At 40.7% G+C, this 116,778-nt stretch overlaps 5 protein-coding genes across 6 annotated transcripts; 1 reads left to right on the plus strand and 4 right to left on the minus strand.

Annotated features, from left to right (window-relative positions):
• Window positions 1–11,160: 11,160 nt before the first annotated feature.
• slc30a1a (solute carrier family 30 member 1a) lies at window positions 11,161–17,610 on the minus strand. The gene is made up of 2 exons (XM_063495699.1): window positions 16,707–17,610; window positions 11,161–14,764 (listed from the first exon to the last, which is right to left on the minus strand). The coding sequence occupies exons 1-2, from the start codon at window positions 17,278–17,280 to the stop codon at window positions 13,872–13,874; spliced, it is 1,467 nt and encodes a 488-aa protein (XP_063351769.1). The 5' UTR covers window positions 17,281–17,610; the 3' UTR covers window positions 11,161–13,871.
• Window positions 17,611–19,183: 1,573 nt separating this feature from the next.
• Window positions 19,184–24,472, minus strand: nek2 (NIMA-related kinase 2). Its single transcript, XM_063495732.1, has 9 exons — window positions 24,337–24,472; window positions 22,612–22,829; window positions 22,281–22,521; window positions 22,036–22,118; window positions 21,809–21,935; window positions 20,812–21,046; window positions 20,064–20,118; window positions 19,864–19,940; window positions 19,184–19,599 (listed from the first exon to the last, which is right to left on the minus strand). The coding sequence occupies exons 1-9, from the start codon at window positions 24,430–24,432 to the stop codon at window positions 19,391–19,393; spliced, it is 1,341 nt and encodes a 446-aa protein (XP_063351802.1). The 5' UTR covers window positions 24,433–24,472; the 3' UTR covers window positions 19,184–19,390.
• Window positions 24,473–32,779: 8,307 nt separating this feature from the next.
• lpgat1 (lysophosphatidylglycerol acyltransferase 1) lies at window positions 32,780–93,207 on the minus strand. 2 transcript variants are annotated; one of them, XR_010096361.1, is made up of 9 exons: window positions 92,647–93,207; window positions 91,727–91,979; window positions 70,841–70,959; window positions 67,306–67,401; window positions 61,136–61,415; window positions 52,274–52,400; window positions 37,321–37,427; window positions 35,627–35,836; window positions 32,780–35,280 (listed from the first exon to the last, which is right to left on the minus strand). XR_010096361.1 is itself a non-coding variant. In XM_063495519.1 (8 exons), the coding sequence occupies exons 2-8, from the start codon at window positions 91,962–91,964 to the stop codon at window positions 35,685–35,687; spliced, it is 1,119 nt and encodes a 372-aa protein (XP_063351589.1). In that variant the 5' UTR covers window positions 91,965–91,979; window positions 92,647–93,207; the 3' UTR covers window positions 32,781–35,684. The 2 variants fall into 2 exon arrangements, 1 of the variants encoding a protein (XP_063351589.1); XM_063495519.1 differs by having other exon boundaries at window positions 32,781–35,836.
• A 2,539-nt stretch (window positions 93,208–95,746) lies between these two features.
• ints7 (integrator complex subunit 7) lies at window positions 95,747–106,706 on the minus strand. The gene is made up of 20 exons (XM_063496240.1): window positions 106,529–106,706; window positions 106,249–106,378; window positions 105,221–105,367; window positions 104,591–104,728; window positions 104,439–104,485; window positions 103,967–104,166; window positions 103,755–103,877; window positions 103,550–103,667; window positions 103,329–103,463; window positions 103,136–103,233; window positions 101,592–101,831; window positions 101,245–101,382; window positions 100,946–101,152; window positions 100,513–100,707; window positions 100,047–100,150; window positions 99,869–99,937; window positions 98,792–98,924; window positions 97,833–97,931; window positions 97,105–97,290; window positions 95,747–96,102 (listed from the first exon to the last, which is right to left on the minus strand). The coding sequence occupies exons 1-20, from the start codon at window positions 106,620–106,622 to the stop codon at window positions 95,821–95,823; spliced, it is 2,883 nt and encodes a 960-aa protein (XP_063352310.1). The 5' UTR covers window positions 106,623–106,706; the 3' UTR covers window positions 95,747–95,820.
• Window positions 106,707–107,551: 845 nt separating this feature from the next.
• On the plus strand, window positions 107,552–114,815 carry dtl (denticleless E3 ubiquitin protein ligase homolog (Drosophila)). Its single transcript, XM_063495774.1, has 15 exons — window positions 107,552–107,603; window positions 109,406–109,543; window positions 109,645–109,737; window positions 109,818–109,879; window positions 110,087–110,207; window positions 110,300–110,365; window positions 111,124–111,239; window positions 111,333–111,406; window positions 111,509–111,615; window positions 111,706–111,810; window positions 112,287–112,399; window positions 112,522–112,611; window positions 112,777–112,900; window positions 113,081–113,739; window positions 114,577–114,815. Exons 1-15 carry the CDS (start codon window positions 107,552–107,554, stop codon window positions 114,640–114,642), a joined length of 1,986 nt encoding a protein of 661 aa, XP_063351844.1. The 3' UTR covers window positions 114,643–114,815.
• The last annotated feature ends 1,963 nt before the right edge of the window (window positions 114,816–116,778 follow it).

Consider the following 116,778-nt stretch of genomic DNA (forward strand, 5'->3'; position numbering starts at 1 on the left):
GCCTGCCAGCTTACAGTCGGCTAGTCAGCTTGGCATGGCCACCCTGAGGCGTGATTTGCTGGCTGTCACGGCCATATTGCAATGGCAGATGGGTAGAAATGTAATGAAACGAAAGAATAAAATCCTCCATGAAAACTGGAGTTCACCTTCTGTGCAGAATGATCTCTCTTAAGCCTGGGTGTTGGCAAATTACTGGCTAATTGATTTAGTCTATATTCAAAGTCTGTGTTTCCAAACACTGCAAACAGTCCCTGTTTGTCTCAGCCGCACTGACAGTGATGTTGCTCAGCATCGTGAGGATAAAGTGTTGTTTGTCTGGCAGATAAAGTTAGCCTCGTGTACTTTTCAAATGAAATGAAAGTGAAATGAAAGGCTTTCACTTGTAATGTCATGTGGGGAAAACATTTCTGAAAGCTTTGTTTTCAGAAAAGCAATGTCGCACAATAAATGTATCTACATTTGATTGATAATAATAACATCCATAAATTAAATTATTATTATATAGCTTTTACCCTTTGTCACTTTCCTCTGTTGTGGTTTATTTACTCTCACAACTGAGCGAACATTGTTGCACAAAATGTGGAAAATGAGAGGGAACATTTTTGTTATCACTATAACTCTGTTCAATGAATAATACCAGCTAATACCAGCTTAGCACTGAAAAACACAAAGAGCTTGTACCTGGTGCTTTGAGTAAATACTGTTTCTAGTCTGAAAGTACTTTGAACGACTAGTCATGTCACACATCAAATCCACCCTGCCTCCCACCCTGGACCCATACCAGTTCGCATACAGAGCGAAACGATCCACAGAAGATGCAATCTGCTCTGCCCTCCACCCAGCCCTAACTCACCTGGACAAGAAAGACTCATATGTGAGAATGCTGTTCATAGACTTCAGCTCAGCGTTCAACACCATAATACCACAACAACTCATCTGTAAACTGGACAGACTGGGCCTCAGCACCTCCCTCTGCAACTGGCTGCTGGATTTCCTCAGCCAGAGGCCTCAAGCGGTGCGTGTGGGAAACAAGGTCTCAAACAGCATCACCCTGAGCACGGGGGCTCCACAAGGCTGTGTGCTCAGTCCTCTGCTCTTCACCCTGCTGACACATGACTGCACACCAACCTACAGCTCCAACCACCTTGTGAAGTTTGCGGACGACACAACGCTGGTGGGGCTCATCACCAAGGGCGATGAGACCCACTACAGGAAAGAGGTTGAGCTCCTGACCACGTGGTGCAGAGACAACAACCTCCTGCTAAATGTTAGCAAGACCAAGGAGGTTATTGTCAACTTCCAGAGAGACCCCACCTGTCACCCCCCATTGACCATCGACGGCGCTGCGGTGGAGAGGGTGAGCAGCACCAAGTTCCTGGGGGTGCACATCAGTGAGGACCTCTCCTGGACCACCAACACAGCATCACTGGCCAAGAAAGCACAACAGCGCCTCTACTTCCTACGCAAACTCAAGCGGGCAAGTGCTCCACCACCCATCCTGACCACATTCTACAGAGGAACCATTGAAAGCATCCTTTCCAGCTGCATCACTGTGTGGGGCGGTAGCTGCACTGACTATAACAGGAAAGCTCTACAGCGCATTGTGAGAACAGCTGAGAGGATAGTTGGTGTACCACTCCCCTCCCTGCAAGACATCTACACCACCCGCCTTACCCGCAAAGCCATCACAATTGTCAACAATGCAACCCACCCCGCGCACTGTCTGTTCAGCCTCCTGCCCTCTGGAAAAAGATACAGAAGTCTCCGCTCCCGCACTACCAGGCTCACCAACAGCTTCATCCACCAGGCTGTGAGACTGCTGAACTCTCTCCCCTCCCGGCTCCCAGCCAGCAGAAACACCAGACTGGCAGGAGTATAGGAAGACAGACTGGACCCTACCCCCCCACACACACACACACACGACTACCTCTGCATTACAATTGCACACACCTGCTGCCTTATATTTTTTGTATTTTTTGTATTTTCTTTAGCACTATTTATATTATTTATATTACTATTACTGCTGCTACAGTCTTATGCTGCATTAAAACAAAAACACTTACCAACCACAACCTGGGACTACGTCAAGTGAACTAGTACACTATCCAGGGCGCACTGTGGAACACTTTATTATATGTTATATGTTATGTGTAGGTCCTGTCTTGTTATATCCTGTATGTTACCTAAATGTTGTGCATCTGCACTTTATTGTTGTCTATGTCTACGCATGGGACAGTGTGAAACGTAATTTCAATTCCTTTGTATGGCAAGTACATCTGAAGAAATTGACAAATAAAACTGACTTTGACTTTGACTTTGACTTTGACTTTGAAAGTACTGATGGTTATTTTCTAAGCAGTCAAAGATATTGGAAATAATGTCTTTAGCATCAATGTTCAGTGAACTGACTTTGGTGTCTTTATTGTGCAGTCAAAAAGAAACAAGCTCCCTCAGGTTGGATGGAGAGCGCTGGTGAACTTCAGTTTTTAGGCCTCCTCAGAGATCTGTTGGGATCAGATTCAGATTCAGACTCTGACTAGACTACTCCAAGATTTCCTGATAGAAAAACTTGTTCTAAACCTTCAGCCCAACCAAAGGTCCTCAGCACCTTTTGGCTAACTCCCCGTTGGCTGTCAGGTACCTTTAGAAGTCAGACTGGTGGAGTATGTCACGTCCAATCAGTCACAGCAGACGGCTGCCCCTCCATCTGATAGAGGGTTCTTCCTGTTAAAATGGGAGATTTTCCTTCCCCCTGTCACCAAGTGTTTGCTTAAAGGAGGTCGGCTGATTGGTGGGATTTTTTTTCTAATATTGTAGGCTCTTTATCTCACAATATAAAGCACCTTGAGGTGACTGTTGTTCTGATTGGTCTCTGTGTTAATAAAATTGGATTCAATTGAACTCCCAAAGTTCCTCATCTCAACAAACTAACTGTGGATGTTACTCATAGAGACCACTGGGTCTGACCCCAGCCACACTGAGCAAGACTATAGTTGGTTCTAATCTTCTTCTGTGTAACCAAATCCAATAAATTTGGTTATTACTCATTAAATTATTGAATAATTTAACAATAATTGGTTATCACTAGCTCACAGCTTAACCAGCGTACATGAAAATACCAACAAAGAGAACAACCCTTCAATACAAATTCGAGGGTAAAAGGGTGTACTCTGTTGTCATTGGTAGTTCAGCTTTTAATTTATCCTTACCATAAAAGTGTTGAAGTCCAGATCTGCAGTAACTTCTCCAAATGGAGGACACTGCAGTCATTTTCCCTCCAGAATGCCTTTCATCATAAATAATTCAAAAGACTTAATGTCCTTCAAGAATAAATGAGATGTACAAGACTATAATATGTCGGAGTGCTGGTACATGGAGAGGTTTTTACATGAACTGGATATTTCAGTCTCATCTTTGATTGTTTTTCTTTGTTGCTGTCGAATATTGAACAAAGTCAATTTTAAACTGGGTTTGAAATATAGCAAAATGTGGAATTCACTGAATCTGTGTGTGTGTGTGTGTGTGTGTGTGTGTGTGTGTGTGTGTGTGTGTGTGTGTGTGTGTGTGTGTGTGTGTGTGTGTGTGTGTGTGTGTGTGTGTAGGAGGGGAGCATATTAAAGCCTCTTCAGTCAGGGATAGTCCTTCCAGTCGTGAGCTTGCTGATTCTCACACATGGTGATGATAGCTTGCGCGTGTGTCAGTCGGGGGAGGTACGCGGTGTCCAACAGCAGCTCATACCTGTGTGTTTGTTTCCAAAGATAATGTTTATGAATCATCACAAATCTGTGAGCTGGAGGCGGAGAACGTCAGGAGAAAAGGAAGCGCGGTTAAGATTGCGTAACAGCAAAAGTCTGTTTGCAGCTTCATCGTGACGTGCGACAAAATGCAGAGGAGTAAATGTTCTAGCCTGATTTAATTATCACCAAACGGTTACATGATTAAAAACAACTTTATTGATCAGTGAGAGGCAAGCTGGGGAAACTAGCTGGTCATTGCTTCTGCAGTATTAGCTGGGGACCTCCCCACTGAATAGGTCAGGCATCTCTGACGTGACTGATTAACTCACATAAAAAGGAAGTGCCGGAGTGGAGGGGGGGTTACAAGGAGCTTGCAGAGGCAAGCTGAAGCAATTTAAACAGCACAGCCCATATGAGATTTGCCAACAACACATGTAGAAGAGTATGTGCTGAGCAGTCAGCTGATGTGGGCGGACACTGAGATCAGCTGATCTTGACTAGATTGCTGGCTGAGAATGACTTTCCATGTTCAGTTTATATGCTGTTAATAAATGGAAATGGCCTATTAATAACATTTTATTGTCTTTTATGTCACTGACTTTATGATATATTCAATACAATATAAAGGAGTTGACTTTCAATCAAATTAAATGAGTTTGGGTTAAAAAAACATCCATGTAACCATATTAAAGTTTGGATTTTGCTGTTGTTAATAGTCTGTATAGTCTATTAATTCTTTTTACAAAATCAAACTGGGACATGATTACATTTAATCTATCCATTCTTGCTCAGTTTTTGAGAATTTCTGGTCCTTGGGAACTTAACACTTAAAGCCTAGCTGAATAAAGCTGCATAATAGGTGACGGTTCATGAGGCTGACAACAGTTTAGTAAAAAGAGATGGCAATAAAACTAATACAAATATAGAAACAGAGAAAGGTATCTAATCACCTTTATTAAAACACGACTGTAACTTCAATCAGGTAAACTTAGTGCAGTAGTAGGATAACAGGATTTTGCATTAAAGTGATGGCATTATGATTTAACTCAAATAAAAGTCTGCTAATATTTAACTCTCCTGTGTCCTCAGATCTTATAGAGATGATAAGCTGTTGCAGTGTCCGCATGCTGAAATGTTGAGCGGCCGTTATATGAGTCCATGAGCATAAGACATTAAAAGAGGAATCTTCCCTGTATGCAGATTGCATGATAGAGGACGGGGAGACAGTGAGAGTGTTTGCTCTCTTCTCTTCCTATCATGCTGTTTATCAGTGAGGAATTATTTAACGCTGGGTTGAACCCGATCAACTCTGCGATCAAAGTCTGAGAGGCTGGCCAGTGAGGTAAGGCCGTACAGTGCGAGCGTCAGTGAAACATTAACCGAGTGTTTTCCCTACATCCTTCTTCACCAGCCGTGAGAACAATCCAAGATTTGATTTGCCACTTTCTCCACTTTCAGTTTTTTAATTGTTTCACAAGAACTGAAACCAATATCCTCATCACCGGGATCTTAGATGGCGTCCTAATTGGGTATACAATCCAAAATAAATACAATAAAAACACGCAGTAAAAAGTATAAATGCATTTGTGCTTTGATGAAACAACATGTCTTGACCTTTTTTCTTTGTCCACATCTCCACAACATCAGCATTTCAGCAGCGCTGATAAAACTTTTCAGTCTACGTGTCAGCACGATAAACTGGAGATAACTTCTACGAGAAATCGGTTTTTGACCTTTGAATTTGCTGCTTGACCAAAAAGAAGAAAATCAAAGCACTCCTCTTGTTAGCTTCTCTCTGCAGACTAGTACAGTCACATGATTTTAAAACTTCATCACTGCTGTGTTTGCATGTTAACACACACCTGCGACAGCTGTATTTCATAGGTCCTATTTTCAGACATGAGGATACTGTTTCAATTTCGTCATTATAACTTCCTTGTCTCCTCCCTGTAGTTGTGACATTATTTTCAACCTGTGCACTGCACTGCAGGCATGCACTCCTGCTGTGGTGCAGACCTGTTTATGAGGTTATATAACTGAGTGCTTTGTCCCTGTTTCTCACCTTTATATTAATGTCAGAGTCCATGCTTAACTTCTGATGTCACTGGGAAAAGACACACATAGAGGGATTCCTTCTTTTAGTAGTTAGCTGTCATTATGGTCTCATTATGTGTTTTATTCTACTTTTGCTTCAACTTTTTTAAAACTGGGAAGATTTGTCTTTAAATACCAGTAAAAATCTGCACTTTGTCTTACTTTGTTATTTGTGAAAGTGTCTTTAGTGAGGTTTAAATGAAGGCCTCTAAGTGCAAGTTCCACTTTAGGTTGACAAGGAAAATTTTACCTCTTTTACACAAATGCCTCTTTTGATGAATGACTTAGCACTTCTTTAAGGAGAGGAAATAAAAAAAAGAAGAAATCATTTTAAAAAGCTGAAAGCTTTACTGCCTAACTTCGATCAGTAAATATGTGTAGGTAAATATGATTACATCGTAATTTCAGATGTAATCAACAAAAATTCTATTTAATTCAAGGGGTATTAAACTCTTCATCGCCCTTAGTGTATCTCCTCTTTGAGGACCCCTTCCATCTCTGGTAGCGGTAATTTCTGGCTTTGCCTCTGTGACGTCAAGATCCAGCAGTTCTTCGGCTTATCCCTCACAGTTGTTTGTCAGCAACATATCAGCTGATTTCATAAAACTTGTGTGATCTTTGTGTGTTAAAAACTCCTTTTATGCCATGTTTATACCCCGCACTTGTTCCTGGACCACTCTGGGAGGCTTGTTGCCGACAGAAGTTGGGTTTTTCTTTCTTTCTTCTTCATTAGAGTCATTTTCCACTCATTTGAGAGCAGAATATGCCTCTCGTGTCTCTTCTGTGCATGTTGACTGAGGACAGATATTTTCTAGAGCACAGATTTGCTGGCTGCGGGCGGTAACCTGACAGCACACAGCAGCGGTCTTTGTCTTTTTATTTATTTACTTGTCCATCCACAGTTAGATTGTGGTGCCTTACTTTGAGGCCACAGGCGTGTAAATGGTTACATTGTAGATGTTATTTGTTGTCTTTTAACAGTATATTCCAATTTATATAATATTTATTCAATTATTTTTTTTACTTTTTAATGGGAAATTGCACCGTTGTGGTGGTTCCATTTTACTCACAAAGATCAGTTTGGGGTTTTCTTCGTCTGAGGATCATCATCTGGGTAACATTCCTGCACTGCTAATCTCTCTCTAAGATGGACAGGCCCTTTGTGGCTACGGGCCTGCCATGTGATTAAAGAGAGAAGTGTGAGAGAGGACATTCTAGTGGTGAAATCCAGGGAGATTTCTAAGTGATTTCCTTGCTTTCACTGCCTGAGCAATAAGTTTGGATCTCATGTCATGTTCATTTTCTACCTGGGAGGTCTCTGACTCACTCTGATGAATCCCCGGAAGCGTGGGCACTGATGAACTGGTTTGTTCGGTATACACAGCATTGCTTTCCTTTCTTTGCTTTCGTTTTCTTAACATTGTATAGATAGAAATTGTATTTCAAAATCAGCAATTCAAATAAGGGCATAAACTTGTGCTATGCACATTCACAGCTGGGAAATGGTCTCGGGTTCAAGTTTAGTTTACATTATTTTAACCCACTGGTAGATTTGGTCTGCAGTCCATAAGTCATATATCATGTGTGCATTTTCAAACCTAATAAGCATAGATACAACGTAATGCACATATTGTATAATTTGCACATAATTCACATTCAAAGAGTGGAGTAAAATTCCTTTACAATAATATGAGAGGCAGAAAAATTATTTCAAGTTATTTATGCTAAAGGTGGCTGTACAAGCTGCTGAATCATGGTATGTAGTTTTTTTTTTTTACACCAGGCTGCACATACTCCTGCAGAGATTTTCTTTATCACAGAACTGTAAATCAATTTCTTTTTAAGTCATCATCTCATCTTTACAGCCTAGCGACACACCCAAAACCACCCTGATCTGTCACATTTACTGAAAACAGACTCCCTCAAAGTTCTGCTTTTTTCACCAAAAATCAGGGTTTCAGTTCATAATATCTGAAAGGAACCCATGCCACAAGTCTGCTGTTACTCTGGCAGTCGGCTGTATCAGTCTGCTGAACGACTTGAACCAAAATAACGCATTGCTGCTGTTCGAGTTTCAGTTTAAAAACACCCCAAAGAGGCTCAAAACATCAGCAGGCCTGGAGGGGAATCGTTTCTGACCTGAGTTTTAACAACAGGCCTCCCGCACTGACTAAGTTGAGTTTGACTTGACCCTGGCAGCAGTAAAATCCCAGCGTCTTTAAATGTGTCACCGTGGACTGTTTCCCTCCAAACAAAGATCAGAGGCCACTTACAGCAGCTGCAAGAGTAGCTTTCACTGTCACTTTCATTCCTCTTTATTTTTTCAACAGTTTATAGTAGCTGATATATTATTTTGCCTTTTTTCCAAGAGAAAATTAATATCGTTGTCATATCTATCTGCCTGCTATAAAACCAGCTAATTGCTCAGCATAAAGATTGAGAGACACAATGAAACACTTGACCTGTAGCCTGTAATACATCAGAGCTTCGAACTGGACTCAAAAGCCTCATCAGGATGCCTTTTGGGGGTTTTGTATCCTGCTCTCCTCTCCGATGCATGACTGCAGTGACTGCATATCACGTTGCAAACAAGTGCTGGCAAAAATGAATCCATTTAGTAGCAGCAGGGCGAGTTCTCACCCCCAAGTCCAGTGTTAACCCCCATCCATCCTGCCTGAACTCACCCCATCACTAAATCCAAGGGGCAAAGCTGAGGGGCCAGATGGCCTGGTGCGACCACAGACTTTATAGTCAGCACATGAGGACTTCCAGTGTGAGCAGCTTTTGTGGCGCCAAACAGCTCTGACCCACTAAGATGTGGGGCTGTGAGGTGGAGTCTCCGTGGTTTTGGCCTCCTGTCGAAGTCGCTTTCCCATTCTTCTGCTTACAAAGCATCAACTGCAGGACCTGACTGATGACTTGCTGGCTAATAGACATCCAGCCTTGAACAGGTGCTGCTGTAACCTGATGTTATTCAACTCACCTGTCACTGGTTTTACTGATACGGCTGACTGAGCAGGGTCAGTTATCAGCTCAGCTGTATGTGCAGCAATATTTTTAAAGGTAAAAATGTTTCCTAACATGAATTTATTTGCCTAATTTATTTGCCCACTGGCTTCTAATCACTACATTGTTTTGTTTTGTAGTGAACCACGGCTAACAGACCTAGAATAGTAAGATTTACTGGTGCAGAAGCCTCGAGGTTAACATTTAAGCCTTTAACACTTTGGTCACCAAAATAATTTGGTAGCTGCAGGCCTAAGCTATACTTAAGTTATACTTAAGCCTCAAGCCTTAAATAATAGCTCATTTCATTTTAATAACAAAAAAAAGGACAGGACATTTATGTAGCAGTAGCCAGTCACTGGACAGAGCCAGACTGCTTGTTTTCTTCCCTAGTTTCCAGCCGTTATGCTAAGCTAAATTAACCAACTGCTATAGGATGTGGGTTAATAACAACCAGCCTTCATTATTGAAATAAGTGCATTTAAAAATGCAGAAATGCTTCTTTTACCTCTTTAGATCCTAAGTTTGTTTTTTGTTTTTTTCATTTCTGACCCTTATAATTACTGTTTTTGTGAAACTACGACTGTATTGTTTTTTGTTGTAAACTTATTGTCCTTATATGGTGACACAATTTAAAAGAAAATGAGTAGAAAGATGCTTAGTTTTTATTTGAGATAACTCAGGTGAGAAATATATCTTTTCGTGGCTGAAACGAGCTTCCATAGAGTCACAACATTAAATGCTTGTGCTGGATTTAAGCTCTATGTTATATTGTTAGCTGCTATTCCAATGTATATACTGATATTACTACACACATAGTAATAACCATCCCTAAATTATTCCATAATTTACTCTGACATCTTAGTACTCTGCACCATTACACAAATGAATATCCTATAACACGTGTTGCTATTGTCTGTAAAGAAAAATCAATTGCTTCATCAGCTGATTGTAGTAACTTTGTGTCAGTGACCTCTGTGGGTGGCTGATATATATACTTTGCACTTTGCTTTCTAGCGTTAGGTGATCATATTTTGAGACAAACCTTTCTTTTAGTAAAAGGATCGTATTTTTGCATCACAGAACCAAAGCAGTAAACAGAGTATTTCTTTAAATCCAGATGTTCTTATGTTCTTAAGCAGCCTTAAGAAAAAAACATCACAACTGCTGTTAAATGAGCCTCTGTGTTTTTCACAGATTTCCGTTGTTTATCTCAGTGATACGGATGAGATGGGAACACACACAAGCCACAGAGTAGAGGATTGTTGCATTCAGGGGGCTGCAGGAGAACACCTGACTTAAACCCAAGAGTACATAATGAGAGACACCCACAGCACGAGCCCCTTTCTGTCCATGTGAAAGGATCCAGTGAGAGCCTCATGCTTGTTGCCCTTGGAATGCCCCTGGGTCTCTTACGTAAGGCCTCTCAGGCCGGCGGCAGCCACACATTCAGTCAGCGGCCTCTCCAGACTTCCATAGAAACCCAGCCGCATTCCCTGCTGCGAACCGTGGAGAAGAGTTGTGAAACGCTGCAATTATGGACTTATGTAACTGCTGCATCAAACTCCACAAGTCACTCAGGGAGATTTACGGCTAACCGTTATCACTGTTTAGGTAGTTGAGGTTTCTGGAGCTGGATAGAGGACATAAGCCACAAATATCCGCTTGGCCTTACAAGCTACATGAACGTGGATGGGTCTTTACACACAGCGGGCTTGTAAATGTTTCTTTCTGTGTTAATTTGACTTTAACTGATGGCTGTGACACAGGAAGATTTAGATTTCAAAGCACAAGTTTAGAAAATTTGTAATTGTTGCTTAAAACTCTTTTCAATATCCTAGAGTCTCACTGAGAATCTATTTGAGTGACAGCTTTTTACCTTTTCCCCCCCCCTTAACCTCAGCAGCAAACCCACATGCACCACTTGTTTCACCTTGTGCCTCTTTGTGGGTGTTTTGTGCTTTTGAAAGTTCTCACAAGTCTTTTTCTGCGGTCATTTCAGTCTTCTTTCGCAGGTTTGCTTCACTTAGTGCTTGTTTTCCGTTTTTGTTTGCTTGATTGACATGTTAACTTGGAGCTGATCCAGGGTTACTGGACAATTTTCTGACTGAGGTAGGATTATCTAGGGCAGCAAAGGCACCCCTGGGCACTCCTTTGGTCCTTCTCTGCAGCAGGGACAAGCTGAAAGGTGCTCTGGCTTTTGCCATTACCACCTTCCACCTTCTGTAATTTACTGACTTTTTAAAGAGTGGTGCTCTATGTAAAAATGTACATTTGAAAAGCTGGAGAAAGTAAGAATGAGACTAACTCGGGTTCTTCAGCTTTAACGAACATGTTTTGCTTTAATTTCACAATAACACACTGGACAGGTACTTTAGGTATATATGTCAATACAGTGACATGCAAAAGTTTGGATAATTTGCAAAATAGTTTAGGTTACTGTGAACAGCTAAGCAAACAGAGGATGGATTGATCTCCAGAAGGCATAAAATTGTAGATTTTTAACATTTTACGCAAGATTTGACCTCACAAATAATTTTTACTAAAGTCTCAGACCTTAATTTGCTTTTTAGGTCTATGGCTTATTCGCAATAACTGGGGAAAGTTGTGAGTTTCATATTTTAAAGCTTTATACACTCTGATATTGCTCCTCTAAGGCGCTCCATAGCACTCTGGAGATTAAAACAAGTGGTGCCCACTCAGGAGGAGAGAGGAAAGCATTTTCAGGTAGTCGATCCTGAAGTCTGCAAAGAATTTAAGGTATACTGGAAATGCAGCTCAGGTGCGAAAGACAAAAACAAACTTTGACCTTTGGGAAGATTTATCAGAGTTTGGAGAAGTTGTGCACCGACCTCCTGCGCCGTGAAACGTGCAAATATGACTCATTGGAGAGTCAGCAGAAAGCAGCAGAAGAAACTCATCTGGCCAAATAAGCAAAGGTATGCTTGGGGAAAAAAATGGATAAGGACTTTCATTAGAAGAATACTTGTTCAACTGTTAAGCATGGGGATGGCTTTGACCATGCTGTGCTGCCACCAGTCCTGCATTCACTGGTGAAAAGAAGAGTGGATTGATTTAAATACCATCAAACACTGGACAAAAAGATCTGAAGATGAAGAGCAGACTTCTGACAGTTTTCCAAGACCCTCACAGTCAACCAACAGAAAAAAGTGACCATGCAGAGGGTAAACCTATTATTTACACACTTTAAAAATAAGTCCATTAACCATTATTTGCCTTTTGGAAATAAGGTAATTGTTTTATTAACTAGTCACAGTAAGTCATGTTGACCAGCAGTGGACAAACTTTTGCATGCCACCATACAGTTCAAAAACACATCAGCTGATTCATCATATCTAAAATTTAAAAAAAAAAAAAAAAACACCACACGCACACACACGCACGCACACACGCACGCACACACACTTGTTTTCGATTTGCACATAGAGCTCAAGTCATAAAAGAGTAAAAGTGACCAAACATTACAAATGGAAAAAAATACATATCCCAGAACACATTTCTATAATGCAAAATAAATCAAAGAGTGGAAATCCAAAACTCATCAACTTCACACGGTATCTGTGCTGATGAGGGGAAAAGTCGAAACAAATTCAAAGGCCACTGTATGGACTTCAGTTCAGCAAACAACCAGCTCGGCTCAGCTGTCCACAGCAGAGGACACACAGAGCTATATGATGAGTCATTCCCCCACACACTGTCATGAGTAATATAGTAGGATACCAGCAGACGCTGGTAAGCAGCAACTAGAGCTCTTAGTGGAGCTGTTAAAAAGTCGAACACCAGGTCTCAGTTTGGTCATGCAGACAACACAGAAGGTCCTGGAAATATATATATTTAAAATTAAAAAAAACCCTCCCTCAGCATGGATTGTGACAAGGTGCCGAACACATTCATGAGGGTTTTTAAAACCCAACAGGCATCAACAGAAAGCTTTCCAGTACAAATTCAGACGGAGGTTTCACTAAATGGCGAACAGTGCTCGTTTCTTTGCAACTCTCTGGCTTGCAAGGCATCGAAATTTAAGAATAAACGTTTATTTAATTAATTAGGTGACTGTGCCACTGCGAGAAGTCCTGTTACACCGAGTCGACTATGCTTATCACAACTGTTTTCTTTAATTAAAAGGCAAGGTGAGAGAGGTGTTGGTACGGCTTTTGTATCCAGCTAACGACTGCAATTAAATCCGAGTCAAGGCCAGACGAAAATGTCTGAGAAACAAAATCATTATAAAAACATCACACCTGGAAAAAAAACTGACTTCAGCATAGATGGTCTGTCAAAAGATTTCAAGACAAAAAAAAAAAAAAAAAAAGAGAGAGAGAAAAGAGAAAAATAAATGTTTATCATCCGAGCTAAACATTACAAACAGCATCTACAGAGAAATAGATCATTTCTAATAACTTAGATACATAAATTATTATGCAATACAATACTATTCCATCTGGAGGCCAGAGGGTAAAGAAAATAGGTCTCCTTGAAGCCTACACAAAAAAACAGGAAGGTAGACTCTTTTCCAGCAGGTCCATAGGCTAAATAAATAACCTAGTGATGTGTGTGCTGTGTGTCCATTTGAAGGAGGGAATGTCCCTCTGATCCCTTCAGTCCACTGAGAAGCTTTGGCACAGAAACACCATGAGACGAGATGAGACATCACAACACGGTGCTAATGAGGGACGCTAATGCAGGCCTTGATCCAGTCCTAGTGGAGATGAGGTCAGTGCAACCCAACATGCATCGCAACCATACCCCCATACTGCCAGAGCCACGGACAACAAGGGAGGGACTGAGTGGCGGAGGAGAGGCTTGGGGGGGTTGAACTAAGGCTCAATGTATGAACATGGGAGGGAGTGAAAGGGGCTCAGCCGTGTAGATGGGCAATAACCGAAAATAAAAGGACCTATCGGGGCAATGATTAAGCCACAAATAGTACAGCTTCCTGCAAATGATGATGATGTTTTTGCCCAAAGTGGAGGTTTTCTTGCTTCTCCTCTGCTCTTCTCCACACCCTTCATCTCACAGAGATGACTCCACTTCTCTGGCAATCCTGACCTCAGCCTCAGACCCAGGGCACACCTGAACTACGGCCCCCGCCGCCTCTGAGGTCTCACTGATCACCTCCAGGTTTGAAGCGACTGCAGCCTTCTTGTCAGAGCCGGTGTTCTGTTTGTCCGCAGCGCCGCAGCACAGCTTGGGAGCGCACTGAGTCCGACAGGAGAGCTCGCACAGGGAGTCTCGAGACTCTGAGCTGAACGTGACAAACTCGGGCTGGATGGTGGTGGCGTGGATGCCCTCATTGTGGAAGAAGTCCTTGATGCGTTTGGCCACCTCCATGTAAGATGTGGGGTCGTGGCATTTGATGTGCGCCGTGGCGATGATGCGGCTTCCGGCCAGCTGCCAGATGTGCAGCTCGTGGATGGCCAGGACGCCATCCAGGCTCAGCAGACGCTCGTTGAGCCGGTGCATGTTGATCTGCTTGGGCACGGTCTGCAGCAGGATGAGGGCCGACTCTTTGAGCAGAGGGTAGGTAGTGTACAGCAGGATGCTCACCATGATGATGCACAGCGTGGGATCAAGGTAAAGAACCCAGCAGGGGCCGGCGAACTTCATGGTCGGCACAGTTGGACCCACGTGCAGATCGACGACGGTGTTGTTGTCATGGTAATGGTCAGCGGAGTGGCTGTTGACGCACGGATTCACGCACTTCTCACCTTTGATGCAGGGCTGCCACACAAAGGTGAATATTATAGCGTTGACCACTACGATGACGGAGCCCAGGGCGTCGCCCAGCACATGCAGGAAGACCCCGCGCATGTTGAGCTGCGACGACGAGTCGTGGTCGGGATCCATCTCCTCATAGTGGGTGTTTCCATTCATCTGCACCTCTGTGCTGCCTTTACAGCTGATTTCTAAAGATTAAAAAAGGAGAACAGAGATTAGTTTGGAACAGTTAAATAATCAAATGGACTTTGACACACATGTTTCACACATATTATACAGACCAGGGTTTATCCTACATAAAGAAGCATGTGCTTCCCACACACCCTGAAAGAAGATTTTATCTGGGACTAACAGGTTTGTCATTTAGTATTTAATATACTAAACCATAATAAAGCAGTTTAGGTTATCAAATTGTAACAAATTGCAAGGACTAAGGTAACACAGTCCCTTTGTCTAGACTGACTGTGCTTATATACCACCACCACCACCACCCCCCCGCCCATTCTGAGCATGGGGACTATGCACACTGAACGATTGTTAATCATATAGTTAAGATAGAAAAAAAAAAATCATGTCACCTGACAACAGAACTCTGTGCATTGTCCTGTTGTTTTTGGTCATGTGATAAAATTAAACCCCACTTTCCAACACTTCATCAAAAACTCCCAGTGAACCCTACTCGGTTTTGGTTTTCTCCTGGTAAAAACCCTGGATGCCATCAAATGGCAGCCAGCTGTTAAATACAATACCATTATTAAGAGCAAAAGGGGAAAAGTTCATGTGAAACTACATAACAATGTTGCAGATTTCACTGCTGAAGACTTCATCTTGTGACTGAATCTGTGCTATATAACTGCCCAGGGCCACACTCAGGAAAACAACATGCCAGATGACCAAAAAAAAAAAAAAAAAAAAAAAAAAAAACAGCATGCAGGAACCTAAACGCAGCAAAATGCTGCTCAGTAATTCACATTAGGCAAATTCAGTTAGTAATGGCAGGCGGCGTGGCAACACACTCTAAGCTGGGGCAACGGCACCTGAGCAACGGTGGCTCACTTCCATCCCAGGGACCAAGCTGGTCTATTCATCAGCGGCTAATGGTGTGTCTGGGGCTGTCGGCTCCACGGCTACACTGATGTATGGCCCAGTAACAGCAATCAGTGCATGGAGGGGCGGGGGATATAACCCCCATTTATTGAAACTGGCAGGGCCTAACAGTGCGGGGGGGAAGAATAAATGAGCTTCTGTATGTTTAACCCTTCAGTTAGACTGACCAGCAGAAAGGGCCACGGAAGCTCTCCAGGGCTGCTGTGAAACTTTTTAACTGACACGCAGGCACCAACATGAGGTTATCAGTACTTCGAAAACAATCAGCTTGTCTGGTAAGAAGCGTTTAATGTAACAAAAATGTATGGTGGACAAGCTGATTGGCCAGCTGCTGCCCCACTTTGGCCTTTGACCGGTTTTCCATCCACTCAATACCTTGTAGAAGCACAATTAAATTAAGAAGAAGCTAAAATAAAAGCTGCCTGTATGCAGACGAGTTTGTTTTGCTTCTGATTCTTTGCTGATAGCTGACAGCCAGGTGCGTGTAAAGGCTGGGCACCTACTTCACTGCATTTATTTTTAAGCTTTAGTTACTAATTATTTAGCAGATAAGGTAACTCACTAAGCTCCTCATTGGTCAGGAGACTTTACAAGGATCCCACTATAAGTTTTAAATACCGGCCCAAGCTACAGTCAGTGTGGAAATTCAGGTAAAAACTGAAAATCGAGTTCAGTTTGACTCAACTGTGTCAGGCAAAAACTTCTCGTTATCTTTATTTAGAAGCCAGAGTGAAACCTAAGGCTTTGCCCGGGAATGTCACCAACACGGAGACCATGTTTCCAAGGATAGAATAACCCAACAAATATGAGACGCCAAACACATATGTCAAGAAAAAAGAACAATACGAATTAGTCACTTGGGCAGTTCACAGGGCAGGCTGGAGACAAACTGATGCACTGTTACACAATCTGGAGTGCTAACAGTGAAGATAAAGACTGGCACATGTATTCAGATTAATGGTGGAATAGTGAGGGTGGACTGTCCATTTCAACACTAAAGCACCAACAACTCTTATTGCTCACCATTTCTTGGTCTCCCATCGCCTGGGCTGTTGTGATTTCCCACCAAGTTGTTGGTCTCCTCTCCCGAAGACCCGTTTCCAGCCTTCGAGTTCTTGCTCGTTTTGCCCCGCTTATTCTTACTCCCATGAGAGTGCCCTCCGTGAGAGTGTCCGTGGCCTCCGCCCGCGTGGCCGTGGAACAAGCAGAGCCCCAGCAGGTTAACCAGAAGCCCCGCGGCACCGACCCCGGCCACCACCACTGGAGACTCGATCTCGTGGGGCTCGGTGAAGCGCTCGACCGCCTCCAGGACGATGGTGAAGCACAGCGCCGTGAGAAAGACGGCGTTGACCAGAGCCCCCATCACCTCCGCTCGGATCCAGCCGAAGGTGTTCTTGTTGGTCGCCTGGGTTTTTTCGGCGAACCGGACCGCCACTAGAGCCACGACGAGTGCGATGACATCCGACAGCATATGGAAGGAGTCCGACAGCATTGACAGGGACGAGGTCATCCGACTGACCACCACCTCCACGATGAAAAACCCAAAAGTCAATGATAGCATGCACAGCAGCCGGGCACGATTGGGTTCGCAAGCCATTTTTCCTTCCTCACAGTCGATTCAATTTAAGTTAGCGTTGAAGAAATCAGTAGGTTTGAGAAAGCCCAAGAAATCCCCACGACATCCGCTGGTTGGCTTTCCCGTTTCACTCCGGGCTACGTTAAGCTAGCTTGGCTCCCTGAGACAATACGAACGCTGCTAATATCATCCGCGTAAAACACTCTTATTCGGCGACGGCAGCAACACTCGGCTATATCTGAGGACAAACACACACCGAATCAATTCGCGATTAAAAAATGATTCGGCAACCGTATAAATACCAGCACCCTCCTCGCTCGTTTTGCCGACGAGCTCCGCTTTGCAGACGGCTGAAACTTTGCACCCGAGCCGGTAAACTTTCCACACGGAACACGGCACAGAGGGGGACACGCCTACTACGATTTCCGTTGGTAGACGAGCTACAGGGAGGAACGCAATTGGTCACGTTCTGCAACTCTTGCAAGTAGGCGGCGCAAAGAAGCCAAACAACAGCGGTTGCTACGCACGCTAATGGCAATTGTAATATCGCGATGAGACCCGTAACTGATTCGTAAATCTTGGCGTTTCAGCTGAAACCAGGTGACTGCGAATAATCACAAAAACGGAGCCCTTACCAGTAAAAAACACGTTTTTATACAATCACAGGTCTTTACTCAGCTTTTAATCACGGAAAAATCCCTAAATACATTTACCGGTGTTCCATCTACACACTATAATTGCTTCCTTTATTTTATATTTTATTTTACAAAAGTCCGTATACTTACGCAGTAAAATGATTTAATTTTGCATTAAGTTAAATACAAGCTGTCCTCCCCCCCCAAAAAAAACAAACAAAAAAACAAAAACAAACAAACAAAAAAAAAACCTCAGTAATCAAACCAGTGAGCTACCAGCTTCAATGGAAATAAAGACAAATGTAACAATAAATTACATCTAATCTGCTACTTACTCAAAGCAAAAGCTTGATTGCAAATGGAAAAGTGATGACCCCTTGTGGGAGCTAGTGTTATATAAAAACAATTCTATTACTGTGAAAATGATCAGCCCAGCCTGTAACTTATCTCTTTTTTACATCTATTGCTACGCCAGTGTGAAAAAACACAGGAGAAACTACCACTACAGTCTGTATACATATGAAATATAGGAGTGGGCTTACAGAGATCCTACTCCACTTGCATGACAGCCCTGTGATAGACCCCAGGGCAGATTCTTTTTTTGTGGCCGGGCAAACAGATTTATCCCTGTTAAAGTAACGTGGACAGCTGTAATGTCTCTAGGCAACAAACAAGAGAAGCACACATTTCCGCACAAACTGAGTGGATAAAGAATTCCTCATTTATCAGTCATTTTTGCTTGTTGATATATCCAGCACACACATATTAGAGCAGGGGTGGGGAACTCCAGGCCTCAAGGGCTGGTGTCCTGCAGGTTTTAGATAGCACCCTGGGTCATCACACCTGAATCAAATGATTTCATTACCAGGCCTCTGGAGAACTTCGAGACATGTTGAGGAAGTAATTTGGCCACTTAAATCAGCTGTGTTGGATTAAGGACATATCTAAAACCTGCAGGACACCGGCCCTCGAGGCCTAGAGTTTGACACCTGTGATCTATCCTCTGCACCACTTACTGTACAAGCAGCAGAACAACATCTCTAACTGAAGAATTCAGCTCTACTGCCACCAGAACACCTCTCAGACCACACTAAAATTACATCATTTCAACTGCTATAAAAAAAAATGCAAAAAAAAACCCCAAAAGGTATAGAACAAGTATTTATCATCGCATCATGCCTACTTTAATGTAGTAATGAATATAATCACTTTGTTTATTGGCATCACAGGATCATATGTCATTCCACATAGTCTCCCTTCTTCTAGAGATGTCTCCAAAGAATGTATGTCTACAGCCATAAATACAGCAAAAAAACTATACACAGTACATTGATAATCACATTAGCTGCCCGTGATAACACACTCACTCATCAGGCTACATAAAAATAAGACAGTAACACATACATTCACTGCACTTCCACAACTACACATGAACATTTTCATCCAGTTGTTATGACTCCAGGCCTTCAGAAGCTCTCACGGTCACATCTGTGCGATCAGCGCAGGCCGAGGATTTGCCTGCTCTTGAGCTGGCACATCTTCTCCATTTCACTCAGAGCTTGGCTCCGCTGGGCCGCTGCCTGCAGCCTCCTCAGCAGCACCAGCTCCTGGGACGGCACGCTCTGCAGAGCATCGGGCCGCTGGTTCTCTTTGCTCTCGCCGGCAAAGTGGACCTTCTTCTTACCCGGAGAGAGGTTCTCCGCATCTAGACCAAAACAGTCATGTAAACTCGTTAACAAATCACAATCTCAACAGCTGTGATTGTGAGATGTGTTGTGTGAGCTTTTAGAACTGCACCTTTTTAAAAATAATTTCTTTATTGTTGTATAAAAAATATTTACAATTAATTTAAAAAAATAAATACATTTGATCCAAAGTCATTCACATTGTCGACACACGCGTTAAAAATAAACTGCTCAGCTCTGGTCTTGGTTCAGTAAGTTCAGAAGTCTTCGCTGGATTCCCATACCTATGTCTTTGTCATAGATCGGTGTCAGGTCCCTGTGGTGCTGTAGGCGGCTGTAATTCTTCAGCAAACTCTCCGCTCTGAAACGGTCGATTCAAAATGAAGGGAAAAAAACTAAAATCAGCTGGAAAGACTGCCAAAGAATGGTTAGAATGAAAACAATGAATCACTTAAATCATTTAAATCTTAAAAGTTTTTTTTACCGCACGAGCTTCTCATTTGCAAGTCGTTCACGAACACACAGCTCCTGCTCTCTTCCTGTAATTAAAAGACAAAAATGGACAGTTTCAGTTTTGGAATTTATCCCTCACTTTTCAAGAATGTACACCTTCTTTCAAGTCTAAACACCAGGACATCCTCAGAGGGTCTTAAAAATCAGGTAATATTTAAAAGGTTTTATTATGTCTTCACATGTAAAACCTTAGAATTAAAAGAGGAGGCATTTTATTTTTATCATAGCTGTATGTGTGACTAACAATCTTTTATTTCCACATATTTCTGGGTACACACACACACACTTTCACACGGCGGTGTGTAATCTCCACTGTCAGCCAGGAGCTGTAGGTGTAGAAGTAGGTCATCGTTTGGTTGCAACACCCCAAGCAACATGAACAAACCTGTTCCATCCACACAGGTTTCTTCAACTACACTTCCACCCTCTTAGCAAGATGTACCTAGTACTTTCTAGGGTATTACTCAACTTTACTTATTGCTGCCAATGTGAAAACAAGTCCATAAACATGAGATAATACTGATGAGTCCTCTTTGCAGAAGAGGATGTTCCTGTTAGGAGTAGCCTCTTCAAACTGATGTAAATTAAATATTTCTCTACTAAAAATACAATCCACAGCTTTTCTAATTTCTCCCAAAATCTAGGCCAGACTACAGCGACACTGACAGACGTAGGCTTGAGGTATGTGCGGCTCAAAGCAGGGCTTAAACAGGTCTTACTCTCCAGCCGCTCCTCACGTTCTTTGAGTGCTTGTTCTCGGTCCCGCAGCGCCTGCTCCTTCAGTCTGATCTCCGTGGCCGAGGCGGGCGCCGTCTCAGCCGGTTTGTGGAGAGGAACGTCAGAATCAGCTGATCTCCTTTGGAGTCGCGACTGTGCCTTCCTCTGCTCCTCAGCAACCGCCTCGCTCAGCAGGCTGCTCTGGAGAATAGATTCTACAGAAGGTCTCAAATAGTCCTGCCAAGAGAAGGGGCCCATAAATGAAACATAAATAGCCTTTTTTGTTCCTGCCAATGTGGTGCTAGTGTCGCTGCCAGTGGTTTCATTTTGAGAACCAGTTCCCATTTCCATAAGTTTGAGGTCCAGTTATTATGTAATGCTGCTAGCAGAGGCTGGGGTAATATCTGTTGGCACTTTAAGGGTGGAAATGCCCGGAACCCATTCCAGATCAGACGCCAGCATCACGTTGGTGCAAAACCATAGACTGCATAAAAGATGGATGTAGCCACCATGACATCCCAATCCACATGTCAAGTGTCCTTGGACAAGATACTGAACAACAAATTGGCCCAGTTCAGGATCTACCGGAGAGTGAGCAAGCGTGAGAAAGTTAGAAAAAGCACCTAAAGGCACCGTATGAATGTGTGTGAGAATGGGTGAATGTGGGTGGTGGTAAAAAGTGCTTAGAGTGCCCATTTAACTAGAATTTACAAAATTAACTTCACGTTTTATTCAATGACCTAAAACTAGCACTTGAGTCCATAAAGTCATGGGAAAGTGGTTACTGAGGGAGCTGAGGGCCAGTTTGCCATGGAAGGCACTAAAACTAGAGCAGTTGCCCCCTGCAGGCTGTTAGAAAGAATGCAAGGTTTGAAGTATTCCTGCACAGGCTTCCCTTTTCCAGATGTGGACACGAGGTCCATCTTTTATACCGTCTAAAATAATCAGATAGCTCAGGCACCATATCATGTAAATTTTAAAAATAAATTCAATTCCAACCTTTAAGTTGAGCATTTTGCCGAGCAGAGTGTTCAGCTCCTCAGAGTACCGGTACGGGATCCTTCTGAACTTGCCCTCTCTGATCTTTTCTGCCAGCTCTTTTTGGTTGTAAGCAGTAAAAGGAGGCCTGGAGAGGAAAAAGAAAAATGAAGGAAAAACTGCAAGATCTGCTGCCTAACAGTTTGCAGTGGGAAAATCAGCTAAAGCGGAACAGCTGGAAAACTTACGATAAGGCACAGAGTTCGTAGAGCAGACATCCCAGAGACCAAATATCGGACTTCTCATTGTATGACATCCGGTTTATTTGTTCCTGACAGAAAAAAAGAGATTATTATATTTGTCCCCTTTTTTTTTTTTTTAATCATGAAGTAAAACAAAGATTAACAAACAAGAATAAAATCAAAAGTTCAGGCAAGGAAAGTTGTAAGCTCAGGTTAAACGCTTCAAACTCCAGCAGCATGAAGCCACTCACTGGAGACATGTAGTACGGCGTCCCGACAAATGTCTTTGCAAAGCTGGTGTCATGGTTCAGGATCCTCGCCAGGCCAAAGTCGCCCAGTTTGACGTTCTGCTTGATGTCGAGGAAGATATTGGCTGGTTTCAGGTCCCGATGAAGGACTGTGGCCCTGCTGTCACTCCGCCTGTGACACTCCTTCAGGGCCAACGTGAGCTGGGCCATGACTCGCAGGATGAACTGCTCCTCCAAATAGCGCCTGTCAAGGTAAAAAACACATGCATACACCAATGAAGGGAAAGGACACACCAGCATGCAACCGTCAGTATTATTTAGCATTCAACCCCACCTCTCCTTGATGCAGCGGCTGATGAGACTGGACAGGTCGCCGCCTTCGCAGTACTCCATGACAATGTACAGAGTGGTGTTTGTCCGGTCTATGATGCGGTCGTAGTACCTCACTATGTTTGGGTGCTTGAGCTCCCTCAGCAGGTTCACCTCTGACACCAGCATCTGCTTCTCACTCTCCGCCATGGTGCCATAATCCAGCTCCTTCCACACCAGGATCTACGATACAAACCGGCTTTGAATTAACCAGAATTACAGAGGTAAAAGTCAAAGAATCATGGTTATCTGAATCAGAGAGCAGAGAATGTCTTTCAATAAAGACCAGTGTCGTAAGAAGACAGAAGACAAGTGGAAGCTATGGAAAAGTAAAGATAACTTGGGCAACTTGTCTTTATTCTAGAACACGGGTGGGGGAACTCTAGGCCTCAAGGGCTGGTGTCCTGCAGGTTTTAGATGTGTCCTTGATCCAACACAGCTGATTCAAATGGCTAAATTACTTCCTCAACATGTCTCGAAGTTCTCCAGAGGCCTGGTAATGAACGAATCATTTGATTCAGGTGTGTTGATCCAGGGTGATATCTAAAACCTGCAGAACACCAGCCCTTGAGGCCTGAGTTCCCCACTCCTGCCCTAGAAGGATAAACTGCATACAATGCCTTAATGTACAATCAATGTTATTATGTTATGAATTGAGCCTTAAAATAGGGACGGCATTTAAACACATGTCACTGTTGCTGATGGCTATAAAACCAGAAAAACAGGCTTTACTGTCAGACACAAACGGAAATAATAACTGATTACAGCACAGCAGGAAGAGTATTAGATAAATACAGGGATTTACACAATACAGACCTTAAAAAGGGCCTCTGGGGGGGTGACTATATAGCAAGGCCAATCGCAATCAAGGATTTCGGCACCAGTGCTATACTCTCATGGAATATTGATCTGGGCCCCTTGGAGAACTTGTGCTGTCTGTAACATCATTCAGCATGATCAGTGTGGTGGTGGGTCAGTAAGGGTCTGTGGAGGCATATCCATGGAGGGACTGCCATTAGGTATTGGGATGAAATCCTGGGTTCCTTCTGCCATACAAACTACTGGGTACGATTTTGAATTGCAGCAATGAAATTTTGGCAAAATCTACGAGCCTCCCACATCATTATTTTTTACTTTGAGTTTCAGGGTCTTTAAATTAAGCCCTCCAAAGGTGAATAATTTAATAATTTTCACTTTTGTCAAAGGATCTGGCATCATTTTATTGCTAATACATTACCCAGTCTATATGAGTGTAGATATCCAACATGCTTATCTCCCCATTGAGAGTTGATGTATTTTCAAAGTAACCCTTGACCCAAAGAAAGGAATTTCCTTTATTAGAATAATTAAGTTACCAACAACAACAAACATTTTTTTTTTAAAAGGTGAAGTCAGTAAAATAAAATAGTAAAATATAAATATAAAAATTAACATAAAATATTAAGTCATTAATAACTGACCTTTTTAATCTAACGCTGCTCATTTCTAAGGTCCACATTACAAGCTAACAGCTTAAATTTTCAAAATTTCTGTGACGCTACAGGCAGGTAGAGCTACTTGTTAGCGGTTTGAAATAAAGTTTATTGAGGTGGGGGGAGAAAAAAACAAGACTGCGACAATATTGCCCCGCGGACTCACGGGAAGCAGGTGAGTTTAACCCACAGGTATGCGGGAAGTGTGTTTTACTCACCTTTCCGTCAGCTTTTCGCTTTATTTTCTGGCATCTTCCATATGAGCCGGAGCCTATAGTGTGCAGCACCTCGTAGTCCTCCACCCGGGACGGCATGCTGATTTGTAACCGATTCTAACGTTCAAAACTTACCGGACTGGCGTCACCGTCAGCTAACGGCAACGTAAATATAAACCGGAAGTAGTGTCTTTCAACACAGGCTCTCAGTTTAATCCTAAACCGCCTTTTCTGTCTATGTATATGTTTAAATGGTTAAGATTCATTTGCTTATCTTTCTTTCCTCTATCGTGTACTCAAGCGTTAACTACCAAAACAGGAAGTGATTATTCTCTGTTTAAATTGGTGCCGAAATCCTTGACTGTGATTGGCATTGCTCGCGCAGCTGATTGGCAGCCGATTGGTCAGCGCAGAGACGCAACTTGTGAGGTTGCTAAGCGCCGGAGTACCGCGAGAGTTGAGCGGGTAGACGACACACAGGAGTTGTGCTCCACCTCTCCACGAGGTGGCGCCAGAATCGCATGGTCCGGGTGAGCGCAACCGCGGGTTTGGGAGCCGGCATCGGCGCAGCGTGAAGGTAAACGGGGTCAGGAAATTCATTTATTCAGGAAATTTGAATTTTATGATGGTTGTATTTTATTTTTTTTTTAAGAAAAGGCGGAACTGGGATTTGCCATTGATTTTGAAATGTATTTCTCTCTGGAGTGGAAGGAGATACTATGCACAGTTATGTTGTGCATATTGAAAAGAAGAATGCGGTTTTAGTCACGTGTGGCCCGGCCTATGAATGACACCTTAGCAGCACTGCCGGTTTTGAGCTCCCAATAAGATTAAATTTTTCTTTCACAACCCAGCTTTATTATAATTCATATATATAATAAAATTGTAATTAAAGGGAGAAAAGATAAAACCCTTTTAGCCTGTTTTGCGGAGATATAGGAAGATCTAAAAATTGTCTTTTTTAAAAAGACACATAATAACAAAATGAAATTTTTTTTAACTTTTTCTGCAGAATATTTATTGAAAATCATATGAGAATTAATATATTTACTGGCAGTTTTTAGTGTTTATGTAATTCTGTTAGGTTAGTATGACATTGTGGCTTTTATTTTCTACATGTAAGGTATGCACAACTTATATGTAAAGACAAAAAATTTTTACTTGTTTGACAAACGCTTCTGTTTACCTCTTGGGCCTGTCTTTTGTACTGGGGGACTGGGATTTATGATTTTACAAGGAACAGCAGGAGTAGCTCTCTATAATATTAATCATGCAAAGAAGGGAACAGGTCAATAAGATATCCATAACAAAGGATCGAGAAACTTTTTTTTAAGGCTATGTGAAATCATTGGAAAACCTAAATGAGGTCTGAAGCAGTCTGAAAGATCAAATAAAAACATGCATCTGTGTAAATGCTTGCCATCTCTGAAGTTGGGGGAGAATCATCTTTGGGGACACAAAAAGGTCACCGACTGTTAGTGCCCAAGACTGCATATGTTAAAAGCTGGTAGTCGTCTTATTGTCACTGGTCATTTGATTTGACCAGCAGGACCTCCTGAAGAGTCGCCATCTGAGAGCGGCAACACGAGCGACCTCTCACTCTGCTCTCACTCGCTTATGTCCTACAGACAGTCTGCTCTGACCGACTGGTGCTGATGGAGAAGAGGGAGGGAAAAGAAAAAAAGGTGGTAGTGGCAACTCAAATTGCCATCCACATGTTTTTGTTTTTTTGTTTTTTACACAAACAAATAATAATAATAATAATAATAATAATAATAATAATAATTGTGGTACTGCACAAGGAAGGAATTATATCATATATATAAGGAAGGTCCTCATATCACATGTGTGAGGACAGGGAGACAGTGGTCAGGGTAAGAGTGACAGATGGGTTCAAGGTGGGGGTGGGATTACATCAGGGATCGGCTCTGAGCCCCTTCTTCTTGTTTGCTGTGGTGACAGACAGGTTGGCAGATGAGGTCGGGTAGCAGTCTCCGTGGACAATGATGTTTGCAGATGACATTGTGATCTATAGCAAAAATAGGGAGCAGGTGGAGAAGATCCTGGAGAGAAGAGGAATAAAGTAGTAGGTAGAAGTAGAAGTAGAAGTAAGTAGAAGCAAGACAGAATACATGTCTGTGAATGAGCGGGAGACAGGTGGAAAGGTGAAGCTGCAAGAAGTAGAAGCAGAAGAAGGTGGATGGTTTAAATATCTGGGCTTAGGTATCGCAAAACCCAGGAGAGTCCTATTCACGGTGTAAAGAGCATTGTCTTTAATCAAAGCAGGAAAAAATAAGAGCAAATAGTCACTGAATTTTAGAAACTTATGAGATACTCAGCATTTGATATCACTTATAGGCATTTTTTATTATTTTTTTGGAAAATGTGTTTATGGCATGATGTGTTTTTTGTATTTATTTATTTATTAGATATTTTGGTCTACTTCACTTTGTCAAACAGGTTGTATTTATGTGATTTCTTGATCCAGCAGGTCTGCCAGTAATCAGGACTGGGTGTAGCGAGTGAAACTGAATTCAGGTTTCCAAAGAAAAAATAGTTAATCACAGTTAATGATTTAACAAGAGGGGCAAAGACTTTTTCACATAGGGCCAAGTAGGTTTAGATAGCTTTATTTCCCCTTAATTGACGAGGGAAAAAAACATGTTTTATTTACTCAGGTTATCCTTATCTAATATTAAAATTTGTTTGATGATTTCAGTGTGACCAATATACACAAAAAGGAAGAAGAAAAAAAGGAAAACAAAGTGGGCCAAGGAGGGAGCCTTGAGGAATGCCACAATTAAAATTGGTAACAGAGATGCCACAGAAAAGGTTTTGTTCAATGAGTAGGAGCCTACAAATTTTTTAGAGCAGATCCCTTAATCCCAATTCATGATTTACTAAGACATTGATTCAAAAACTGTATAATTTAATTCATTCCTCAGATTTCTTACTGATGTGATCTTGTTATCAGTCTATATTGTTCTTATTTTCATGATAATTTTGACATCCACTTCACTCAGAACATGACTTGAATAAGATCTTCCTGTATTTTTATTTCAACTTTATTCATCACAAATAAATAAAAGTAACTGTCATAAATGTATTAAACAGAATTATATAGACTAAGATATGTAAGTGTGTTATAAAAACCAAAATTGTTTCAACACTGTTGTAAAGTAAAATATATTTTAAAAAAAATAGAATAATGACAAAACAAGAAAACCAAATATAGCTTAATAAGTAACAGTAAAAAATAAAATGTTGAACATAATACAGTAAGTGGGTCTGTTATGGAACATATTTTAATTTAAAAAGCCAAAGCCATAAAATATAATTATATTAAAGGCTCGGAGGTTCAGTATACAGAAACTGTACAATGTGGTGCTAAAACACATTATTAAAAGGGTTTAAACTACATAAAAGGGAGGAAAAACATGAAAGAGACTGTGCAAGAACCTTTTCTAAATCTAACAAAAGTAAAAAGTCAATTCAAATTAAATAAATGATAAACAATTTCAGAAAGACAAGACGCATGAATTATAGAAGTAAAAGTTTGGTTTTCTCTTGGTCCGTTTCATTTCCCTGCGTTCGATAAAAGCTGATTTCGGAGTTTAGCAGTGATGCGTGATCTCAACCCGAGATAAACGCAGTCTCTGGGATCTCCGTCAGTAAACGGTCCTCTCAGCGGGGCAGCCACAGTCACAGCTCAGATTATCCTTTCAGCCCCTTCTCCGCTGCCAGCGCCACACACTGACACCACTCGCACCACCGAGAGAGTGAGCGCCCGGGCCGGTCTGTCAGTCTGCCTCTGCAAAGGTCACTCCTACAAAGCGCTGGAGGAGTTTGGATATCAGCCAGAAACAGTTGCGGTGGGAGGAGGATGCGAGCGGAAAACTGACAGCTAAAAACAACAGAGACAGTCGGGTGCCCGAGGCCGCTCTGACGTCAGCTGGCCCTGTTAAAGGCCAGGAGATGGGAGGGAGTGACAGGGAGGACAGAAGAGATCCATCCCATAATATCCTCCTCCCCTCTGCCGGGGTGTTGGTGGGCTGTAATGGGGGTTACTGGAAGCTTATGGGTCTTCTGTCACCTCTGATTCCCTTTCATTGGGTGCAGCTCCAGTCAAAGACTTTTCCAAACACATAAACGTGGCACACATTTTATAGCACTATCGCTCATCCAGGTGGGTTGTTATTCTTTGGCGGACAGTGTAAAGGGCAAAGGAGGCAAACACATGCTTGCAATGCATGCAGCTGCCAAGAATGAGTGCGGCCGCCACCATATCGGCGTTTTGAAACCGGATGTGATGGACCGAAGGGTAGATACTACTGTGAAATCTTGATCCTGGATAATCTTCCCGACTCTTAGATTGACCACAATCTACAAAATTAACTTCATTTTTTTATCCAGTAAGGCTTAAAACTTGAGACTGAGCCCATAAAGTCAGGAGGAAGTGTTTACGGAGATCACAGAGCGAGGGCGCCGAGAGCAGTTTTCCCCATAGGCTTCTATATAAACAGAAGTATTTTTGCAACTACAGAAGTCGCCCCCTGCTGGCTGCTAAAACTATTGCCGCTTTAACCATCAAGGTTTTCACGAGGTTGAGTTCAGGACTGCAGGCTGGCCATTCCAGCCTCTCCCCTCCCAAATTCTGAAGGTAGTCTCTGCAGACAAGATTTGGATTTGTTTTTGTGGAGCTATGCAGTAATTTTACTTGCCCAACTAATCTGAGATGAAATTAGTCTGTACTTGTTTACCTAAATATTAAGCTAAAATGGGTGCCATTTAAGAATTTAATCAAGGATGTGAACTTACCTGAAGAGGACGGCGACAACTAAATGTACAAAAGAAGGAGAAAAAACAGTCTATAAACAGAGTAGTTTTTTAAATGAGAGCAGTTTTTGTGATTAGTGACTGTCACAGCACCAGTTCAGATAGTTTAGCTTGGATTGTTTTCAGCTTGCAAGTCTGTCTGGAAAATCATGAAGATGGACACAGCAGCATCTAATAAAGGTGCTTTAGAATAATTTGGCAGGATATTTCCAACATTACAGCACTACTACTGTCCAAGCTGCAGACACAAAACATTAGAGCTGTTAAATTTAGGTTAAAACAGAAGCTGAACTTGAGCATGAGTATGATCCGACTCATGAAGAAATCCTAAATAAGTAGAGATCATCTAGCTGTAACACCAGTGAGTGTTCGTCTCGTCATCCGAGCGCCGTGACATTCAGGAAACTTGCATGAGCTTTGCAGCATGGTGCATTAACCTACTGACAGTAGCAGCTAGAAGATGTGGACACTATATTTACACCTTTGAGGTGTGGAATAGAAATAATCTGCAATCAAAGCATATTTTGACTGATTGTTACAAAATGAAGACTATATGTTTTGTCTTCCTTTTTTCTTAATAACAGAAAAATCAGCACTACCTCCTATCAAAGAAAAATACATAAAAATACTTCATCAGGGTGCCTGATGGTATTTTGTCATTCAGCTCTTACTTTTCATTTGCAGTCGTTTATTGTGTGACTTGGTTCCTGATTTTGTTTATTTATTAGGATCCCCATTATCAGAAACACAAAGCACAGGGTTCACGTTAAAAACACATCGTAATAGTTCAAAACAACATTATTAAAGCACCGAAAATGCTAAAAGCAGAACAAAAACAAAAAGGTACAAAAACAGTAGTGTGTCAGTCACGACCATAGTTACTCAAAGAGTAAAGACCTGCAGGTCTCACTAGACTCGGATAAGGTCAGAGGTCACACAGCTCCAGGTAGGTTGGCATAACTTTTAGACCTTAATAAATGAAGCCATTTAAAAATTGCATTTTGTCCATCATTACAGACAAATAAAAATAATAATAAATGAAATGGGTAATTGCTTTTTCACAGTACTGTGTCAGTATAACAGTGTGCTTTTCTACACTTAATCATCCACAGGTAGCCAGGATAATCACTTATGCATCACACACACATACACCTGGCTGCTTTATTCTGCAAGTTTGTTATTTTTAATTATTATTATTTTAAGATGCTATGACCAAACAACAACAATCACACCAGCAGTGCAAGGTTTTTCAGTTCTTTGAGGAGCACATTCTGTTCACGGTAATGATTGAGCCTGAAAAAAAAAAAAAGCCCAAACCTGTCTCTTAATTTCATTTTTCTGACTGCTGATGAGTTCCAGCAGGATCTGTTGACAAGTATTTGCACATGAAGCATATGAACACCGAGGGTTGAACCAGCATGACAGGGAGGAAAAGAGAGGGTGAGGACTCTGCGATGCCCATGGCTGTTGCAATGACATTCAAGCCTTCTCTCCACAGCTGGATGTTTTAGTGCTTGCTGACTCAAGGGACACCGCCATCACCCGAGCATTCACGAGGGAGCAGCCATCAAGGCGTGACATTGAGGACCTTGGGGAGCAGTGCCCGTGAAATAGCTCATTGCAGGTGTCCGAGGAGGAACGCCGGTGCTTCTGCAGAGGACAGTAAAGTTCCTCTAGGGACTAATGTTTCTGTGTAATGTGGCCAACCTTGGGAAGAGCTCTGCTGAGGAGCAGGAGAGTGATGACGCTCCTCCCTCCATCTGATCACCACACTGAGCAACAGCCACCGTCGCTCCTCACTGTTAGCCCTTTGGTATGTTGGTGAAGCTCGGTGTATGCGTAATCCCATTTTCTAGCTCACTTCCTGCCTTTTTCCCATTGGCTGCCCGGAGCGTGTGGCATCCCGGAGCTCTGACCCTTCAAATTTCACTCCAGCTGCTGCAGAAATGTAGTAGATGGAACGTCACGCTGGCATTAGTTTGTTTAGTCTGCAAAGCCAATAATTTTAGGGCAAATTGGCAAAACAGGAAAGGTGGCATTTGGATTTCTGTCAGTGCATCTGATTTGGGAATATAAGTGTTTGTTGACCAAGTGGTTTAAAGTACCAAGTGCACTGCCTGGCCACCACTGGGATTTAAGCAAATAGGTAGCAGGTTTCCATTGGATAATCAGTGCAGCTGGCAACAAGTTATTTAACCCTCGCCGATGCAGTGAGAAGTTGCTGAGTCATTCCTACTATTCAGTGCCATTTCAAGGTGGCATTATTGTGTCAAATAATGCAACTTTCTATTATTTTGTTTGTTAAACTGTTAGAAAAATATACAAGTCCACATTGTCCATGCAGAACACAGGTCAAAGGTTCCCCCCTGTACAATTTTATTTTTAGCCACTTTTGCTCATGTGATGAACAACAGGCTCATGAGGACAAGATTTTTAGCAACCATATGTTCAAAATGACAAATGACAGGTTACACTGCAAATGACACATCAGCGAACCACTAAAACATGATGAAAAGAAGTTGATGAAAGCGTGACGATTACCCTGATCTTGAGTTATCTTCCTGGTTTAAATAAAAGATTTGCATTGCAGGCATTTTATTTTTCAGTATGAAATGGGGTTGCATTTATATATCATTTTTCTTACCTCAGTTTGCATCGACACTTTGGTCAATTTAGAATCACCAGTTAACCTAACATGCAAATGGACCATGGTAGGAAGCTTGAGTAGACCCATACAGGCACAGGGAGCATATGCAAACACCCCATAGAAAGCTGACAGAGCTAAATAGCCAATTATAAAAACCTCAAACAGGCAAGGCTTCTGGGGCATGAGGCCATGAAGGTCAGACTGAGAGAGCAAACGTAAAGTAAACTTAGAAACCCTGTTAGAGTTGGACCAGCCTTATTTAATAGATGATGATAAACATGCACTGATGGGGAAACACAGTATGCTTCAGAACTGCGTGACGTTACGTCTTGACGTGTCGGGTCTTATGATAATTTCATACTAATGTTAGTCTGATGCATCTGTGGCCCTCTCACCAACGTAAGATCATCTCCGTCTGCTGCTGAGAGGCCTCGTAGTGTCTGAAATCAGAGCTCTGTAACAGAACCCAGTTACTTTCAACAGCCAGACATTGATGCCACGGTTAAACAAAGGGTACAATACTGAACAAATACAGGCTTTCGGTTACCCCAGGACCTCTGATAGTTTGTTACCTCACTGAAAACAAGACGGGAACATTTGCTGGCAGAAGAGAGGAACCCTTCCTAGACGACCAGAATTAAAAATCAGCAGGAACTGACGATTTTCACAGCACAATTTAGGAGATTAATTCTGCACCACATTCGTCTCCACTCGGATCTTTTTTTTAGACTCCTTTGGGTACATTAGTTTGTCATTTCCAGTGCATGTGTGAATGACAAACTTCCAACTGAAAAGAAAATGGCTCGATCTGCGTTTCTAACATTCAATTAAAACATGCACCCTACCCCTAGTTTTGAATTTATTTATTTTTAGTAGTTGGTAGCTTTACTTTTTTTCTCCTTTAAATCGATCTATTGATCTCCTAGGATTTTCCTACATAACCATCTTTAAAGTTTATAGAGAATGGTTTGAGCCCAATTGCTTTAAGCTGATAGGAAGAAAACAGTAACTCAAATAACCACTCCTTACAACCAAGGTATCCAGAAGAGCATCTCTGAAGGCACAGTGTTTGAAAGCTTGAAGCAGAAGACCACATTGGGTGCCACATATGATAAATCTCCAAAAACCGTCATGCACCTTGTTGAATCGATAAATAAAAGCAAAAAGGGCTCTAACCCAATATTACTTGTTTTTTAGAGTGCAAGAATACATTGATGAGAAGCACACCGTTAGGATCTTTATGTTTTATTCCAGCACAAGTTTGTTTGTGTTGTAAAATGGCTGTGTAGCTAGGAATTAAAGGAGAAGTACAAAATGGAAAATTACAGACAGTTCTAGTATAATTTGTTTAAATCCCTATTGTGTTTATGTCCTAAAACCACATCTAGGAAAACATGATTTCCCTGCCTTCTTTGGAAACATGGTCAACAAATTGAAAAAAAGATTTAAAAAAAGAAAAAAAAGAAAAAAGATGAGAAAAAAAAAACGCTTCAGTTTAAATCACGCTCACAATGGAGGGGAATCTGAAAGGGTCAAAGGATGAAACACCATTACAGCCTGATTTTACATGTTTTCACCTACCTAACTAGCCAGGTAGCCCTTTTTTTTTTGCATTTCACACATTTTTTTATTTTTATTTTTTATTTAAATCAACAGTGGCACAGAGGGAGGGCAGCAGCTACTAGAAATGCACCTTTTGGGCATTTTTTTTTACAACAATAATAATCACTGCTCCTCAATCATTTTCATATTAAAGCAGGCTAAGCAAAACCACAACATGAGTACATTCGAGAGAGAACATCTGCATCTTCGCAGGGGCCCTGGCAGAGTTTCCCCCTCATCAGTGATTTCTCCCTCACTGGACCAGTTTTACCTGGACACCCCAAAATCCTTCCTCACAGCAACGTTTGTCGAGCGTTTAAAGCGAGGGAACAGAATTATTCAGAGGACTGTGGTCAACCAGAACATCTGGTAAGGCGTTAATAGTTTTTCCCACAAAACTGGGACCGTGTGTCGCTTTTCACGTGGACCTACAGCAGCTATAACCTCACAGAAACGGATCACACGTCAACTTCCTGGTCAAAACAATACGGGATAACACTGATAAGTGAAGGGGGGGAGGGGATAAAATCCTTGCTTTCTTCTTATTTTTTAAAAAACATTCATATCTTGAAATAAAAGTTTTTGAAATGATCACGAGCCAAAAAGAAACAAAGAGAAAAGAGAGACAGGCTTCAGTCATTTCACACATTTCCTCAGCTTTGTTATATACAAGATTTAAACATACTGGGACATGAGGACAGAACAGTTCAAGTAATTTAAAAAGAAACTAAAAATTTGAAAACCGCTGCCACACTCTGACAACACAGAGCAATACAACTTGAATCATATATCAACAATGGTTGGATGGGGGTGTGGGGGGGAAATAAAGACGACCACACACTCACTTAGGCAGGTTATGCTGTAAATTTACAGTAATGATGACACCTATAGTTCTGTAAGCCAAAATTTCTATTGTAGAATGCATTAGGGTATCTTTCTATAAAAATCATGTTTATTTTCCATGTCTTTTTCCCCACCCCGACAACAATAAGCATATGGCTTAAATATTTGTAAAACTACGTAGTCCGATGGGGGAACAGTGTCTCTGCCTTCTCAGTCTTGCCTTGCTGAAGCGATCCTCTGCTGTATCGGTATTTATTTTGGAAAGCAGAGAAAGTAGGGTTACTTTTTTCAAATCCAAAATCTTGCCAGTACTTTTCTTTTTGTTTCATTTGAAATAAGTGTTACATCACATCTCACCGAGGGAAAAAAAGAAAAAGAAAATCCAATCCCTTAATCAACCGCCACATTATAGCCATCGTCCCTTTTAGAGTTTTCAGTCAAGCCACCAATGTAAACATGATCCCCCCCGTTTCTCAGCAAACTCACGGACACGGAAAAAGAGTCCAGACGAGAGAGAGAGAGAAAAAACAAAAAACACTTTAGGAAAAAAAAAAGAAAAAAAAAAAGACATCAACAACAAATACAGTGGCCGTTGTTGTGAAGATATGCGGGCTAAGGGAGGAGAAAAAAAGAAGAAAACACTGACAGCTACCGTTCAGGAGGTTTTCCTGGAGCAGGGAGCAGTTAGGGCAGTATGGATCCTTAGTGCAATGACGGTCAGAGGAGCGGCCGGCTGCTCGGCCTCAGCGTTCGTACGGCCGCTCGCTCTGCAAAATGTAGCCAGCTGACTCATCAGCGGACCGAAAGAGATGTCCGGTGGGCTTCGTTGACTCTCGCCAGAAGGAAGAATAAGGGCAGACATGATGCTTCTGGTCACACATATTCCTGCACACGCATTCGCATCCATTCATACTTTATACTCTGTAAAACTACTGCGGCGAAAGCCTGGGAGTGGGGGGAGGGGGGAAGAGTCCAGTCCAGAGCATCTTCTGGAGGAGTCCTGAGCCTCATATCGTTACCTTTGAAAAAAAAGTCATGTACTTGTGAGTGTCTACATGTATGAGGACGTGTAAACATCAAAATGTGGGTCGTGACAAGTGAGATTATTCTGCTAGGCCGCCTCTCTCGTGTGTGTGTGTGTGTGTGTGTGTGTGTGTGTGTGTATGTGTGTGGGGCGTTAGGGTTGTGTTAAAGTTAGTTAACTATGCCCGTAACCAGTTTCATATCGTATGGGGTTTGTGTGTAATCTGCGTGTTTTTGTACTTTGTCTTCATATGTTTTCCTGTGAAGTCTCGCCTCTGCAAATTGTACATTCATCCATCGTATGGGGGGAGGGGGGTTATGTATGACACTTGGGCCACACACCATCCAATCCTGAGGCTCTCCCAGTGGTCCAATAAAGACTCCCGTCTCATCAGCGCACTCAGAATAAACAGCAGTAGATGTACTGGAGGACGCTGTACCACATGTAGCCTGAGGCGAAAGCAAACGACTGGATCAGGCACAGCCACACGGGGTCGAGGGTCATCTGCCGGGAAACCGCCTCCTTCCGTCCTTCTGGAGGAGGGAATGATCCTGTTGGGGGACGAATAAATGCAGACTCATCACCAGGATGCTCTTATGTGCTTTCTCTTGGTTTTTGTGCTTATTTGGTTATGATAACTTGTAACTACCACAGAAGTTCAGGCAAAGTGCCCCCTATTTTGGTCATAAGTCTGGGTGCTCCTGGCAACTAATTTACTTACTTGTGGTTCCTAGGCTATTGAAAAGTAGAATGGGAGGCTGCAGAAGGCTGCAGGGAGTTTTTCCTTCCCACAGTTGCCAAGTGCTTGCTAATAGTTTTACTAGTCAACTAATTAGCATAAAAGTAGGAGAAAAAACTGAGTAATCAACTGTAGGCAAAAGTCAATGAAGCAACTTCCATGTACGAAACACTAGGAAGGCAAACTTTGCGTGTATATTTAAGAGAATTTGAAAGAGTCAATAACATGCTTCACTAATGAAACTGTATTTTAAATACAGACATTTCTATAGACGTTAGTGAAAAAAAAACATGAAGTTTTATGTAATGTATATGTTTATAATATCCAAACTTTATGCCCTCCTTCACATTTTCCAAAGTGGAGACACTGCGAGGTCAATTTTGGCCCGTGGTCCTCATGTTTGACACCCTCGGTATAAAAGATGGACAGCTACGGTGACATCACACACAGACACCTAAAATCCCTTTCTGAGCCCTTGCAATAATCTTTTTTGGCTTTGTCACTTTGGTATCCTCAAACTGCATTTGATGCAAGCGGGCAGATCTGACTGTGAAAGTGCACCCTCATTGATTACCGACTCATCAATTTTAGATATATGCTGGATAATCCTCACTTTTGACTTTAAGAATGACCAAATTCTACAAGATGGACTCGATATTTTATCCAGCATGACCCAATAAGGGTGACTGACACTGAAATTCATTAGTAAAGTATATATAGTGGTTCATCATCCCATATATTTTAGTAAGACAAGAAGTCTTTTTGCAACCACACACATCGCCCCCTGGTGGCCTTTAAAATGAATGTTGGTTCAATGCAACTGAACATTGGCTTCACTTTTCAGGGCCTGAAACTAGCTCCAACTTTTTGCCTGTTTTAATTGTGTTAAGCTAGGCTGCTGCACACTATTCACTGTTAGACTGACTACTGTTAACTCAAACTGTGCATTTGTTATTAGGAAGACTTTTTGTCATCCATTTCTGGCTTGTGCATGCCCAGGGAACAAATGTGAAATGCTCAGGCAGGTGTATTTAACATTCAACTGCACAGGTTCTCCACTCTTGATCAATACTATCATCATCATCATCATCCATTTTACACCCTGACATTTAGAGTAGGGAAAAGCAGAAAGCAGCATAGCCTCAAACCACAGCAAAGCGCAGTAAAGACAGAATATTTAGCTGAAACGAGACCACTGCCAATAAATTGAAGTCAAAGCAGTGGTATTGGATAAAGCTGAACCAGTTCATCCCTAGTACCATAGTGCTTCAGTTTGATTTTACCACAGTAACATACCTGTGTCGTAGAAATGGGCCAGTAGCTCTTCTTTCTCCACAAACCTCTGATATAGCCAGTCAGTCAGGGCCTCAGCCTCCATAGGAACCTCTTTTATCGGGTACATCCTGAGGAAAAAAAAAAAAGAGCCGGGCAGTCAGGGAGAGACAGAGATGAAACACAGAAAAGGGTTTCTGGAGTCTCACTCAGCAAAAACTGTCTGCATTGATCTGTCGTGCAAGCTGCAGTCCAAAATCCCAGGGAGTCAGCTGTGGACCCTGTGCACAGCAGTCCATTTCAACCTGGAATCTATTACAGCAGCCTGTGTTTGCTGTAGCTTCAGCTTGTTTGGGGGACTCATTAGCTGGCCAGCTCATCAGAGTGTCACAGAGAGACAGAAGTGCTGAGGGAGCCCCCGACAGCAGACAGACAACTCACAGAGCTCGCTCAAAAGTGAGTGGGAGGAGAAAGTCAGATTTTCTCTCTGTCCCTTTTTTCCCCTCAAACTGACAAAGTTAGATCAGTGCAGCTCTCAACAAACATAGAAGCTACATTTGTAAGTCAGAGAGAAGCCACACTATTAAATCCTGGAAATTCAGCTTCCAACTCATGTACAGCCATACAGAGGAACTGGTAAAGCTGCAAACTGCAGTCACTTTTTAATTATCTGGTAGTTTCTTCATTTATAACTTTGCATACAGATGCTAGGGACTTAGGAGTTAAGGTGCCAGCATTTGCTACCCGCCAGGTCTCGGCCTGAGGTCCTTAGGTATTGACAAAAAGGTGATCGAGCATTTATTTATTTATTTATTTTAGACTACTGAGCTTTACACGGTTATATTCCTCTTGCACTTGAGTTTTGTACAGCTAATTTCAAAATTGACATTCTAATGCTTTATTGTGTTTAAATGTGTCTGTATGAAGCACTTTATAATGCTTCTTTTGATAAATGCTATGCAAATAAACTTGCCAGTCTTCTGTGGAGGCATCAAGGTTCCTCTGGCTGCTTATTGGCCAATTTACAGAAGCTGACTATGGATAGGACAGTAGACGTATCAGGGGCATATCTACATTTTTGTAGATGGGTAATGACATGACCATTTGTCTTGCAGGTCAGAAAGGTCAGAAAACCTGATTTTATGATCATGAAAAACAAAGAAAACAGCCATTTCTCACATTAGGAGAGCAGAGCCTGGTAGATATTTGATACATTTTTGCCTTGAAATGACTCAAATCACTGTGAATCACTTGTGCTTTATGAGATGTTTTCAATGGTCATGAATATTTATATTCAAGCATTCCCTTTGTAAAACTTCATGTAGTGGTTCTCAGACTTCCACTGGCACCCTCCCCCTCACTCGCTCACTCACAATAAAGAAGGATCCAAGTTGAATGTTAGCAAAACAAAAAGTGGATCTTGTAAGATCAGCAAAGCCTTCAATATATTGCTTACACATCATTTTGAACTCAAACTGAAAGTAACTGTTTCTGTACCTCAAAAACTGACTTGATGAAGGTATGATAGGAAAAGTGTCTGAAGAATAAAGATGTACTAAAGAAGACCTGAATGGATCTGACTAAAACTAATTAAAACTTCTCTGTAAGTGTTTAAGCAGCTGTTAAACACTCTAAAAACATTCTACAGACAACCTAGAAGACGAAGAAAACTAGAAAATATTCCCATTTAAGAAGACATCACACAAAAAAAAATAAAAAAAAAATTGTATTTTTCGTTAACAAATTCATCACTTCTAGATGACTCAAACTCAATTTTGGATGAGAAATCTGTGTCTGAACAAACTGAATGACTGATTTGGTGGCTGACGTTGCACAAACCGTAGGTGGCTGATAAAAACGGTCACTGTTAAACAGCATAAAAAGTGCCGATGAAATCTCGTCTCTAGCCAGAAGGGGTCTCCAGTAGGCTGCACTCCCACACAGCCTGCCTCTGGTCACCTTCAAATAGAGGTTACAGTCTCCTCCCTTAGACAAAGCATTTCCTCTGCGCTCAATATTCCTGACCGGATAATGTTTGCAGTAAAAGTACATCCGTGCCATTGAGATAAGCATCTTATGAAAGGAATAGCAAGTAACGAGTATGATGCTAAAACGATCATTTAAAATGTGACCTGTGGGTTCATCGTTTAAATGTAACTGAAGAGAAGAGGCACATTTCTAAAAGGCCTGCTGCAGACATGATCGCCATGACGATTACCTGTGCAACTAAATGAATCAGTATTCACATGAGGCTCTGAATACAAATATAAATATTAAAGAAACAATGAAAAATGACGAGTAATAGCCTGGATAATGTTTAATCTATTAGTTATCAAGCCAAAAGGAATCAATTAGTTCCCCTCAGTTGGATGAATTTATTAAAATCAACCAAGCAAAACAAGAAATAAGGGATTTAATTGATAAAATAATCTTTACTTGCAGACTTACTTAAAATGAATAAGAAGATACTCTAAATGAAATTATGACTTTTTAATAACCAGAGCAAACACTCACATGAAACCTTCCATTTCCAAGTTTAAAATGTTGAACTTGAAATTTTTTAATTTGAAAAAGTGCTTATCACAGAGCATTTTTTGTCTCTTTCTTTAATGTAACGGGTTAAAAAGGCTCAGTGTAAAGGGACTGATGCAAAGATGGAGAGTCGCTGCAGTAAAGACTTGATCTTTGAACTGAAACCGTCAGTATGACCAAATGAGGGAAAGGCTCGGCCTGCTTGCCCCACAAGCGAGGAGGACAGGAGCTGGTGATTGCACACATGCTCCCTCGTCTGGTTTATATACTTCAAGCGCATGTCTATAGACACTCCTGCTCATTATCCAGCAGTTCACGGTGTGGGTGTTGCTCTGAACAAGATCCTGTCTAAGTAGACCAACTTTTATGTCCCTGCCAGCAAGAAATGCCTGTTAAAATTCAAGTTAAAGCTGACTCAAGTCAACCACTTTCATCCGTTAAAGGCTCTAACAGAGCTGAACTTTTGAAGATAAAACAGCTTTTGACCAACAGCTACATTGGGCCCCCTGAACGGCTCAGCCTGCCCAGAACTGCTGTGGAAACCTGATCGGGTGATTAGAGGCCAAAGCAAGACGTTCCTCGAAGCTTCTCCTCCTGTGTTTGCAGGTATCAGGTCTCCTCCTTGTTACTGATGTGTCATAGGAGCCAACAGCACTGAGGCTTTGTCTGAGCACTAAGAAAAGAGAAACTAAGAGACTGAACGCAATAGGAACATTATTAACTTTTAATAACAGTACAGAAATCAAGCGAGTTACCACCATAACAACAAAAGCCACTAAGTGCTTCTAGTTTAGTTTATGGTTGGTCATTTTTGACTTTGGGTGCATAAATAGAATCTATTAAAAGCACAAATCTTCAGATAATTGACTGCCTTTTTGCAGTAATGATCATCAATGTGGCATCATTAAATTAAATCGAATGAATGAATTAATTTATGATTTGCAAAGCCATGCAAGGCTTGAGAGTCTTTCACACCTGCTCCACTATAGGATGCCTTTGAAGGGCTCTCACGCTCCAAAATGTAAACCAATAGTGCTGTAACTGTGGCAGAGGGAAACAAAAACCGACTCGGGCCACTTATCAAGAGGGTTGGAACGTTTAGGGCGTTGGGTAGCAGGTGGCTGCCACAGTGGTTTCCTGCAGCTGAAATATTCATGCACAAATCAGGATCTTGTTGGTGTTCAGAGCAGCTGCAGGAGCTGAGGTTGAAGGCGGTGATGCTGGTTCGGGCCCACAAACAAAAAAACCCAACACGCATGCTTAGATAGAACACACTCTGCCCGTATCAGCTGCTTTCTCTGCTTTATCAGCCTGGTTTGTTTGGCGAACAATGGCCATAACCACATCTGCAGAAGTGGCTCCAGATAAACCACTGACAAACCAAATCACTCAGTTTATGGGATGTTCACTGGTTTCATTTCCTGCTCAGAAACCAACTGACGCTTCATTTGCATCTCACACCAGCTGCAAGAATATTTTCTAATTACAGCTCTAAGTAACCATCATGATCATTTATCTTTCAGGTTAAGTGGCTTTTTCTTTCTCCAACAGTACAGTGGCACAGTGGGTAGCACCATCACGTCAGACCAAGAAGGTCTTTGGCTCCCACACAAACGCAAAGCAGGAGATGAAGCATCGCCAAATATGTTTCCATCTTCATTCTAAGCCAAAGACTAGAAAATATGGTGAAGCAAATCTTCCCTTTGGCTTCACCTGCACAAGTGCAGAATTGGTTTTCCCTGCGTCGGGAGCAGGCGCTGGGCTCTCCAAATCACGGACAAACAGAATCCCGCATTCTTGATTTTTAGTTCACAAACACTTCTTATAACGACTAACTACTCCTGACATTTTTTTCTTGTAAAGCAAAGGGGGGTCTAGCAAAAAAAGATTGGGAACCACTGGCCTAACCTGAGGCTTCAAAGCAGGACTTCAGAAAACGGGGGATTTGCTACTAGTAACCTGATCTGACAACATTATTCTCCCTGACAGATACAAAACTAATAATAATAATAATAATAATAATAATAATAATAATAATAATAATAATCTTTTTTAAAAAGGTGAAATGAGGTCAAAATAGACCTGGGTACCCCACCCACTTAAAGTTGTGGGGAAATACTACAAACAACTTTATAGGTCTTTCAGAAAATTTCCTCTAAAAGTGAACATTTAAAAACCTCCAACTATTCATGCACATTATGCAGCATTTGTCTATACTCTAAATCCATCTTTACAGAGTATTTAAGAAAAATATAAAGGATTATATGTCCTATTGCAGCTGCACCAGTTACTATGACATAATTATTGGCTGCCTTCACTTTAAATCTCTTAAAATTTCTTTCTGGTGTCACTACACACAAACAAAGCTCTGCTGGATGTATGTATAAGGATATCACTCCAAACACTTCTTTTTTTTCCATTTTTAATAGCTGGTAAATTAGCAAGAATCCCCTTACACAGACAGCTTTTGGGGCTATAATATAAAAGAGCATGTGACACTGAAAAATATAAATCTCTAAAAGTTAAGGATTAAAATTTTAGGTAAGAAGAAATTTTTAGGTTAGCGATGAGGGCCACGACTCTGCTGGCTGCCGATGTTTTAAAGTTGTGAACATCATCATCATCATCATGGTCTCACTCACAGGAAACAAACAGACCGATCAATCAGCGCATCGCTGCACCTGCGGGTCGCATCATTACAGCGGCTGCCGGAGGACGAGCCGAGCGCTCTCTAACAATGCTCCGCTGTGTTTGCAGTGGTGTGAAAAATGAAACGCTGCTCTGCTATGCCAATGTTGTGCTGAGAGAGAAACAGAGTATGGTGGTGTTTGTATCTGCTGTGTGCACAGTTTCAGCACCACGTGTTACAGCGTACAACAACGGTGGCGGCGGAAGCAAAGAACCGGCGGTGATGTGTTGGCGCGGGGCCACGGCTGCGCTCTCATTTCCACCCTAACCCACTTGGCACCGGCTCGCTTGTTAACCTGACACTCTGGTGAACGGACAGACAGCTGGGGGAGAGCAGCAGTTTCTCCTGTCAATAACCTTCAACGTCAGGCTTTTACAGCGTGCTGACCTGCGCTACGGGCAGCAGAGGACATAGATCGTCACTGACATGTGATGTACAAACTACTGCAGTCATTTTCAGGACTTCGGTGAATAAATGACCAATTTTAATAGCATAATTTTCTTGGATTGATGTGCACGTGTTTATTCGCCAGGAAAACAAATCAGGGTAATAAACAGAGTAAATAAGAAGCTTTAAGGCCTTCATATTTACTGTCTTGATTGAGTCATTTAGCTTCTGTACAGCTCTTATTCTTGAGATACTGTTTCCACTCTGAACCGGCGTAGGAAGCTAATTAAATTTGGACAGTGGCTGTAAAAGCCTGTCCACTCCACAAGGCTCTTTGGAGCGAAGCCAGTCATTGTTTGGGGACTCTATAAGGTCCTAAATCTCCGGCTGTGAAATCTCGGGAAATAAAGACTATGCCTGGGAGATCTGCTCTTGGGCACAATGGTGCAGAAGGTGAATATTAAGATTACTAGCCAGTGTAGCTCAGGGACAAAAAAGAAAAAAAAAAGCCTCCTGTTCGTCTTCCTGTATCTTTCTCATATAGATAAATGTTTTCAACAGCATGCAAAAAACCTGCCGCCTCTGATTTCAAACTATCAATCTTCCTGAAGAGTGAAGGTAGACTGCACGAGATGAAACAACAATTCAAGTGTTTTATTTCTACTATGCTACAACAACACACCACAACAGCGATCATGTGATTTCCTCGAGGTCGATGCCAATCCCAAAGCAAACCACACGCATGCTCTCTGTGAATCCTAAGGGTCGCTGCTTGTGAAACACCAAGAAGCCCTTATCTGCAATCAGAGAGAAGTTGAGGGATGGTAGGAGTGTGCTCGTTAATTGCTCCATTTAGTCTTTAATCTGCTTCCTCCCCGTCTCAAGACTGTCTGTACTGGAGGAAATGGTTTGATGCTGGCATCAAGAGGCACGACCAAAACAGATATAAAAAGACCACAGGCAGAGGGAGGAATGGTACTTTTTCCTTCACATATAAAACTAATTCACAATACTTTTAACTCAGTTCAATTCAGTTGAGCTTTATTCATATAGCACCAAATCATAACGACAGTCGCCTCGAGGTGCTTTAAATTGTAAGGTAAAGACCCTACAATAATACAACAATCAGACGACCTCCTATGAACAAACACTTGGTCACAGTAGGAAGGAAAAACACTCTTTTAACAGGAAGAAACCTCTGGCAGAGCCAGGCTCAGAGAGGGGCAGCAATCTGCCACGACTGACCACTTATTTTGTAAAGTTGTTTTCCGATTCAGTACACAAAGACGCACCACGTCTTCAGTATCAAGCCTCAGTAGCAGCATGATTTCCCCATAGCAGCTGAAACTGTACAAACAGAAACATCAACTTGAGGGCCAAATTTTTATTTCCTTAATCCAGGCATGTTCAACAGTTACTAACAAACACTGTCATGTTTTTGTCTCAACTTTGATCTTTTGCATCCACGTGGCAAGATCAAAGTTTCACCTTGTTAAAGTGACCACACCCCCCCTCGACAGACTACTGCTCTTGTCTTGGAGAGATTAAGGGCCATCAGGGGAGCATCGACCTGTTATCACTGCAGAGGTTAAGAGTAAGGGCATTAAAACCACTGTCAAGCGTAGACGTGTCACCAGTCCTGAACTAACTTAACGGTCACAACACAGATGTCAGAACACCGTGTTATTTATGTGGATTCATGGCAAAGGTCATTTTAACTAGGGCGCACGCACGCACGCACGCCCTACCAACCAAATACAGTAAAATAAAGCACTTAAGTTCCTTTAAGGTTTCCCAATATGAACTACTTCTGTAGTTCATATTACATCATACTGCATGACGTAAATATTCAGGTGTCTGAGGTAAATATAGGTCTTTTTAATCCACTACATTATTCACACATCAAAACATTCCCAGCAGCTGACAGAGCGGCATGAAACACAAAAAGTATAATTCTCTTATTAACAAAAAATAAATAAAAATCTAAATGTGGCTATGCCCCAAGCTGCATATTTGCATCAGACACCTCAACTCTGTCTGTCAATAACGAGTGCTGATAAAATCCCAGTGTTTCCCTTTTCTAATTTTAAATTTACAATACTTAAAACTCACTGGATTTAATTTCATTTAAAGCTTCAAAAAAGGCCGGGAAGTGAAGAAGGGTTAATAGAAACTGGCTGAAAAGAGGGAGAAAAAAATTAAAAACAAAAAACCGCTCGCCACCTCTAAAATCTCAGAGGTACATTCTTCTTCATGAGATGAAAGTAGCTAGTCCAGTGCAGCCTGAAGCACAATTATCAATGTTCATCCAGCAGTGGTGACGTCTCAATTTTGCACAATGACCAACCAGTCAAGTAATATTGCATGTCTAATCACTGGTAACAGAACAACTTTCAGCCAAAAACATGAGAAGCACTGGTGAGAAGCTGATACGCATGAAGAAGAAGAGAAGCTTTAGATGTTAACAAATGCAGGACTTTTCCATTGAGGCATTGCTAATTCTACTGAAGTATCTGACTACTCTGCTAATGAGCCTCTGGACGAGGGTTCACTATAGAGTGGAGCAAACATGGGTGGGGGATGCTTCCTTTAATGGGTTTCTATAGCAACACTAGCCCTTTGAAGACCCTAAGCTTTAGGAAATAAAACTATGCCTTCTACTCCTGTTTTTTTTATTGCAACATGCAATCTATAATCACAAAAACACTCAGGTAAGGCACACGAGATGTACTGATCCTGAGTGTAATGTTGGGACATTAATTAGCACACAGCGTGTATGTAATATGTAAGGGCTCAGAGGGGGGAATGTGTCATATATTTTAACAAAGCTATATGTGCAGTTTGCAAGCTCAACACTTCTATGTGAGTCTGGAAAGCCAGGTGTGTGGCTCAAAAGCACCCATGTGATGACCAGGCAGACTCCCGAATCCGTAAATCATGTCACCTTTCAGATATTTTCTAAACAGCAGCTTTCAGAAATGTACACAGCAGCAAAAAAAAGGAGGACAAGGTGCATTTAGAAAGAAGGATTTCACCATATTTAACACCCACCACTGCCCTCGTTCGGCCTCTGTACACCCACCTAGCTCTCCCATCTGCCATTCACAGAGAGCTTATGATGCCGCAATCTGGGAGGCTGAGATTATACGGAGAGAGGGCAGGAGACACAGCGAGGGAGGGTGGAGTTGAGGGATGAGGACTGGAATAGGGAAGCAGAGGTGTTCAACATGGATCCAACTATATCATTACCTAAAATTCAGCTGCCTGTTGTGTAGCTAAAGCTCAGAGGGCAGCCAGCACCTTTGGAGCCCCCTTAAAATGATAACACGGGAGGAAGACAGCAGCTTATAATGAAGCTGAGTTAATACAGAAACAGTCAGGCTGAGCAGTTAACTGCAGGATCCCCGACGCATCAACACGACCTGCCTTCTGTAACAGCTGGACCTGAATGCACCCAAACTACAGCAAACATCTAGCTGACATACATGTCTCGCGCTTAGAAAGCTGGAAATAACTAGAGGAAAACTAAAAATACCCAGCATCTCAAAAAGAGAGACAAACAACAAACCATTTTTATGCTGCTGTGGTATTGAGTTAATGGGTTTTCTGCTTGTGGGACGGGGGTGTATGCAAAAAACATAACACGGCACGCTAAATGGGTGAAATCACTCTTTTACTAAGCTGAGTGGACAGTCAGAAATCTCTCTCTCAAACAGTCTCCCTGCTGAATCATGATAATCCTACGGATGACTTTCAACTTGGTGTCACAGCCGCTTACTCTGTATGTGATGTCTATGGATCATCTTTTGGGATAAAATGAGCAATTCACAAGGTGGCATAATAGCACAGCAACGGTGGGCGATTAATTTTCCCAAAGGGGGCCACATTAGAAACTGTGGAAGGCCGCACCGATACAACGAACTCAAGTCTGTTCAGTATTAATGTTATAAACTACTACTGGTAAGAGTAGATGGTACAATTATAAACATGATGCGGCTTTGCTAGCAGAGGTTCAGATGCCCCTTGCGGCTCTGCATCAGTCAAGCTCTTGTAATGATGATTCAAATTATAAGCCTTAAACTCAGCAATCAGCTATCCACAAACAAAACACACAGCTTCACCACTGACTTCTGCATTACCGTTTGTTTTCTTAATTTAAGTTGACATCTTTCAGGGCTAGCAAACATCTTATGAATGTTGGTTCCAAGGCATTTACAGTGAAGGTGCATTCACTTGAACGCATCTACATACGCAAATTTAAAAAAATACCAGTTGCCTTGGAAATAAACATTGCTAAAGTTGTATTGTTATTTCATACAAAACTTAACATCACCCCCCCAAAAAACAAATTAAAAACAAGAACTTTTGGAGGCTGAAATAAGCAAGTTAATGGGTACTCTAACCTCTGACCTCACAAGTAAAGGACCAAATGTGGCCTGTGGGCTATATAATCCGGAAGTCTGGTCCATAGGGTTATGAGGGCACTACACGATTAAACATTTATATTTTTCTACATTGTTTTAGCAACTGTTTAACATTTGACCGCCCTTACTCTCATCGCCATCTAAAATACCAATGTTTGCATACCCCATTACTTAAAGGCAGGTGTTAACCTACCTTCACTACACCAACAGTCAAGCATCAAGGACTACTTCTTAAAGGAACCCCATTGTGTTAATTACTAGCTCCATTGAGTAAGCATTAAGTAAACTACATTTCTTCATTTATTTTAGTTCAACTGTACTACCAGCTTTGATTTTGACTATCCTTGTTAAAATATGACTCAAGGTGTTCAGTGTTATGGAGGGAAAATACTCATCAGTCCATGTAATCCCTCTAGAATCCTGCATGAGTATCAAGTGGAGATGGGCTTATTTCCAGCACCATATTTTGTTCTTGTACTCTGAATCATGCAAAGCTACCATCAAAGTTTAAAAATAATCCTTTTATATCTTATACTTGGACTTGACGCAGCTCCTCAGAGTTTTGTGCCCAAGATGACCATTTTAGGGATATCTGCTCTCAGTGGAATATTTCAGAGCCAAGAATTACAAAAAATAAAAACTGCCTGAAAAACGGCAATCTTTCACAATATTCCTTATTCTGAATTATTTGTAGCCATGACAGTGATTAAATGCTACTCTCAATAAAAATTCCCCTTAACTGACCCAGCAGAAACACCGCTGTAGGGTGGCACTTGTCCACCCGCGTCTCCTATTTGCATCACCAAAGTGCATCGCATTGCTTACTCCCCTACAGCGCTCCCTTGATCAGCAAGGAGATTAATCCTCTTGTTGACTCTGCACCTGTACCAGCATGGGTCTAAGTTGTCTATGATCAGCACTGTCTGCACGGCATGGAACTGAGTGCGCACGCTTGTAACGGGAACAACTGTAGTCGAGTGGCTTCTTGTCCATCCCCTGGCTGCAGAGATGCTGACAGAACGAGGGAAGCTGATTGTATCGACGGCTGATTAGAGAGTCTCAGAGGTGGGGAAGAGAATCCAGCATCCCCTCTAATTACAGAGCTGATGAATCCTTAGTCGCAGACAAAGTGGGCAGAGGGGTCTCTCTAGAGAGGGGGCGATGGGCCAGGGTTCATAAATCAACCTCTATCACACTGAGGTGTAGACACACACCTGAGCTGCTTGAGGAGGTTGTTCAAGGCAACATTTAGGCTCACTATGACTTCTACCTGATGACTACTGCTTTGATGCCTGGATACAGCTCTTCTGATCTACCCTAGGGGATTATATTCATCTTGAACACAGTCTACAGAAAATCTAATCCTGGCCCACCTTCACTTTATCCTCAAGTGGATAGAAAAGCAATAGAGAGGAGAATCTGAAGGGCAAAGAGAGCAGGACAACGTGGAGTGACACCTGCATTTGCTTTGCATACGAAGAGGAATATTCTTAAGATGGCAGCCATATACTGTAGCTTATTACTACATTTTGTTTTGTTTTTTTAAACACCCAGACATCAGATCCTGATTTTCTCAATATTTCACATATACTAAAGTCTATCATAGACAGGTACTGGCACATCTTTACTCCAAATACTGAAAAAAGCAAGTATACAAAGCAAATCTTAGGCAGTCGTTAAAGAGCAAACATATATATAACATAAACATATAAGTCTGATCTGTTTTTTGTTTGTTTTTATGCTGCTACAAAAGGTTCAGCCAAAAGCCAAATCAGACAGGTATGAAGGGTGAAAACTGAAGGCATCTTTTAATTCTTTAATGTCAGAATTTTACAGCAGTGGCTGAACCTGCCTCGCAAGGGAAAACTACTTCCGCTAATCCCAAGAATATTTAAAATTCATGAGACACATCCACAGTAGTATTAAACCTAATGTCCACACTAGTGGGGGTTTTAGGAACCCTGAAACTGAGACTTTTTAAAAATGCTGCTGACCCAGTTTCAGCTATAATTTGAATTATAATTTAGTCTCAAAAGGGCAGAACTGGGGACTTTTGGAAACTATGAAGCACACACCCACATTCATTTCCTGATTAGATCTTATCAGTCACACAAATTAAGCCAAAACATTATTATATCAAGGCTCACATACCATCTGTGAATTCATCCCACTTGTGTGTGCTGCTTTCCCATAATGATCCCATAATGCTGCTCATACTGCACTAATGTGTCACCATATTTGCTTTGCAATGATTCCCAACGTTAACAGGTTTTCTGCCAACATGACTGCCTTTGCATATAGGCTCCACTTAATTGGTGGCCCAAGCAAAGTAATCACTAGTCTTTTACTCATTGCTCTTCTTCCTGTTTTGTCTAAGCAACCAACCTCCTGCTTCCCGTTTACATTGGCAGAGCATGTCCAGTGAATACTAATGCTCAGTGTCCTATGTCTACAGGTGTGTATTAGGATGGCCAGACTATTCCTAACACTTTGCTAAAATATCATCTCACTAATATTACAATATTAACATTTGCTAAAGGCATCACTATTCGCATACTGTGAGGTAAAAACGGAAAGGCAAAGTTGGGTTGGTGCATCTGCAGCTGCTTTGTTGCTGCTGAAGAAAAGAGAGTAAATCCAAGTTTATAGTCACCACATTGGTGGTTGCGTGTGCCACCTGTGATTTCGCCACAGCCCTGTAACCATTTATCCTGTCGCTTGAGGTGCAGCAGACTCACTGCAGTCTTCTCCTGATTGATGAGTGCCACCTCTCAGAAAAAACGCTTACGCATCAGCAGCGGCACAGGAACAGATAAAGTCTGAAACCAAAGAGACTGCTTTTGTCTCTCTCACATCTTTTTCCAGAACCTCTCACCTTTTCTGCAGTATTCCCCCCTCCCTGTAATTTGACAATCTCTGAGCTTCTGTACTAAAATGACATTTAAGTGGCAATAAAGACCAACTCGATCGCGCACTCTTGCCTCCAACTAAGACATGTTTTCCAATTTACAACCAGAACAACGTAGTACTTCATCCAGCTCACAATATATCACATTTCACAGGTTATTGCACATTAAATGACAAATTTAACCTCGAGCACAATTTGGGTGAAGATCCATCAGGTGGTAATTGTGTGCAAGTTTCATTTGTGCATTGTGGACAGGTCGACTCCTCGATGTGGTATAAGCTGAGCAATCCTTCATCAGGACGAGCTAAAAACTGAAATGTGAACAACCAGTCGAAAAGACGCACAAGTGGTCTGTGTACCAGTAGCTGTGATGTCACTTTTGGTGCATACTGCACTTCTTTAAGGTGAGAACAGTGAGCATAATTAGGTGTAAAAAAAACACCAAAGAGTTCATTTCCTACCTTTAGTAGGAAAAGAAATCAGCACAAGCCATCTGCAAGCCAGTTAGTGACAATCCAAACAGAGGTTAACATACATATGCAACCAGCTTAAGTTCAGTATTATCTGTATGATGGTTGGACCCTCCCTCAAAAAATGGGAAAAAAAGAGAAAGAAATAAACCTCTCAAAACACTTGCTTGACATGAGTTTATGTAGGAGTCGGGACTAAAATAAGAGCACCAGCTACAACACTCAAAGAATGATGAGAAGTAAAGAACGAAGGGTCAAGAATGTGACAGTAAAGAGCAAAACATGCTCAGCTGCCAATGCTACATCAAAGCTGTACAAGCACCTGCAAAGACCATGCTAGCAGCGAGGCCTCAGGTTCAGAGTGATGATAAAGGGCAGCATCTGACCCAAACCAGACAGGCAGGCTGACTTCCATCAGTCAGCAAATGCAAACATGAACAGGTGTACATTTGCACCTGTACTTGTTTCTACAGTGGAAACACTGACAACAGTTTTCTTTACTAAATTGGGGATTTGCATGATGTGTGTGCATATAAAAAGTTAATGTACACCATTACAACTGTTAATTCTGAAGGCACTAATACAGAATAATACAAAAGTAATACAAAGGTGGTGCAATGAACTACTTTCTACAGGGAGTAAATATGTAATACGGTAGTCTTTACACAAAGTGAAGAGTAAAGAGTATTACAAAATACACAACTTACAATACACACACAAAAACAATGTGAAATTCAATGCTCTCTAATTTACAATCACAAGTGGATGGATAACAGCTGAACAGGTCCATCTGGATCTGAATGCTAACATTCTTATGGCTGTTAGTTTTAAGGTTTTATTTTTAAAGTTTCCTAACCCTTTCACACTTTAAAAACAAAACAAAAAAACCCAAGCAGAAATGTGAACAGCAGCCTGATGAGATAAATCAGCAAATTTAATAGCTTTAGGGAAATAAATAAAAAATAAAAATCCCTGAACCTCTTAAGATACACATTAACTGTCTGATAACAGTGTGTTTATAGCTTAAGTGACTTGATTTCAAGCTTATTTTTATTTTGTTAAAAAAACAAAAAAAAAAACCCTTTTGTTTGCTGGGGAGACATATAAGGAGGCGGTCTATGTGAACTGAATGACAGAACTGAGCCGTCACCACTTTTCTATTTAAAACCACAAACTACACCTTAAATAATGACCTGAAAGTACAACAAACACAGTAACACTGTGGCTGATCAACTCTCTCTGCCGACACAGACGTAACTTTGTATTTATTTTAGTGTTAATATGCGTATTAGGATTTTTATAACTGCACTGGCAGAAGGGAGACTGACAAAATAGTGTAACAACTGTGCAGTGTGCATATGACAACAGCACTTCAACTAACAAGTAACTAACATGTTCAAGATTCAGCAACATGGGCCTCTCCCTACATTGCTTTGTCTGATTTTGTGATGTAATGTGATTTTCATGCGACAAAGTCTTTGCTGCACGCGTGCTGCAAAGTACATTTGCATTGTGGTTCTGTTTTCCCTCCTGTGAATGTGACAGATTAGTAACATTTCATTCTTACCTGTAATGTACATGTGTGACTGTAGGAGGCCTGTAGCCAAAGATCCAGGTCTGGATGTCCATCGGTCTTGCTTTGGGGTACGCTATGGTCACGTCTATAACCCACTGCAGGCCTTTACGTTTATTAGCTGCCAGGGAAGAAACACAAATGCAGAAAGTGAGAAGAGCAGGATAAAATCAGTCATCAAGCCAAAAAAGTTCACTGACACTTCAATAGTTGAGAACATCCTGATTTTTCCGCTTTAATACAGTCTCTGTAATCAGAAGGTTTCCCTGGATTTTTTAAATAAAATACCAAAGCATGCAAATTAGGGCTGGTTACCTGCCAAAACGACTGGTGGAGTACCAGCTGAAGTCCCTGTTTGACAGAACTTGGCTGGCAGCTATGTTTGTGAGTCATAGCAAAGGAAACATTTTCACCTCTACAGCTAATCTTTCATAACATGTTTTTCTATCAGCGAACTCTTACTGTTGTTGTTACTTTTAGTTCTAATGGAAAAGGTAAGAGGAAAAAAAAATAGACGGGAAAGCGGGGGACGACAGATGGGGGAGGGAATGCCAGACATGCGATTAAATTTGGGAGTCAGCTGCAGGGTGCATGTGGGTGAGTATTTAGTTGCATTAAGCAGGGTCAAGTCTGTGCTCACCTGCTCATAATCACAAAGACAATAAAATAAATTAAGAGATGTGTGTAAGGCCGATTTATCGAACCTACACTCAACTTCTTGCTTCTTGTTATTACAGGTTTGGATAGGACTTAAACATTACAGTGATGTGAAGCCTTCCAACCTGTGTTCCTTCTAGGAAAAAAAAAAAAAAAAAGCAGAGAGAACAAAACACAAGCCAGTCTCAACATGTCCTCAACCCGCTTCTTCCATCACTACACAACGAAGAAGCTGAAAACAACAACTGACACTGGGAATCAAATTAAGTTAACAGGCCTGCAAAACATAAGATGAGGGTGTGAAAAAGTGCTTTCCCTTAAGCTAATACTCGGAACAGGCTTGTCAAATGTAAAACAGAGGAGACCAGCAGTCTGAGCTGTAAAGCAAAGCTGACGTGGAGCAGTGCAGCATATTTGACTGCTAAGGTCGCAGTCCTGTCTGCTGTTACTGTGCAGCAAGCACTTCCCCCTCAGAACACACTGGCGTCTTTATGGGAAGTAAATATGCCGTGTCACAAAGTGGGGCTAAATTTTACAGATGACTGACTACAGCAGTTAAAAAAAGGGAAATAACGCAAACTAGTTATAACTGATGGGAACAAAACGCAGAGAAAAGCAGGGAAAGGGCGTTAAAAGTGCAGCAGAGACGTTATCAAGTGGAGTACAGACAGTTACACTTCACATGTTGCTCTTGTTTAGGTGACCTGTCAGGTCAGTACAAATCAATAAGGTTATGTTGACAGGAACAGCTCTTCCTTTGACCCGTTACTCTAGTTATGTTGGCAAATTCTACAAACTAATTGCCAAAAGGCAGGCATTTGAAATGAAAACATCTATGTGTAATTTTCCTTGTGAACTGCAAAAAATTTAATTATCACACAGCAAAGGTTTGGCTGCCCCCAGAGACAACCAAGCCAGTGTTTCTTCTAGGGTGTACTCCTGTTTGACTGCAGAATACTACCAGAAAGATTATACCATTTTACAACGCTACGCTAGCACTACGCACAAATCAGAGTCACGGAAGAGGCATTCCCACCTCGAAACAGGACTGAAGTGGAAAAATATATATTTTTTGTAGTGACTATGAGGAAACAAATATTCAGGGAAGATAGGAAGAAGAATTTTATGAAGAGAATAGCCCTCCTCAACTGTTAAATATAGGGGTGCATCAGTTTGGGCTTGTGTTGCAGGCAAAGGCTCGGGAAGCATTTCACTGCTGAAGGGAAAAAAATGGATTTAATAAAATACCAGCAAAAATCTGACATGATGAGAAAAAAAACAAAAAAACAACAACAACAACAAAAAAAAAACCAACAACATCACAGTGTCCATAAAAAAGTTCAACTGCTCCTGTTGTTCGGGTGTGAGAAGTATGAATGATCAGCACAAAGTGGTAAATCACTAACAGGATTAAATAGGTTACCCAGATAAAAGGCATCCAGATATGCTTCAGTTTCAGTAACAGTCATTCAAATGATGTGTACCATGTAAACTGTAAAAGGAAATAAAGGGTTTTTTGTTTTTAAATGCAATTTTACAATGGTATTTCTGTTCCTCAACATTGCCACTGAGGCTTGGCAGAGAGTAAAGACCATTATAAACACTGCGGAGCTGAAGAAGTAACCTGTGCGGAAGTAGATGTTTGGGGGGGTTTTTTTGGTATTTTGAATGTTGAGCTTTTAATTTTCTGCACTCTGGTGAAATTTAATAATAATGATAATAATAATAATACATTTTATTTTAAAGCGCCTTTCAAAACACTCAAGGACACTGTACACAGCAGAATAATAAAAGCAACATAAAAGCAAGCCGTTTACACAATCATAAAAGCATAAGACATAAAACAAATGTAAAATAGCAGAGTGGAGAGGTTATGTAGGATAAGCTATTTTGAACAAGTGAGTTTTGAGTTGGGACTTAAAGAGAGAGAAGGAAGTGATATTTCTTAAATTAGGAGGTAGGGAATTCCAGAGTGGAGGAGCAGAGCAGCTGAAAGCCCTGCTCCCCATGGTGGCAAGACGGGGAGAGGGGACAGAGAGAGAAAGAGAAGAAGATCTGAGACACCGAGATGGGATGGTGATCTGAACCAGATCAGAGAGGTATGGAGGGGAGAGATGATGAATAGCCTTAAATGTGTACAACAGTATTTTTAAATTTATGCGATATTTGACCGGGAGCCAATGAAGCTGCTGCAGGACAGGAGTGATGTGATGGATAGAAGGGGTCCTGGTGATAATACGAGAAGCAGAGTTCTGGACGCGTTGGAGCTTGTGGATGGATTTTTGAGTAAGACCAAAAAAGAAGAGAGTTGCAGTAGTCGATCCGGGAAGTAACAAGGCTGTGAACAAGAATGGCAGTGGCATGTGGGGTGAGAAAAGGACGAAGACGATGCACCACATTATGGTGTAAAGTCACTATTAATGTAAAGTGAGATGTGATGAAGCAAGGCTTGGGTACTGCTTTCAAATATTTATTGAAACAACTGTCTAATTAATTTATATATATATATATATATATATATATATATATATATATATATATATATATATATATATATATATATATATATATATATATATATATATATGTGTCATCCCCGCGGAGTGGAGACACATTCTGTTGTGTTTGTTAAGTAACCTTTTTTAAATGTGAAGGTGTCACCTATCCATGTTGGTAATTAATTTAATTTATAAACCCCTAATCTGCAGACATCAGTGATCTGCAGGGAACCTGTAAACTGTGGAGGATATATATGCAGGCCCGTCAGTGGGGGTTAGGCCTGTTCGATATAACGATATATATTGGATGACGATATAAAAACGTCTATCGTTTCATTTTACGCTATCGTTTGTTTCGTGGTGTTGCAAAATAAACTGTTTACGGCAATATTTTTTCATCGTTTTAATGGTCACTGTAGTGGCTATATTCATTTCTTAAAGTTCTCTCTTTCTCTTATATTTAATATAACCACACTACGGACGGACAAGAGCCTGTTTTTATGCGTTGTCGTTAGCAACAACGACGGTAAAACCATCGCATGTCCAAACCTTTCACAATAAAGCTCAAGATCCTGTTGAGACTTTTCAAAATAAACTGAATTACGTGAAAGAGGATGCAGAGTGTTTACGGATGAGAAGCCAAAAAGAGCTGTCAGGTGCTAAAAAATAAACCTTAGACTCAAACGTTAGAACAGGCTTTTCCCCGCAGCACGCTGTGTAATAAATACTCACAAAGAAAATGGCGGCCGTTACAACTTATGTCTAAAAATGTATCGTTTCATGCATCGGTTAAAACACTCGACTCCAGGTACACGACGCCCAGCTGGAAACACTTCACGCCAGTCGAGCTGCCCGAGATTCACAGAATTTACAGAAAATGTTACATTTTTGTGATTTATATCGTTATCGGGACGATAGATGTCTTATATCGGGATATGAGATTTTGGTCATATCGCACAGCCCTAGTGGGGGTTACTGGATTTCTTCTGGGCAGCTGGGACAATATAACTGATTACAAAGCTTGTCTACACTTCTTCTATGAATCTAGATAGAGAAGAGTGCGTAGAAAAGCTTGACCTTTAAGAGTACACACCTCTGTTCACATGTCTGTTTCTATAGTTTCAACACCAGACAGAAAGAAGCAGCTGAGGAGCAAGCCGACTGATTCATACCAATATTAGTGACTTGACAGGCATCCTTGGTATTAATGGAAATAGCTAACGCCAGTTATCCCTGTGTGGGTAACTGGATCCCATCTCTATCAGTCTCCCGTGAATGGCTGGTCAAAGAATGGGGCCCTGAGCCAAAGTATTGTTGGCACCCTATATGCTGTGGCACACAATAGTGTAACAGCACCGGCCACGTTAATTTAAAATGACAACAGATAGGCCCCATCCTTCGGTAAACAATTTGAGGAAGGAAACACGCTGGCAGATATCTGGTTCTCTTTGAGGCCACTCCTCAGGCCAAATTGCTGCACTTTAAGCCTACAACTGTCTATCCTACTGACTGAAAAGTGGATTTAACCACAAAAAGAAAAAAAAAAAGCCCTCCGATTGGTTGGTGTTATCGAACATGTTGGCCTTTGGGTGATTAGGAGCTCCCTAATGACCCACCCTAAATGACTCACAATGGCGAACTTGGTTTCCTGGCAACTGTAAATACAGTTTTATGACACACACCTTACTGGTCTAAGGGACAGCCCTTTCCACAGAGCTGTGCTAATCATTGTGTTTGCACCGAGTGGCATTTTTAGCCCGGGTGACATTGCATGGCTGCATCAAATCCCATTTTCTCCAAGTGGCCCGTTTGTCTCCGAGTGAGTCAGCGAGCTCTGGGTACCTCTGCAGAGCATCAGTGAGGGTCAGAGGGAGACAGAACTGTGTCTTTCATCAGACAGCCACACACACATACACACACACACACACACACACACAAATGAAGAGCACAGGGTAGTGAGGGACACAGCGCTCCTTTGGGTATGTGTGTTTTCTTGCCCTATGTTTTAATGCCATTAGCTAGATTTAAGTGGAAGGACAAGCCCTGCTGCAGCAACCAGCTTCCCCTCCTCCTGAGCTGCTGGAACGGAGGAAAGGACATAACATGAACGAGGATATGAACTGGATGTACAGCAAGGTCAAATTATAATGTACGATTACACATGAATAAGACTGATGTGCCTAAAATGCTTAAAAATGTTTGTAATAATCTGCCTTGTTGGAGGTTATAAACACAAAAACCTCTGCACACATCTGTGTTTGTTGACAGACGAGTTTGCTTAAATATTTTGAACTTAATCAGACCGGTGCGTTAAAAACGAAAAAATGCACATGTAGCACCGTAAGTATGTAAATAAAGCTGCTCTACTCATTTAAATTTTACAGCGGCCAATCAAGAGATACCTCATCTTCAGTCTGAGTGTCTGTCCTGCAGAGGAGTAATCAGACGGCATCTTGCCGTTAGTGCTGAGGCTGTAGGACACAGAGCTGCGCTAGCAAACTTGAGGAAGGCTAAAGTCTGGGCCACATTCTCAATAATGCTGGCTCAAAGTCCCTCCAATTTGCTATTAACACCAAACCCCCGTAAATGGATTCTGAACGAAAGCCAAGAAGAGTCCGCTGGGTCGACACTGAGTGTGCAGTGTACACAGGCATTGGGGGACTCGTTGAAGCTTTACATTTATCGCTGTTTTAATGCCTTCTTTTTGCTGAGGACTGCTCCAAGCAGCAGATTTACTGAGTTATCTGGATAAATTTGCTGAGTAAAAAACAAAACATGTATTCCAATATTAGTCCACAGAGCAGATTTAAGTGGGTCCTCCTGAAATAGGGCCCAAATTGAGAAAGGATGGGTAAGACTAGATTTCATGAATTTGGTTAAAATAAATAAATACATACATAAATAAATAATTTAACCTCATATTTCTTGGTCATGTGTTAAGGAAACTTTGGGAGAATATCTATTTAATTATAAGAGTTTATTATGGGTACATGTTAGAGGATTGATCCCTGAGGGCAGTAAGAGGTTTCGTCTTGGACTGATTGAGGTGGAATTGGTAGTAAAAACATTACAGGAGAGAGGCAAGACCCTCAACAAATCACAAAAGGAAATCTATGGAAGAAGTCAGCAGCAGCAAAGATGATACCTGTCACACCCCTCACCCCAAAGAGCCCATCAACAACCGAACAGGAAATGTGAGCAAATCGTGTAGTTGCATTGATGCAAGTCCACACTAGAGTTTCACAACAATTTCTGCATGTAGTTGCAGGCATGTTTCCCTCCCTGTTATTGTAATGATGATCCACTGTTTCTTGGCTATACATGAGCAATAGCACAGCATCCACTGGAAGCTGGTGGGAGGAGCCTAATTGATACATTTTGTATCAATTCAGTTATGTTTTTTTTTTTAAGCAAAAATGCTGTATAGAAAAACTGACAGGTCAGACATTGCAGTGCTTTTTCCCAGCTAACCAAAGATGGCTGCTTTCTTTTAGAAGTACTTTGATGGCAGTAAGATGTTACATGTACATCTGGAAAAACTGGAACCTCCTAGATTTGGACAATGGGTGGACACTGTAGTGGTGGTATCTGTAATGATCAAACTAACATCTTAACTGTAATATGAAAGATATTTCTTCTATAAAAATTAGAGAAATTCATTTCCTGCACTCCAAAAATGTGAACACAGTCACACTGTGATCTGCATATATCCATCCATAGGGACAAAAAGGTAGGTGAGTGAAACCTTTTATTTTGAATTTGCAGGTTTTGACATAATCAAGTGGCTCAGACATTAAAAGGCAAGCCGATTGGTCAGTTTGAGTAACTTTTTGGCAGAACCTTACGCCACATGCCCTTTCGGACTGTAAACCAGAGCCACACTGTGTGACTGCATTTCCACTAATTTACAGTTAAGAGTTCACCTGTGAAGTAAACTGCCTGTATGAAAGCAACACTGACACATTAAAGGAAAACTTAAAGGCCACTAAAAGTAACCGGATTAAACTTATCATGGAAGCCACAGCAGGAAGGATCCACTAGGGGGGGAACAGGATTCAACAGCATGACGGTTTCACTCCCTTCTCAACTAAAAATTATTTCTCAACATAAAAGTTAATAACATTACAACAGTAAAGATGACCAGATGCATAGTTTATGGTGGAGATGCAGTGTGTCCATACAGAAACAGTGGACCCAGATCATGTTTTTCTCCAATATATGATGCTTGTTAAATGTAGTTCAAAAATTTGCAAGTAAAAGACAACAAGAGTTAAATATTAAACCCATCTAACTTCCCTGCTTATCCAATTTCGAAGGTTCAAAAAGCTTAAATATGAAGAAAAGTGATTTTTTTTCAGCTGCTCCCACCCACGAAGCAAAAACAAACTGTATATGCACACAAACTACTTGTTTAGTTTGCTGTGACTCTTAAATCTGCAGCAGCCCACAGCAGCCATCCTATGTTCGCGTCATGATACCCACAGCCAGCACAGGTTAAAAAAAAATGCAAAGCACTTACTCTGCTACATTTATTTTACAGATTTAGTTACCAATTAGAAATACACATTTATAGTATTCACACCAAAGTAAAAATAAATTACTGTGGCTGCTTCTTTATTTACAAGTGGTCACCACAGCAGATGGATCAGCATATTTATCATATTTTTTAAAGCTTTTTTTAATTACATCAGACACAAAGCTCCTAGCAATTTGTCTCTCCTGCTGGTATTAATTTAGGAACTTTCACATGTCAGGTGAAAGTTCAACTCTTTATATAGGGTCACTCCATCTGAATTCAACCAAGCCTTCTGCTCAACCGTCTCTGATATGCATAACAATTTCATGATGCAAAATCTGAACAATGCTGTGAAATTGTAGCTTCATATATGAATCCTTTAAGATTTATTTTTTTACTGTTAATGTGTTTTGTTAAACTGTCTTTTGATCCACTTTCAAATATTGCATCCGATTTTTGAGATAGATGTTCCACAAATTGCCTGATTTGAGATGGAATGACCATATATGCTATAATACTCCAGGTCAGCTTACCCAGCAGTATGTAAAGCAATCAACATTAGCTTATTGTGGCCCATAGGGGCCACTGGGAAAACAGAATAAAGTTATGCTTGACAAATAAAATTTGTTACAAATTTTAACAAAGTTAAAAAAAATCAATTTTCACCCTCTAAGCTTGTTAATTGCTGCATTATCGTCCTCTTCATTGGCTGTTTTTAGGGCTGATCTCTAGACAGAAAAATTACTCTCCTGCAAATCACGGCTGGGGTTTTCAGGGACACTGATGCAATTTCTGGCACCTCTGTGCGTGTCAGTCCTTTCCTTCACTGGTGGTCTTTACCACCAGTCGTCTACAGTTTAAAGGACAGAGACGTGCAGAGGTAATGATTTAATGTTTCATATTTGAGGCATGATTTATCCCAGCTCTTCTACAAAAAAAATCATAAAGAACTACAGTAAACAGGAGAGAGTTCACAGAGACCAAGAAAAAAAAAAAGGGAGAAACAACTTTATCCAGACTCTGCTTTTTAAACCCCAGAAAAGTCCCCGAGATAAAATCCTGCACTTTCAAAGAACACCTTCAGCCTTGGCACCAAGTCTATTTGTGCCAAGTAAACTAACAGCTTCTATATCAGTTTGTCTCACTTTAAACCAAAGGCTTTTCCCATGTGTGTGTTTTAGTTACCTGTCGTGTTCAGCATGCTGGCGTCGCCCCCCACACTGCCGTTCTCCTGCTGGGCTCCCAGAGTTTTCAGTATGACGTGGCTGGCCCCGAGACGAGGCAACGTGACGTGGGTCAGATGGGGGAGCGAGTGCTTCTTGGCGAACAACTGGCTCGTTTCCCGCCTCTTGCGAAGAAAGCCGCCCTCAGGAAACAGCACTATCCACTTCCTGTCACGGCTGTGGTAGTATTTATCTAGGTGCTCTTTCAGGTAAACCAGCTGTTTGTCTCGGTGAGCTTTACCCTGAAGAAACACAGAAAATATGCATTTATTTTCAAAAGAGGTTTCAGGTCCATTTTTTAACCTAAAAATTCAACTTAAAATGGGCTGACCGCATTTAAAATAAGCACAATTATCTTCACTAGTTGCCCCAAGGATACAAAAATTTGGGGCTACACCCTAAGTTCATTAACTTGATAAGATAGAAAGCATTTTCGAAAGAGCAGAACCGACTAAGCAAATGAATTCAAACACACAAATCACAAGTTAGGTGCAGTAACTCCCCGAGCCGCATTAACGGCACCACCGAAATGGATGCAAACATGATGGCCTTGACAACATTAAGAGCATTAGCAGGAACAGGATGAGGAGGACCGGGATTGATTTTTATGTTAGGCCTGGTCAAAGTTCATTTTAAATGCATTAGGATAGCAAGCTGCTCTCTGTGAGCACATGTGTTTATTTAAGCAGCTGTGCCTACTACAACTATCACAACAGCTACAGCCGAGTATTCGGCCAAGAAGGACATTTCAAGATTTATTCTTAGCGGCAGCTACAAATGCTGATTTGCAGAGGTAGAAAGGCATTAGGAGACTCCACACATCACAAGCTCAAAAATGACCTTGATACCGTTGATGTAGTTTAACAGCAGCTACAAGAGCCACATGAAAATGAAGAGTATAGTCCACGATGTTGCTTTTAGAGTTACGGTGCAGTGGGCAAAGGGAATGATCTGAAAGCATACAGCAGCTTTACCACAAAGCATTTACTCAGGTTTTTCCAATTTAAAGCGAAACACACGTGCAAGGTGCCGGTCTATTACTGGAACCAATCTTTGGTTAAATCTTGCCCAAGAACACTTTGGGATCAAACCTCTAACCCATTGACAAGTGGACAATGTGCTCAAGCACCTGACCAATCACAGCCCCAAAGAGAGCACTTTCCTAATGTTAGATGACAAACTCCGGTTTTAAGATTTGTCTTAAAAATGTTCTTTTTGATACAGATTACAGTCATCTCCACTCCTGATTAATTTGTACAATTTGTAGCTTTTAGTCACGTAACCGACTAACTACCCTGGTGGGGAAAATATTACTCCATCGTGACGGACAATAGTGGACAGTTGGTAATATAGCAGGGGAAAAAAGTGTTTGTTTGTTTTCTCGAGCCAAGACTACTTGGATCATCTTATCCATGAACAAAGATCTAAAGTCAAACTAGGGCTGTGCGATATGACCAAAATCTCATATCCCGATATAAGACATCTATCGTCCCGATAACGATATAAATCACAAAAATTTAACATTTTCTGTAAATTCTGTGAATCTCGGGCAGTTTGACTTGCGTGAAGTGTTTCCAGCTGGGCTTTGCATGAAACGATACATTTTTAGACATAAGTTGTAACGGCCGCCGTTTTCTTTGTGAGTATTTATCACACGGCGTCCTGTGGAGAAAAGCCTGTTCTAACGTTTGAGTCTAAGGTTTATTTTTTAGCACCTGACGGCTCTTTTTTGCTTCTCATCCGTAAATACTCTGCATACTCTTTCACATGATTGAGTTTATTTTGAAAAGTCTCAACAGGATCTTGAGCTTTATTGTGAAAGGTGTATGTGGAAAATAAACAAGTGGACACGCGATGGTTTTACCGTCGTTGTTGCTAACGACAACACATAAAAACAGGCGCTTGCCCGTCCGCGGTGTGGTTATATTAAATATAAGAGGCAGAGAGAACTTTAAGAAATTAATATAGCCACTACAGTGACCATCAAAACGAAAAAAAAATATTGCCGTAAACAGTTTATTTTGCAACACCACGAAACAAACGATAGCGTAAAATGAAACGATAGACGTTTTTATATCGTCATCCGATATATATCGTTATATCGAACAGCCCTAAGTCAAACTATGAATTTTGAAGACTTACGATCCATATTCTGCTATGGCAGCTACATTTACACCGCTGAAAGTGGCGACGTTTCTCCCACAGCTCCGGTTCAGCGACACCTACATGTATCTAGCAGAGAATCGCTCACCTTACACTGCTGTCAAAATAAAAGTTTTCAAAATATGGACCTTTACATGTATTTTCGACCTGGATGGGTAAATACTGCAGCTAAAAGGTGAAGAACAAGAAATTGTTCATTGTACATTTTGTGACTTGACAGTGTAGGACCAGAAAGGTTCTGGTAGTATCAATGTGTCGCATTATTGTTGTGCCATAACACTACAGTTGGCCAAGTTCCAATGTCAGGTAAACCATTCCTAGAGTTAAAAAGGGGCTGCTACTGACAGTCAGGGTTTCTGTGAAGAAGCGGGGATTTCCCCAGTAAGGCAGGGTTAGGAGACTTCATGTCTTGGTGCCATAATTTATGCCATTCTGGCAGCAGTAAATAAATGCGTCTGTACAGTTGCTGTGCTATCTGGCATTTTTGCTTCAAGTTAAACTTGAAGATGTTCAGAGAAAGGCTGATGGGCTATTAAAAACACATTAACTTCAAGATACAGAAAATATTTTTTGCCTCTATGGATCATTACCCCCTTCATAACTCTATAGGGGATTTATTTATTTTAATAATGCCAGAATTAGGGATACGACCACTTGGGACAAGTGTCCCAACTTCGATAGCATCAATTGCTGTTTGCTAGTTACTGAACTTGACCACCATGTTTGTGCTGTTGGCTTCTACTGGAGCTTTTAATTTTAATCTTTTTGATTTCTTTAGCCTTTAGGACAGGACAGACTGTATGCACATGCACAGCAGATCAAATCACACCCAAGCCGCTCAAGCCTTTTGGCATTTTGATTTGATTTACTTACTAATAAAATGGCTCGCTGTGAGATACGGACTGCAGCCTGCCTAAATGTTTGTGATTCAGTTCTGATGAATAAAGTTCTAGGATCTTGGTCACGCATGCACTGCACCTGTACAGTTTATGGAAGCAGCTTTTTAACCGAGATGGCATTTACAGATAAACTAACACTACTTTCCTATTCAAGGTCACTTCTAGCTCCAAGAAACCAACATTGTGGTGGAAAAAATGCTAAAGTTGAGGCTTCAATTTATGGAGCTCAAATCCAATATGTGACCTCATGTTGGCTACATTCATATTTACAACACATTTCTCGTCTCTCTATGCTTCCCTCCCCCTCCCCACTCTTCCTGTTAAAAGGGCGTTCTTTGGTTTCCCTGTCACCCAGGGCGTTGCTCACAGGGGTCATAGGCTCATTCTCCCTATCTCTCTAATACGGTGTGTACCTTACAAAGCAACCTGAGATGGCTGGTGTTGTGAACTACTGCTATATAAATAAAACAAAATTATTACAGGATAATATTGCATTTAGATTTGGGGTTTGATGTGACTCAATCTTCAGCTGCTGAATTCATAAATGAAACTAATGTACTCCACCTGTCTCAGCTTTGTTTTAGCTACCCTCCCACATGCTTTAGTCAAGTATTTACTCACTTGCCAGTTTATCGGGTCCACTGAGATAAACTAAAGCAAACAATAGTGCTGCAATAAATCCTACTATGAAGGTTAAAGGTGAATGGAGGTTTCTTTCACTTAGGAGGCTGGAGGTTGTTTTGCTGTTTAACTGTATTTTGTTTTTATGAGCTAAGAAATTGTTTTCCACTAGAGAGGAAGAAATGCAAGGTGGTGAAAGCAATGCTCTTCAATGACAGCAGGAAATGCAGCATTTAAAATGACCATAAAGTTCAATTTGAACAACAGCTCTAAATGACACCATCTTCATAAGGGTTAAAACTGGCTTAACTGAGGAGCTATTGCGCTAGACTAGATAAGTTCTTGTTACCAGCATATGGTTTATGGTCAAAGGAGTAATCATTGTAGTCAAAGAACTAAAAATAGGTGCTTAATTTAATAAGCAAATAACATGCAATAAATCATCAACTGTCCGGTTTTACAACTACCAAAGATATAAAGTATTAATTTACAAATGTGTATGACACCATGACCACTGTGAACAGACATCTGAACTTTTTTTTTGAACATTTGATTAAAATTATATTATTATTGCCTATTACACTTACAACAACAAAAATGTTTTAAAACACATTCATTACAACACTGGAAAGAAAAAGAAAGGAAAAGTAAGCTTTTTTTAAAAAATATATATTCTTGAAATCTACACCTTAAAATTAAAAGCAAGAACTGTAATTTTGAGGTGTGCTTATAACTGTTATTTCCTTTAAAGAATGGTGCATTGTGTTTTGCATAACAATGTCTGAGACACGTCTGGCAGCCTGGGTGGACAGCAGATGCTCAGGGTGGCCGGGGCAGCTGCTTGCTGCACTGTGTGGATGTGTGAAAGATTCTGAGGAAGGATGTCAAGAATGCACGCGCAGGAATGCCAGAGGGGACTGCAGAGAGAGACGAGGGCGGCAGAAATGACTGAGCCCGCTCAGACTTCCCACTACGGCCTGTCTGGCTGGCTGTTAGCAGGCTCGGGGTGCTTCACCCTCGGCACGGTGCCTGATGTGAAATTCCGCGGCAAAGCATTTCCATGACCTAAAAAATTTAATTCCCTCTTGTCAGGGCGTTTCTGCTCAGCTCAGAAAGTGCAACAACAGCATGATAAGCGTGAGGAGCGTGGGAGCTTTCTCATTCAACAAAACAAATGTGGATCAACACAGACAGCCCCTCAGCAGCGCTTCTGTTTAATATTAAGTCATGACCTCCGAGATTTTGTCCAGTTGGAAGCTAGTTCCGTTTAGGTTCACTGGCTTTATTTACTCAGTGAAGTTAAACGTGCTGATTTCTAACATCCAAGGCAACAAATGTTTATGTAACCCGATAAATGTTTATTACATCCTGTGTACTCTGGGACACAGGGGTACAATAGTCTGGGTGATTAATATGAATATATGGCTTCAGTTTCATGACTGAATGCCTATCATGAAAAATCTGCTTTGTCTTTAGAAAAACCTTTTTAAAAGTTTATTTGTAGTCAAAAATAATGCAACTAAATAATACTATTGCAGATCACTATATTATGTGTCATGACTAATCTACGTTCACTAGATGTACACCTCTTTTTATATTTGTGATTATTTTGGTGTCTTGCCCCTTCTTCTTTGCTGTCGCTTGCCTCTCTGTGTGTACTTGAGCTTTTGCATTTGTGTAGCCCGTCCTCTCTCGTGGTTTTCATCGTTGTGATGTCAAGATGCTCATGTCCCATTTTTTGGTAAAACTTGGAAATTGCCACAGTAATATAGATGTGCTGTGCTGTTGTAGTTGATATCTAATAGATGTCCCCTTGGTTTTGTGTAAGTGTATCACTGACACTAATGAGTTTAGCACAAATCAGTCTTGCCTAAAATTAACCTCTCAAACTTGCATGATATTCCAAGAATTCCCTGGCCAGTCAGAGCCCTGTAGGATGTGTGTGTAGTCCTGTCAGAGCTCTGCTTCAGCTGCCCCCACAACAAAAGAGCCCAGTCTGACCCAGAGGGGCTCAGCAGGCCTCCCACACCACTCTCCGCTGACATTTTCCCCTTCTCGGGACACCATGGCTGCAGGAAAGCCTGCTAACATATCTGCTGTCCAGCTGGAACAAGCAGATGGATAGCAGCTTCACTTGTGGACAGCGCAGAAATAACAGGCTTCTAGTAGCTGGGGTTTAATGAGATGGGTTGCGACTTCAAAGCTCTGTGGTTTGAACTCTCAGAACTTCAGGGGAAGAAAACAAGGTGTTGACAAGTGTGGAAAAATAGACTTTTATCCTTCGGCAAAAAAGTGTTTCTGCAAGCTTTGAGGCTAATATGCCAATTAAAAAAATAGGCTAAGAATGTGAAGCAGACTGTGTTAATGCTGACAACCAAAGAAAAGAAAAAAACCCATTAAAGTCAAAAGTAAAGATAAAAGTAAGACCTCCAGATTTTGGGCTACTTACCTGTCTAATGAAGAAGTCCCCATGGATCAAGGACACTAGGCCAAAGTTGGTGTATTTAAACACGTGGTCCATCAGCCACATCATTTTTCGTACCACCTGCAAGAAAGAAGAAATTCAATAATCATTTAAATAAAAAACGAAAAAAGAAATTAAATAAGCACAGTTTATGTCAACAGCACAAACTGATGCTGCCCCTCTGAGCATTTCTGCCCTCATGACCTGCACCCATGTGGCTTTGGCTTACTGTCCTTTCAGTGCTAAGAGGATAAAGTGGGCCGGGATGTGGTTGTTGAGGCGAATCATGTCATCATGTTTGTGCAGTGTAGCTCGGCTGCCACGATCCAATGCCAGCTCTCAGCAAAAAAAAAAAAAAAAAAAAAAAAAGGAAAACACAACAACACTGCCCTCTGCATTGATTTTTTTTTGATAGTGCTAGCCAATTAACAGGAGCCCTAAAAGAACGCAGGCATGACATGCATTTAACTAAACACATGTTGACTGAAGTTAGTGATCGCTCCTGGAGGAATAGGTGTGCATGTGCACTGACATTACACTTCCCTGCCTGTTTACAGTGATCGGTGTGAAAAAATGCAAGGCAGCCAGCATCTGCACACTCCCATCACTGTTGCTCTTTCTCAAGGAGATAATAAACACATTCCCCTTGGTGCTATTAAAACTCAAAGCATGAATCTATTAACACAGTACAACAGTAGTTTGAAAACACTTGAAAACGCTGGAATTCACTAAACATCACTAAAATTTCAAAGGGAAAATTTCCTGTAGCGGTCAAAAACAATTTTTATTGTGACGTTAGCAGCGGACTAGACAGTTAAAATTGGGGGTGTTCCTGGTGACTAATTTACAAGTCAAGCAACATCAACTCATTTTCAGCATCCTCTGTCCTGACCGGTGACCAGCTGGTTAGCCTCATGCATGTCCATTGGTCTGTTTGACACATGCGCAACACACAAACAAGTAAATAGTTGCAGGGTTAGGAGAGTTCACATCTTGGTGCCATAATTTATGCCATTCTGGCAGCTAGTGCTGGGCGATATGACGATATATATCGTGTGGACGATAGAAAAGTTTCTATCGTGCCATTTGTCTTCTATCGTCTCTATCGTTTCTAACCCTAATTTTATAAATTATTACATAAAATATATCATTAACCCTTTACAACCGGTCAGAGCAGGCACACTCCGTTTTGTCTAACTATTTTTAAATCCCTGTAGAACTGGAACCACGTAAGGTAGCGCAATAATTGTTTTTGCATATGAAACCGAGTTGTACTTACATCTTATTCCATTAGCTTGCCCTAGGTCACGATTTCCTTCCACATATAGCTTTGCAAAAATTGCATAAAAAGCACTTCCAGCAACAAAAACATAATATTCCAGACTTGCAGCAACAAAAACATAATATTCCAGAAACACGCTTTGCCGATCCGTTCAGCTGTTCATAACACTTCCTACGTTGGAATATAAGTCAGCGTGAACTATCGCATGTCCGCCATTACCTGGCCGAAACCGGAAGTGACGTCATTTTCGTGGAAAATTTAGTTTTTTAGCTTCAAAGCCTATGTTGGTGTTTTTAAAAGTCATGTTTGACTTTATGCTTTTCTGTATCCTTTCTGGGATGCTTAGAAGTCAAATTACACTGTTATTTTGATGCACATGCTGGTTTTTTTTGCAAATTTGCATTATAATATTTATTTTCATTTTTCCTGTAGTATATTAAAATTAGTGTATCTCAAACATAAAACTATGAAGACACTCAAAATAAATTTCTTGTGGTTGGAAACTATTTTGTGCAACTTTTTTGTATTTACAGTTTTGAGGGATAAGCCTCTTAAATTTCTCTAACTAGAAATATATCTAAAAAACAAAACAAAAACGATTTTCAATTTTTTTGTAGTTTATTGCACTTTTTTTGCAATTTATGTAGTTTCTACGGACTCAATGCATACATAATATTAAAATTTGGGCTATAATGGTTGTATTGATGTATAGCAACTTGAAATGCTCCCACAAATGGCACTACAGCATGTAAAATGTAAACATAAGCTCTGGCGGACTTGGTTCTATGGTAGGTCTTAAAGGGTTAAATAGCCTGTGGCAAATATATTAGTGTTGTCTTCTCACTATACATACTCTGAACTTTATGCTAGAGAAAATAAAGTATAAAAAAAATGATATTTTTCGCAAAGAAACTCTGTCTTGTGGTTTTGCGACATGGTGCTGCTTTACGTGCACCCGGATTTGCGACATGCTTTACGGTAACTCAAAAGAAAGACTGCACCCTCTCCACTCGCTGTTTACAGACTGCATACTTTCCAGATGACCACAGGTCAGGTGGTATATCGTGATATATATCGTTATCGTGATATAAAAGAATTCATATCGTGATAAATATTTTTTCCATATCGCCCAGCACTACTGCCAGCAGTTGTTGACTGCGCACCTCACAGCCACACACCAAATAATGTTATCGTGGAAGCTCCTCACTGCGAGTTAAAACACAAAGTTCCAAAATTAGATGGCAGGGGGATTCACAGCAAAAATGACTGAACTATCAGATTAGGTTTATTGTTACAATCACTCTCACCCAACTTAAAAAAAAAAACACATTTTAAAGATGCTAACAGAGAAAAAGTGCCTAAAAATAAAACTAACCATCCACCTTGCCACAAGCCAGCAGCCTCGACATAAGCAAAGAAGTGAAAACATTGAGGGGGGAAAAAAAAGAAGGGTAGATATCCTGTTACCTGGCGGACTCAAAATGATGCAAGTACCTGGCATTTGTTTTTCCTCATATAAATCTATTACACCAACTTTGGCTTGCTGCAGTAAAACATGTCAGGTAAAGGTGAGCGTGGAGTAACTTACTTCCTATTATTATTTCACAAAGTCACAAAGAAAGCCTTAAGCAGGCAGCATGAGTGTATAGTATGAGCTTCCTGCAGCATTCATTTTAACAATAATTTTTTAAAAATTCAACTTTAGCTGTTTTATGTTTTCATATCATGTCATTTTGATCACTTCACAGCTGGAGTTCCCTAACGCAGTAAGCAAAACGGCTGTTCAAAGTGGCCGACTCCTGTATTTGTTTTCGAATCAGACTCACAGCAATCATTTCATTAAATTAATTAATTAATTAATTAATAAATAGAACATGTTTTTTATTTATTCGTTTATTAAAGTGGTGTCCCACTGCACACCACTGTGTGTCCTCGCTTTCCTCAGTTACTACAACAGAGGTGAAACGTTGAAAACTGGCATGATGCACAAAGTCACAACAGCCACATTAATGTGAAATGCTTAAGGATGAATTGAGACAAGAATTATGTTTCCAAATGAACATAATTTTAGCCGAAAGGCTTTTCAGGGTGATGTTTGTTCTCACAGGAACAGCCCGCAGGTCCAAACGTCCGCACTGCTTTTTGTGTAAAGATGTTGACAGTGCATCCTTAACAGTGTTACACACTTTCCCCAAAGGGGAGGTCACAAGAAAGCAACACATCCCTGTCCTTTCTTACCGTTCCCTTGTCTTGCAGGCACATCATGAGTGTGCACACATCTCCTGTTGATTGGTGGTTGACGATGACCATGGCTTCTTCCTCGGAGATCGGCCGCACATCATCACCCCATTCTGTTACTGTGAGACAAAACAAAAAGACACATGCACTTTAATGAAAAACACGCTGTGCAAGTAATACTCTTCAAACCTTTGGAGCTTTAATGTAAACAAAGTTTGTATTTACATTAGTTTTCACTAAACCACCTCCTGTGTTTCTGCAGTGTAACATCTTACAGTGATATTACACTGCAAGATGCATTATTATGCCATGGCTTATCTGCCTCGCAAAGGTTCTCTTTTATTTCAAGTTATTCTGACCTCCTCAGACTTTCTTACTTCTCTTCTCTCCATCGGTGGCTGTTACTTATTTGTTGTACCAAATGTTTTGTGCAAGTTATTTTTCAACACTGTGATGAACAGCTGAAAGAAGCAAAACCCGGGAAATTAAGATCAATTAAGATTAATTTGTCATTTCTGTGGGACAAATGGGGGAATAAATAAGAACAAAAAAAATATATATATATATTGAAATTGATGAAGGCCCAGTTTTTTTTCTGCAATTCTGAAAGGAGTCTGCGACTCGTTGCAGGCAAGTAGGTGTCTTCCACTCAAACTGTGGCAACTCAGGTAATCTGCTAGCAACCAAAGCAATTGCAAGCAGGATTTCCATGGAGCACGGTATACTTAAGCAAATATTAATACCAGTCATGAAATGCATATTTTTCTTTAACGACCAATTGTTGTCAACTGGACACCAACTGGTCTCTAGGCCTGTGTGACTAGAGCCTAAAACACATCCTGCTCACTCACTCATACTGTCATCACTGAAGTATCACATAGAAACTTCAATAAATAATTATATATATGCCAAAGTTGCAAGCTCAGCCTTATTTTTTTTTTTAAACCATTTTTTAAAAATCAAAATAGCCAAACAATCAAACTGTATCTTCCAAAAGTTTTTCCATTCAGGCACTCCAATTTGGAACGACCAAGCGGAAAAATGAATGTTTTCAATCCATCTGCAATTCCTGGTCTGCTTCCAGACACATCAGCGCTCACTGTAAACTGTTAAGGATTTAAAGGTATTAAGCTGAGAAATAAATACACAGAGGAATCAAAAACAGTTTGTTTAAGCCAACAGGTTTACTGTGAGCATTAGTGAGCTAGACAGGTGTTTTATTTCACCAACACAGCAACAACAGAGGGAGTGCCAAGGTGTCTCTATTAGTGAAATCCACTTTGTCTCTGTCCGTAGTTCTACCTCTGGTTGAAAAACAGAGACTGTATCCCTTGTTTCTTGTTCCTCTTGCCATAACTATTCCTGCACTGTGATAAACTATCAGCCTGTTTTGCATACTCTCCCTACCTGGATCAGAAGGTTTATTCACACGTATCTACCTCCTAAAATGGGCTGTATAAACATTTACACTGTTCTGTTAATGTGCCCAATGGGTCTAAGACCATGGCAGAGGTGCCTTGGATGATTACATCATGTACAGTGGATTTTCATGAGTTTCGCTGTGCCGGATTAGTCAGCACCGAACATGCATATTCATCTGAGCTGAAGGTAAACAATAAACTGTTGGTCTGTGGTTTGGAAATGAGGAAAGAGAAGTGAGTTTCAGGAAATGGTAGCACAGTCACTTTCTCTATTGACCTGGCAGAGCAAAGAAGAGGAACAGCCCCATTACAAATAAAAGGATGACTTTCAAATGCTGCTTTAATGATGAAAATGTTATTTTATGCAGTGTACGAAATCAGACTCTATGCATTTATTTCCCCAAAAAGGTCTAAATTATGATACAGACACAAACATTTAGTATAAAAATGTTATTTTTGGGGGTGGTGAACTTTATTTTTAGTAATAAAAACAACAACAACAACAACACAGCAAAATCTAAAATAATCATCAGGATATGTGTCAGACAGACAACATTGTTGTTGGTATGGGAACGCCCCGACAGAAATAACATTTTCATTTGGATAAGCAGAACGTTAGGTCTACATCCTGTTACAACAGAGCTGAGCCTTATTTGCATGTCCATAAATAATTCTTCCCTCCTCAGTGAAACCACGTAAGGAATCCATGTACGTCTAAAGGGAACCGGGCCTTTGTTCACCGTCAAACTGATATAAATAAGACTAAGCAAAATATAGCTGCAAGCTGCAGTTCTGTGGGCCAAGTACAGAAACATCAAGCAGGGCACACTGCTGCACACAGGTGCACCCAGGTCTCATCTACCCACAGAACCAGTCTCATCATGATCCCACAAAATGTTATGCAGATATGACTCATTATCTCAGTTTACAACTTTAATGCCAGATGCCACAGCCAGTGACATTTAGACATTGTGACAAAGTACATTTACAAAGAAATCTGATTCAATTAAAACAAACAAATAAATAAATAATGTGAAATAGTTATGGAAACACTGGATAAATGATCACCCACTTATTGTTCAATTAAGCCAATCGAAACAATTTCATGTTCATAGCAGTAAGCACCACAACTTTCACAGGCGATGTAGCCGCCATGTGCAACAGCACACAACAAAGGAAAGGGAAATTAAAACTGCTGTGGTTTTGTGTGTTCAGGACCTGGTTTAATATCAATATTTGTGTATACCTGCATTAAGGTTTTAAAATAAAAATCCAATGCCATATTGGTTTTGTTTTTTTTATCAAATATATATAATTTCTTTGTTTTCAACCGTCATATTGAAGCATGTAATACCGTGTTGCTCACTGAAGGCTGCAATAATGCACCTAGAATGCATTTTCCAACCACAAAAATTAAAATCAAATGCAAAACTAACTACCATGTGTGAATGATGATGTGTCTGAGATGGTGAGACGAGATGCTGCTGTTCAAACAGAAGAAACATGCAAAAGCTCAGGCTGCTCCTTTATTTCCCTAAGGCGTCAACACAACAGATGGACTTTTTTTTTTTTTTTTTTTGTTTGATTGCGCATGCGTTAGGCCAATGTTAGCCACTGTAGTGTGGGACTCACGCCAAAAACAAAGTTGAGTGTAAACTGTGGCAGGTAAAGCTAACACAGGTCAAACACAACTTTGCACAGTCTACTGAGAACAGATCGAAGAGTGAGATGAAGGTGGAGCACGAGGTGGTGTCAGCAGTAATCCGAGCACTATACCAGACTAACATCGTAAAGCAGAGCCGTGCCAAAATGTAAATTTACTAGTTAACCTCCATTCAAACTATGGTTCTAAGACTGACTAAAAGACCGATGACTAAGGGACCGAGGTCAAAAATACAAACAGCAGAAATTGGGCTTCTCTGTAGCATGGCTAGGATTCACCATAGAGACAAGGTGAAGAGCTTGGAATTGAGCCGCTGCTGCTCTGTGTCGAAAGGAGGTAGTTGAGGTAGTAGGGTCACTTGGGAGGTTTTCCATGTACACCCAAATAGGAGAAAACCCCAGATTAGATCCACAACTAGCTGGAGAGCTTACAACCAACCAAACCTAGTCTAAAATGAGCAACTCCACTCTGGAAACTAACTGAAACCAAACTCAATTCAATTTAAAAAATATAACTAAATAAAACGAAAATCATGAAGCCTTACAGATTATAATTATAAACCACCATGATTGTTAAATAGGCCTTTACTATGAGCTTAATGATAGACTCGCTACTGTTTCCAAGTAATACAATGTTTCTACCTGTCAAGTGTGATCTGTCTAACAATGTCCAGTGCTCGTCAGCGGCTATAGCAGTGGATCTCTTTCTGATTTACATTGTCAGGCCTCTATACAGAGCATCAGGGCTATTTCACTACATTCACCTCTGATTGTTGTCAGAATACACAGGGAGCTGCAACAATGAAGGAAACATGGTTCATGTAAGATAAGGGGTGACAACAGTAGCACTGCAGGAGAACACATGAAGCTTCCTGTCCACATTAAACACACTCCAGCAGCTTTGCACATAAACGGAGCATCAAGGAGGGGAAAAATTCAGCTGGGCTGCAGTAGTCTACTTGTGAGCCTTGTAGTTTGAGGAGGGTCTGACAATTTCCAGGTCTGTGTATTGCAAATGTTGCATCAGTTAGGCTCTAGGGTACAGAGTGACTGAGCTCTTCCTGTCTGTGGAGAAGCAAATTTCATGATATAAAGATAGAGGATTTTTCCACACAAGTGCCTCAGATAATATCAGGAGAATGGGGTCAGGAATAATGTCCTTCCTCATATGTAGCACACAGGGAAGTCAATGATTTTCACACATGTGCTAAAAGCTCTAGTTTACTGCACACTGCCAGATACAGATAGATGCAAGACGTCTGGTTGAAGTTCAGCAGAAATTTAAAAAAAGAAGAAGCTCAAATGACAATTTCTGTACACATGGTAGCTTAGAGAGAAGACAGAACGTGCAAAAGTGTTTGTGTTCATTTGGTTAAAACGGGAAGCTCACATTTCTTGTTCCCACTACTGTGTGAGTTTACACACACAAGGGCTACAGGTTTAATAAAAAGAGGTGTGCAAAGAGGGCATTACGAAATCAATCATGTAAATTTTTTTGTGGGCAACGTAATATTGCGCTGCAATTTTTCCCATTGAAATTTATGTGGCAAGCTTCTCCTTCTGCTGCTTCTTCTTTGCCTGAGACAACTCACTCTGCTTTTTAATGTAAACAGCCTGAAATACTAGGGCTTCAACGAAGAGAAAAGCAAAACCTTTAGTTTCACTTTGCCTCTGGGTCTTGGGAACGAGTTCAGTGTTTCCAAACACAAGGTGGCGAGCAGTTGCTAAAAGCCAGGTGCTGCATGAGCTGCATCTTCAAGGAAGTCTTCAAGACACACTAATTAAAATAAATTCAAATAGAACTGAAAGCCTTCTTAATTGCCAATTTATCCCAACTCTATGATTCAAGACTAATTTTACCCGAGCAAATAAAAGTCCCTGAAATAAAAGTTTTAAATCTGTTCATTGTGTCACTTACATAACAGGCGGAACCCAAAACAAGACTTGTGTGAAAAAACTGAACACCAGTCTTTGTTTGTCCATCTGTGTTCATTTTATTCAAACTTTGCAGGTAAAGCACATTGTTTGAAGTTCGTCAGATGAGTAGTTCTCCTTTTTCTCTTCTCAGTTACCAGTGTTTCCTCTACAGTGACTGCTGCCTGCTCTGCTCCGTGTGTAGGAGGATGTTTATTTTTGGCCATCTTTATAAGGACATTTGATGCATTCCAAAGCCTCTTAGCACAAGTTTAAGATAACAAATGAGTGCTAAACCCTTAAAGGTTTGTTTCAATTTCAGGATTTGTGAGTACGCTGGTCTGAGTAGTGTAAGTGCCATATAGTGATCAGCACATGGGTCTGTGTGGACTACACTACACACGCACCCTTCAAGGAGACTCTGGAGAGACGAATCTCGTTTCTCCGTCTGGCAATCTGAGGGACAAGTCTGGGTTTGGCGGTTGCCAGGAGAACGGTACTTGTTTGACTGCATTGGGCCAAGTGAGAAGTTTGGGGGGAGGAGATTATAGCATGGAGTTATTTTTTTTTTTTTTTAGGAGTTGGGCTTGCTCCCTTAGTACCAGTGAAATAATGCTTAATGCATTATCAAGACATTTTGGACAATTTCAAGCTCCCAAATTTGTTGAAAAAGTTTGGGGATGGTCATTTCCTGTTCCAGCATGACCAGTGCATAAAGCAAGGTCTATAAAGACATGGACGAGCGAAGCTTGGAGTGGAACTTCTGTATGAATGGTCAAAATGAGTTGAAGTTGTTTTAGTTGCAAAGGGTGGGACCACATCACATTAAACCCTATGATTAAGAATGTCAACTCAAGCACATTTGTGTTTGAAGATATATCAGCAAATACTTTTGTCAATATGGTGACATGGTGGTAACCAGATGCACAGAGCCTGAAATCAGCCATCACCAACAAAAACAATCTGACAAGCAAAACATTTTACATGCGGACGAGGCTAAATCAAGTCTTACCCCTCGAACATGCCTTTGTAATGCTATCAAAAATGAGAGCAGGCCAAAAAGTTCTAACAAAGATTTCATTTGATTTATTGTTTCTGGTTTCGTGTGACAGATGATATCATTCACACCTTATCTGCATGAACAGTTCTTGATTCTGCACTAAAACAAATGCACGCAGCAAATGCGTCCTTCCAGCGGTCCTCTTTTCCCAAGCATTAACTTAATAATTGTCTGCATGCAATGTATTTAGGTCACATCTATAAATGACAGCTATATAAACATGGGTTACAGGCAGGGCTCTAGGTTCTCTACAAGAGTAAGATCTGTGTTTCGTGTGTTTCTGAAAAATTTTGCTTTTGACTTTTAACTTGTTCCACCTGCTGCTAATTGTTTAGCATGTTCACAAAATGATTTAGTCATACAGTGCCAATCCACAAGTAATTCAGCACTTCATTAGAGCTATTAAAGAACTCACTCTGTAGCTGCAAGCATGAAAGACAACTGATGACACTTAATGGAGGAAGCACCTTCCATGGTAGACATTTGAGATATTAAAGCTTCAGTAAATGAAGAAAATACAAAGAACTAACAGCAGCAATACACCAGCTGCTGAATTACATTTCTCTAACACATGTCACAGGCTGGTTTCCAAGGTTGTATTTGAATGTACCTGCATCTCAAATCCTCATAAAAAGATCTCACTGAGGGTTAAAAAAAAAAAAAAAAAAAAAAAAAAAAAAGCAGAATAAAGAAAATAAAGAATAGAATAAAGAACTGAATTTATTATTTGCATTTTTAATTAGGCCTTTGTTTAACCTCCAAAGATAAGACACCTGATCCACACGCACACAGACATCAGCCACATACTTTGTGAAAAATGACATATCTGTGATACAGTGACATGGGTATATGGGGTGCAAGTACCCTGAAGGCAATGTCATTTCATAAGGAGCATGCCTTCATGCTAGCTGAAGTCCCTATTTTTGTGGGCGAATAAGTGATATCACAAAGATGGGTCATCTGTCAGATAGAATACATTAGGGAAATTGTCTTTGAGAGATGACACAGTTTGTGCAGCAGGATGACAGCCAGGCTGCAGGCACAATGTCTAATCCGGTATCTATGGTCAGCTAAACGGTGTACCGCTGACCTTGCCTGTCCATCCCTATACTTGCTTCTCTCTGTCGAGGACAGATAATTGGCAAGGTATCATGACATCTCCTTCACAAAAGTGGCTTTCCACCAGAGTGTATAGCTGCATGATTCGGGGGGGGGGGGGGGGGGGGGGGGGGGGATTTGGTTACAAGTATGTGGCACAGTTACCGATTAAGTCTAGACACTTATTGCTTAAAAACCCTGTCTTTCTAGAGTGGATTTTGTGAAATTAAAAACAGAATTCAACTAAGTGTCAAGCAAATCAGGTGGAGCTGATAGGAAGGGACTTTGACCGTGAAGCCTGTCTCCCAAGGGCGTCTGCCACTCCCCACTGGCCTCTTCTGCCATCACTGGAGGGATGAGAGACAACAGGCCCAGGCAGGTAGGAGCATACTCCTGTGCCTGGGGAAACCTGCATGGAAACCATGCAGAGGGAAATTGAGAAATGAATAACACAAGTTTCGTCTGGTTCACTGCCAAAACCCAATTACGACCTTTACTTTCTCTAGATAGAAAGTCTTTGGACGACAAGCGCTATCATCGTTGCTTAAGCTGAAGTACTAGAATAAAACTATTAGCGGTAGTTACAAGAAAATTTTTATTTATCAAGACCAAAACACAACCTGAATTGGGTGTAGCTAAAGACATAGAGTGCAGTAATAAAATAAATGTAGACCCAATTAGGCATATCGCAAATATCTTGTTATTTTGTGAATAAAACACACTAGAAAAATGCCAAAGACTGGGCAACAGAGATCATTTAACTTCATTTTTTAACTACAAAAGCACCATTTTAGTGACTCAGTGATTACCTGCATGTGATGCATTTAGGGGAAATCTGTAAATAAACATGGGTTACGCTCTCTCTGAATGGGCACCGCTCTAGTTCCTCTAAAAGAGGAATAAGATCTGCTTTCATGAGTTCAGGAAAAAAGGCATTTGAACAACCTGTCAGTATTGACAGTTTCTGCATGACTCACTCAATTATTACCTTGTCGTTTCATTTTTTAAAATGTACTTGAGTAACCTTGAGTAACTGTACCTGCTGCTAACTGTTCAGCATGCTCACAAAAAGGATTTAGTCATTCAGTGTGCAATTTATTCAGCACTTCATTAGCAGATATTAAAGTACTCACTCTGTAGCTGCGAGCACGAACAACTGACAACACTTAACAGAGAAAGCTTGCTCCATGTTACTGTTTATTAGTAACGTGGAATGCAACAAAGGTAAACACACAACTGAGACTATTAAAGCTCTGGTAAATACAGAAAATATACATAAAAAGCCTTAGAAAGCAGTCCATGGCCACACAGTGGGCCTCGGAAGATGGTAAAGTTGGGCCAAAGAAGTGATTCACAACAGACAAATGTATGATATAGATTTCTGATGTAAAGTTTAGTCAGAGTTGCCATCATACGTTTACAATTAAAAACAGATCCAGTGAAACAAAGCCACAGGATTTATCAACTGTCATTCTTACTCAACCGTTTGATCCTGAACAGTTTTCATTTTCGTGTTGATAGTGGGAAGGAACTGTCACGCAATTCAAGCACAGCTTTCCAATTTAAATCAACCCACAAAACGCAAATCAGCAGAATATCAAAATGAATGGCAGAAAACACAAAGAAAGCTCACGAGGGCAGCGTGATGATCAGATTTGTGAATAAAGGTTGGTGTGGGCCGCTGAGAAGTTTCATATTTCAAATTGAGGTGCGGCAGTTTAGATTTTGGGAACAGGTGCTCCGTAACATGCCATGGACATTGCTGCTGAAATAGTAAAGTTTGGAAACCTCACAATCCAAGCAACAGACTTTTTTTTATTTTTCAACTCTCAAATGATTATCTGCCTTCAAAACCCTCGAACAGGTCAGGATACATTCATGACTAAATATAGTTTGGGCTGGGGACTCTACCCCACATCGATTTTTTTATCCTTTCTTTTTGTGCCAAGTCCAGCAGCAATGATAGCACGCCTCTAAACATTAACCTGAAGGTTGAGGGACAAAATTAAATGAAAATATCAATTACTGGTTACCATAACTCTGTTCTCATAATACAGGAGCAGGTCATGTCCAGTGAGTGTGAAGAACAGACAGCCCTACACAGTAAAAGACCAGGTTAAATCCAGTTATCAAGGTCTCCATGTCAGTTCAATACAATGAATGTGGAGTATCATGAATTGCTTTTAAATTCTTACTCTCAAAAGCTAAAAGCCAGTTTGACCTCATCATTTTGCTCTAAAAGTTTGTTGTGTTACAACATATCGACATTAAAACATGGATTTACCGCATAATGCACAGTGTTCATCCACATCAATACCCCACAGTCTCTCTCTGCACACCGGGGATTTAAACGTCAGCCTCCACTTATGCAAACATGTTTCAGGGCTTCAGAACAAAAGAGATGTTAATTTCCATTCATGCTATCGCCCTCTCCACTGATCCCGAGCTGCAGGGCCATTATTCCACTCTAGTTCACTCCTTCACTCATGATACAAGACATGACTCCAAGTCCATTTAAACCTACAGTATGTTTTCATGCACTACACACATTAAACATTTACCAAAGTGGTGCCAAGACACCGACAGTACTGTTACTCTAGGTAAAAGCTTTTAACAGTGCATGCTGTTGTTTTTATAGTGAATATTCTATCGGTGCTTTCATCTATATGCATTTCTTTGATTACCGAGGACAAAGACCTTGTTAGCCAGTAGGATAAATGACTCAAAATACCAGCAACGCTGAGGTCAAACAGAACAGAATGCTGACAAAGACTGACGTAAGCGGAGGTTGATGAAATCCTGAAAAGAGAGCAAAGCTGTCTCAGCCTAACAGGTGCAACACAAATAGCTCGAGACAGTCAAGGAAATGTCCGTCAAAGATGATCTGTGGACACCCACACAGTCCAAAGAACAAGTCTAATCAGCCAAGTAACTGCAAACATTTCCGTGGGTGCACGGAGGCTTTGACAAATGAAAATCAGCTTCAGAATGAATTTACTCCAGCCGACCACTGTCTACTGCTCAGACAACCTGAAACATGCTCAGTCTTATGCCATAACATGGAACACTGAAAGTTATCCCCAGTTATCCCCCCTTGATGGGGATATTAGAGAGAATATATGCACAACACTACATCCAAAATTGTTCTTTTAATTATACTTCTAATCATTTAGAAGCATCTAATCACTTGAAACTCCTATCAGCACAAAAGCATATATTCTTGAGTAGGTATTCAGAAAAACAATGTGATGATAAGTTATCATCAGCATGTTATTGTCTCTATAAAAGAATGATTGTACTGGGCGTAGACAGCAAGAAGGAATCAACATTCCTGAAAGGCTAACCTGACTTTTCACTTTCCAATACCCAAAAGTAATCAGATTACTAACTAGCATATAGTCACATCCGAGAAGCTAGAACCTGTATTTTGTTGGCAATTTGCTTTTAATCTTGATTAACATAAATTATTATGGTTTTAATTTCTACTGATCAAGTAGAAGGAACAAAACTAGTACTGATCAGAATCAAAAAAATAAAGATAAAACTCAGATGGCGCCAGTATACCAATGATCAGCTCTATTTATGCTTGCCATTAAGACAAAGGTAGCTGCTGCAGACTTCTCCTGAATGATAGGTGTTGTCACTCAGACAATACCGATACATCAGGGCTGATTATAGGAAGAAAATAAGTAAACACTAGAAACAAAGACATTGTCTAGACATAGCTGGCTCTCCTGCTAGCAACTGGTACTCAAGACAGCAGAAAACTAATTAGATCAGTCCATCATTCAGTATCAGTATCAGATATCCTATGACCTTTGCAAGGTTTGTAAACTTTGACCATGTGGTGCCAGAAAGTGACTGTTCAGCATTAGCATATCTTTGCATACCCTATAGGACATAAACTACACACACACACACACACACACACACACACACACACAAAAAACAAATCAGCCCTAATATGGAAGTAAAACTAAAACATCCCAAGTCTAACGGCATATCAAAATGTTTCCATTTTGCATTCAGGATTTGTAACACCAAGTTCTGCTGACTGATTTTTGTAAAACAGACCAATGTCTAACTATAGCTAGAGACAAAGAGATACAACACAGCTCTACTAGGGTTGCATCAGGAAGGCCATAAAATCAGTGCCAAATCAAACACGTATATCCATCTGCTGTGGCGACCTCTTGACAAATGAGGTAGTAGCTGAAAATACCTTGTTAGACCCGGGACATTTTTTTTTTTTTTTTTTTTTTTTTTAAAGTCAAGTTATAGACTTACAGATTCTGATTTCAATGACTGAAACTGAGGGGGGAAAAGTCTGGGCTTTCTGAATTCATGGATGCAGAATATCTTCCATCACACTATAACCGCAACTAAGTAGTTGTAAGACTGCATAAATGCTAGCAAGCAGTTTGGTGTGTGGGTGGTATAAAGTGACATAGACAGCGTGGAGTCTTGTTATGAGCCCATGAGTTGAAAGTTTTCAGTGTTGCCAACTTGGTCTTTTGAAACTGCATGTGACGAACAAGGGTTCAATGTGACTGTGAAGCTGCACGCTCGCTGGCTAACAACTTGTGATTGACAAGCCAGTAAGACCCCCAAGTAATGAAATGACTGCCTGAGCCCATAAAATCCTTAGGAAAGTATCTTTTAAGGTCAGCTAAAGCTACGTCGACCCTTTATACTGTCTGTGGTTTGCATACTTCTCTTGCTAACATACTGATGCTGCTCACATGGTGTTTGAATGGTGATAAATTCTAATGAAAGTACAGCTTTTACAGATACCAATTCTGAACAATTTCATTCAGTCCACACACTCAGCCTTGTATACAGATGCGCTGCTTCTCTTGGAAACGTCACATTCCCGGTGAACAAATAGTGACAAAAGCAAACAAGTGTGCAAAGTCTGAACATTCAGTCATCATCTTTGATCTCCTCGCAGGTCAGACGGTCAACCCACTCACACAACATGAAATGAAAACTTAATCCCACTAGCTTTAATGCACCTGTTGTGAGCATGACAGTCTGATCAGACCAAACAGTTACAATGCTTTCAACAACAACAATGAAAACGACAACAACAACAACAACAACAACAACATTCCACCGAGCACTAAGGTTCACACGTTTGAGGCTTTCGGAGGCATCTTCCTTGCTTAACATATGTTTCTTAATAGCGGGATAGTTCATATTTGATGCATGAAAGTCCTGGCAATCAAGATTTATCCTGTAAAAATGGGCCTAATGAATTCTAACGGCCACTCTTTGTCGCAGCTATAACAGCACATCTGTGTTTTATTTCTGCTGACATAAAGTAAACCTGCAGACAAATAAAAGGACAAAACATGCTGTAAAGAAAAAAAAAAAAAAAAAAAAAGCATCAGCAGAACACAAACACACAATCTCAGGGTTCATACTGAACCTTATTTATAGCATGCTCGTAGTTGTAGACGTTAATGTTAAAGAAACAGGCTCCCTGCTATTGAGATTACAGCTTCAATACACTATTCATAGGAAGGATTCAAACACTTTGGTGTGAATACTACTCATGAGCTTAATTACAGATCTCGCACTCTTTTTCCTTTTGTCATTCTCTTTCAAGAAAATGAATAAATAAACAAAAAGTGGTGCAATTTCTTGTCCACTTCTCCTTTTTAGTGATCCTCTCATTGAGCTGCATCAGTGTCTTTGCTTTTCGTTTCCTGTCCTCTGCACTTCAGCACTGTGTAATTTACTAATTCAAACAAGTCATTTCAACATTATAAGTTGGAGCCACTGATATATTCTGAGCCCGTTAGCCTGACACGTGCCTCTGGAGTCTGAACTGCTGTGTCTAGGCTAGTTGATGTGCTCTGCCCTATCTGAGCTTAGCAACCTTCACCTGATGTTGCTAAGCTCTGATAGGGCAGGAGATAGCGGCACACCCTGGTTACTAGTCCATTACAGGACTAACACAAAGAGACAGAACCTTTCATGCTTATAGACGATTTATCTAACATGTATGTTTTGGGACTGTAGGAAGCCAGAGAGAATCCACACAGGTACAGGGAGAGCATGCCAACTCCACACACCAGCTACCTGTTGATGTTATGGACACCACCCACAACTATGCAAGCAGCAAGACCAAAAACACAGCAACAATTCACCTTTTCTGTTAGACTGGGATCAGTTTTGAGTTTCTTCATTTATTGAAATATGTTAGGTGATTCACCTTACTGCCACGTGTCTGAGGATCCTGAGGAATAACATTATCATCAACATCACTAGAACTATGTTGATCTTATGGTGCCCAGTCCTTCGTTAGTTGAAGCAGATTTAGGTTTTACTTTACTAAGCACATTTGCAGGACTACCACGAGAGCTCACACAGACTGTACGCCAAGCAGCATCAGTCCATTTTTGCAGTGCTACCAGCAAGTTCTTCTGCTCTGGTCCAAATGTTAGAATACCTTACAATATAATTAATTATTTTTGGGGGGGTAATGGATTAAATTATGTGCAATACTCATTCTGAAACCCAAGCCGTGAATATATGCAATACATCCTGTGAGAGTGTAACACAGCAGGACACGCCTTTATGAGTCTCGTGATGGAATAAAGGGTGAGCAGTCCTCACTGATGTATCGCACACTCTTGATTATGTATAAGGTGTCACATTATGGCTGTACAGGGTGGCACCTTTGTGTACTCACGGTGACATGAGGTGTGCGTCACTTGTTCATTGTGGCGGTTTGATTATTGCTGCTGTTATCAAGCACTTTTTTCCTTAATGTAACTGTACCTGTGCCCTTTTTACATGTGAAACAGGGAAATACCTGTTAGTGCATCTTAATGGTGTTTTAATGTTAGCTATTGAGTCATGCCAACCAGCTAGCAGCACTGGTGGAGCAGTTATAGTTCTTTCAATCAACAGGCTGGAACCTTCCAAATGCTTCAGTTGCTTAAGTTACAGATTAAGTACTTTAACATTTATCGCCGTGCAGTGACATTACTGTACTGAAAGCTAAGCTCAACTCCAACAGCTGTCATCATTTAGTTTCCTCAACAATAGTAACCATGTCTATGAGAGAACATAAGAGTTGTGAAACCTCTGGTCAAAAGAAATTGCAGATCAGTGCTTTGTCTGCTACACAAATCTAGTTAATCATTTCTCACAGGTTAACCTGTTTGCAGAGGGGAGCCTTCCTGCAGTCAAATACTGCAGCATGCCTTACATTATAATCAGTAGGGCTGCAACTAAAGATTATTTTGGTAGTTGAGTAATCTGCCAATTTTTCTTTGATTAGTCGATTAGTCAACTATTATTTCAAAAACTCTTATATTAGCGTCCTGTTGGCAATCCTTCCGTTCAAGGCTCCAGTACCTCACCTGCTCAAGTCTGCCCACCTATGAATATCACCGTTGTCTCGTCCCACAGCAAATTAAATTAATGACACAGAAAACATGAATTTTAAAATAATCCAGTGCATTTTTAACATTACTCAATAGGACTGTCAGAATAAAAATGAAATAAAAATATTAAGTAATACAAATTAAAGTGCCAGTAGTATTTAAACAAAAAAATCACGTGCAAATAGGAAACTAAAAATGGGTTCTCCGTAAGCTTAGATAAAGCTTCAAATTAAATCAAAAAGACTGTATTTTCCAGTCCAAAATAACAAGCTTTCAAAGTTTCCAGATGTTTCAGTTCATGGATTCATGATTGCAGTGGACATGCTGTGGAGTGAGGTTTGCTCTTATCCATGAGATGATGTTCACAGCTGCTGATAACCACACTAAAGATGCTCTCTGTCCTGACTTCAGCCATTTGAGAGGTGCATAAACCTCTTTACAGGACAAACTCATCTATACAATTTTGCTTAATACTAGTAAAACAGAACAAAACAAACAAATTTACATGATATTAGTACATGAAGTGTCGTCACATTTTTAAAGCTGATGTCATCCTTTATTGCAGCCCTAATAATCAGCAGCCAAAGAACCAGAAAAGGTGCAAAATTCCCACAACTGTGCATTAATTAGGAAAGAATCTCAGCTCTCGGCTGAGTGTCTAGTTAAAAAAAACAAAACAGAGATTAAGAGTGCAATCACCTCATAGTAACATAACTACTTTAACCCTCAGCCTTCCCTTGCCCCCTGAAACTGTGAGAAAATCTGTAATTATAATTTAATTTTATACAAACTACCCCTGTGATCACCAAAACATCCTCATCAGAGTGTTTGTTACTGATAAAATGATCCACGATATCTACAAAGCACCACTGTTCTGTTTCTCCACAGGAGGTGATGCAACATCCGTCATGTGTGATAGTTAACCAAAAGCATAGCTTTAAGACTGCAGCGTATTAATCTGTCTGAGTCCTTCCTGACATATTTCTAGACTTCCTGGACTGCAAACACAGCCTGAACAGACTCCAACTTATAATATCCATCATACGCCATGATATTTACTTATCAGTCTTTAGGAACATCATAAATAAAAACAAGCAGCTAGGAGGACTCCTTGTTTAACACTATGCTGTCAGTTAATTGGTTTAAATAAAATCACAACCTTGTGCTTAAATGCTTCGGTCAAAATGCAACGTTTCATTCCATCCAATTAAACATTTATGTGAAATTTCATCATAAATTATTGATGAATTCTTGAGTTATGGCCAAAAAAGACATTTTGTGAGGTCATGATGGTGCAGACCATGGATACCATGTAAAATCTGGAAAAAGACCATTCATAAGATAGGATGGATGACTGGACAAAAAATAAATAATTAATTAAAATCATTCCAAAAGTACATAAATAGCTTGTTTTGTGTGACCAAAACCGAAACAGAAAACAAACCAGCAAACAGCAAATATCCACATTTAAGAAGAGAAAGCAGAGTTTTTGCACAGTTTCTTAAAACATGGCTTATCTGACCAATTTATTGTTAGATTAAATGCCAATTAGGATTCTGCCGATTACACAAAACTGCAAAAAGAGTGTTTATTACGATGAATCTACAGCAAAGTCCCACATAACAGGAACCACAGGCAGCACAGCATCATGTTAAGTATGGTATGCAGACCAATCATGAATACAGTCACAGTCACCCACAGGCCCATTTGGAGTCCAACTATTAGCCAAACAGCAATGATTAGGCTCCACAGCAGGAACATTTAAAGCAACCAATACTCGCTTGTTTTCAGCACCGTAAAGTCTGGCCACTGAACCTGCTGCAAATGAAGGTGCTGAACTGTTTTCACTTTTGCTTGCAAGGGTTTCTATTAGTGTTGATTTAAATTATGGGAAGATTTATGGGGAAAAAAAATCAAATTGCCCTTCCCTTAGAAATTAGAGTAGAAGCAATGTGCAATTAAAGATTGAGATCAAGTCTGATATCAGACTACAACATTTATGGAACACGGAAAGAAAAATATGGACTATAAATGTCGAAAACTGTGACCTTGGACAAAAACTAGAACACTGAAATAGTGCTGTGTCGTCCACACTAAAAGATTGCAAAGACAATGCGGGGAACTGGTGTTTGAGCAGGTCCGCTTTGTGTTGAGAGGTAACAGTGCTAACTGACTCAAGCTTGTCCCAGTGCCCTTGAGCACAAAATTCAGACTGTCACATACAAAAGGACAACCAGGACTGCCCACTGAACAGTTCATCTAATGCTTTTTCTGTCTCCCACATGTCAGAACTGTCTGAGCATCAAAGCCACAAATAAAATTTGGTTGGAGCTGCATAATGATAACATCCTCAATTGTAATTATACCGCTCGAACCAAATTGGAGCTGCATAATGATAAGTTGGATTCTTAAAAGCTATGCAAGTATATTTACATAGCTTTTAAGCAGAAATAAAACTGTAGCAGGTAGCTCTTTGATTTAGCAGAATTTTTATAACAATAACATTACTCAGACTTTGATAATAATAATAATAATAATAATAATGTTGCATCATAGCTGGCTCATCTCTTGCGTCTATGTCCATCTGCCCAGCAAACATTTCAAACTAACCAAACGCCGACTGCTGGTCTTTTCTTGATATCTAATCGATTCAAAGTTAGTCCTACTGGAGCCGTCCAGTCCAACCACATTTGAGTCTCACACATTTTGTAAAATTTGTATTAATATTAATTATTTATTGTAAAGAATCCGTTGGTAAAGTTTAGGTATTTGCAACAAACTTGGTTAGGGTTACAAAAAGATCCTGGATTGGGTTAAAAATAAAAGGACTCTCTCGGTTGCCATGGTAATGCCACCCTGCTTTCACTGAACAAAATGACACAATGTCTTCTGTTATGAAATGTACTTCCTATTCAAATGCAATACCTACACATTTGTACTGACACTTAAAATCTTGACAATTCAGCGTCTGTGAAAAAAAAGTATATATATATATATATATATATATATATATATATATATATATATAATTTTTTGAAATGAGACTGAGCTGAAACAACCCCCTGCTGGATAATGGTAAGGTTTCAATTGACTGGAAATCAAAATGGGGACTCAGTAAGCCATTTTTTTCTCTCTCCATCATGATTTGTAATGCAGCAATTATTAAATACAAAGTTTTCATTAATTTAAAGAAAACGTATTTTTCCTGTGGACCCACTGTAAAAACCATATCATTTATTTGTTTATCTAATACTTATTTAATTTGGCATATTATGAATGATTAATAGAAAAAGATGTAAAACTTACGAAAATACAATTAAAAGCTCATAAATCTATGCACTCCTTCACACTTCCAGAGCTGTTCAGTGAGCTCTTTGCCAGGCTGATTCTGGCCCCTGGGCCTTATGTTTGACACCCCTGCTTTAAAGTGATATTTCAAATTTCAAAATTGCAAAGCATTAATCTAACTAACGTCCCATTTTATCTGGTTTTCATCACTTTAAAAGATCCAGAACAAATACTAGTACGTACACATAGCTATACATACTATGAGTAGTACCAGATTGCAAATTACAGTGCATGTCATACCTTTAAAATCTGAATTAAACTTTAATGGCCAAATATCTCACTCCCAAATGCTGTCGATCAAAGCCTGCAATACATATTGCCCAACGCAAGTCCAGGTGCTCTATAGAGTGAAAGCTTTGAATTATTAATTAGCATGCCTTGTTGCTTCCTATGTTCACCACTTAGCAGTCTGTAAGCATTTTGCTCCATATAAATGAACCCGACTGTAGCTTGAGTCACGTCAAGATATCCAACCAGCCATTCGAGTGGAAACAACGACGACCTGTGATATTCGTGTCTGTCAGGTGAGTGTCTGATATTCTGTCTCCATCTGTCATTTATGGAGCACACCAACAATTAGCTTCATTACTGATTTATCTGGCAACTACGCTCTCAGTTAATTAACCTATAAAATGTCAAAAACGGTGAAAAATGTGCATTGTAATTTTTTGAATGCACCAGATGCTTTTTTAATGTCCTATTGTGTCCGACTACAAATCCCAAAGCTATATGGAATTCATTTACTGATAGAAATGACAAAGAAAAGCACAAAATCATCACAAAAAGGTTTTCTTAATCTATAATTTTGAAACAATTTCTGAAATATTCAGTGATCAGCTACTTTAAATGAACCGTCTACAAATGCACAATTCTTATATAATCAAGAAGAAATATATTCAACCTTATAAACAGCAAGCAATGCATTTCAATACAACACCACTTACACAGAATCAGTTATTAAAGCAACTAACCGCAATTATTTGAAAAAGCTCTACTGAAAGTAGGGCAAAGTGCAGCTGCAGTACTTGAGGATCAAAACAAACAAGTTTAGCTTTTTAAAATCAATCTCTCTTTCTTTACTCTGTTGCACAATCTCAGTCACACTTTTCACCCTTCTTAAACTTAACTTCATTTTTATTTTTTAAGAACTGTTGTATATAGAAATGTTTTGCACCATGTTACAATAATTTCCCTTGTGGGATCAATAAAACATCAATTGAATGAGCTGTTTATTTTTATTGAATCATTTGGCCAACCCATTAGTAGCTTATTAATCAATTAAACATACACCTGAAGGTGGAAGAGGTAACATGTTTCCACAACTTGGAATGTCCAAGAATAGACAAATAGCTTCCTTATTGACTCGTTTTTCCAACAACTGGTATTAAAAAAGAAAAGAGGAAAAATTACAAAATTTACCCCATTTACTCTGTCTTATATCAACCTGTGATGCTGCATCAGTTTTAAACTATATAAATATATAAAGATAGTGTGGAAGGATTTTAAAATGCTTCTGCTATTTATCATAATAAAGATATTACAAACAAACAAATATATCAGTATCATAAATGGCCATACTGTTATTTTAAACACTGATATCAGCCCTTTATATTGCAGTCCATGCCCAGTATTAAAAAAAAAAAAACATTATAAAAACATAGTTACACAAGCCAAGAGACCAGTTGGCAACCACCTGTTGCTACAGAAAAAACTGCATTCTTCTGCTAGTTGTAAGTGCTTGCTAAAGGTGCTTTGAAATCAAACGCTAAAGCCCCGTTCATGTCGGCCTAGAGCGTGGCGAGTGACGCAACGATAACCATCGGTCACTATGGAAAAAATGTGTATGCCACAACCAGTTTGCTATTGCTAGGTGAAGTTGGTCACAAAGTGGTATACCATGCCACACAGAAAACCTGTGACTCCTTTGGCCAGTAGCAGATTGTCGAGTTCACCCGTAGTTTGCATGGAAGTTGCTGATTTTTCTGCAAATGCTCGCCAACCACTGTCCGAGCAGTGAAAACTATCAAACATGAAATGCAAAGCGAAAATGACGGCCATTCAGCTTCAACGTAAAATGTGCCCCTTTTGAAATTGTTGGTTCAGCAGTAATGCAAAACATCAACTTTGAGGGTGAACATTCTGCATTTTCAGTTTGCATCTGACTTTTTAAAGTTTCACTACCATTCGATGGTTAGTTAAGACAAATCACCATCTTTTATGCTAACTACAAAGGGGAAGGGGCTGAGAGAAGACAGAAAATGGTGTTTTTTTTCTACATTTACAGCTATTACTGGTTTAATATATATGATAGAAACTACACACTACAGCTCATGTTCTCGGGCGGATTAGCTGTCATGATCTGGGAGGAACATGAAAAAGAAAATGTATGTGTTGCAAATATAGCAAAGATAATACTTCTTCAGAAGAGCCTTAGAAGTGAATAGCTGTAACTTTTTGAGCGGGTTTTTACAGTAGGACATTCAGCAAACCCCAACTTCGTTAAATAACTTGTTTACACAATGTTTAGTTGTCACGATGCTGGGAGGTATTAGCCAATGCTTGTCTCTCTCTCTTTCATGTAAGTACATCTGAGTCACAGCAGTAAGCATTTGTTTCTCTCAACATGTTTTGGGTTGATGTTATATGCATTAAGCAAATTCTTCACATTAAAAATGTGTACTTTTCCCTACAGCAAACGGAATAATTCTATTAGCTTTTAAAGACTTTGAAAATATCTTCCCAATAGCAATAACTTCCTAAGTAACCTCATAGGACCTGGAAGAAAACAGGCCTATGTGAAGAAAAGACTTGAAGCTCATACTGGTGTTACAACAGGCTCCTGCATTATTAGATGGTCATCACTGAACCCATCATCCATCCATACACACACACACACACACACACACACACACACACACACACACACACACGGCAACAGTGATGCACAATGGATGACAAAAGAGAAAAAAACAAAACATCTTACCTGTATAACCTGCAACCCAACCCCATGAAGACACCATGGCCAGCAACCACTTGAACATGACGCCTTCAATGTGCCAGAAAACGGAGCTGTCCCATATTCTCAGGGGTTGAAGCAGCAGCAGGTACAAGCAGTAGGATGGGATGGCTACACAGTTGTTGATGAACATAAAAGTGAAACGGAGCATGGATCTGAGGAGAACCCAGACCAGTTTCCCGGCCCCATCCAAGAGCTGTGCCATCCTGATACACACCGTCTGCAAAAGGACACGCACGGCAGCAGTTAGCCTCTCCTACTGACTTGTTTCACAAGACAGGAAACAAGTCATGTGTGCAACTTGCATCACGTTATCCTCCTCACTGTACACAAACTCTCTGAACCAATCCCCAAATTTACTAATAGCTATTACACACACATCCGTACACACACCCTGGAAACCAAGCAGTCTGCCGCTAACCGGCTGAGGCTATTTCACGGAATTTATATGTAACACGCGCGTCCTGGACGCTGCAGTCACAGTATTGATAATGAAGATTTACTCTTAAATATGCCCGCTCCTTCTTCTTTAGCGACAGTCTGCTAGCGGCCAATCTTTTACAGTTTTCCTTGCAAAGACAGCACCATAAAAGGACCAGCCGCTCGGGACGCGGTCGAGTACTTCATGACACGCTAGCTAGCGGTGGAGTGAGTTAGCATAACGGGATTAGTTAATAAATATCGGCACTATTGCGAAATATACCGACACGCACAGCATAGGCAGCTAAGACTTAACACTCCAGTGTTTTACGAGACAATAACACACGTTAACTCGTACGCTGGGTGTCTGGAGGCTCCTGCAAAGCGCAAAAGCCGTGTGCCTCATCCAGAATATAGCCCGACCCCTGTAATTGAGTAGTAAAAGTCCTGTAGCTCATGTTACTCACCCGGTTACCGTCACTGAAGCATCCAAGGACGGCCGAAGGTGCAGCTAATTGTTGGAGCGAGATAAACGCTGTCACGTGTACCCAACCCAGGAGGTTAAGTTAGCAGTATTTGCAGGTCGGCATGGTCGGGCTATCAAACGTGGGGGTCAAAGGTGGAAATACTGCGCGATAAAACTGCGGCTGCACCCATTTAGCTATAAAACGCGGTCTGCTTGGGAACACGCTCAATCCTGGAGGGCACCGTTAGCTCGCTAGCTGGCTAGCAAGCGACTCCACTCGAGCGCCGCTGGCTCCATCTCAGTCAGACACCGGGATAAATCCTCTGATGCATCATCATCATCACCATCATCGTCATCGTCAAGTTAGCCGACCTCCCATTAGCGAATATTGACGAGAGGCGGCTCAGCCGACGAGGGGAGGCCTGTTGGGATCAGCCCTGATCGTTAGACAAACGCGGCTTAAAATATGCACCGCAGGTACACATCAAATACAAAGATCAGCGATTTCTCGTCTCCAGCTTCCAGGAGCCGTTGTCTTTCTCCGGATGCCGATCACAACGCGTCAATGTACACAAAAGATCAACAGGATCGGAAATGATATGATCCTGCCTTCAAAATAAAATCTTCTTAGTAGTAATCGTACAAAGTGAAGTCCGTTTTCTTTTCTTTTTTTGGTCTAGATATTATGCTATTAAATGAAAATAAAAGGCTTAACTAAAAATCCTTACATGTCCACGCCAGGAACCTTTAGTATTTAGTCACTTTTGTAGATTAACATTGTTAAATGTTCTTATGAGGTTGGATTCCTCACTGAGAAGATAAAGTAGTTTGAGGAGCTCCTGAGAGAGAGAAGGAATAACAGGAGGAATAAGGAAGTGCAGACGATTACTAAGGAGGAAGTGAGATTAGCTATTGAGAGGGTGAAGAGCAGAACGGTCCATATGACATACCTGTGGAGGTGTGAAGATGTCTAGGAGAGAGCTCAGTGGACTTTTTTACACAGTCCACTGAAAGGATGAGGTGTAGTAGCTTCAGAGGGATAAGGATTATGATGATGATCATCACAGAGATCATTCCAAATATCTGACTATAGTCTATACATTTAAACAATGATCACCCAAACAGAATTAGCGAAAATTAGCTTAATTATTGCACTTTTATAGAGTTTAACTCAACAAATTATAAATTAAGTGAACCCTGACCAGCTGCTGGAACAACTATCAGACTATACTGGATGATTAACAAGACACCCATCATACTTCCAGTATTCACTTTGTTTTATGTTTTAGGAAGATCATCCATATACAAACGGAAACAAAACACCTAACGATATCCCTCCTAGTCAGATCACACTGGTTACTAAAAAGGGTGTAGGTTCCAAAGAATAAATCTTGGTTAGTTTGATAAAGATTCAAATTTCTGATTATTTACAAAGTTACAAACAGATCATTGTCACATAATCATCATGTTTTTAATCTTTGAGCTTTTTTTCTCCATATTTATTTGTGCAATTTTTATACCTGAATATATTATATTTTTAAATGTATTCTATTCGTAAAGTTGTGAAAAGATTTATTGTTAATGGTGTTGTCCTGTGAGGATGTTCTACATACATTTATGTCTGTGAAGGTTCTCAGTCATCCAGGTCATCGTAGTCTAAGGAGCTTGGAAAGAAAAGCGTCTGGACTTCTTTAAGTTGCTTGAAGATGTTTCACCCCTCATCCGAGAAGCTTCTTCCGTTCAGAACTGAAGCTTTCCAAGCTCCTTAGACTACATACATTTATGCATTTCTTTTCTTTTACTGTTTAGTTTTTGCCATAATAAATTATTTCTAACTTTTTTGTGTAATGAAATGTTGGGCTCTTGTATTAAGAAAATTAAATGTTTCTAAACATTTATTGTTTGGCCAGATCATGTATATTTTCACATTTATTTTATTTGATTTTTTTTTTTTACACATTTGTTTGTTTTTTAAATTCTCCATAATTAAATATTTTGAACTTATAATATGAACTATATTCATAAATGTTTATTGCTCTGGTCCTGTGATCATATTCTACTTATTCTTGTGTTTTGTTTTTTTATTTAATAGTTTTATTAGTTCAATAAAATAATATTACCTATATTATGGAATAATGTTATCTATACTACAATACTACCACTACTAATAATAATGATAATAATAATAATAATGATAGTAATATTGTAATCATTGCCACACTAGTTCAACGTGAACTAGAAACTAATTTGAATTTCTATTGCACAATGAGGTCATCGAGACACTTTGATTTTGAAAACCAAAAGCGGAAGTTGTTGTTTTTTTAAGCGCTTCTCACTTGATCATCTGACGCCTGCCAGTAGTCTGAGTGCGCAGACTCTGAAGTGCCGATGGTGGGTTTCAGTCTACGACCACAAAAATAAATAATAAATTAAAAAAATCTTATGACTACATCTGAAGTCATCTCGGCACATTTCCAGTTAGTTTTTAAGCTCACATTTGGGTGTGGATATTTTATAATTACTATTATTTTTAACAGTCTTTGCCTTTTCTTCTCTAGGATAGAAACAGCGTTATGGTATTTTAGGAACGCTGTGAGCGAAAAATTAATAACATTATAAAAGTTTAAAATAATTATAGCTCACTTTTAGGTGCTTAAATGCTGATGAACATAACAGGAAAGTCAACTGAGGGGTATAAAGTAATTAAAAACGCTAAACTATCAAGAAAGTGTTAAATATGATCTTTTAGACCAGTCATTTAGATAAATATGAGGCTGACAGCACAGATTGTAATGGTCTTCAAACGAAGATGCTCCGTTAATTGGTATGGGCTGCCCCCTGTTGGCTGTCTGTGCAACTGCATGTATGTAGGACGCTAAATCCAAGGACATTTAGCATTAAACTATCCCAGAGAGGCTACTGCATGCATGAAATCCTATTTGAGAATATGTGAAAAATCAAAAAGCTGCATTAAATTAGGCATTTTGATGTTATCCAGACAGCAAAATATATAAAGATGAGCAGCCTTAAAATAGATGAGTTAAAAGAAAAAAAGTGTTTAAAAAAACCCACACCAAGTTATTATTTAAATCAATTTGGTATTTTAATCATTAAAAAATATGTACATATTTAATTTCTACAAGGTCAAGTGCAGAAGGTCAAACTGTAAGCACTACTAGAAGCGAGTGTATGTGCTCCTCTGTGGCGCGGGCTGAGTTCCGCCCTGCTGCAGCTGGTGACGGAGCTGCTGGGAGTACGGGTCCTCCAGAGACTTTACTGACACCGTTGTCTTGGGCCCCGTCTTCCACTCGATGCCGCTCTCATCCACCACCGAGGCCTCCACGGTGACGGTGTGGGTGCCCAGGATGGAGAAATTCAGCAGGAACTGGGTGCTGAAGTAGTCGTTGTGGGGCTCGACACGCTGCTTGATCTCATTTGTTTTAGTATCTAGTGGAATCTGAAAGGGGGAAAAAAATTTTTTTTAAAACGTTTACACTGGTCAAACTGGTCTAATCTGTGCCATTTTAATCCATCTAAACTATGTTGTAGTGAGTTGTCCAGTTTTGGAGATCAGCTGAGAAGATCTCTGACCTTTCTTAAACATAGTGAACTAGACAGCACCTCAGAGAAATCACAAGCTCATTACTCACAGCAACGCAAACGTCTATTAAGCCGCTTTGTTAGATACACATTCTGCTGCTCAGTAATGAAAACATCTAATCAGCCAACCAGATAGCATCACCTCGATGCATTTAGGCATGCAGACGTCATCAAGACAACCTCTTTGAGTTTGAACTGAGCATCAGAGCATCAAAAGTTAAGGTTTACTTTTGGGCTTTTCGCCTTTATTTGAAAGTTGGGTAGTGTAGAGTAGACAGGAAAGAGGCGAGGAGAGAGCAGGGATATACGCAGCAAGGTGTCAGGGGTCGGACTTGCATGCAGAAGAGCATCTCTGACTGCACAACAGTGAAGCAAATGGGTTGCAGCTGCAGAAGACAGGAACAGGAAGCTGTGGCTACAAATCACACAGGCTCATCAAAATCAATCTCTAGAAGCCTGGGAAAAAGTTGCCTGCTCTGATGAATCTCAGTTTCTGGTGTAACTTAAAAAACAAAAACAAAAATCCACTTGACTGTGTTAAACTGGGACTCATTTGCAATCATCTGTTATTATTACTATTGACAATAGTGGAAACTATATCCTGCAACATATCATATGTGGCTGGATAGTGTTTGGGAAATCCATCTTTTAGAACCAATAACATGCTCTTCATGAGGACATGGAGACCTATTTTTATGATATTTAAACAACAAAGAGAGAGTTTACAAATCTGTGTTTAGCATTGTACTCTGTCACAACAATTGTAAAAGTGACAATGAAAATATGATTTGTGATGTCTAAGTTGTTTAAGTGTCAATACAAACTAAGTACATAAATAAACTTGACTGAGGCCACACACCTTGTAGTCAGGTCCCGTCTTGCTCTGAAGAACTGAGGTAACATTAAGACAGACTGACTGGATCTTCCTGAAGAGTCCCGGAGTTGAGCCGTGCTGCACCACACCCTCCACCTTCAAGGTCAGCTGCTGAGTGTTCTGCACTGGGATTGGCTCGCTCGATGTTCGTGGGGATGGTGAAAGGGCGAGCTGGAAAAAAACACAACACATATAACCCTTCAGAGTACCAGAGGAAGAATGTCTTCCTTCCTCTGATGAACACCCACCCTATTGACCAAAACAGCCAAGAGAGATGTACATGTAAAATACTAATGTGACACTGTGGAAATGTCTCATGCGTTTCTCTTACAGCAGACTATTTCCTGGACTATTTCTTGGCTCGACGCACTGCTTTCCAAGAAGACCAGCCAAGAAACAGTCCAGCACATAATCCCCATAAAAACACAGAGAGGTGATTTTACATAATATGTGAATTAGTGCGCTTTAGAAGTGCTGGCAGGCAGATTTTACCTCGTTTCCAGTCTTTGTCCTGAGCTGAGCCTGCCGTCTCCCTGTATTAGCTACATATCTACTCCTAAGCGATATCAATCTTATTATCCAAGTCTGGGTAAGAAAGTGATTCATTTAACAATAAACAGCTAGCTTGGGGGAAGACAGCCGTTGCTGACTGTGCCTTAGAATATGCATATCATTATTGTGCTTTTCTCTTGAAACCAACTAAAAACAGTTACCTTGATGCTGGTGGACTGCAGCTTTTGGAAGAAATATCTCTGGAAAGACAGCGGCACCTTCAGCAAAGCTATGACAGCATCACAGAGACAGCTGGTGTGCTGAAAAAACAAGCAACACATTTTCATCATTTGCTGCCACTTCATTTTTGTCATTTACATTTTTCCCCAACCTTAAAGCAACTGAGTGGGGTCATTTATGACCCCTGCTCTACTGTAATATGAAAGTTCTCCAATTTTTTTATTTTTTTTTTAACCGGACTTCATCTATCGGTGCGACAGGTTAACGGAAAGTTATGTGAGGTAGTTTGCAACCCCCCAAAATGTGCTTTTTTTTGCTTTTAACATTATAGATTTTGGTTGTTTGTCTTTCTGTGTTTGTTTATGAGATGTTCAAAAAGAACAATAAAAAGCATATCCTAGGGTTAAATAAGGTAACACAGACTCTTTGTCACATCTACAGTATATGGAGACCATTTGTAGTCAGCCCCTGAGAACCCTTCTAATATTTTGGGGTTATATTTCTAATTATTGCAGTGTTTTCAGTGTTTCTACATATTCATCCATCCATCACCTCCCACTGATCCAACTCAGAGTTATGGAGACCGCCCTGTGACACTCTCCAGTCTTTCACAGGGCTAACACTGGGAGATGGATAACCATTCACACCTACGGCTAATTTAGAATCACCAGTTAACCTAACAAGCATGTGTTTGTCTGTGGGAGGAAGCCGGAGTACCTGGAATGAAGCCACACGAGTTTCTGCACAAACTGTGTGAAATATTACAAAACTGCAAACAAGATGTTTGTTTAGATTTTGTTAAAAAAACAAAAAAACAAAAAACAGTCACGGACTGACAAAAGAAACATCATTTCATCCACACAATTTGGGATTTTTAACTCCTTTGTCTGTGGCATTAGTACCAGACCATCGATGATGAAGTACCAAGTGTTAATCTTACCAGATGTGAGACAGGAGGGTGTTTCTTGGTCAGGCTCTCCACTTCCTCCAGCACGTGGTTGAAGACCGACATCATCTGTCGCTCATATTCGCTCTCCGTCTGGACCGACCCCACAGTGCCGTACTCCTGAAAACTACATTACAGAAACAGATGGAAGACATGTCGGGGGAATTTACAGAAGGGATCTGTTGCCGCAAAGCACTTTCTCTACAGATCAGTCGAGTACACGGTCCAGTGGAGGAGCTTGTGTCAAATAAAATAAGGTGCATTTACTTTTATTACACTGTCATGCATCTGTGTGCAGCTTATAAAGAGCTACGTCTATGTGTGATGCTGAAAGCTAATAAAATAAAACCAAAATATAGAGGAAAAATCCTTAGTTTTATATTTGTTAGTTTGGTAAAAAATTCTATTACAAATTGCCCGATGACGCATTGATGGACATGTTATCTGATACTCTGAAGGTCTACCAGTCTGTGAGTCTACTGCTTTAATGCGGTGGTGTTTTTATTGTAATATATGTGCAGATTTTCATAAACCTAGTCTTTGACACGTCCTCCATGCAACAATAGTTAAAAAGACTAAAACTAGCACTGAAACTTAAAAAACTGAACTGAAACTAAACATTTTCAAACAACAGAAGATCTGGACTATTCTAGAAGATACACCTGTGGTATCGTTTTGAAAATCTGAGGCAACTTCCTTCTCGAGTGACTGTATTCACAAGATTTTCAGAAAACCTGATCGCTGAGATTCGAACTTGTCCGAGATTTTTCTAGATATACCTATAGTATCAATTTGAAACACCTACGTTGCCTCGTTCTCGAGTTATCGCATTCATAAACTTGAGTATCCATGTTGCCTGGCTGGCCAGCAGGGTGACAATAATGCCTTTTACAGCTGAAATAAAACTAAACTGAAACAAGAAATTCCGATCTGGAAACTAAAAGTAAAATACAGGTAAAAACTATTTAGAAAACAAAAAACTATAGTAACTCCGGTACAGAAAAACTCAGCACAATCGAAACTAGATCCATTCAAATCAAATTATTTGTTGACACTCAGAGCAGCCCTCACCTGGCAGCCTGTGGGTCCAGTATCAAAGCTTCAATTACATGGGAGACGAGCAAGCAGCTCTGCTGCTGTCTGGGCAAACGGTTAAAGAAAACTTAAGGACATAAGTTATGAGATGAGATTTTAAAAAAAGAGAGAAGAAGGAAAGTATAAAAGTATGATGATGTGCGTTTAAGGATACAACTCCACATTGCGAAGGGTCGCATAATCTGCATCAAACGACGACTGGTGTAAGTCAGCATAGCGAGCAGCAAGACTTCTGAACTCATCCATGCACACCTTCATCTGGTGAGAAGAGAAACGCATCACAGCTTCACAACTATGCTTTTATTCCTCTAGATAAAGCTAGGTAAATAAAATAATTATATTGGCTTTTTGTCGTCCAGTGAAAAGATCCAAGTAAAACTCTGAGCTACTGACCCGGAGGCCCAAAAGGGAAAACTATATTGAACACTGATCTTAAATCAAATTTGTCTCCTAATTAAAACCAAATACCTCTTCAGCATGATGAACAATCTGCTCCAGTTTGCTGGTGCATTAACAGAAAGCCTAAATAGTGACCTTTGACATGCTGTAACCACAAATTCAAAATAAGTAAATAAATAAAAGGGAGTCCACTCCTCTCAGGCCAAAGTTCAGCATGTCACCTGCATTGAGATGCGGCCACAGCGTTGCAGCTCATTGCCTGAAGTGAGGGCGATGGTGGTTGCGATGGCGGGAGGAGGGCTGGTTTTCAGACTGTTGCAGGTACAAATGAGCTGCGACAAAGCTTGCAGGGTGTCGATCCGGAGCTTAATGAACTCGCACTGGAATGTGAGCGGGCTCAGAGGAGTGCTGGCAGCCTGCAGGGAGGGATTAATCAGATAAATAAGGACACAGCAGTTAAATAGTGGCACGGGTTGAGTTGATCTAACGAGATTCTAGGTGAGTCACGTCATTAGCAGTTAGAGTTGCTTTGAAATCAGCTCTAATGGCACCCCTCTCCACACTGGCTATCAGCAGCTTTCAGCATCCTGTCACCGGTGATAGATAAACAGTATTAATGCTTTTTGACAAGCAGATGCCTGGCAGTTAACTGACTGTGAGGGAGGCGATGCCCTTTTGGTAGGAGCGCAAGGCCTCTGCGATGGCGCTCATGGCTCCGCTGTAGTCCCTGTCCTCCACGTGACTCAGGCACTGCTCAGCCTGGGAGAACTCCTTCAGGCTGCTCAGCCAGAAGTAGAAGTGCTCTGAGGCCACGCGAGTCCGCACACACTGGTACAGCTCGCTGGAGAACTCGTGGCATCCCTGCAGGTGAACGATAAGAAAATAATCATCTTGCTGGAGATCTGAGGCACTTCGTGGCTGCTTGCAACACCGTTTTGATTCAAAGATCTCACCATGCGCGAGGCTTGCCGTGCAATGCGATACACCGTCCAGCCGTTAGCAACGTTCTCCAGCTGCTGTTTGATGACAGTCTTCACTTCGGCTGACAGAGACGACTGGCTTGCAACAAAAATCACTGTTGCCAAGGAAACCTGCAGCAGTGACAGTAGGGGGTGATGAGTGTGAAACTCTAGAAATCGGCGATATGTAAAGGCAGTAAAACAAGGAGGTAAATATTAACAGGATGCTCCTGTGAGGTTCCTCTACCTTCTATTAAAACATGAAGGCTAAATAAAACTGCATCATGTATCATTTAGTCTCTATACATCAGCTGATGCGTGAACCCTTGCACATCTCTCACCAGAAGCTCCTGCTGCTTATCGGTGGACGAGTGACTGGCCACCCGGTAGAGATCAACCAGATCCCCCAGCATACCGTCCCCCAGCACAGGCAGGTGGGTGGCGATGGCCGCTAGAGCGTGACACATGAGAACACGAGAGGAGTCGCAGGACAAGTGGAGCTGGCCAAGCAGGAATTCCACTGCAGACTGGCTGAGATGGGGTCGACTTTTCAGCAGCTTAACCAATGAGGTGAGAGCTGTCTAAAGTTGAAAACAAGAAAATGCAGAGATGGGTGTTACTTTTTTAGGTAAGGGTTGGCTGATGAGCTGAATGTAACAAGAGGTATGGAGATACGCTCCCAAAATAATTCTGACCTCATTTGCAAAGTTTGTGCAGCTGGTATTAAAGAAAAACATTTCTTTATTCTCTATTATAAATATACTAATACAAAGATGGATCCTCATATCAAACAAGACCAAAGCCTCAAATAATAAAGCCAAAGTACGTACACGTTATCCCTGTGAGCCAAAAGCTCAGGCTTCAGATTGCTCCGTTTCTGACAGTTTTTCTACTCTTGGCTCTGTATGACGTAACTGTAAATGAATATCCTTCAAAAGTTATCTCACACTGCTCTGGTTGTAAGGAAAGCAGACACACCCACCTGCTTTTTAAACCTTCTGATATGCGCCCAATCAGAAGAAACTGAGAGCCTTATATTTTCAATAAAAGGTTTAAGCTTTGCTTCACCGTAAATAGCTGGAAAACCCCAAAACAAATTTGATTACCAGACCTATCTACCAAGTCAACTGATTTGTTTTAATTTGCATAAGCCTACACAGTTCTACAGTTCACCAGTGACATCCTGGCAACCATCTGTCGCTAGGGAAAAAATGTGTATTTGTCAAACAATTGTAAAAAACCTCCTTTTGACTGCTTTGGTTGCTAGCGTACTGCTATAGAGGTACTTTGACGGACTTGTCTACACACAGTGTCCACCTGATTTCCGAGCTGTAGTGAAGCTGTGAAAAGTGTAATGTAAATTGGAAACAAGGAGCATTTGTCTTCAAAGTAAAAGTTGCGTCTGTTGCAACATGTTGGCTACAGTGCTGAGGCACAACTTTTACTTTAAAGCGAAACTTCTCCATTTCCAGTTTGTGTCACACTTTTTAAAGTTCTAGTACTATTTGGTTAATAGTTAACGAGTATTTTTCAGGCAAACATGAAGAACTACAGGCAACGTGCGCTCAACCCAGGCAACCACTGGGAGATTTTTGTTGTGGCAGATCCTTTGCAACTAATTTCATCCAGTGAGAACCAGAAACCTCCAGGAGCCACCGTCAACCAGCTGCCGTTACACATTTCTGTCAGACAAATCCCTGAACCATGTACGCATGAGAAACTTCAGTTGGTCCAGTGAGCAGGGCAGGAGTAACAATGAACCTGTAACTCTTAAAAGTCCAGCCAAACCAAACCAGTTTTCCAAATTTAAATTAAAATACATTGTGGTACTTTTTCAGATGTTTTATAATATAAACTCTGCCTCCTCGGGGGTCTAATGTCTTACTTTCAGTGTGGCTTGTGCACTGGGGCTGTTGTCCTGACTGCACAGCATCAGAAGGGACTCCACTCCCAAAACTGTGTCCTGCTCCAGCTGTACTATATCTGAGGAGGGGGAGATACACACAACAACAAATATTACCACACTGTTTAAGAATTAAAAGCATCCCCCAAATAGGTTATTGCCCAATCTAACTAACCTTTCTCCGGACAGGAAATGGCAATGTTGGTGAGCACTATGACCCCGTGAGCTGCTACTGCCAAGTTGCTGTGGTAACAACATTCCTGTGCCAATTTAACCAGGTCAGTGAGCCGGGATGGAACCAAAGAGCCACCTGAGAAGAAAGTTTTAGAGAATGCAGATCAGTTCAGAGTGGCTTTCTTTGTTTCCTAAATGCAGTGATTTAAACGTAAACATTACCTCCCACATTACTAAAATACTGTTTGATTGCAATAGTTCCAGAGAGGGTGGAGAGAACGGCCAACATCCCCAGCTTCAAACTGTTGTAGGGGATAGTCAAAGCACACTCGCACAGCATCTGCAGAGGTAAAAGCTGTTAGATTGCAGACCGATTTTAAACATCACAACAACCCTACAGTGCAACTGTTGCCATCTGGGGCTCTACCTGAGTGTTTTCTCTTATCCACAGGTGAGGAGCCTTTTTAGCCAGGAGCTTTAAATCGTTAACTGCAAGTCTCTTCACAGCTTTTCTCGGATCATCTTTTAGGTACTGAAGGAGGAGCTGCAGCTGCAAACAGATTAGGAACCAAATCAGAGGTGCACCACAACAAACTAAAAGATATGACACACCACTGTATGCCAGCGAGTTGGGTCTACCTGCTTGGGGATATCTATGAGGGAAGAGGCGGCCAGCTGGGTGAAAGTATGCAGGGAGACGATGACCATGGGGGTGGAAGGATAAGAGTTCACCAGATGCTGTAAAAGCTCTCTGCTGCTGGATGCTAGGCTGGCGTCATGATGCATGTGCTGCAGCATGGGGATCAACTTCAGTTTCAGTTCCACAGGAGTGTCTAAACCTGATATGGAAGAAAAGATCAATGCAAACGTTATGTAAAAGATGCAGATGTTATCTGCTGGGTTACATTTGGGTTCAGCAAAATGTGTATTTGCAGTGTTTTATGTTTCTTTTTCTCCGTGATTTCAGCATGAAAAAAAAGAATAGCTGCACTCAGTTTAGTGAGAAAACTAAAAACAAAAGACATCAGTAATAATGAAGCTTTGAACCACAACAGCTCTCGTTTATCTTCACGTGATCTGAGACATTTTAAATACAGAATAAACATCTTACCTTGAATCATCTCACTAACTTTGTTGCAAATACCAGCTGCAAAGTCTCTGAAAATTAAAAATAATTAATTAATTAAAAAGCCACAACACAATTAGATCATCTAAAACATCATCCCATACATCAGAGCTCACTTTTAGTCATCGTTTCCTTACTTTGACTGTGCAGAGAAGCTTGCAGCAGCAAAGATGGCTGCCTCGACTTCCACATTGTCGTGAGAGTCCAGGCTTTGGCGAATACTGTGGTGGGCATTCTTCCTCTCTGGGATGATGGAAGCCAAACTACCAAGCATCCTGAACACATAAGGCAGCAGGAATTTTCTTTTGAAAAATCTGAGATGACTGAAAAAGACGGTGCACCACAAAGGTGAAGAAGAAAGTAAGGGCAAGGTGGAGTGGATGGAGACTAGTATTGGGGTGATTTGTGACAGAAGGATAGCAGCAAGAGTGAAGCAGAAGGTTTACAAGACGTTAGTGAGATCTGCTAAAATGTATGATGAAGATGTTACGATTCTCACAGAGAATGCACAGGATAAGAAAGGAGGGACACCTCAGGTTGAGCATATTGGAGTAAAGGTTAGAGAGGCAAGGCTGAGATGTTTTGGACATGTGCAGAGGAAGGACACTGGATACACTGCACAAAGGATGCCAAAGCCAGGCAAGAAGGCCACAAAGGAGGTTTGTAGATGTAGTGAAGGAGGACATGCAGAGGGTTGACAGAAGAGTGTGCTAGGGATAGGGTCAGATGTGCCACTCGTGTCTTTATTCATCATTTCACATTATTACCTCAGAGTGATGGCTCTAGCCACAGGGTCATTACTGTGGATGACTGAAAACACCCGTTTCACAAACTCATCCACATTGAGAATCTTCTCCAAATGTTTCTCACTCTGTTGAGTCACTTTGAGTACACAGAGACGCAGAAAGTTGTTACTGGAAAGGAGAAATAAGCTTCTATTAATAAAGATGTTTGTGGCACAGTAAAGCACAACTTTATCTTCTCACACCTTCTAAATACATCTTACAAACATTCTATTAAAAAGTGCATAAGATGCACACATTTGTTTATTTAGGCACTTTTGAATAAAATTAAAGTTTGAAAAATCCACTTAAGTAAGAATAGTTTGTTTCTTATTCTTTCTTAAAGTGAAATAAATTCACTTTTTTCCCCCAAATCCTCTTATTTGGAACCTTCTCTCTCTCTTTTCATACAACTTTTTCATTTCATTTTTCATGAAGAATAATTATAGTTTGTTAAAACCTTCCTCACACCAACATTTTTTCCTCTGTACTTACATCTATTCATACTTTTCTTAATTATACAACTAAAGTAAATAAAATACACAGATACTCCCCGAATATCTTACTACAGTTCAAACACAACACAATTACACATTAACAGGCCTGCCCTCAATGATCAGTTTATTGGGTATGCTTAGTTTAAAGTACTTTAAAGTACCTTTTTTTACTTTTAAAGATTAATGAACTTGATGTTTATCAGAGACATCAAAGACACGCAATTAGACATTAAATATAAGAAGAAAATCTATTATCTGTTATTTTTTGGTGTTTCAGAGTTTATTTTATTTTTGCATTAGCTTGAGAGTGATTATGTGAACTGCATGACGGCTTAGGCTTGTGGTTAAACTGTACGCTGAATTACTAAGAGATGTTATTAAAATTTTCTCTACACTCTGAAATGCATTGGGATGCCTATATTAGATTCAGCTATAAAGAAAGTGGGAAACAACTGTCAGTAAAGTAGCCTTTAACAAATAAATACATAAATAAATGATCATCTAAAGCAATCATACCCGAGCCTGAAGATGTCTGCTAGTTTTAAAAATGCAGAATTGATGAGGATGGGAAAGGGGTACTTCTGGAAGAGTTTGGGGAACAAAACCACAGCCTCACACTGCTCACCGAGCTTCCCCGACCGCAACCCTGAAAATAAAGTGGAATTTCTCCAGTCACAACAAAGCAGGAAGTTTCCATATAGTCACTAACACTTAACACATGACGAAAAACGATACACCGGATCAGAACACAATCAATGAACCATATGCTAAGTTTTTAGCCAGCGAGCTAACACACCTTTGTCCAGCTCCATGAGAGCGGAGTTAGCGTCGAGCTCCTGTTCGCCATAACAAGCCTCTGACAGGAATGAGCGTGCGGTGGAGAGCGACATTACTGTGCAGTTTTTACTCCTTAAAAGAAGATACACTCATGAGATGTTAGCATTTCACCGTTCAGGCGGCATTCAGGAAAACACTGAGGATACAGAGACAGAACATCCGGTCTGGAGATTGACTTTCATAATAAAACGCCAGTTGTCATGGTCGCAAGCTAATAAGCTGTTTTAGGGACTGTTGTATTTAAAAAATATATTTAAGTTAAATATCTAAGTGAAATATGTATTAGTATATTATTCTAGTATCACCTTAGCGTCAAATGATGGATTATGGATGAATCGGTAACACCATAATACTCTAAATAACAACAATTACATTGGAGACATTATAGTCATGGTGACTTTTAAACCTTCGTTACTTTAGTGCTTCTGTTGAAAAGAACATTTTTACTTGTGATTTTCATAACTTTTGTTGCAGTCACAGATATTCAATTTCTAGTTCAACACTGCGCACAACCTGAAATTGTGTGTTGTCACACAACTTCCAATTATACTTGCACCACTAAATGCACCATCTACATGCAGCATTTGTTTGGCAGTGGTTGTATACACCAAAGTGTATTTACTAAACTAACAACTTTCTAACAGAATAAACATGCTATGCAAAGAGGGACTAGTTATTAGTTTAATCGTTTTAAAAAAAAATATTTATGCTGAAGGGGCGTCTCCTTCTCCAGTTATGGTGGGAAAGTTTACAAAGAAAGCGGAAGCAGAAGCGCTCCTGCCCAGGAAGTCGCCGTTTCCACCAATGGTTGCGCGTAACGCAAATTTAGCGGGGAATTCAGTCCTTCTGCTCGGACGATCTCTTCGCGGGAAATAGTACCCCGGCATCGGCACAGAAAGCGGACCAGCAGTAGCTTGACATCGAGGAAAACGTTACGTTTTTATACAAAAGCCTTTGGATCGAGTTGTGCTGCAGTGCAGGGATGCTTTTCCGCTCAGTGGTGGACAGAGGAGTGGGCAGACGGAGGCAGAATGGTGAGACAGGGATGAGTTATCTGGGGAGATCTGGGTTATCTGCACGGCCATGGCTGGGCTTTAGCTAGTCTACCATGGAAGATAATGCAGTCTAACATCTCTGCTTTATGTTTGGAGGAGTCATGCTGTCAAGAGGGCTCCTAGAGTATCATTTGCACTTGCTTTTCTTTTGCCTTCAGTGTGGACTTTAACGTTTAACTCTACTTTCTTCGTGAATGTCTTTGTCGGGCTGTTCAGACTCCAACTGGTGGCACATCAACAATATGTCCTGCCTTATAACTGTAGTACATATTAGGACAGTTTCTCACATTTTGATTGGCTTTGGTTTATACAACTCAAGAGCAAGTGAGAAGACAAGCGTGCCGATCTATGCTCGTAGGTCACTTTAATAGGTACACCTGGCTTGTTGGACCCTCTTTTGTCTTCCATGCGTAGATTCAACAAGTTGGTTGAAGCGTCCCTCAGATATTTTGATCCATATTGACGTGATGGCATCACACAGTTTCTGCATATTTGTCGACTGTACATCAACGATGCAATGTCCTGTTTTACCACATCCCAATGGCTTGAGATCTGGCGTCTGTGGAGGCCATTTGAGTAAAGTGTGCTCATCGTCATGTTAAAGAAACCAGTCTGAGAGGAAGTGAGCTCTGTGACATGGTGTTATGCTGCTGAAAGCAGCCATTACAGCCATTAGAGAAGGGTGTCACGTAGTAAAGGGTAAGTATAGAACAATCTGAAGTAGGCCAGGCTACTACAGACTACCAGACTAATGGAAAGTGGGAAGATGTTTGAGTATATTATGAAAATATTAAGGATATATATATATATAAAATATGAGCCTCACTGTTACCCATACAGGTGATTATAGTAAATGGTCCCAAAAGAAAAAAAACTCAAAATCTTCTGGTAATTCAAAGAATACATCCTATGTTTTCCTGTTAAATAAAATAGGAAATTGCCCATTGATTCATTTATAATGAAACCCAGCTAATTTTCTGTTTTTTATTCATTTATTTTATTTTTAATGGTGTCTAGTACTTATTTTGGTATAGTATAGCAGGCCAGGGGTGATTTGTTTGTTACTAAGAAGGCTTTAAAAATGACAATGAGTCAAATCTCTGGACCGTTAGTTTGGACTCTCGTGACGTGATCAGTTCACAAGTACAAACCGAAAATCCACATTTATGCGTTCTTTGACATTTTTATACGGGCCGGTTCTGGCCCCTGGGCTGTATGTTTGACACCCCTGCATTAGAAGATCGGTACACCGTGGTCAGCAACAACAGGTAGGATGTGGTGTTTAAATGATACTCAGCTGGTACTCGGTGTGCCAAGAAAATACTCCCCACGTCATTACACCACCAGCAGCCTGAACTGTTGATACAAGGCAGGATGGATCCACGCTCTCATGCTGTTTACATCAAATTCTGAACTTATTATCCAAACATCACAGCAGAAATCGAGACTTTTCAGACTAGACAATGTTTTTCCAGTGTTCTGTTGTCCAATTTTGTTGATCCCGTGTGAATAGCAGCCCCAGGATCCTGTTCTTGGCCTACAGGAGCGGCAGCTGGTGTGGTCTTCTGCTGCAATGACTCCAAGGTTCAATGTGTTGCATGCTCAGAGATGCTCTTCTGCATATCTTAATTGTAACAAGTGGTTATTTGAGTAACAGTTGCCTTCATATCAGCTCAAAGTGGTCTGATGATTGTCCTCTTAAATCTGCAATGATTTTTCTGTTAGTTTTACTGCTGTGTCTCATTGATTTCCTTCCTCTGACCATGCATCATTCTCTTCAGCTCTCCCTGCAGATCCCTGGTCCAGGTACCCTCTGAGTTCCCTGCTTGAAGGCTACCGATGTGTCCGACATGATGAACATATCTCCTATGGGAACCTTGGTGACTCTGTGCCACCGTTTGGATTAGCTTTCTCCTCTGGTAATTCATTTGTGCTTATCATTGTAAGTGCAGAGAGAGCAAGGCCCTGTTGTCATTAATCTGTCTAACTGCAGTGTCTCTTTTCTCCTGTTTGTTTTCAGCCAGGGACCTGCAGAACATCCTCGCAGCAGCTAATGAAGAAGGCATTGTTAGGCTCTACAACACAGAGAGCCGTAAATATCCACTTCTCAAAGGTATTCTTTTGACTTGTGTTCATAATTGTCATGCCATGTATTTTGAAATGTCGGTGGCTAAATGTGTGTGAACCTTGCAGCATGGCTGGCTCATGAGAATGCTGTCTTTGATATCGCCTGGATGCCAGGGGAGCCTCAGTTAGTAAGTGCAAATTTATTCTGTTTAGTCAGAGAATTGCCGAAAGTCAGATCTTTATGCATCACCCTCAAATGCATGACTCATGTAATTGCATCTACCTTACCTGGGATTACTAATTTTTGTTTTTTTGTTGTGCTTTATTTTGTTGGAACCCATTAAAAACTTTGACGCCTTTTCTTATTATGCTTTGGTCATCTGTGATCTCTTCAGGTAACTGCTGCAGGTGACCAGATGGCCAGGCTGTGGGATGTGAAGTCTGGAGAGTTGTTAGGCAGCTTCAAGGGCCACCTCTGCAGTCTTAAGTCTGTTGCATTCGCACCAGAGGAGAAAGGTATACCTTTTACTGAGCTAACACTGTGTTGGCTGTGCATTGATGATATATTGTTGTATCATGTGATTAATACATTTTCTTTTGTCACACAGCTGTGTTTTCCACTGGAGCCAGAGATGGAAATATTATGGTCTGGGACATGAGGTGCAGCAAAAAAGGTATTGATCAGAAGAGTAATAGACAATTTAGCAATAAATTTTAAATCATATCTTTAGCCACTTTGTTACTAGCAGCCTGTTGCAAAAACACTTATTTTTTCCTGTTTCTTTAGTTGAATTTACGAAAAATGCCACGACCACTCAGTTTGAAAGGCATAAAATAGTACTTTTGCACCACCAAGGTGTTTCCCAAAGAACCATTAGCCTGAAAACCTGGTTGTATTTTGGCATAGTGTGCAGTGTGTCCTTCAAAGAAAACCCTTTAGTTGATCCATCTGCTGTTAACTGAAGCCTCATCAACATCGGTCTCAGGCTGTTCTTAAGAAGGGGAAGTGGGGAGAAAAGTCTGGGGTATGCTAACTCACACAAGAACTGGACTGAAAATCAGTAACTGTTAAACGGACTGGTTCTTATAAAGTGGTTTTCTACTCTGAGCACTCAAAGCACTTCTGTGCAACTTGCCTCATTTACTCATTTACACCCATTCATACAAGCACTTTTTTTCTATGCCTTTCCAATGTAAGTGCGTTCTATCTAACATTCACACACATTTATACTCCAATGGATGCATCGGCGAGCAATGCAGGATTAGATTACCCGATGATATTTGGCACGCAGACTGGACCAGCCAGGGATCGAACTGCCAAATGACAAGAAAGCTTCCCGAATAGAGTTAGACTATGTTGAGAAATAAAGGTGGTCATACCAAATAGTGACTTTCATATGAATGCTTTAATCAAACTTGTCTTTTCCCTCAGATGGTTTCTACAGACAGGTGAACCAGATCAGCGGAGCTCACAACAAAGCAGAGACAAACCCTCCCTCTAAAACGAAGAAAAGACGGGGCGGCATGCGCGGCATGGCTCCGAGCGTGGTGAGTTTTCTTGACAATCAGCTGTTTAATGGAATGAAAAGAGCGATGCTGCAAATGGAAATCTAATCTTTAGCTACTCCATCTTATTTGCAGGACTCCCAGCAGAGTGTTACAGTGGTTTTGTTTAGGGATCAGCACACCCTCATCTCTTCAGGAGCTGTTGACGGGTAAGAAAAGAAAGGCTTCTTGTCACCTTTTTCACATCTATAAGAGCCTTTACCAGACATTCTCAGTCATTTTTTTTTGTCTCCTTCAATTCCCTTTATCAGAGTAATCAAGATGTGGGATTTGAGGAAGAACTACACTGCACACCGTCATGATCCTGTACCCCTGCAGACATATCCGTATCCAGGTTCTTGCACGCGGACGCGACTGGGTTAGTCCCCTAACATGCCAAGCATCACCTTTACCTGAAATGTGCAAATAACCCACAAATAACCCAGCTGTCTTTTTTCACGTGCTGCAGGATATTCCGGACTCGCTCTGGACTCCTCGAGAGCCAACGTGATGTGTAACTGCACAGACGACAGCATCTATATGTTCAATGTCTGCGGAATAAAAACGACACCAGGTAAAGAAGCTCCTCACTCTGGCTCAACAGTGTGTGTATGTGCACTGGAATAGAAGAGGTATTTTTTCCGGTAACCCATTCATCACTAGATGGCGCTAATGCACTTTGTTATAGGGAGCAAAGCATCCAGCAGCAGAAGCCTCTTGATGCAAATAAAAGCCGTAGATGCTTTGTTTTCTAGTGTTACATGTTAAAGTCTAATCTGAAGTTCTGAATAGCAGTGGGTTAGGTGGTATTTGACAGTTTGCAATACAGGAAACCATTTCAAAATGCATCATGACAGTTTTTTAATGGAAACGAAAGAGGAAAGTGTTACTAAATACACAGAAACTAGAGGAAAGTTCAGCATTTGTCTTTTTATTGTTATATACACAGTAATTTACGTTTTATCCTTCTATTTGATTGTCCTTAGGCTTTTGGGTTCTCTGATCTTTGTCAGTATTTTGTCATTTTTAAGAATTATGTTTCATCCACAGTGGCAGTTTTCAGCGGTCACCAGAACTCCTCGTTTTATGTAAAGTCCAGCGTTAGCCCAGATGACCAGTTCTTGGCCAGCGGCTCGAGTGACAACCACACTTACATTTGGAAGGTGCGTTCTTGGTTATATTTTACCTGACGTAATAAAAATTGCTTTATTTTCACTCTGGGGTTTTTTTTATTGTTGAGGAACTGCGAATTTAAGGTTTTTGAACATTTTTTGTTACATTTCAGATCTCCAATCCTGAACTTCCTCCCATGACCCTTCAAGGTCATATTGAAGAAGTGACGTCTGTTGCATGGTGTCCAACAGATTTCACTAAGGTAAGACATAAGTGGTTATACAAGTATGAACACTGCTGTGAATTGGAGGAGTTTTAATGAGCCGAGAAGCACCTGAACCAGCTGCACTTTGCTGGAAGATGCGGGGCGCTCTGACTTTATTCGATTTAATGAGCTTCTGTATAAAGCCTTCTGCTCTGTTGGCAGATTGCTTCCTGTTCCGATGACCACACTGTGCGCATCTGGCGACTTCACCGAGAAAATGATGAAGTACAGTCATCATTAGGAGAGGCTAACCTAGTGGGCCATGCACGTCCTAAGATTCTCCCAAGTAAGTGCTTCACCTACAATGTATTCTTGTGAATAACTACCATATAGTCATAAAAGCATAGAGGTTTCACTTACAGTATGTGCATGTGAATTTGTGCTTCATCATAAATCACTGCTGTCCTGTAATTAAATACAAAATATGATCACATCTGGACTCACACTATTCTATTCTGCTGTTAAGGGCCTTCCATTCCAGCTGAGACAACCCCTGCCAAGCCCCAGAGGAGAGTGAGCCTTGGTGGGATAGCCTCACCTCAGCCTGCAGCCTGTGCTCCCAGTGGAGCCGCCCTGCCCCGTTCTTCCAGCACCACTACACCCAACCGCTCACAGGACTCTAAAACTGCAGCTGTTCGCCACAGAACTCCGCCCACTATCAAACAGTGGTTGTCCCCAAGCAGCAGATCTTCCGAACAGGTTGGCTCTCCAGCCCATCGGGTGCTGAGCCACTCTCTCCAGAGCTCTGCAAGCAGCACGCCCCCCACAGAACGACGGGCCAAACGCAGGCTGGAAACCGGTGACGGTTCGTCTTCAAACTGTGAGGGCACTGAGCAGTGCGACTGCGTTACTGAACTCTCTCCTGCAGCCAAGAGGAGCCGGACCCTCTCTGGTGTTTGCTGCCCAGCACAGGAGAGCCCGGCACAAACAGACTGCCACATAGAGGACAACAATGCGGCTTCATCCAGTCAGACTGACAAGGAGAACTGCTCTCCCAGAGGAGTTAACTGGCTGTCAGTGATGAGCCAGAAGCTGAGGAAAGGTCAAAGAAGCCCTAGAAGTCCCAAAGGTCCCAGAAGTCCCAGTGCTGCTAAGAAACAAGAAAGCAAGACACCAGCATCACCAGTAAGTATAAAACTCACAGGTTTGGGAGTGGATTAACATTCTCATCTGAAATTATCCTCAAGTTTGGTGCTGTGATGCAAGGGTGGTGTTATGTGTAGTTCAGTTATACTGAAGCACAATTGGCAGCCGATAAGATGGAGATTTTAAACTGCAGCTGCCCATCAGCCACCTACAGACGCTGCTTGTTTCCACCTCCTGCTACAGCTGCTGTAGATGGTGGGAGTCAAAGCCAGATATGATGCCATTTCTTAAATGATTCAAGGAGCTTTTCAGCAAAATATTCTTTAAGGAAAAGGAACCCATATCAGCACATACAGCAGGGGTGTCAAAAATAAGGTCCGGGGGCAAGAATCGGCCCAGCACAGACTTCTGTCTGGCGACACCGAAAGGCTTTAAAAAGTGAATGAGTGCATGGATTTTAAACTCTTATCTGTATTTTTAGAGGTTTTAAAGCTTTTCCTATTGATAAAGAGCTCCCTTGTAGCAATTCGTACTAAATCAAAGTAGTTAAGTAATAGAAAAACAATTGAACACTTGTTTTTTGTTTTTAAAAAAAATATGTTTATTCCATAGAAAAACTGCAACGCAATGGTCATTTTTCTTAGTCTTAAAGACAGGGATTAAATATTTAGTTAAATATCTTTCACTGGTCAAGCCCATCAAAGTGGGCTGTATGTAGCACACGATGTAAAATGAGTTTGACATTCCTTACATACTGTAGGCAATAGCACTGATATGTCTGGGTGATTATATTTTTATTACATGTGGCATCCATACATGTTGTTTTAGCTTTTAAGATGATCCTTTGTTTTTGTTTTTTTCATTTCTGTTTTCCAGAATGTGTGCACCCCTCCAGCCATGAAGAAAATCTCCATGTATTTTACAAAAAGGCCTCTGGATTGACCTGGTTGTACCAAACTTCAAGGTGGTTTTTAAGTGGGACCCAAAAACTATAAGCCTCTTAAGATCACTGATTACTGAGATCAGTCACTGAACATTTGATGGTGTGGATTTGACATCCAGGGACTGCTTTCCATTTTATTTAAATTTTTTCTTTTTTTTTCTTTTTCTTTTTTTTTTTTGCCTCCTACAGAATTTTCTGGTGCTGTGCAGAATTTCTGGCTGGCAACTAAAGTTGCGAATATGTCTACTTCAAGAGATGCTTCAGCATTAAATCGGAGAGCCCACATTTAAAAGGCTGATTAGATTTTAAAAAGTTGATCCTCAAGTGAAGAGAAAAGCATTTGTTCACAGAACAATTTAAAATCTCCTTTAAAAAAATCTAGTTGCTTGGTTCATTTTGTTAAACCTTTTTATGAACCGCACGGTAAGCTGCTCACAGATCAGCTCTATAACATTTGTAAGCCAGCCATCTAAGTCACATGTTTCCCGTTTATGAGTTTACTCATTCATATCGAAGTTGCACACGTGGTTTGCAATATATTTTTTCCTTACTGAGCACATTTTTGACTTGTTTAGATGTACAGAAGAACCAATGAATGATGCTCAATTTATTTGTATTTAATTGATAAATCTAGCTGTAGTCAAATTTTATTAAACAGTTTTCTGTCTGTGTGTGTATTTGTGTGTATGTGAGGGACAGAGAGGGTCTGATGGGGGAGCGGTGAGAGTTTTAGTCGAGGTAATTAAAAGAGAAAATCTAAAGACCGAAAAACAAAAAATTCAATCTCTATTATCTCACACTTTTCTTTAGCTCCCTGCAGATTCGTGAGATTAGTGTTTTACAGCTATTTTGTTTCATTTGGACAATTTTAATTTTTTACTTAATTTATTTTTTTCATTTTGAGACAATGCCAGAAAAAGTGACAATCACTGCCTCTGCCCCAGAGAGGCAGAAGGTTTTTTTTTTAACATGTATGTGTGATGGTAACTTATTACAGCAGCTGTGGTAAAACAGCAGCTGTGCTAAAGACTTTCAGCGAAATGACTTCCTCTGATTAGAAATGCAGCTGCTTGTCAAAGTTGATTTTAAACAAACTGTATACAGTTTATATGAGATATGTGTGTGTGTGTGTATGTATGTATGTATGTATGTATGTATGTATATATATATGTAAATAACCCTAAATGTCTTTATTTAGTTCCTTGCACCTTATTTTGACACTCATCGTTGTTTTCTACTACGAACTTCCTGTTTGGGTGTAGAAGCTTTTATTTTGATGGGACGATTTCCTGTACTACTGTTTTTGGCGCAGTTTTCAGCAGCAGTCGCGGGAGATTGAAATGTCATGGTTTAACGGAGCCTATGGAGATTTCTTTTGTTATTAGCAGCCCCCTTGATAGAGGCACAAGGTATGGTTATGACATAAATAAGGACATGTTTAGATGTTTTTGTGACAGAGGCTACATTTGTTAGATGTTACGTTGAACGTACTTTGTTATAATGTTTACGATTGTAAGAGTGTGGATTTGTTTTTGCTTACACGCTGTTTCTATGTATACATCCCCAGCTCTTACGGTGAGATTGATGGTTTACTGCCATTAAACCCTCAAAACGTCATCAGTAAAGTGTCATCCTTCATTCGGGGGGGTTCGCTACAGTAAGAGCTTACCTCTGGGAGCAGTATGAGCTTGCCTCCGGGAGAAGAGAGAGAGAGAGCTTCCTGCGATCGGAACGGTAACGGAACGGCGCGGAGCAGCAAGCTACAGCAACGGCCCGGTAACAAGCAATTGCTCTCAAAATGGAAAATGTAGAAGGATATCAGATAAACCAAAAGGAACAACAAAAGGAATTGACATGTGAAGCCGATGAAACAGCTAATGAAACGCTCCCAAGGCGATCAGAACGGCCCAGTGTGCCCACAGAGAAAATGCTCTCATATCAAAGGGATGAACAGAATAAAAGAGAGAAGAAACTGCTAACCATTTATGAACATTGGAAAGGCCAGGTCAGAGCATACAGAGAACACCTGAAAAGTGATTTATCAGATTCACGGTTAGCAGAAATGGCTGATGATATTGAAAGGGCAGTAAATGACATGATGAAAGCATACAGTGAATATAGAGAGCGTAATGAAC

Source organism: Pelmatolapia mariae, linkage group LG15 (genome assembly GCF_036321145.2).
Source record: "Pelmatolapia mariae isolate MD_Pm_ZW linkage group LG15, Pm_UMD_F_2, whole genome shotgun sequence".
Classification (NCBI taxonomy): Eukaryota; Metazoa; Chordata; class Actinopteri; order Cichliformes; family Cichlidae; genus Pelmatolapia; species Pelmatolapia mariae.

Coding starts and splice junctions, on each gene's coding strand:
- slc30a1a (XM_063495699.1), bottom strand. CDS start 17,280: ATGGCTTGCGAACCCAATCGTGCCCGGCTGCTGTGCATGCTATCATTG. Junction 14,765..16,706: donor CGATGGGAGACCAAGAAATG/GTGAGCAATAAG, acceptor TTTAATCTTTAG/AAATCAGCTGTAAAGGCAGC.
- nek2 (XM_063495732.1), bottom strand. CDS start 24,432: ATGCCGTCCCGGGTGGAGGACTACGAGGTGCTGCACACTATAGGCTCC. Junction 22,522..22,611: donor AGCCGCTGCATCAAGGAGAG/GTGGGGTTGAAT, acceptor TTACCTTGACAG/GCGCTATTTGGAGGAGCAGT. Junction 21,047..21,808: donor GCAAAATGCTCAACTTAAAG/GTTGGAATTGAA, acceptor TTCTCTTGGCAG/GACTATTTGAGACCTTCTGT.
- lpgat1 (XM_063495519.1), bottom strand. CDS start 91,964: ATGGCACAGCTCTTGGATGGGGCCGGGAAACTGGTCTGGGTTCTCCTC. Junction 67,402..70,840: donor GCCTGCAAGACAAGGGAACG/GTAAGAAAGGAC, acceptor TCTTTCTTGCAG/GTGGTACGAAAAATGATGTG. Junction 37,428..52,273: donor GTCACACATGTACATTACAG/GTAAGAATGAAA, acceptor TTTTTTCCTCAG/GATGTACCCGATAAAAGAGG.
- ints7 (XM_063496240.1), bottom strand. CDS start 106,622: ATGTCGCTCTCCACCGCACGCTCATTCCTGTCAGAGGCTTGTTATGGC. Junction 105,368..106,248: donor GCAGACATCTTCAGGCTCGG/GTATGATTGCTT, acceptor TCTCCTTTCCAG/TAACAACTTTCTGCGTCTCT. Junction 99,938..100,046: donor ACCCTTCGCAATGTGGAGTT/GTATCCTTAAAC, acceptor CCGTTTGCCCAG/ACAGCAGCAGAGCTGCTTGC.
- dtl (XM_063495774.1), top strand. CDS start 107,552: ATGCTTTTCCGCTCAGTGGTGGACAGAGGAGTGGGCAGACGGAGGCAG. Junction 112,400..112,521: donor ACCACACTTACATTTGGAAG/GTGCGTTCTTGG, acceptor GTTACATTTCAG/ATCTCCAATCCTGAACTTCC. Junction 112,612..112,776: donor GTCCAACAGATTTCACTAAG/GTAAGACATAAG, acceptor CTCTGTTGGCAG/ATTGCTTCCTGTTCCGATGA.